The following is a 144,179-nucleotide window of genomic DNA, read 5'->3' as shown; positions in this document are numbered from 1 at the left end:
ATGGGATTCAGTAGGTCCTACTTTTTCATGCACTTCATGCCAGTTGGTATGCCTCAGATCTGTTGTGAATGGTTTGTCAACATCCACACCCATATTTCAGTCTGGATGATGAGATAGAAATATAGCAATCCTATACTGAATAATAAAGAGCTCTAAAAGGGCCTGCCTAAATTACAGTCCCTGTTGGGATTCATTCTTCCAGTTCTCACAGATATAACTCTGGTGTCTCGCTGCCTGCATCCAGTGATCAGAGATATTATTCTGGTCCTGGTCCTGGTCTGAGCATAAAATTCACATCACATAGGTGAACTTCCAGCTGGCTGTCCGAACTCTGTGCTAGGAAACAAAGTTAAAAGGTTGAAGGGCCGTAGAGACTGAGCAGTCTCCAATCAGTTTCTAAAGAGACAGCATATCCTGTCATAACAGCATTATGCCACAGGAAAGAACAGAATATCTATCTGAATAATGGTATTTTTTCATCAAATTTGTGCAAATGCAATGAAAAGTGCCACTTCTAGGAAAAAAAAATTATGTCTTAAACACCTGCACTTTTCACTCCACTTGTGGTCCAAAATTCTCAGCGTTGGCTTTGTAAAAAAAATCACTAAGTTTTCTCTCAGAAGTTTCAGATCTCAAAAGGCAATTTTCTCATTTTCCAGAATCATATATTTTGTCTACAAAGTGATAAGTGAATAAAAGCAATATGACAGAAGGTAGACATGCAAACAGGAAAATCACATTGGAAATTTTGCTACATTGTTGGTTGTTACATGCAGAATAAATATTTTGTATCACAACATTGGTGTGCTACAAGAATAAAAATTCTGAATTCATTGCACACAAATAGGAGACCGGGACCAATCTAATCTTCAAGTAATTGTGAATTCACATGTGAAAGAAGTTACTTGCCTTGAAGAAAGTGTACTTTTTCTGTTTGAATATGTCCCTTATGAAAAATGATAATTTCAGGTTGTTTTGCCCTACATTGATTCACCTAATGTTCTTCACATCCCTTGGTTGATTCAACTTCAGGTGAACTTTCACTTTTCCTCATTTCCTGCACACCTAGGCAGTGTCTTTGCTCCTCCAAGGTTTAGAGAAATGGTCTGGCCCTCCTTCTACCTCTTCTATGTTCCTTTATTATGTTTTTCAGCCAGGAGACTTCATCTACTACTTCTTCCTGTCTGTAGTAGACCCCACCATAACACTCATGTTGGTCGCCTACTCATAAGCAATCAGCTGGCTCATCATGCATCCCAGGGCAAAGTTCATCTTCAGTATGTAAACTGTCCAAGAAGACAGCAAAACCTTCAGAAGACTGGCTTTCTAAAACACAAGTCTCCACAACCCAGAAAAGAAGTATATGCTTCCTGTTGCACTGACACAGGAACATTGCAACTTCTACTGCAACATGGTCTAATATGGGCCAACATTTTACAGACTACGAGAGTGTAAAAAGTATGGTTTCCTAAGTAGACAGCATCAGTCCACAGCAACTTCTGAGATGCAAACACAGATTATTGAGCAAGACACTTTCTTTCACTGACATTTTGACTAAATTCTCCTCCAAGTTCCTAGATTTGCTTGAATCCAAACATGAAAGTAAAAGTTCTGAAGTGTTTTCATGGTTAGACATAGGAATGGGGAGTAACATCAGGATTTGGCCAATGCATTTCCTAAGTAAATCATATAGACCATATATATTACAGATCATATATATGCCTTTCAGGACTTCTTCTGAAAGATAGAGAGGATCAAAAGTCAAGCCTGTAGCTAGTATTTACTAGCTACACAGTATTTATGGAAAAGTTATGATGAGGATTAACAGTTACCCAAAACCTGAAGCTGAGGTTTTTTTTGGATAAGGATCTTACGCTGTGTAGTTTGACAGAGAGAGGCTGATTGCTATATTACAGTTAACTTCAGGGAGCATCCATTTAGACATTTGGACTGCAGAAGCAAATTGCTGCACTCTTTATTGCTAGATGTTCTAAATCCAAGTCCATACCTACAGTTTAAGACTTAGTTTTCATTTCTGTGGCCGTGAAAATACATAGTTAAATTTCTAAAAGGTTGCAGTGAACAAGCCCACACACAGTATTTCAGTGGTGAAGGTGGCTTATACCTGCCTGAAGATGACAAATAAAACTATTGCTAATCTCCCTGCTGAAAAAGGCAGCCAGCCAAAACACAAGGTTATTCCCAAAGGATTTATAGGCCAGTAAAAAAAAAAAAAAAAAATCCCCATTTGAGGCTTGCAATCCTTTTGACTGAGTAATAATAGAAGTATTATGTTTACCAATGCCCTTCCCATACAACTTCATGTTTTCACCTAACTCAGTTCAACAACAAAAGGGGAAAAAAAACACACCATCTTATTTGTTTCAGTCTTTAGGATCCAGGGAGCAAGGAAAATCTTCTCATCTCCCACTATCTTTTTCTTCTTTACATTTATTTTAAAAAGAGGTTGGCAGTGACCTCTGGAGACCATGCAGTCCAACCTCTCTGCCTAAAGAATGGTCTCCTAGAGCAGGTTCCTGTGGATGGTGTCCAGCTGGGTTTTGAACATCTGCAAGGACAGAGACTTTGCAGACTGTCCCAGCAGCATGTACCTGTGTTTGACCACCCTCACAGTAAAAAAGTTTTCCTTATGTTTGAATGGGATTTCTCAATTTCAGTTTGTGCCAATTCCCTCTTGTTCTTTCACTGGATTCCACTTAGCAGAGTCTGGGTCCATCCTATTTACTGTCATCGATCAGATATTTGAACACAGTGATAATAGCCCCTTGAGCTTTCTCTTCTGCCGTCTAAACAATCCCATGTCTCTCAGCTTCTACTTGCACATCTCTAATCCTTTAATCTTCTCATCTCAGTGATCCTTAGCAGGACTCACTGCAGCATGTCCATGCCCTTCTTGCCCTGCAGAGCACTGGCCTGGACAGAGCACTCCAGCTGTGGTCTCACCAGGGTTGAGTCAAGGAGGGGGAGAAGGATCACCTCCCTCAATCTGCTGTTGCTGCTGCCCCGTGGAGTCTGGGATGTTGCTGGCCACCCTTGCAAAAGGGTCTCTATTTAATAATTTTTGTTGTATCCCAGGTCCTGTTGGCAGCACTGCCATCCAGCCTGTCAGTCCCTGGCTGTCCAAGTGCAGGGGGGACCTGCCTGGCTCACAATGCAGACAAAAATTCCAAAAGTTTTCTCCCTCTGTCTGTCCAGGGCTTCACAAGTGTGCTCACATTGCCCTTTCTTATCACCACTGAGGCAGCCTGCTGTGGCTGATAGTTATTGGAAAGCCTAGCATAGAAACTACTTGTTTTTCTCAGGAGTCAGGCCCTGTCGTGACAGACCTCAGGGGCAGTTCCTGGGCACTGTCAGCCTGTTCTGCAGTGTTCGAACGTGCAGGGAACACTGCCACAGTCCTTTCACACAGCTCCACTCCGTTTAACAACCCCTAGGAAGCGTAAATCCCAGCTGAACACCGAGAGACTTAGGGATACCTTCCGTTCGATCTTCTTGGCTAGTTGATGGTATAGCCGAGGAGGGAGGGCACACGTTCAGCCATGCCCAATTGATGGTATAACCGGGGAGGGAGGGCACACGTTCAGCCATGCCCCACTGATGGTATAGCCGGGGAGGGAGGGCACACGTTCAGCCATGCCCCACTGATGGTATAACCGGGGAGGGAGGGCACACGTTCAGCCATGCCCCACTGATGGTATAGCCGGGGAGGGAGGGCACACGTTCAGCCATGCCCCCTCGCCCCCCGCAGCTGTTCACAGGCAGGGACACAGCGGGGTGGCGACGGGGCCCGCCCGGTGCCCCGAGCGCGGCGCTGGCCCGGGCCGGGAGCAGGGGCCCCACTGGCGCGGCCGCCGCCGCCTCCCCGCAGGGGGCGCCCGAGGGCCGCGGCTCGGCAAGGCCGGGGGGCTGAGGCGGTTCCGGGCCGCGGTTCCCGATCTCGCAAACAGGCCGTTTCCTGGCTGGTTTGGTTTCCGTAACGGGAGCGGTGTCACTGGGGAAAGGGGTTCCTGTGGCTGCGCTGAGCTGCGGTGACAGCCAGAGCGCCATTCTTTCCACAGAAAGCAGCGGCTGGCGCGCGGAGGCGGGCAGGGCAGCGAGACTTCTCGGTATCGGGACCTGCTGTTCCTTCCTAGGCGAGAGCAGCTGGAATCCCAGAAATGGCATTCCACCATTGCCAAACGATGCTGAGCAAATTGAAATGAGGCAGAGAGTTGCAGGAGTCAAGGGTTGTCTCCGGGACAAAACCCCGCACGAGTTTGTGCGTTTGGGCACACGGAGTTTCTGTGGTTTGGAGGCGCGGGGGTGGCTTTGGGGAAGCAGCTGGAGAGGGCATTCCACGTGAAACACGACCTCCAGGAGTGCCCTGGGTCGGGAAACTGCACTAATCATCATTTGCATAAGGGTGTGGGGTTTATTTAAATTCCTTGGTGTACAAGCAATAAGTGAATAACAATTTGGTGTTATTTGTACACGAGGTAACAAGCAGAAGGGTTGAGTGTCCCATTCCAGACCATAAACTAAGTCATGGGCAAAGCACAGGCCAGAATTCAGATTCTCTGAAGTCCAGCCCACCTTCCTGTCGACACCAAATGCTAATACCATATTTCTGCAGTGATTCACACCCTTCCATGTCATGCAGTTTGATGCTTCTCATTGTACAACTCCAGCACGCAGCTTTCATTTCATAGCAACTCTGACAAGCTATTAACCCTACCTTACATTGGCAGAAAGGAACCATTATTAGCTTGGGATATTAACTCTTATTTGCAATCCTAACAAATTTCCACAAGTAGAGGTAGTACCATGGTGTCACTAAAGCCAATTCCTGCCATTTCAGAGGGGGCAGGAATTCTCTTTCTGAAATGCTAAGAGCATTAAAGCAGTTAGTTCAGTACCACTGGGACTGGATCTTAGTGCAGGGATTAAAGCCTCTAAAGCCAGGGTTAAATTTAAACACAATGGTGAAAGAGATATGGTCTCTAAAAGAGTTGTTCTCCTTGCTATCTCTATACCCCTCTATCCATGAAACCCTAGTCCATCTCTAACCAAGCAGAAGACCTTTTTTTTTTTCTGAGTCAGTTTTCTGCCAAATAAGGAAGCTAAATCATCTCAGTCTGACAAGGGCAAATTGGGGCAACATAAAGAGGGAAATAAGGCAACTGTGATCAAGGGGAGACAAATGTAGGATGAAGGAACTCCCTCCTTTAGCTGTGATGACTGGTCCAAGCAACCTTAAGCCATCAACTTCACCAGTAGCTGAGCATTTTTGTCCTATACCTTCACACACATAAAGATCTTCTGCTTGCTAGAGCAGACACAATAAGCATTTATTTCATTAGGATCACATCTTGATTTTATTAAACATCCTTTATATTGCAGTTATAATTTCCATATTCCTGGCAGCATGGGCTTTGATGTGTAAATTCTTCAGACAGGTTCTTGGAATAAACAACACAGTTTTCTGAAGCCAAAAATAGCTTCAGAATAGTTCTTAGCAGAGCCTCAGAATACATGTGAGAGGCTGGGAGAAGTGTGGGAGGCAGCTCAGACTGGCCTCCAGTCAGGGATTCCCAAACCATATGTGGTGCACAAGACATTTCAAAATCTCCCCTGTGCAGGAAAGTGCAGAGAGAAACTGTCACCAAAATGCAAAAGAGGAACTCCCAATCTTACATCTGTCTAGGTTGGTTATGAAGTCTGCCAGGTAATTTCTAGTCACCATGTAAACTTAAAACTCTAAAAGAGAGTTCCACTATGACTAAAATTCCTGTGTGAGAACTAAGATTACCACAGTTTAAGTTAATTCCATGTTCCTGGGAACCCAGAAAAGATGTCCCATTCTGTTATCTGTCCCATTGGACAGATAACACAGCAATACTACAAAGCCTTTGCCATGGAAAAATTGCTGGTTAATAGCTCCTATGAAGGAGTGCATCTTTTGTCATTTACAGTGGAAAAAGTTAGGTTGGGAAGATGTTTCATGCATTGAATGTATCTTTTTGCTCTTCTCATTGCATTATTTTCTTCCAAACTCTTTGTCATATAAAATATTAATAATTTATAAAGTTACTTGCCTTCCATTCAGGTGTCATGGCACCTATCACAGCTACAGGTGAGGATGGCTTTCCTTATCCACTGGCAACTAGCTGAGAAAAAAGAATTTCAGGCAGTTCTCCAAGAAGATCTAGACCATCATTTTCAGCCATGACCTGAAAAACAAGCTTCAAGAGCACAAACGGACACAAGGCTATGTCTGTTGTGGTTGTCTGAGGTGAGCCACTATGTCCTGCTTCCACTCTCACAAGAGAAAAACTTGGATTTTTCCTGGCACTGGTATATTCTGGGGTAGTAGTTTGCCTCTGGGGATAGTTATGATGTTTCTCTCCCCCTGTGTTCCCTTTGTTTACACCCGTTTGTACAATACATTGCTTATGACTGAAGAAAAACCATTTCTTCAAAGCCTAGAGAGCTTGGTTTCATTTTCTCCATTTAAGTTAATATTCTCACAGTTCTGCACGGAGTGCAAAATAGTGTGTGCCTCTGCTTATTTATTAGGGACCCCAAAGCCCTAGCTTGGCCCAGTGACTGAATTGTGCCATTTTGCCAGTCAGTCCTTGGCAGAAAAGTTACCTAAGTGAAGATACCAGAGCTACCATCACCCTGGGCTGCAAGACAGCAATGTGATTGTGAGAGGAAAGCAGGTTTAGAAGTGAGAAGTCATTTTAGCTGTGAGTGTGTGGAACTGTGCAAGAGCTCTTGGCATATGCATGGCACACTCATACCTGGCCTTGCAGTCTCTTTACTGTGTATATGTGAGAGACAACAGTGTGAATATTTAACTACCTATACATGCCTATAATGACACATGGTGGACATGCATTCTGTGGGGGTTCATGCAGCACAATGGGGTCGCAAAGGACAGCCTGTGCATGTAACATAGCAGTTCCCTTGCTGAGGAAAACAAGGTAGCACAGTCTGAAAAACTCCAGCTACTGTAACAGAAGTTACCTTGAGAAAATCCCTCAGAAGGGAAGCCCTTTGAGGGATTTTCTGGTGTGGGCAATGGCAAACTCATAATATGCAGAAGTGAAGGAGAACAGTTAAGTACGGGAGTGCTTTGCCAACTGTTCAGTCCAGAGGCTTCTGTAAATTTATGTGTCATCAGAGATTTAGGTTTGCTGTTTCAAATATCTTTTTTTCACTTACACTGCTGAGACATCTCTGATGCTCTGTTTTGTTGCATATGAAAAAAAAGTATAAATAGCATAAAATCAACAGAAAGTGGACCATTAAAAATGCCAGAAATACTTTTAGATTCACAACTAAGTCTATCTTGACCATCTTATAAGAGCTTTTTGTGCAATCTACCATCATTTTGGAGAGCTCCTAAATGGCTGGAAATTAGCATTGAAGCTTGAAATACCCTCCACCTGCACTAGGGCCATAGCAATACCCACAAAGACAGCCAAAATATATAATCCAAAAGTCAAAGCATGGGATACATAATTTTTTGCCACTATACCTGTATGGGGATTTGTGAGCTCTGGGGAAAAACATAATTGAATTTTTTTAGGTTATCAAAGATTCTCCATTCACTTTCAACAAAGTGAATTTTTAAGAAATATCTTGTCCAAGTAGTCAGGATCTGCTATCATAGCATGATGAAATTTAGGAACAGGCTGCTTCAGTGCTTCTTACATCTCCAGACAGTAGTTGGAGGTGGAGAGTTGCAATATGTCACACACTGTTAGATAATGTCTTTCAGACATAAAAAGCTCTTCATAAAGATGGGTAGTTCTGCCTTTCAAGGTTTTACTGATGGCAATTAAGGTAGCAAAGATTAGTAGAGAAGGGATTTTCACTTATCATAGCAACCATCTAGCTTTAGGCTGAGGCGTGATGGGATGCTTTTCCACCCACCTCTGTTCTGTGACAACAGAATGGGGTACAGAAAGTTTGGGTTGGGTGGAGTCATGGGTTTACCCTCTGATTTTTGAAAGACCTGTAGCAGTCAGGAGCTGAGAGCAAGCTTACAGAAGTTCCTTCACTGTCCAGGAGATACCAGCAAGGCATGCTTAACTCTTCAGAAACAGAAACATTCACATTTCTTTTTGGTTAGTTCCGCAAACAAGTCAAACCTACATCAAGTACAAAGAAAATTCTTGTTCAGAATCTATGACCGTTCACTTGTGGTGTTTAAAGATGTGCCTTATTAAGTTTTTCACCAGACTGTTCTAATAAATGCAGCACAGAGTGATCTGATGCCAGATGTATGAATTCAAAAGCTCGATTACTCCCTGGCATTCAGAAAAGCTCTTACTTCTTTTCACTTCATTGTCATTGGCTGTCATTACTGACACTGATTATCCTGAGATATGCTACAGAGATCATGCTTTCTGGGCTGCTTCAGATTCCAGTGGTGGAGGAGTTTTGCAGAGAATCTCTTGGGCGATATGGGCAGTAAAATACCTGACAGAAATTTACTCAACTATGAAAAAACAGAAAATGCATGCCTCTGGGTCTTTTCTGTCTGGCTCTGAAGTTAATATTGGCAAAAGATTTCACTCCAAAAGGCCTGTTTCTACTCATTAAAATTACCTAGAATTAGATCATTAGCTCAATCTGTGTGGTTAAGTTACATTCAGAAACTGAAGCGTGTTCACTTTACAAACTGCCTGTTTCTTTCCAGTGACTCTAATAAGAGAGCAGACAACCAGCTCAGCAGTAGATGTCTACACCTGATCAGATGAAACCCATGATCAGCAAAATTGTTGCCCTAGTGACTAGATTAGAGGCTCTCAATCCCTACATTTTTCATTGTCAATACATGTTTTCTTTTGATCACTCTGCATAATCATACTACTTCATTATGCTGGGTATATGATGGGAAGTGAAGACCTGAAAATGAATCATTTAGGCTAACTTCAGTAAAACAAAGTGAATTTTTTTGATTGTGGTCTATGATAACATTTCATTTAGATTTTAAAAACATCAGGAACATCTGTTCTCTAGAGAACAACATGCTCACGTTTTTTCTTCATGTGTAATAAACCCAATGTTGAAACGTTGAAACTCTGCTTGGGATTGAAACTGGACTCTGTTTAACAGCACTAAAAACATACTGAATTCAGCCAATTAGGTCACCAAGTTACAAAAGGATATTACAATGAAGAAGAACCTACCATATTTTTAAACAGTTTTGTAGTGTTTTCCTTTCACATTTGCTACACAAACTATAATGCTGATTAAGATACATCTGTATCAGTAAGCTGGATGACTGGGGTGTGTTTTCTGATTGTGCAAATGAATGGGACAGCCTGGCTTGCTTAGAGCAGCACAGACAGATCTTTTCCACAGCATGATCTTCACCATGTCAGGTATTGCAACCACTCCCTGGCCTCATGTTATCCCTCAAGTCAGTCCTGGCCATCTTCTGAGGGAATGCCAGTTAAAAGGTCATGTGGCAAAACTGAGCCAGGTAAGCACCAAACAGCACAACTGATAAATGCTGCTTCTCAAGCCAATGCCTTGGCTCTGTTCAGCTTGTTTGCGGTTTGCTGTTAGTTTACTACTGCTCAGTAAAAGTCCCTAAGTAGCACAGAGTGGCCCGTGGCCACACCACTAAAGCTCCCTTCAGAGCAGATCTCCTCATGCCTCAGTGGTATCCTGGTGGTTTAAGATATTGTCAGTCTGTTGCTTTCAGTTCAAAGTGTTTAAAATAAGGTAAGAGGTGTTTTGCAGGGGGTTCTAACAGCCAGCGATGTAGGGTGTGTATTCCATGCCCAGGGATACACTGTAGTAAAAGTGGAGGGCGCTCTGTGAGTGGACTGCAAAAGATGCCGATATATTATGGAAGACTGTAGAGAAGAGAGACAAAGCCACGATAGTCCTGTACATATTACCTTTTAGAAAGAGTCTGGAGTGGACTGTCCCCAGAACTATACCTGGGCTTTGTCCTTTGTAAAGCAGATAGGAGAGAGACAAATCAGAGCCAGAGAGTGAAACTACAACTAAACTGACTGATCAAAGTCTCTCTCCTTTGCCCTTGCACATTTAGCAGCAATAGCATCTTCAGTTTGTAACAAAATGTTAAACAATGGACCAGTATTGGTTTTGGGAATTCTCTGTGGACTGGAGAACTGTAATCTAGTCAAACCATGCTTAGCTCATAGGTTTTCTGAAACCAAAACTTTCCAATGTCAGAATTGCACTTTTCATTTTTGGACAACTGTCCTTGAAGGGAATATACAAGTTCTGCACAAAGGATAGCATAAACCTTTGCTGATCCAATGCCTTTTTGTATATGGAGCATTTTTTTATATGGTTTGTGGCCAGGCTTTGAAACAACACTCTGTTGCCTGCTAACAGTCAAAGTGACACTATCATCTGTTTTGCGGAGATATGATTTTATTACAGTGGTGCCCACTGAAGAGACCCCTTTAATAAAAGACTCATAAATGTCTTTTTTCAAAAGGCCTTATCTGAACCATAAAATCTCTCTTCAGCCATGAGCTATAAAATAAGGCTGTGGCACTCAAGATGATTTTATATTTTGGCAGCAATGCAGACAGTGCTTTTAAATTTGAGCTAGTTTGCCCTGATTCAGTCTTTTTTTGGTAACTTAAGAGACGTCACCAAATGTAACAACGTTTTGTAGTGCTAGGTATTTTTAACAGATTTCATAAAAAAAAAAAAAAATTGCAGTTTTTATGCCTACAATTTTTATGGACCAATAAATCTAACAAGCACTGGGTTTCACAGCCAAATTTCAACTTTGTGCATGTTATTTTCATTGTCTTTTTAGAAACACTAATTACTATAACTAAGATTCTGTACAAAATCTTGCAATTACAGGTTTGTCATCTACTGGGAAACACCCTGAGAAATCACACGGTTTTGGGGGGTTTTTTTACACACTTTTATGTTTAAAGCTTAGCCTGACTGACTGGTGACTGCTTGCAAAGAACTATGGTTCAGAGCAATAGCAATAAACAAAGTAATACATGTGAAATCATTTCAGAACTGGGTGATAGCATCTTCAGTCAATTCAAGCCAACTGTATGCCCAGAAAGCCCGTTGTATGCTGGGCTGCATCAAAAGCAGTGTGGCCAGCAGGTCAAGGGAAGTGATTCTGTCCATCTACTCTGCTCTAGTGAGATCCCACCTGGAGTACTGCATCCAGATCTGGGATCTCCGGCACAGGAAGGATATCGACCTTTGGGAACAAGTCCAGAGGAGGGTCATCAAGATTATTAGAGGGATAGAGCACCTATCCTAGGAGGAAATGCTGGGAAAATTAGAATAGTTAAGCCTGGAAAAGAGAGTGACCTAACTGCAGCCTTCCAGTACCTGGAGGGGTCTACAAGAAAGATGGGGAGGGACTTTTTACAAGAACATACAGTGATAGGACAAGGGGGAATGGCTTCAAACTGAAGGAGAGTAGGTTCAGAATAGATATTAGGAAAGAATTCTGTACTGTGAGGGTGGTAAGGCTCTGGACCAGGTTGCCCAGAGAAGTTGTGGATACTCCATCCCTGGAACTGTTCAGGACCAGGCTGGATGTAGCTCTGAGCAACCTGATCTGGTGAAAGGTGTCCTTGCCCATGGCAGTGGGGTTGGAACTAGATAAGGTCCCTTCCAACCCAAGCCATTCTATGATCTTATGAAGAGTCCTTTTTTTCATGCACAGCGGGACCTAGCCTGGTTTCCTGGACTGGGAGGTGGTGGGGCAGGGCCTCTACCTGCCTGGGCAGACACAGGTAGATGTTCACATCCACCAACGCCTGTGTTTCCCCAGACTGCTTTGATACCAAACAGCTGCACATGCAGCCTACCTCCAAAATTCCCCGTGTACTAGTGTATCACCCAAAAAACCTATTAATCCTGGACCCTCCTATCACCAGCTCCACTCAGCACCACAGGCAGTGCCTCCCACCTGTTATCAGTCCTATGTATAGTCCTTCACTGCAAATCCCTTACCTGCTGACAGGTCCATGGTGCTTGTCTGCAAAGCATGTGATTGCCAACTACAGAGCCACAGGGCTGCAGAGCCATGAGCAGCTGTGCAGCAAGGCACAGCCAGGACAAGGCCAGGACACTCACTGGCTGTGTGTTGGCCACAGTCGCTACAGTCTGTAGGTTGAGGTCTCCTTTTCAGTTGGTGTGGTGAAGAGAGTGACCACCAGATCATCACCACTACTGAGAAGGAATTGCATCTAGGCATTTTTAAAAAGCTCGCAAGAAAGGAAAGCGACTGATTTGGATGTAGCTCTGCTGGCATGGGAACAACCATGAGCTGCAGAAAACCAAATATGAGAGGCATATGGCTAAAAACAAGTTGTAATATTTGTTCTTTATATTGTATAGGTGACAAGTATGCTGACAAATTACTTGTCTTCACTTCTCCCTCATCCCCATAATCTGCATTCAGGCAAACATAATAGTGATCCCACAAGACTGTGTGTCTGTAATTCAGTTTTATCATCCCTGAGTCCACATTAGAAAAAAAATGACAATTCTTTGGTCTTGCCAGATGGCAAAAATTAACCATCTTTCATAGAATCATAGATTCAAGATTGGAAAAAACCTGTAAGATCATCATGTCCAACTGTTAACCCAACATTGCCATGTTACCACTAAATCATGTCTGTGGAAGGAAAAGGAGTATAAGTAAACAAGGAAGTGGATATATTAGGCTCCTGAGAGAGAAGGAGGAATTTCTATAAATAACTGTGTCATGTTGTGAGAAGATGCCAGCTGCAGGAGGTTGCTCCTTACTGGAATTAGCTACAGAGAGAGAGAAACAGAGCGCACATATACAGTGTGCCAAAAAAATGAGCGGCTCCCTGAGGCTACCCCTTAAAAAAGCATTTGGACAGCTTCTGGTGTTGCCAGAAGGGAATGTTCCCAGGGTGACAGACAGGTCATACCCACACTCCAATTCCCAAGCCTGTCCCTGAACTATAATCCTGTGTGCTTCACTGGCACTTCTATTGATATTACAATACCATCACGTTGTATGTAGAATTTAAAGATCCTAATAACTTGTATGAATATGGCCTTATCCTCTACTTTTATTTCACAGTCCCCTGAGGACTTTTCACTGCCTATATCTGCACAGAAGTTGTAAAGTTTCTTCTGCTGCTGACTTGTGTTTGCTCCTGCTTGAAAAAGTAGCTCACAAGACACTTACTCCTTCCTATATAACACTGTATAACAAATTACATTGAGTCACAGTCGTTTATCAAAATCTTTTTGGTTTAAAGGACTCAACCAAAAAACTGACTAGAAAATACACCCCAAATGACTTTTTAGATAGGAAAAAGATCAATTTTCCCAATCTATAACAGATTTGAAATGTACGTTGTAATTGTGATCAACAGTATCGTGATTCAAAAGCTGGAAATAAATTACTGTCCTTTCCTGTTTAGCATAAATTTGTCACTGATATTTCAGGTAGATCTAATCAGAGTTGATTTAGTCATAGGTAATTGTTTTCCCAAAAAGTCATTACATGGTACATTAGCCAAGGAACAACATTTTAATGCCTACAACTGCATAATTAATTCAGCCTACATGTGAAAGCTGAGAAGTTCAGCCAGAAGAAGAGGTAGACATTTCTTATCACCTTTGATTTACTTACATTCCTGTGGCTTACTGCATATCAGCAATAAATTCCTGCTAAGTATTTCCATAATTCAGATCGCTGTGTCATCACCCAAAAACCTGGCAGGAGCTAGCCTGCAAAAGAGCAAATGTCTACAGCAAACGGAGCACATCCAGTCTGTGATTGATCACTCTTTCAACTTGCATACTTAATATGCCTCATTAAAAGTGAAAATGCTGGTTCATTCCCTCAACACAAAGTGGAGAAGACTGATAATAAACCACACAGCTTGGAGTATGTTCATCGTGAGTGTCCTCAGCTGCCCAGATCTCTGAGAGTCCCTGGAGTTCTGTGGAAAATGAAAGTATTACAATATCTTCTGACTGCTGCAGCTTAAGAGGAGGAATTCCATGTGTGATCCCCTGGCAAACTCCAAGTTTCTATTTCAGAATCCCACCAGTGTAAAATGCAAGTAGGTAGCCGTCAGCTGGACCACTGCAAAACCTTCCACCTACCTTCTGCAGAAAGCAGGGGTAGTTTCCAACAACAAAATATAGTCTAGATGATACTACACTTAAAGCCTCCTCCTCTCCTTACAGATGTCCCAAATATCCAGGGAGTTGGTGTACCATATCCTTGTTCTCCTCCAGAAGTTCCTTATCTTGCTCCCTTCATGAGATAGCATTAAGAAAAATAAAATCTGTAGAGGTCCTTAATGTTTGGCGGTTTGCCAGTGGCTAACTGCCTGAGAACATGATTGGTTATCGTGACAAAAAACAGTGACTTAGACCTTCCCAACTGACCTGTGTCCCCCACAAAAGCAGTGATTTTTGTCCTGTTCTACAACAAACCTCTTAAGATCATTCAAAGGAGCACAACCTGAGCAGTGCAGTCCCTCAGGGAACCCAGAAAGGGAGCCCAACCTGCAAAGGCCAGGGTTTGCTTGGCGTTATCTATGCAAATTCCAAGGGGTTTTCTCATCTGAAAGAACCCGGGCAAAGAAGAGGAAGTCACACTTCCTCGCAACCCACATGAAAAGATGATTGACAATAAAGGCATTTGCTGCATTGCAGTAGTTTCTCCCTTTGTCGCTCAGTGTTGCTCTGTAGTTCTGTCAGGGGTTCCCAGCACTGGCTGGCTTGGTCTTATCATGACAGCCTTACTGGAAACTGTTGTTCCTGTTGTTATTCTTTGCAGGATTCATCATTCATTATTATTGCAGCAGTTTTCAGAAGTGCTTCTCAAGTGGAAATTCCCAACTCTGAATTTAAGAAGATTATTTGTCTAGTTACCTTATGGGAAACTACGAACATGTTGTGCTTTTAGAATTATCTGGTTTACTTTACCTGAGTTACTTTCCTCTGAAAATGAAAAAAGGCTGTGTTGTAACTGGAAAGGATAACCAGTTTTATAATGGGTTGTATGCCAGATGATAGCCTTGGTTATTGATGTTTCTGCACCAAGGCTCAGCTCTCCAATATAAAATGCAGCTCTCAGAGCCAAGGAAGTAACCTAATTACCTGGGCACAGCAATCAGCTGTTCCCTGCAGTGGTACAGCCACCAGGGCACAGGCATTGATTCTACGAATTTTCCCTCTGTATTCTCGGGCGTAATTCTATTGCTCATATAACTTGCTTGAAGGAGCACCTGGAATTCACCCTAAAGCATCCTCTTGTGCAATCGGCTAAAGATAAAAATAAAATTCTGGAATGAGAATTTACATTGAAATAGTTTTCATTTATGGTGGTGCTTCAATTAAAAATCAGTACATGAATTCAGCCTGAAAACAACACAGTTTGAGGACTGGGACAATTTTCAGGGAGGTCTAGAAAAAAAAAATGAGGAAGGAGACAGTGAAAGAGATAAAAAAAGATGACTGATTTCAGCTTTTAGGTTCCTGCCTGATAGTGAAGCGATTCTGAAAGACAACTTTGAATAAATTAAAACTCACCTGAAAGACAAACACTGATACTATGCCCTTTTTCCTACACAATGACAGATTATGTCTTTCCACATAAACAGTTGGAGGACTGAAGTAAAAAGGATAACAAATTAGTAAAATAAAGGAGATAACTGATAAGAAGAAAATACCGAAACTAATTCTGAAGCCATTTTCTCAGCACTAGGAATATGTAGGGCAAAATAAACATTTTAATATCTCTGGTAAAATAAAGTGGGAAAGAGAGTGTGTCGTCACGATGCAATAGAGCTATATTATGGCTATGGTTTTTTTTTATTTTTTCTAAATGAAAATTAAAAGGAAAGAAGGGCTAGAAAAGATGTGGAGATGGAAGTCCATCTTTAGTCTGCATGACTGGTTTCAAGGATGCTATTAACAGACGGAGATAACTCTTTGTGCAATAGTGGGAGAAGTATTAATAAAAACTAATAAATAATAATTCTAATTAGGAGTCAGGAGTCACAATCAAGCAATTCCTTCTCCTTAGAAACTACCCCTTCTTATGTGCATGTGTGGTCCTCGAAGACTTGCCTCTGCAATTCGCATCTCAGTCATTACCTCATAAGAAGGGATAATTTGACAGCATATATATGCTTTGTATTTTCTTTCAAATGGGACCACATTAGTCATAGGTTGCACACTCCTCTTATGCACGTTCCTCTCTTTTATATTTCATTTTAACCTTCTTCTTTTGTTCCCCTTGCACTTAATTGGAATTGAGATTTTTATAGGAAAAAGAAAAAGCATTTGAAACTTGCATTCACTTCCCATTCCTGCCTTTGCAAAGTGGAAGGACCTTCTGCAAGGTCTGATGTTGTCACATTAGTAAACAAAGTTAGTCAGAAATTAGGAGTTAGAGATCTGTGAGGTAGAAATGGCAGTACTTTCTATTTTGATTGAGGTTACTCATTCATCTTGGAAGAATGTTTTAGGAGTTCTGGAGCTGAAACAGAAGCATCATGAAAAGGAATGCTGAGGGTAGATAGAGGTTGAGTAGGAAGTGAGTGTCTGAAGAGAGTTGAGAAACAAAAAGGATCTGAAAAAGTTACTTAGATACCTTGTCAGAAAAAAAAAAAAAAAAAAGGAACTGTGGATTTCAAACTTTGAAAAAACTTCTATGACCCTGTGCCCATTTTTACCTCTGAAAGCTATATGTGAAGTAACTCTAGGGAAATCAGAAGAACCGTATCTCTGGAAAGTGTCACCAAGCCCTGCAGCCATCATGACAAAGTCACCATTGGTTTTCATGAGGAAAATAATTCTCAGTAACAAATATCATGAAGCAACACAATATAATGGATTAATCTGTAATTGGCTTTCATTTGCTTTTATGAATCCGCATTTCTTTCCCTGTGAAGCAGCAGGGAAGTAACCCCCAGAGTAATCCCTTCACCTCAGGATGAACAGCTCTCCTCTGGAATGAGCAGCAGCCAAAAAAGCCTCACCTAAACCTGCTTCCTGTACCTCATCTGTTAACCAACATTGCATGTGTATGTGTTTACTTTATGAAATGTATGTTAGAACAGGAAGGTAGAGCATTTCATGTACCTATTATATATTTTTTTTACCAAATAAATGCTTTGGAGATGTTTTCCTGGCACACAGTTGGTTGTCTCAGTCTACAAGCTGGCCCAGACACCACGTTTTGAAGTCTCTTTTCAACACAGTCAGCCATAATGTTGCACTCCCCACCTGCCCCAGAGTCACTACCACCAAAGCTGCAATGCTGCCTTTGCAGGTGTCGTAGCACAACCATATGCTCCAGGGCCAGTTTTTGGGCTCTGACCGAAGAATCCCACCTCTTCCCATGAGTTACTGAGATTCCAGACAAAGGCAGCTCAGAGACACAGCAGTGTCGGAGTGTTGATCATCACAAGTTTGCATTAAATTTCAGTCTCACCAGTCCCCAGAGGGAGGACTTTGTTTTCCTCACTGTATCTCAACCTCCTGCTTTACATTTATTAGTGCACAGATGGATAGGAGTCCCTGTTCCCCCTCCTCTTTTCTCTCAGACCCAAAAGGTGATTTGTGCAATTTCCAAATTATGGATACTGGGCAATACAAAAAACCAGTATCAGAGCTCATACACACATGGCGTTAGCAGTCACCTGGCTTCACCTCCTACTACATAAGCTACCAGATAAAATAACTGCCAAACCATCATACTGTAGCCTTCAGTGTTCCAGTGCACCAAGAGAGGGAAGGCCTCCATTTCTTCTTCTCTTTGTCCTTCTTAAGAGAAAAGAGAAGAGAAGCTGAGTTGCTGCAGAGGAGTCCTTCTGAGCTTTGAAAAATGGTGTCCAGAAAGTTTTCCAAATGATCTGTCTTGAAAATCAATGAGATATATCAAGGATACCAAGGAATGAATAAACAAATTAATGGAAAAACAAACTAGCAGATAACTAAGTGTCCTGCCTATTGCATGGAGAATTTTGTGGTGCAGTTTCAGAGGAATCATGCAATTGTGGAAGTACATTTCAACACAGGTTGAAATTCCCTCATCAGACTCCCAGATTCTGCAAGACTTGATTCTAGGCACAACAGGTAGTCTATTATTTCCCTACCAGTCATTATGGCTTGAAAACTGTGTTCAGTTTTTTACAATTAATCAAATGAATGCTAAACCTACATAGATGTTAAGAAACTCTTCATAAAAATCACAGCTGAGAAGGTGAAGGAGAATGACTAATCCAAAGCAAACACTACTTTGCATAAATTAAGAAATAAATATAGGGAGACATATCATTCACCACAGAGCACTTCCCTTTGGAGAACTCCATGGCTAATTGCAAGTTAATGCAATGCCATTCCACAGGTTTCAGTTTTGGCTCCAACTCTGCTATTAACAATGTCTGAAGACAATGGTGTCTCAAGTGAGAAAAAAACTGAGTGTGAGATAGAAGGCATGGAAAAAGTATTTAACAATTAAAGAAGAAATATTGATGTAAATTTCTGCTGCTGTAGAGGGAGAACATACTGGTTTCTCAGCTGTTCAACATGCTCGTAAATTATCCATCTACTAATATGAAACCTACGTCAATGGACCTGAGGTATTCAAGCTGAATACGACAAATTACAAATGGATTTTGCAACCGTGAGCAGCTGATGGTAGAATGGTAGGTGATACTCAATGCTCATAAATAATGTGTGGGGGAAAAAAACATCCTAACTTCACAGCTAAGGAAAGCACCATTGACACCACCATCAGCATCACCGCTCCTACCATGAAGCTTAACTACATGCAGAGTGTACTGTCTCTCAGTACCTTGGCAGACTCCTGGAAAAAAAGGCTACCATAATTAGTAGGTTGCAAAACATTTTTAAAGCTACCAATCTTGCAGAAAAATATTATAGTCCATATATGATACAGACAGGTACAGCCTGCACTAGAGAGAAGTGATTTAGACTAGAGGATGAGGACTCTTTTCCCTTAAAACTGACTATGTAAAGACTGCATGGCTGCCACCATATATACACCAAGCCACTTACTGTACAAACAGCACAGTAAAGAGAGAACATCCTTTGTCTGGGTCTACCCTGCAGATTGGCATAGAGGCATATTAATATTCATGTAAGTGTTACCAAAAACTGTCTAATACAAAGGAAAGTGCCAACAGTTGTCTTTTTCTTTCTTCTGATTTTGCTTAGTTGAAGGCATATCAATGAAGCATCTGTCTCTTCTGTCCAGGCTACAAGAAGCAGGGTCTGCACAGAGCATTTTTTTGGTAATATAGTGCTAAAATTTTATTTAGCCATAACGATTAAGGTTTGAGATCTCAGATTTCTAACAGTTCCATGTTGTCAACAGTTCAGTGCTTAGTAGTACTGGTTAAAAACAGACGTGTAGTTGTCAGCAGTATTAGGTAAGGAAGAAAGAACATCACTATGCCACTATATAAATTCATGAATACTGCATACAGTTCAAGTGATTTCCATAGAAAGAAAGATTAAATAGACCTGAATTCCTCAAAATGACCTATAGATCAAGAGGAGATAATGTAGAAGTTGATAAAGCATAAGGAATGTGAGAAAATAACTACAGAGGAACTGTTCATTGTCCCTTTTGGCATAAGAGCCAGAGGACAGCTAGAGCTCACTGAATAGCATAGTGGCTGGTGACAGGTTTAAAGCAGAGACAGATACTTCACACTTCACTTGCTTAAACTGTGGAGTCCCTTGCCACAATGAATAGAAAATTTGAGAAGTTTACATGAGCTCAAAAAAATACTTAGGTAAATTTGTATAAGAAAAACCCTTCCAGAGATGCTAAACACACAAAAATAATTCATTCATCTGGTTCTTAAGAAATGCAGATGTACCTGTTGAAGATAGAGTACAAACTAGATGAAACTTTGATTTAACTCAGCAGAAACTCTGATATGTCCTTACACAAAGTAGAGAAGACTGTTGTGACTGGACAGAAATGTGAAAAAGGTAATGAATTGTTCAGAGAAGCTCTGCTCCTGGCTAACTCATCAAGACTGGTTTTTGAGTGCTCTGCAACAGGTAAGGACAAATGGGATTTACAGAGGGAAAGATTTAACTTTTCCTACCTGTCTGTTATTCCCTACATTTCCTAGACAGTACTTTTTGTTTCTTCCAGCTCCTCACTCCCAGTTTTCCCAGATGCCAACCCCCTGGGCTCCAACAAGCGGAGAGATAATGCAGTGTTGTATTGCTAAAGGGGAATGTGTACCTCTAGCTCCAGCCTCGCAATCCCCCCCAGGATGGATTTGATTTGGAAATGGCATAAAGGGAGGCAGCTTGTCTCATCATGTGATGCAACGTGGTTGAAGCAGAAGCATCTTTGTCACAGGACACAGTCCTGGCAACTGTGAAAATGTAGCTACCTCCACAAAATATAAGGACAGCATTCTGATCTGACTTGTATCAGTGGAGACATAAAGTTAAATCTTTATGGAAACAAGCAAGGATGACAGTAAAAGCAAGGATGCTTATAATGTCCTGACCCAGAGCCCATCAATATTTGCCTAATGAGGACTTTGATTTGTCATATATATGATTTGTACTCTCTGAACTAAACCTATAATTACCCACATTTCAAAAGCTGTTCCATATGCCTCGTAGTCTAAAAACTTGTTTTCCACTTACCTGGAAATGAATCACTGGACTTCACAGAAGAATTAAGAGCTTTTGTGCTTCTGGGAAATGAAACTCAGTATTGTGCACATATTGCCAAGCAAAAATAGCACAAAAGAAAAATGAAATCCATATTTGACTCAGATTTACTACTAATTACTACTGATGACTTACAGATCAGAAGCATACTTCCTCGGGAGGGACAAAGTCTGTTTTCTTCGTGACAATACTAAGTGGGCGGGCAGTGAATAATGTTGTTTCTGGCAGGCCAAGAGATTGTTGCTGTCAAACAGAGGTTCACAGGGCAGATGATATGCAAGAGAAAGTTCCTTGCAATGTTCATTCTTTGTCTCCATTTTTCTCACATTTCACACACATGAACAGCACACACCCTTCACAAAAATTCACAACTGTCAGATTAGACACGGGGAATTGTGGTTGTGAACTGCATTACAATGAACATTCTTTATATGACACTCCCACTTTGCTGGAGTTTTCTGTAAATTTAAAGGCAGTTTCTTTAGAGATCTTAAAATTTAGCTAAGAGCTGCTACCATGTATGCTGAGTTGTACAAAAATTGTCTGCAGGAAAGACTTGATACAGTGGTTCTTCATTTCTGTTAACTGGAATGAAAATATTGGAGTATTTTATGGAGAAAGAGAATGAAACCTTGTGAGAATCTAAACCAAATTATCTTGTAGTGTTTGAGCCTTATAAAATAGCAGAAATGTAGTTGGTGTTTTACATTCTTCAAACACAGTTACTACTTTGCTCCTGTATTCATGACAGAGAATTGCACAATTAGAAGCTGAGCTGTAAGATGACTTGTTGAGGACCTGACAAACTGTGAAATCCCACAGGTAAGAAGGCACACTGTAAAGGACTCCCTGTGATACAAGGAGTTTCTAGGTCAGTTTGCCTCCCACTTACATGACACTGTGCCCCCTGAAGAAGGGAACAAGATAGCATACAACAGGGATGAAGGTGAGAAACAACCACGTACGGAAAATGTATGTACTGGATACAGAGCAGTACATGTGTGGTTACTCTCCACTTGTGTTCCCATTTTACCTGGAGGTTCTGAGTGAGGAATGGCTCTGAGCCAGCAATGTGAATCACACCCAGGCTGGCTGATTTCACCTCCACCTTCCCTCACCTGCATCACGGTCTTTGACCATCCAGTCCATCTCCTCTGCCCCACCTCCATTCATCCCTGCCTCCACTTCTGCATGTCCATGTCATCCTTCACCCTGTGCGGGCTCCCTTCTGCGGGCTACAAATACGCTGTTTCCTCCTGAGTCCATCTCCCTAACTGCTCCCATAGATGACTCAAAACACATTGTCCCCATCTTTTATTTAATCATCCTATCTCTGGGCATTCTTTTACCTTTCTTCTTCCAGACATATCCCAAACAAACACTCTCATGCCAAACACAATCCCAGCTCCATAATGCATATCAGCAATGTAAGCAAAGCTTGAAAATCTCTGTGGTGTGTGGTCAGCCACTGAGCATGTACTAGAAGCTGTAAAATATATGAGAATAGTGGCCACTGGCTCAAAGTCAAGAGTTTTTTAATTCTATTGGCTACAATATGAAAAGGTGTAAATCCTTACAGCATTCACATGGAGACAGCAATGGGGAACATGATCCCATCCCAAGCTGATTTTGAAAATTGACCATTAGAAGTTATATAGGAATTTACACAGCTTTAAAAGAAGGTGGTTTAGATTTCATTTGTTAGAATGTAGTCAATGGCAGGAAATATAACTGACAAATTCCACCTGTTGAAAGAAGAAGACTAGAGAAATTATCATCTGCTTTTCAGTAGATAAGTTGTCCTGGTTTTATTGTATCAGCTATATATTAAGGAGTCATTTAGTCCTATATAATATGGAGAGTAGATTAGATCTGTCTGATGGTTCCTAAGAAATCATAATTTCTAAGGTAGTTGTGAATCCAATGCAGGAACTGACCCTTGCTCATTTATTTAAAGCTTTTCAAAAGTGGCACTTAGTGCTACATGAAAGGGCCTATTCCTGCAAAACATGAGCCAGTGATACTGACAGTAGCTTGGAGTGGTAGAAAACCAACAGAGGGATGGGAGTAATAGCTCCCACTCTTGCTACTGGACTTGTTCCAGTACTGCACTGAACACAGCAGCATTACATGTTTGCATTAAAGGTCTTTCTGGATGAGAGAGAGAAATTGTTTTCTTAATCCAAGAAAGATATTTCTGTGTACAATAAAAAATTTACAAGGGGAATTGAGATATAAAGTCACAATTTTTTGAGGCCGGCTGTTACAGGATATGAGCAAGGGGAATTTACTCATTGCAACTTTTCACAGTAAATTGCAGCAAGTATTTTTTTTCCCTTTGTTAAGCACAGGTATGTGGTCAAGTTGCAGCATCACAGGACAATTCAGTCTGTCTGCTAGCTAAGGAACTAACAAAAGCAGAACTGTTTCCACTCCCCTAGAGCTGGGCTGCTTCCCTTCTGCTGGCTTATATAGGCCTGACTTTGTAGTCCAGGAAGCAAAGTCAGCAGTAAACTAAACCTACAAAAGTAGTCATTGTTTCTCTTCCCATTTATTTCTTTGGAGTTGTTTATCAGAAGTCCAGAAAAGAGATGGGTCAGGAACACAGAACACTGGACTAGATCTGCTATGGCTGTTTTTACAGCTTGGTGAATACACAGTTACTCTAATGAGGGATGTGGGAATTCAAGCATGGCACTGTAACTTGCTATTAAGGAAATGTATCCACTACTGCAAATAAAGACATCTAAAATACTACAGCAACACCAGACTGGTTTTCCACACCAGACTCCATGAGGGCATGGCAAGAAAATAAGTCCCTAAGTAAGTGGAGTAAAACTACTTTAATTTATGTGTTAACTTTAAATGTTAGTTTCAGGTTTGTGCAATGCATTATGCATAGCTAAAAGTCTTTTAAAGAGATTACTACAAAGCATCTATCAGTGCTTTTGCTATACCTTAATGATATTTTGGTACATGCTAATATCTCTCAAGAACTGGGACATTGATGCTCTGTGATAATAGTAAGAATGTACATATGAAATGAAAAACAAATAACTACAGGTTGTCTCAAAATAGGGTGATTGAATTAGGTCCACAATAAGCAAGAAGGGAATTTCCTTCATCCAAAAATTGGAGGTTCTAGAGAATTAGTCAAATTTAGAGGCAACATATAGGGGATTTTTGCAACTGTTGTTACAACACGTTTACTTGTGCTTTGGTCAATATTGCAAAACAATTACATAGTTTGGGTGAGAAAAAGAAAACATTTCAGTGGTCAGCAGAGTGAAATTAACAGTTAGGAAAGGTTCTCATACCTTCTTCCTTCAGGATTGACCTACCAATGTTTAAAATGTCTTATGAAAAAAATATTAAAAAATACCTTTACTTTTGCAGCTGTAATATCACAAGGACAGTATTATCTATAACTTCTCTAGAAAATATAGTACCCAAGTGGAACTCCTTCTGAATATGTTGCATATTTGGGAGAGCAGGAGGAGCTGGTCTCAGGAATTCTGTAATTGGAAAAGACAGTGTTTGCCTGAAGTAGAGTATTAGAAAAGGACTCTTACAGATCTGCTTGAGAGTCAAACACAAAAGCTACTAGCAATTTTTCTCACCACACAAATGCAAACAAGCAGACCTGAGCCAAAGTATGGAAATACCATTATGGATTATTTACAAACGTTGCCATAAGCACGAATATTGTAATGGTAAGCATCTAGGTTAAAATCCCTTTAAAACAAGTATCCAAGCAGAATGAAATATGCCTGAAAACTACCTGTCTCTGCAGTGGCCACTGTGGGAGGCTAGACTAGTACCTTTGAACGAACACTTTACTTTCACATAGTTAATTTAAGTGACATGTCTGCTATGCCCACCATCCAAGCATTCCTGTAAAACAGCACCAAAATGATCAGGACTGTCAGTGTAGAGTCGTGATGGTCGATAAAGACACAGTCTAGTTGTGTGCAGAAAAGACGTCTCACTTTATTTTCTCATCTGCCTTTTTATATTCCTTGCTAGCAGCAAGCAGTAACCTTATTTTAAGTAAACAAACAACAGCATTTTCATTGGCTAGGATCTATTGGTGATGCATTTGGCAAAGCTCAAGGCCTTATTGGGGTTCTCACATCCTAGGCCTACCAACTTTACAGTCTGCATTTGTTTCTTCATTAGGGCTGCGTACTGACTTCCTTATCATCAGTGATACACTCGAAAGCTTGTCCAGTCAATATCTTCATCCTGGGAGCTAGTAGACCCACTATTAACCCCTTCACAGGACCACGCCTGGTCACATTCTCTTTGGTATTTCCATTGCTGCAGCTAGAGAAGATATACGGCAAGAGTTTCAGTGTCTGTGTAGCTGAAACAGGACTTTCTCATTGAAAGCACCCATCATATTACAGCTACTGTTACCTCATATGACCTTGTCATTGGAGGTAGTGTTTTGCCTTAGTCTTAGATACACCTATATCATTTTAATTCACTTTCAGTCTGAGGACATATTCAAAAAGTTGATCTTAAGACATTGCTGCAATAAAAATTCCACTGTACAAATCAACCTTTCTTGCAGAAAAGACTTTTCCATTGGAGGAAAGTGAAGAGAGCAATATTATTATGCTCTCTCAGCTGAATGGGCAAGTGTCTTGTTTCTGGCTGCAGTCTGGAAGGTATTAAATGAAAAGCAGGTGTCTGGATAGATCAGTACTTCAACTTCACAGCCAAAGAAAGTAACTAAGCCCTTCAGGAAAGCTGTCCTGCCACCTCTGCTGTATTGGGTCTGGCTGAGCTGGAGTTCATTTCCCCATAGCAGCCCTCACAGTGCTGTGCTCTGCACTGGCAGCTAGAAGGGTGTTGATAACACACCCATGTTTTGGCTACTGCTGAGCACAGCATCAGCACTGTAACATTCCTTTCTCACTCAAGGGCAAGATCCTGGGAGGGGACCCAAGTAGGCCAGCTGTCCCAAACTGACCAAAGGGATATTCCATGCCATATGATGTCAGCTCAGATATAAAAGCTAAGGCAAGGAGCAGGAAGGCAGGCATTCCTTGTCTCCAAGGGCTACCTGCTGAGGAACTATTACACGTACCAAAGCCCTGCTTCTTGGGAGCGGCCGACCATTGCTGCTGATGGGAAGTAGAAAATAAACCCTGCTATCTTCCGCTTCACTTTTGCTTTAAATAAACTGCCTTATCCCAACCCATAAAGTGTTTGTCCACGTTACTCTCTCCCCTGTCCAACTGGGAAGGGGAGTGATAGAGTGGCTGGGTAGACACCTGGCATCCAGCCAAGGTCAACCCACCACATCTGCTTATGGAGCTGTAGAACTGCTTGGAGTGAGAATATATCTAATAGATTTGCGGTTCAAACAATGAAGCTTTGATATGAAAGGAGCCAAGCAGAACTTGTTCTCTCCAAGGCACCTCAAAAAGTCTTGTGTTTCAACACAGTGGATATGTCTCTTATATTATACTCCTTGAAAGCACTCTTTGAATGTCTTGAAACAAAACAAAACACAATAAAACACATTCAGATGGAAAATATTTTTTATTGATCAACTTCTTTTTTCAGACCCTCACTCCCCACCCATATTCCTGATCTCACATCATCAATTCCACATGATTTCAGGATATGCTATTAATCATTTTTGTGTTGACTTTATTCCCTTGTTACACAACAGGAAGTAAGAATGTTTGACAGGACTATTCAGTGAAATAAAGGCCAAATGTTTGATAATCAGTGTTTAATATTATTCTGAACAATTTAATATAATTACTCATATAATGGGAGAAAAATATTCCAATTCTTTCCATTGGACTGTTTCCTTCTAGGTTGAATTTCCACAAGACAATTTTAAATAACTATCAAACCAAAGACATGTACCATATCAGACAAATACGAAGGTTGTCTCCAAGTCAAACACAAATACAAGCACAGAAAGCTTATATATATTTAAACAATATAATCTGTTGTGGTGAGTTCATCAAAGTGGCATCAGAAAACGAAGGAAATTACAAAGAAGAATAATGTAACTAAGCTGAGAAAACTTTCTCCATTCTTCATTTCTCAAAAATTTTTGCATATGGTTAAAAAATTAAGGTTACAAATAAGAAAATCTGGAATACTTGTTCTATAGGTACACAAAGTACTATGAAAGTACTCATTTATAGCATATTTTATATGAAATACTACTTTAGATGGGAAGTGTAAACTTGATTCTCAAAGCGATCTAAGACATTCTTTGTTTTGAAATACTGAGAAATAAGGAATCATAATCTAACTTCTTTTGGTCATCTTAAGATAGGCTCAACTTGTGAAATTCTTCACTCATGAGAATAATCTCACAGTAACTAGCAGAAACTGCTAATATGACAGATGACCAGTTAGATAAGATTTACAAGTTGCTCCAAAATACAACTTGATGTTAAGAAGATACTGATGACCTTGAAAACATTGTTAAATTCAAAGCAAGGACTGCACACTCTTCATCCTAGGGGAAAAACAGAAAAAGAAAGGAGATTGTTTGGGGAGCGGTTCTCAAAAGTGTGAAAAAGTTCACTGCATTCATATTTAGTTGGATTAAATAACAAATCTAATCATTTTTCTACAGCTTGTGGACTTGACTGTCACATTTCAAACAGTACTCAGATGAACAAATAAACAAAACCAAGCTACTTTATTCTTAATGGTATCTTCTGACAAGGGAATAGCCAAAGACTGGCTCAAAGCAAGGACAGTAGCCCCTTCTCAACCACACGATTTGCACAGATTTTGCAAGACTGCATCTTTTCCCCATCTTTGTACAAGGGTTTTTCAGAGCATCTCTACTCTCTCTGGATTTCAAGGTTGCTCCCACTCCTCTAGGTTGGCTCTGAAAGGGTATGCACGGACTGCATTAATTACTGATTTGTCTATAGCCTAGGATATGTGTTTTGCAAAGGGCTGTGGGAATGACAAGAGGCATTGGAACAGCTGAGCAGACATGTCTAATGAGTGAGAGCATGGAGGGAACTGATCTGCCTGAAAACATCAGTGAGAAAGCAGCGGACAGGTGCTAATAATGTTCTTGATATGCTCAGCAAATCTGAGCTTGTTCCAGAACTCTTGAAGGTCGTCTTGTTAGTTTACAAACTTCTCACTTCCACTGGTTATTTGTCTCCCTTTATCCTCTCTTTCACAGCAAGGCATCTACCTCTGATGCCAAACTACACTGCAATCGAGAGAGAGAAAGAGGAGAGAGTCACAGGAGCAAAGAATGTCTTCAGTGGGGACAAGGAAAATGAAGAGATAAGAACCTGATGTTCTTTCTAGCTAATACAAAGTTCACTCAGACATTGCTTCTGTTCCTATAGAGAGGCCAGTGATATTGTTTCAAGATTAACAACTCTATCAACTCAAACAGATGTTTTAAACTATAGATTGGATGGATACCTGTGTGTCATGGCATTTGCTGGATTTCCATCACCATAAGACTGATTGTGAAAACCTGAAGGAACAAGTTCAAATGTAGGTTGCCATTTTGTTTTCATTATGATTCACATATTTATTCTCACAGGAACTGATCTGGGTTATTGTTTCATTCAGAATAGATAAGGGTTGTGTTTTGGTTTTTTTTAATAGGTGAAATACTGTCTCAAAATGCTTAGCTCTATTAAACAGAGTCCAGAAAAGTGGTCAAAGGAAACATAACATTTAAAAAGGACACAAAGTTTTGTCTCTACATCATTATTAAATGCAAAACAAACAAAAAAACCTCATTATTTTCCCATTTTCATCCATCGTAGAGCAAATAAGAGTAAGCCATTCTAATCCTCAACGTACAGCTATGCATATATAAAAATGCAATCCATTGCAGAATAATGCATTCTACATGCCAGAAAGCTCTCCTTGAAGCTGAGAAGAGAGCACTCTTCACGATGGTTAGCTACACTGACCATTTTTTATAATAGATACTATTATCACTACAATCTTTGTTTTCAATAACAAAATACATTTTAATAACATCATGCCTCTTTTGGACACACTGACACTGCTTAGTATCTCTTACAGTAATACTTAGCAATGTACATTTCTATTTTACAGAGATGTATGCAGTAAATATTTTCAGTATTTCACTATGACATTATAAGATTATTTGTCATTGGCCTTGACATTTTGTATAACCCATATTATCACAGATTATGGACAGATCTTAATTTTAATATACTCTTCTCCCTCATGTGAATGGTTTTTCTTAACATTTTAGGTCCAAATGCAATAGCATCCCAGTGTAACATTTATCACCCTCAGTGATGTCTTTAAGAAAATTTCATCTCTTGGTTTTAACAGGCTAGTGCTTAAGAAATAACTTTACTACAGAAAGTAAGCATTTTAAGAATACAAAGGTCCTTTCTGGTAATGCTGTTACAGTTACATTAAAAATCTTACATCTGACAAGCAGATGATGACTTCTGATAAGTCTTTAAGAATGTAGTAATTACAGCAGTGAGACAGACTGACCTACTACAGTGACCCTACCTCTGACACTGACTTATACCATCTGCCTTAGAGGGAAGTTTTGGGAACCCTGGTCAGCTGGTAGAGATAGATTTATCCACTGACTAATGTGGACCACGTTCTCCCAAAGCCAAATTATGGTAGAATCCATGAACTATGAGGTTTATGTACAATAAACATAGTGATCACATATTACATTTCTGATATTCTTGGTAAGTGCACAGTTTCTTATATACTTTTTCTGAATCTCTGTTCATCAGGAAAAAAAACTTGTGATAAAAAGTTCAACACTTAAATCAAACACTGTGTCCAGAAAGTTTTTTAGTCAGTTTTCAGTATTCTGCTACTTTCATTTACTATGCAGACCGAGTCTCTCCTACTATAAGGTGTAGGGGAATTCCCAGACTGCCATCTCTGGAGCCTTTTTACATGTTTTTGTCATACTCTTTGCATTTGTTAAATGGAAAATATGAATAATGAAAATGAATTCAGACTACACGAACCACAACACTGATTATTTAATTGATTCACCTTGAGTAGGCTGGTTATGAGTTTTTCAGTGGAGAAGAATCTTGAACTAGCATTATACAAATGTTTACACAGGGAACTACAGTTAGACTACAAAGTTAAGCCTGCTGCTTTTTAGTATCAGGCTTCCAAATCTGAAACTGTAGTTAACTGATAACTGCTTTTAGACAACGGAGAAAATCTGTCATAGGAATTACTGTGTTTACAATGAACTAGGAAGGGAGGTTGGCTGTTTGTGTGGGTTTGGGGAGAGGTGTTTTTGGCAATGCTCAGACTGAGCCTTTTCTCTGCTTGACTCCTTTCAGACTTTTTAGTTCTAAACTAGTCAATCCACTCCTGCGCTCCTCACTGTGAACCCCACAGCCTTAGTTTGCTCTGAACTCACTAACTTCTACAATGCCTTACTTTCAGGGCTTGAAGATTTTGGAATATTCTGACTCCATAGGCGTATCTGAGTGTACCTCAAATCATAATAATATACTCAGGGTACTTCTGTGGGGAGGCGAGTGCTGCTGTCCCATTTACAGAGGTGGGGAACTCACAAGTAGGGCTGTGCTGCAATCACTGCAATGACAGCACTGTGTGCCTACTTGCCAAAGAGTGTTTTTAACCAGTTACCTCATGTACTGACAGCAAGGTAAATATAGGTGTGGCACGTAGAACTTGGCATAGGATGGAAAATTCTCCCAGGAAGCAGAGACAGTAACCAGCCACACAAGTTGCCCTTGCAGTAGCTAATTAAAGATACTTGAGGTGTATGAGTCCATTGTCTATAAAGCTGAGCATATCTAGCTCTCAGGCAGACATCTGCATTTAGTCAAGTGAATCCTACCTCAGTTTCCCAGTGAAAACACACTTCACTTGAGATGTTCTCTTCTACAGAATGCTTCTGTTCTACCTAATGCTTCTTATGTTATCATGCATACTTACCACAGTAGGTATCACAGATTTGCAGTGGCACTGAATAATCTACGTCTGTTCTCCAGCCCTTTTAAAAGAAAGAATTGAGGCTTATTCCCCTTCAGCAGAACTGTTACTAAGCACTTGTGCTGAAAAAATGAGATTGCTTTATTAGTTTACTCGAGTGACTGCATTTTTAATCTGGTTTTAAATAAACACGTAGGGATATTGCTGGTCTAGTGTATATTAAGTGAGTTGCAATCACTTTTACGTCTGTAAATGAAAGAACTAATCTTTTTCTTTTTTTTGAGGGGGGAGAACTGTATGCTGACAGATGTCTGATTTACAAAATAAATAATTTATGGAGGAAAATATCAGTCTTACTACCAAATTTGATTTCTCACTAGGGAAAGAAGAACAACATCTCTCTTTACTCAGAAGGCTCTTGCCAGTCTCACTTTCATCTTGCCTCTTTCTTCTTAGCAGCAGAAAGTGAAGCTGACAAGGGCCTCCCAGGGCAGCTGCTGGAGCCTCGCAGCTCCAGCTGTCAGTCTCTTTTCTCCTGGTGTCTGCTGAGAACCAGAACTCCAGAGAGGAATAAACCTATCAGCTTCATGCTCATCTTCTATTAATGTTGTCTGACTAAAGTTCAGCTATAGAAATAGTGTGCAAAATGTCAGAAATAATTTGCTCAACTCTGCTTTCAGGAGTGCTAATTCTAGCACACCGTGCACTTGCTGTGCTGTTTCCTATATGCCTCACCTTTTCTAGTTAATGTCAATTTTTGAAAAATTCATCTATGGTTTACTTGGATCTTTTGATAGCTCGGAATTTTTTATTACAAAGAAACATATAAAGAGAGAATTAGCAATATCCTGATTATATCCCTTTATCTGCCACTGACAAAGGAGCAAGATCATGGAGAGCAATTTCTCTGTTAATGTCATCTCAATGAGAGGTGGTGGCAGCACATCAAGCTATAAATAATGCTCTTTGCCAACTCCATTTGCACAGTAATCAGATTTGGCTGGAAGGAGAAAGCAGAGAGAGTACCTGCTGGTTTTCTTTTCTTTTTTAGATTTGTTTATTTGTTTATTTTGTACAGAGTACCTGGCAAAATCAAGACACTTACCTGAATACAAATTGTTGACCCATACATTTCCTGTGGCATAGTTATTGATACAGAATCTCCCTAATGAAGAAAAAAAGAAGTTGAAAAATACAATTTTCCATACCATGACAGCATATTGTGTCTCTCCAGCTATTTGCTTTGTTTGCCAATAATGCTACATGTTCTACCGTGACACAAAAATTAATGAAATGTTATTTATTTTCAGATATAGCCCCAGATCTCAGTGACCATAAGCAACTAGTGTAACTTTGCCAAGCACAGTGTGGGAGCACAGGGAGAAGGCTAATGTTCCTGCATTTCATGGAGCATCATAAGGTGGACACCCTCCCTGCCATGGCTGCTCATGCCATGTTCACTTCACACCATTTTCACTTCTTTTCTCTGGTGTACATGAGTTAAAGGAATGACCCTTTCTTTACAGTTCTTCTGTACTTCCCATCCCATTGTATGCAGAGAACAAGTTGAGCCTTAGGGTAAAAGTGTCCTAAATTAACTGGTCTGACACTTCATATTTGATTGATTATGGTTTGTCCTCAAAATAATGTTAGTTACTCCACCAATAGTTATGAATCCTACACTACTCTCTTCAGTGTGGCAAACTCCTAAAATAATTGGGGGGAAATTAGGTGAATATGTTCTTTTTTGAGCATGACTGAACAAGGATTACTAGATAGAGAATGAACATTGGTTTCTGGGAACACAGAGATAGGTCTTGATGAAAACTTTGTATATACTGCTCATGGTGTTGAGATAGGAATGGTATGCAATTTATGTGGGGTCCCTTTCTGTCACAGTAGCAGAGGACATAACAGCTTTGTACCAGAGGGAAAAAACCAGTATTTTTAAATCACAGAATCAAAGAATATGCTGAGCTGGAAGGGACATCAGTCCCCTTCATGAAACACAAAATTCAATACCTAACTGTGATTTATTGGTGCTCCACCATTACCCCCTCACTTAGCAATTCACATAGGAAAGTATAAACTCCACAGATTTAATGTGAAATAAGACAGTTGAAGGAAAGTGCTGCTATATGTTCCCTGAACATAGTGTTGACAACTCTTTTACTGTCCAGATCACCATCTCTACCAGTAATACATCATTCCCAAGATACCTTTTTCCATTAGGACAGACTTTTGATATCACCACTGATGCCCTCTCTGGCCTGTGTTGATTAGGATAGTTGATTTTTCCCAGGCCTTTCCCCATGATTATTCAGTTCTGGGATCTCCTAGAGGAGCAAGTTATCATCTTCCACTTTAGCATGTCCTAAGCTTGAACAGCAAAGCTGAGTTGGAAAACTCTGCTTTTAACAGCTGCTCTGTTACATTCAGGACTGGAGGTGCAATAAAGACCTAAACTGATTCATTAGAAAATAAATTCACCATTCAGTGTCCAACCCTTCGAGTCTAAGAAGTCTTTATTCACAGCTGCCTAGTTCTCAGCTAACCCCTGGTATGTGCACCCTGCTCACTAAAAGCATCAGAAGCACTTGGAAAAGGCACAGTTGCAGTGTGTCCCTGCATTTAGTGGCAAAGAAATACAGCTGGCAATGGAATACATCTTAAAGAGAGGACAGGTGTAGGAGCTATGGCATGCTTGTGTCTTCTAAAGCACATCCCCCTACAGTGAAGTGAAGTCAATGGGCACAGTGAGGAGGAACAATTGAAATCGCAACATCTGGATTTCTCAAATTTCTCAAAATCCATCATATAACATCTCATATACCTGATCTGGGGAGCAGACAGCAGGAGCACACATTTAGGGGTGGACATAAGACTGCTGAGGAGCTGGCTGCTGAACCAGCAGGATGTCTTTCAGCATGGTGGCCCTAGTAGCTACTAGGATCTATCCTGCTAATATTGTCCTATTTGAAAAATAATGCTATGGCCGCTCTTCTGCTCTTTGACCTCACTTTCCAGATGTGTCTCTCAGTAGATCACAGGTCAGGCCAACAAGGTAACTGGCAGGCAGGGTTGAAGGCCAAGGGCAAGCCACAGTGCTGCACTGAAAATGTGTGAGATATAGGTTTAGTTGCAAGAGAGGAATGAGGCTCTCATTTCATGACTGACTGCTGCCTGAATTAGAAATATCACCCTCGCATAATCTCTTCCCGCTCTGTCCCAGCTGTTGGAAGAACCAGTGTAGTCACACAGTCAGTTGGCTCAAAAAGATAATTTGGTTGAAAACTTAGCTTTTTTGTGTGTTGGGTTTGTTTTGGCAGCTGTGAGATTTGGAGTGGCTCAAGTACATCATAGATTGATGCCTCAAGTCTTACATTTCATGATGTGACATTTGCCAGGTCAGCTGTATCAGTGACCCATGCATGAAATACTAAACAGTAACATTTGCGATATGCAAAATACAAATACCACACTATAAAAATGACATTAAAAGAATATGAAGGTTCCACTTAATAGTCACATCCTTTGATGTGACTCATTTAACTCCGGGATCTTTATTTCTTGTTTCAATGTGAGATGAGAATTAGAACTACATGCTTCTAAAATGTTCCAGTAATTGTTCCAATATGTACGTGCATGGGTTTATTAATGCATTCAAGTTACAGAATGATAAATGGAATAACAAATGAATGCAGTTAGATATGTTCAGAAGTCTTACAATGTTTAAGAAATAATATATACAAACCACAGAGACTGAATGGTGCATCCCAAGAGATTCACATGAGGCCATCTGCGTCCTGTTACACACAAGCACTGAGAACTGTGCTTTGGTTTGGGATGTGAAGAAAACTTGTATTTGCTCTGCAACTGCAGCAGTTCTCATTTTCCAAGCTGATATTAGGAGAAAAGACTTGCTTTTAGATGTACAAGGGCCATATATTATATTATAAATTTTTATATCTATAATAAAAGCCTTTTGTATTAGTTAAGTGTTATCAAATGATATGCAGGTAATTATTTTGATTCCCACAAGTTACTTTTTATACTGATAAACACTTGATCTACTGGGCATACTTAGAAGTAGTAAGCTGTCAAATCTCTGACTTAATTTACAACTTACAGTGTTATGAACACATCTCAACAGAGAAGGCTCATATCTAGTGACTGCCACAATATAATATTATGTAATTTTTAAAATATATGTTTACCTGGAAATTCTCCATGAGCAAATGGACATTTAATCCAAGTTCCTTTTTTGGTTGTAAACTGAAATCAGAGAAATCTGTTATGAAAACCAAATTTTCCATTTCAATCTGTGGCAAAATATTCAACTAGTGATGATCAGGGCATTCCAGAACGTTGCAGAAGATTGATTCACAACTTTTCTGCCCTGTGATATCTTCTAACCCTTGACTTAAATTAGGTCCCCTAATTCTTCAGGTATTGATAGACAGAAACTTCTAGTTCCACCAACTTAAAAGTAATCTAAAAGAAAACAATAATGTGCCAGTATTACCCTTATGTGGCATTTTTTTCTCAACTAGAATAGTAAAAGATACTCCAGTAAATGTACTGATAATTTTGTGTTGATAATTTTATTTTCAAATATTTAATATGGAAAACTTAATACATTAATTTGAGTGCATTCTTCAGAATTTGCACTGACCAAGAACATTTTTTTCCTGCTTTTCTTAAGCAGAAAAAACAGAAGGCACAATCTGGCCTGTGTCCTGTCTATCCTTGCTACTGCACTTCCAAACAATCACCTTCTAATCTAATATTTCACATTTCCTTCATTCTTAGTTGCCATTCATGAGAGCTACAAAACAAAATATTGATCCTAAAGGACATCAACAGCTTTTTTTTTTTTTCAGAGCTGACAGAAAGAAGGCAGTTACTATATGTTTTACAAAGAAATCCCTTTACCTTCATGCAAAGTCTCGGATGAGTGTCCACACGAGAATATTTAACCTGCTTGAAGACAGAGCATTCTGCATTAGCTAGTTTCATTTGCTTCACAAAAGCAATTATTCAAAATTTTCATGGTTTGATTACTGCGAAAGGAACTGGTTTGTTTACTTTATAAACATCCCAGGAAATTAATCATACGAAATAGTTAGAAACAACCATTACTATGGATTACTGAATCATTTCCTTTTTATCTGTAACATGTACCATTTTTTACAGTCAGCCTGACCCATTAGAGCTCAATTAATTGATTCCATGGGGGCTCCTGTGCAAAATTCTTATTACACAGTCATTTTATTTCAGTCATTTGCCACTCATCAACAACTCAGCAGAACATTTAAACATACACCCAAAAATGTTCCACCATCAGTTCAGAAATCTTTCCATTTTCCATATCCCTATTCCAGAACAGTTAAATGAATTTAGACATCCACTTAAGCCATCCACAAAATGTTGTTTTCATGATTAACAACTCTTTACCCACCAAGGGCTTCACCATAAAAAGCCTTGTCTCATGTAAATAATTACTACATATATAAGTGATTCTCCTTAAATAAACACTGTTGCTTAAGTGACTGAGCACAACACACAGCATCATGGCCAAATGCTTCTTTCCTGTAACTTTTTTGAGAACATAATATATGTCCTGAGGTGCATCTACAACAGGGTCACAGAAGATACTTCTGTAGGAGTCCACTCAGACCTGGAGACAGCATAGTCATCCACAAAGGCCCACTCTCATTAGATAGAGGAGTGATGTAGCTTTGGGGCCTAAGTCAGTACATGTGCACAGTATTAGAGTGTGTGGCGTGTGTGGATTGACTGGGGGAGCTGGCCCTAGCTGAGGAATCTGCAACAGTCTCCAGGACACTACAGAGATTGTTTTCAGGGCTACAGTGCAATAAATGGACCAAATTCAATATCAAACTTTTTAGAATTAATTTAAAAAAAGAGGAATTCATTCTGTATGTGAATGTTGATGATCCTTTGGGTCCCTCACAACTCAGGATAATCTGCTATTCTATGATTAATGTTAATATTCATCCATTAAATGCAATGAGTAAATACAGAAAAATACTCATTCTCTGTAATAAACTAACCTTGGATTCTGATCTGGGTTACAGATATAACCATTAGCAGCCAAACCTCATTTTTTTTCTTTTTTTCTCTTTCTGTCCTGCAAGCAATGAGTTGTGCTTGCTGTCAGCAGATGACTAATCCCCCAGAGATCACTCAGATGTGTAAAATTCAATTAATTTGTTTTTCAAAGATCAAAGCTTTGTTGAAACTCATAAAATGGTGAATCTGAACAATCACTGAACACTCGGCCAGGAGTTCCTAATTAAAAAAGCATTCAAAAGTCTTGAGTCAGCCCCAGCCCCCTCCCCAGTTATGTCATCACAGTAATAATAATTCAAAAGTTTCAAAAATTAAGAACTTGTATTTGGTTTTATTTGCCTTTTCAGTTGTTACTTCAAGTTTACTGCCTTCTCTCCACAATCAGGAAAGCTTGAAAGCTACTTTTCAAGATGAAAGCCAGAATTCTAATGAACGCCATAAACCCAGTATTAAGCCATTCAAGACACATGCATTTGAAAACTCTTTTCTACTTGAGAGAAGAAGTCCTGGAAGAACTAAGGGACATAATATATCAGCACCCACAATTTCCAGACATTGGACCAGCTTTAGGAAGGCACTTAAAAGAGACCTTAGGTACAAAATAGTTGTGCCCTACCAAAGCACTGTTATGTGTCCAGAAAGATTTAAAAGAGATTTAGCTTCATCTAATTTACATTTTAGGTGTCTAAATATTAAATATTCAAATCTGGTCTAATCACAATAGACTTTGTGATAGTAGAAAGAAAGAGGTACCTTCAGAGAGAAATCTCTCCATCCTATTATGTCTATCTACAGATGAGAAGAGTTGTTCTCCCAATGTGTTTGTCTCCCTTAAACGGAATCTGACATGAATAGTGTAGACTTGAACACCTATCTTTTAGAGTGCAAAGTCAGTATAGATGAATTGTGTCTCTACAATAAATGAAAAGCAGATCCTATTTACCCCAAAGAATTTAGCAAACATTACTAGCTGCCCAGTCATCTCCACTTTTATTTCTTAATAGTGAGTCAGTGACTATTTTGAATAAATCATGTGATTAGCATACAAGAACAGACTGTGACTATGAATAAAGTATCAGAGAAGAAGAGAGGAATTTGCAACTGTTCTTACTCCAAAGTCTATCTCTTTACATTATACCTTTGGTGATGGCATTCAATCTCACAGTTTGAATTAGTCTGAATAGCTCTTACTTTCTCGGTAGAATTTTTGGAAGAGTTTTCTATATCTTCACAGTCGTGGTTCAACTTTGTGAATCTGCATAGGTTAACCATGACAAGCACAGGACAGGCTGGCTCCCAAGCTAGGGTTTGTGTCGATGGGTTATAAACAATATTATCCCATAGCATCTTTGTATCTGTGCACAAAGAGGGGAACGTTATTCAAGATATACAGACATGAATCAAAACTGTTTGTAAGTCTGGTACCTCTACCTGTGCTTTAAACCAAAAGGTTGGACTTAACACAGTAAAACACTTTCTCAGGTTATACTTTTTTTCTATTTATCTGGTAAAACTTTCACTTTCATACATATGTAATATGACTACTCCTTTTTCAGTTGTCATCTCAGACCAAATTCTGAGACTGCTGGAATATTTTGTGTGAATAATTTCCCATTAAGCATGGGAACTCCCTTATGCACTTAACAGTCTTTTTCACCTCCCTGTTCTATCCTTTAATTTAGGTGTCAGACAGTTTCTTCAAATGTCTCCTTGAAGCCTCTTCTCATATCAGCATTTCATAGCTGACCTCAGTGGCTTTTCTTTCTTCTAGCCAGTTTGTGAGTGACTTAAAAAATGTGGAAAATTACTAGAAAGTTACTTGGTGTTTACACTGGCATAAACTTGGTGAACTATTTGGTCTCAAAGTATGTTATTTAGTCCAACCACAGCAAAATAAACCGATATGATGATTTCCTTGAAGTTTTGCAATATATGATTTTCACTTTAGATTAATTTTAAATTGTGGTATACTACTGGAGCTGTTGAAAATTACTCCTATAAAGACTAATCACACAGTACTTGCCATTTGCAAAGGGGCAAAGTTGTATCCTCCTTGCATCTGGAATAGCCAGCCAACCCTACAATCCAAAAAGTGGCCATTAGTTAGAGATTCTCAGACACATTTTTAACATTTGAGGCAGAATGTGACAGAAAACCTTTCCACCAAAGACAAGGATGCTATGTTTGTTAGAAAGCTTTGGAAGTAGTTTCTTAAAGATATTTTGCACTAAATTTTTATGTTATTGTTCATCACTGAACTAAGGTGATCCCTTCTAACACTATATTCCTACTATTTCTGTGCCTATATTTAGCCCAGTTTCATTTAGAAAGTCTTCCAGTTTGATTTTCATTAAGTTTCTTTCAGTTTCATTACTTTCTAGGACTTTCAAAAGACATTCAATAATCACAATATTATATCTTCTGGCTTTTGTAATGATAAATCTGAGGAGTAACACTTAACCCAATCTGCAGGTATATGTTCATGGCTGCTACTATACCCTAATTATTTCGATTCATGTGCAAATGTTTCTGTTACTTACAGTTCCCATCTGTTTGCTCAGCAATCCTATTGTGGAATTCCCTGAATATACACTGAGAGGAATAATACCTTTCTAGTGACCTCATATCTTCATATCCCTAGTCTTGGAAGAGACTTTGTGGTTCAGCTCATATATTTAGGTATGTGATTTTAGGTCCCTACAATGTACATATCTGAGTGTGACTAAAGTTCACAAATTACTATTACAGTAAATATAAAAATCTAGCCAATGCAACCAGTGGAATCCACAGTGCAGTTCAGCACATCCCAAAAGAGCCATCTACATTTGGTCAGTTAAGCACCTGACTGCACTAACTAGATCTCCATTGACTTTAAGAATTTAGATACCTAATTTGAATGCTGATACCTGTCTTCAGACATCTACATTTAAATATCTTAATCCACAAATCCCAAAATTCACTGAGGAGCTAGGTTCACATAGTATCTTTCTATCTTATCAAGATCATTTTAAATTGGGTTGTTAATTTTATTCCTTTGTATATAGGATATTTGAAAATCTCACTTCTCAGGTTATCAGAAAATAATCTGTAACTGTTCTGAATATATTCACATAATGAAGTTTATCCCCCTTCATCGTTGGAGCAAGAATGGTTTTAGCTTAAAAATTCTTATTTTTCCTTGTAAGCAACATTTACTAGGCTAATGGAAACATGTTCTTTGAATCTCCTTTGTAAGACATTCTCTTCGGTCCCCAGCCATTCCAGATTTTTTATGTACATCTTCCATTTGAATTAATCTCTCTTGGATATGGATACAAGAATTGCTTACAGTATTTCAAAGAAGACCTTGCCCATGGTTTCCTGTTAGCTTGGAATAATCTAATTCACTAGACTTTTGTTCATGTTTACATCATGGGAGTATGTTAGTTTAATCATCCTATGATGAACTATTACACCCACATCTTTTTTCCTCCACTGTTATTTCTAAATGAGGACTCACATTTTACAGCTAGAATTCTTTTTATTAGAGCAGTGCATGAACTTGAACTTCATATTCGACACTTCATTGTCCTTTGGTTATGTCACATATGAAGATTCCACAATTACCCTGACCCTGTGGTCCATTTTGCCTACACCTCCAAAGTGTAATCTCATTACACGTTCCCACCCATTTGTGCCAATGTCATTGATTAAAATATTTATATTAGAATGGCTATAAGTTTGATCCTTAAATAATCTCCCTACCAGCACAGTCACATTCAAGAGGAGTTGTTGAGTTAGCCCTGCGGCCAAGTATTATCTGCCAAACTTATCTTGTTCTCGCTCTCAGCTTCGTCCGTTTCTCTTTTAGTTTCTTATGCAATACTATATCAAATGATATGCTGATATTCAGTCAGATTAAATTTTCTTTTTTTTCATTACTTATAAAAAATCAGTCAAAATAGTCTTACACAACACATTCCATAAATTAATGTAAATTGTATCCCATTCTTTTTCTGACCACCATTTTCATTAGCATTTCCTAAAAAATCACTTCTACATTTTCAAAATCATAAGCTGGAACAAGCCTCAGTCAAAAACTTGGGTTGAGAGACTTTTCCTCATTTCTTAGCACAAATCCCTGATAAAATTTCTTTAATCAGAAACGCAAGTATGTACTAAATTCCAGACTGTATTACCTCAATGCAAAGACACGGGAGTAGCTGAGAATATTTCAGAGAAACTGACTTAAAAGATTCCTTTCCTTTTATCTGAAATGAAAAAGACGGTCATAAATCCAGGACTGTAAATTTCGTTTAATAAATTTAAATGATATAGATGTAGAAGGCCATTTCCTATAAGTATGACCTTAATGAGCATTGCCACCTACAAGTCACCCTCCACCAGTTCAACAAACTGCTGAGAGCTTTAACTTACCACAGCAAATGCCCCTGCATCTTCACAGGTAAACCATTTGTGGCACAGGCGAACGTAATAATCTTGTTCTCGGGGAAAGTTGGATACATTCACTGTTATAAGTTTCCTTGCCCTGTCTACATTATAATCAAACTTTCCAGCTGAAAAATAAAATTCAGGCATGAAATTGTCACATCTGTTTCTTTATTAATTTATTGTTTCTATTTTTATTTATTTATTTATAAAAGGTACAAAATGTATTTCATAACCTCATGGAGATGAAATTCAACATCTATAAATTCTTACCTAGGATGTTTGAAATTATTATTTTTATATCCTGATACTCCTCAAGTTATTCTTATTTTATGAGATACAATAATTGTCCTTCAATATTACTTAGTTTTAAAATAGCACTTGCAATACTGACAGGCCAAGACACCTACGAATTTTACTTCAAATTTAATAATTGTAATCTTACAAATATATGATATATACACACTAATAGTACTATAAAAGCTGATTAACCAAAGATTGTAATTTCATTGCATGCAAAATATGTGCAACTGTGTTAGACAAATGCAGTATGTGGGGGGATATTTTTTTTTTATATTCAAGGGTATGCCAAAATCAGGATAGCAGTTTGGCAAATTAATTTCAATCTATTTATGAGATATTTCTATAGATAAAACATAAAACCAGTAATCCAAAGTACACAGAAAGGACACAAATCTATTTCCAAAAGTTTAAGTACTAAATAGGTTATAAATATCTTTATCTGCTACCTAGCATTTCCAAGTCAACACAGAGAAAATAATTTTCCAGGACATGACCTATCAACTACATGGTAATTAGAAGTAGTGATACTTGGAAATACATTTTTCGCCTGCTTATTCAAGTATGAAAAAATATCATGGCGTAGGTCATCAGAAATATCTCACAGCTCTAAGTTGTATAGAATCAGCTCACCCAAACAAGCTGGAATATATTTTCCCACATCACTGTTTCTGCAATCTGCAAAATAAAAGCCAGAATTTTATTGTGATGCTTAATTCATATAACTGTGTAAATAAACTCTCAAATTATCCAACAGCTTCTCATCAGGAAACTTATCTCTTATCCCCCTTTTTAAAGGCAGATTTACATCCGTTTCTAGATAAACAGCAAAAAAGAAAAGTACTCTTCCCACACACAAAGATTGTATCACAATATGCCTTAAGGAACTATCTCCCCAGTGTGGGGTTTCTACTGGAATGTTTAAGGCATCAGTCTAAGATATAACACTGCACCTCTTCACCTAGTACCTTACAACTGTGCATTTTTGTCATTCTGATTCCAAGCTTAGAAAGAAACACCTTATCTAGCTCCTAGGGAACTTACCAGAATTATAATCCAGGCAACACTTTCAGAACTAACATCTGATATTTGTATCTCCAAAACTTAACTCTATTTAAGAACACTAAATCAGTTTTTGTTGTGCTGCCTACTGTTTTCACCTCTCCTTGCATAACTCAGTATTAGAGCAGTCCTTTGCTCTCATTTCCCCACAAAATTCTTCTTCACAGAGAAATACTTCCTATTTTCATTTGTTGACTCACCATTGTAAAATGTCTTAAAACTGGGTTGTATAAAACTTTATTTTCCCTCCTCTATTCACAAAGTACATATATGCTTCAATAGTGAACCATGATTTATCAAGAAAATGAAAGGCTTTTCAAGCACAAAAAGGCTTTACTTCAATGAAAGTGTGAAACTGTATATAAGGGATGACATTTTACCAAGGGGCAAGGGCAAGAGTCCCCCCACATTGTGCTCTGGAGATGGGAAGGCAGGACAAACCCAGGCACTGGATCGAACAAGGGTTCTCATGTCATTTTTTGCACTTACCTCCACTGGCCACACTGTATCTTGGTTGGACCGCAGTGCTGAATATATTTTTGTATGCACACAGCATAATTTGTAAAAAATTTGTAGGCACTTTACCCCAAAAACATGGAAATTTGCTACCTTATCATTTCCAGTAATGTGTCAACAGGCAATAGAACAACAACTAGTTAATGAAAGTAAAAATCAATTTCTATAGGCTTTCCTATTAAGTTTTCCTTGTCTTCTGAAACCACCCATGTTCTAACCACGCAGAGAAGCAGAGGCTCCATCTTAGGATAGAGAGCACACAGGGCTGAACTCAAGGGCAGAGAAAGAGCGCGTGTCGATCACAAGGAGACCAGCTGAGACAAATGCATAGTTTTCCATATACTTTTAGATATAAACTCTGTGTTTCATAGCAAGTTGAGACCTTTCCTTGCACACAAAAAGAAATCACTGAAATGTAGACTAAGACTGGTCCTGGCACCTGGTTCTACCATCAGTTATGTCAGTGTATCCCAGAACTGTGGTTTGGAGTTGCTTTTGCCTTTGTGTTTTTTGGTTCATTTTGGTTTTTTCTTTGACAAGATGTTTCTTGAAAAACATCTGGTTTAAGATGTTTTCCTACCTTCAACATAGTATTCCTGACTCAGCTTGACTTCACAGTAATTTGGTACAGTTTTCATGGTCACATAGATGTGTTGTGCTACATTGACTTCAACACAATTGAATTGTACCTGTACCTGTTTAAAACATTTATAAAATCAAATTCATGCATGACTTCTAGATACATAAAAACCATTGGTTAACAAGAGTTAAGCAAGCAATATTCTTTGTTCAGATTATTCATATTTACAAGCAGCATTAAGCAGCCTCAGATATTGTAGCATTAAGAATGCAAAAGAAGCAGATACAGTTCAACAAAAGGATTTCAGAGTATCACCATTTCTAATCCAAGATGTTGCTATCTTCTTCACTTTTAGAAATCAAAATATCTACAAGATATCAAATCATACTAAAAGCATAGAAATACAGGTATTTAATGCTAACTGAACTTCAAAAGCAAAAAAACCTTTCATAGTACCAAAAGCCCCAGTCTGGGCATTTTACAAGCACAAACACTTGCAGAATGGAGAAAAAAATGTCTGTTTAAATATTTAATGACAACTGCAGCAAATTTATTCCATCCAATAACAGTTTGTAAGACAGAAAGTAATTTAAGAGACAAAAGTTGAGGTCCAGTTATAGCAGGTCATTCCCTCACTGACAGCAGTAACTATTAAATTCCATATAGATTTTCATGTTGGATATACTCTAAAATTAGGCTTTGCATAGCCAGGTTCCTTTGCCAAAAGGAAGAAGTACAAAAATGGTATGGAATTTAATTTATAGGATAAAAAAGGTCATTTTCTTTTGGAGTTTCATTTGACAATGCTGAAGTACACAATTCATTCCATTTTTCCACAAAGTCAATAAGAGAAGAAAATAAGAGAGATACAAAGTATACTTTTTTCCAAAGGCCTGTAAACATTTAAATTAAAAAAAAAAAAAAAAACCTTTAAAAAAAGTCATCTACCTTCTTTCCATTAAGCATCTTGCTTTTTTTCCTAGTGAATCTCACATTTGTGCACTGAGACTGTTGTGTGTCCAGTGAAAGAGAACATATTTCCAGCCCACGGATATTTTCTGAAATGAGTTAGCAACAGATTTCAAAAATATAATTTTAGCATCTCTAAGAAATACAAAAAACTAAATTAAAATATACCATATCATAAGCTTTCCTTTGAAGTGAAAGGCACATGTTTTTTATGTCTGTTAAAACAGGGACATTATAGATAACACACACATGAGGGTAGGAGCAATGATTTGACATTGGTTGCCTTAAATTAAAGCTTTAATTTAACGCAAATTTTAAAAATGAACCTATTAGCTCTGAGTGAAGCAACCAGGAAATATCTAAACAGTAACACAAGCATATGAATGGTAGGGTGTTAGTAAAAATAGACTATGCATAAAAGGTTTGTGTCCTTTCATTTTATTTTAGTGCAGAACTGTAACTTCAGATGTATAAACTGTTTCTCCGTCTGTTGGGGCAGTAACTCATGTCTGAGTTACCAAAGCAGACCAAATTAGTGTGCCTATGTGTGTGTATACATTCAGAGCAAGAAAGAAAAGGGCATCAGTATGCTTGGGGCACTGGTAGAAGACAAGTTATGTGTATTATATTGGAAGTTAAAATTCATTTGTCACAGCTCAATAGGAAAGCTGATTCCTACCATCCAGACTCAGAGTTCCTTTAATGTTTAAATAAAGAGAGCATGGGCTTCCTTGGACACATTTCATCACTGTTGATATCTTCATGCTTCTCAGTACCATAGAAGATAAAGATGCAGGAGCATCACGGCAGAAGCTGTTAAAAATGCCACCTGCAAATGCAAGCATAAGAACAGAGAAACCTCATTGCACACAGGATATCTGGGTGAGACAAAGAACCACAGATGGAGCTCCAGCTCTCCTGAAATCAGTAGGGGAGCCACCACCGATTTTGCAAAAGCCAGTACTTTACCTTAAAGACTTTCACATGACTAACTTAGCTAGTTGGCTTCACTAGCAATGCAGGGAGTTGGAAAGAACTGCAGTACAGATGAGGTTTGATAATAAATTTCTGGGCTTAGGGAAGTGTTAACCCACGAGAGACAGCAATCAGACTTCCAACGGTTAAGTTAAGCAGAACACACCTAGACTAATACTGTTTTTAAATAATCAGATCTGCTGGATCATGGCTAAACTAATAGTTTATTTAAACTTTTTTCAAAACCATTACCTGTATATTGCGAGCACTCTCACATATTTTAGGATTTAATTTTAGGAATTTCTGATGGTCCCAATTGCTGTTAAAATATCACTTTCACGCAAGAGGGCACCATTGCATTCCTAGTCATGGAAAAATCCCTCACACCTACAGGATTTCCTTCTGCTTTAGACCAGAACAACAAGAGCAGAATTAATATTATCCAGGACTTCTTCAAGGCACAGAACACAGTAATTAGTAGGCACAAAACATAGCTATGTCTCATCTTATTTCCCTATGGAAATTTAGTCATTCCAAAGCCTTAGAACATCAGTTTTCAGAGCCACCACCTTTTCTGTGTAAAAGAAAAAGGCCCCATCATTCTGCCATATTTCATCTCTTTCTACTTCTCTGGCTGCCCTGCATAGAAATCAGTTATTTATTTATGAATTTAGGTTGGTACAGTGAATTTAATCCTCAATGCCTTCCTTGGGTTTCTCTACTTCACTTCCATTATTTGTAGTCCCAAAAATTATGAGTTCTAGAAGCTATCCTAATAAATAGCCAAGGAATTAGGTTTTTTCCCTTGGCTTTGCGGTATGCAATGCAGCACACATCTTTTTAGCTGTAACTACATCACAGCAATTTTTTAAAATGTTTTTTAACCTTCTCACTTCAGTACATAGCATGAAATTTAAAAACCACCCAAGTAAAACAAAGCATTTTACTGCACATTCTTCTTCCCCTGGCGAGAGTCTAGAAGAAGAAAAAAATTGATTCATATTAATCATACTGCTTAACGTGCTCCTAGAAGGAGTTCAAACAGTATGACAAAGAGAAAAGTTTGAAACAGCAGTGCCACAATACTGTTCTTGCCATAAAATTCAGGATAACACTCTTAATGAAAATCATCAGGAGAGGGTACATCCTTCAATGTCTAACCAAGAACTGTAGTCAAGGGTGGATGCCCATTGACTCATAAGGAAGGCACATCCACAGTTCTCACAGAGGAAAGGTAGGATATGGAGGAGGAGGAGGGACAAAGCTTATCCTTACTTATCCCTCCAGCCCATTCAATGAAGAAAAGAGTGTCCAGTTACAGCTGAAGCCCATTGTCAAGGATCAGATACTGATACTGTAGGACATGAAGACAGATTGACATAATTGTGGCACCTTGGCTTGAATCTGTCAGGCCTTAAGTGCCCTCACACTTGGTATCAGGAGAAATAAGTCCTGCATGATACATATCAAAAGTCAGAAAAGACAAACATTTCATACCCGAATCTCCACTCCATTATCCTGGTTTTGTGACATTGAGCTTATTTTGGAGGGAAGAGGATATGCTGATATGAACCAAGTAGAAAAGAATGGGAAAACAAGGACACTTCACCTGGCCATAGGTTATTCAAAGAAATTATTCAAAGAAATATTGGCAACTGGAGAAGACAAGTTATGCAAACCAAAGAAAAAACACAGATCACTAAAAATATATGAATAAGGCTTTGAGAGCAGTGGACTACATTGACATTTGAAGAATTTATAAACATTTCCACAGAGTTAAGACAGCCCTAAGAAGAACAGTGCACAGCAGCCAGATGTGAATATTATATTCCATGTTCCAAGAATAGGTGGTGTAATAATCCTGAAGGTATCTCAGGATGGAAAGTTATTGTACAACACCCCATCAATCCACCCACAATTAATTGGGAGGTTATTATATTGCAGAACTACCTTATAACTGTTACTAATAATGGGATAGGTGAGGATTAGTTTTAGCTCTGTCTCTTTGCTCAAAAAGATATTTTCTTGACTGAATCATAAGACATGCAGTTGTAGATACCCAGTGGTATGCAGGAGCAACAGTCTCTGCTTAATTCCTTGGTTGTTGGTGTAAATTTCTTGATCCAGGCCTATAATCTTGCCCATTCCTATGTTTATGTAGAAATGATTTAAGGGAGAAGCATTGTACACGTGTGTGTGTACATATGTATATGTGTATATATATATGTATGTGTATATGTATATATATATATTTATATACAGTCAAAGCTGAGAGTTCTTTACAAAGTATTCTTTTTGGGTGCATTTGACCATATTATTTGACCCTATTATTTTTTGAGGAGACTGGCATAACTTAATTGAATTTGGTCCATAGTTATTACTGCCTGAGGCATGGTATCATCAGATGTCACAGGGTTGGTAATATCTCAGGAGAATTCCAAGTCAACCTAGGTGCATTACTGACATGGGATCATCACCCTTAGATGCACAAACACAGATTTAGGGTCTACTGTCCTTCTGTCAGCAGAGACACTATTCTCCTTGATCACAGTTTCTGTCTTCAAACTGAGAACAAATATGTAATACACTGAATGAAATGAAATTACGTTTCCACTTTCAATTTATTTCCCATTAATTTTATGATACATTTTGAGAATTGCAAAAAATTCTGCAAAACTCATTAATAATAATTAAAATGGATCATATCATGCACGAGGATATTAGCTTTGGATCAAAATAAATATGTGATATAAAGAAGACCTGACACAAAATTATTTTCATTGTATAAATCATCACAGCATGAGACTCATTTCTGACTAATTCTTCAGTAAACTCTTACTTTATCATCTTTTAATCCCCCCTTAAGATATTTTCTTCTGGAAAACATCCCATTTTCCTTTTTGCACAAGTAGCTTTATCTATACCCCAGAAGACATAAAGATACATCTTGCTACACAAACCATCTGCTGAGTAAATCTTGCCTAAATTTTGTGTTTATGAATGATAGCTGTAATTAGCCCTACATGAGAGAGGGATTGTTGCTTAATAAAAGGTTCCTTAATTATGAGCACACATAAGCCCAGGCATAAGGAAACCAAGGCTTATTATTCGTCATGTAGACACTTTCCTTGTATTTTTTGCCATCAGCTCAACCACAGGAGATTATTTTGTTTAATCTGATGATGCAGCAATCGACCCAGAACTGTCACGACAGCAAATCACACTTTATGTACAGCTGGATAATAGAAGCCAGAGCTGAGCAATGAATACGCAATAGAAATTATTAGATGGATAATTTGAAGCCTCAGGCAAGAAGATGAAATTGGAGAGCAGGTTAAAAAAAAAAAAAGGTAGAGAAAACCTATTAATAACAAGCCTGGGCCAACACCCAATGGAAAATCCTAACTGTTTTTTGGCTTATATGTGTTACAAGAATTGTAAGAATCTAAACTACTTATGATACTGACAATGCTAAATCTATGAGCATATCTAAAGCACACTAGAATTGCTTCACTGGCATATCATTCCATGACTATAAATTACAGTAGTATTTCAAAACTATTTGCATAGTATCTGCTGCATCTGTTCATTAGGATTATTCAACAAAATTCATAAACAAAGTAGATATGTTCCAAGATAACCACGTGGTGCACTTCAGTTAATAAATACCAAAATTTGCTACTTGAAAGTACTTACGGCTATTATGAAATTGATTAAATTTCGACTGACAGCCTCTCTTTCAAAATGGATTGCAATGCACAGTAAATTAAAAGAGTTTCACAGTTGGATGTTCAGAAAATATTTCAGACTTTCAAGGATACTGAATAACCTGCTGATATACTGTGCCAAATACATTCTCTAAAAATGTAAGGCCTTTTTAAAATTATTGATATTTTTATAGCAATGTCAGGATATACTACAGTGAATTTCAAATACTACAGTAGCTCTTACATACTACTAATAGTCTAGAAGATCATGAGGAAGAAGTCAGTCAAAGCTATGTTGCCAAATACTACTGGGCTGGCAGTTGCAAATTCTGGGAAATAAAGTCACCTTTTTGTTGCAGCTAAAAGAAATGACTACTGCAAAGGTCCTCTACTATACAGCTAAGGTCTTTCAAGGTAATTTTACCTTGAAAAACAAATAATAAAAAGAATTTATACTAAATAGAAAAGGAAGTAGGGAAAGGAGTATACACCCACTATTGCACAAGTGAATTAGCATTAAGACAAAAATTGTTTTTTCACCACCCCTGTAAGGCTGAGTCATCTAACATGTTACTTGTGTTAAAGATAACTGATAAGTCATTTTCAGGTAACACTGAAAAACCTATAACCAGCTGCATGCACATCATCTTGAAGGATAAGAATCTTTAGTTTACAAACCCTTCAGCGCCCAAAATCTATATCCAATTAAGAGAGAAACATCTCACTTATGCTTATTTGCTTCATCTGCATGCCCCTGCATTAGGGGTTGGACCAGATGACCTCCAGAGGTCCCTTCCAAACTCAACCAAACTGTGACTGTGACTTGAGCAATTCTCGCAGTCAACAGAGAGGGAAAATCCCACTCACCTCCCTCCCAGCACATAAATCACCTTGTCCTAAAAAGGGCAGAATGAATCATCACCTCATAGTACCTTTGAGTCTCCACTATCTAGATTGCATTTGTGGAATATCCAACACAGATTTTAACTCATAACCAACAGATTTACAGGTGTCCTTCCCTTTGAGACCAGGGTTGGAGAGTTTGATATCCTCAGACTGTACTGCTCAAGGACATTAAGGCATGCCTCAGCTAGCAGAGCAAGGCTCAACACCCCTGTTTCTTTTTCTGCCTTCCACGTAGTTTGTGTAACTGTAGCTCAGACGCCTAATCCTAACAAGATTCATTCACAATCCTTGAACCAGCCACGAAAGGTTCACTCTGCTCAGCAGTAGAAGCCTAAAGACTTTTTCAGGTGGAACTTTTAACTGCATCCCTTCCATATGCATGTTCTTCCTGTCCACCTCAACACAAGTCTCATAAATGCCATGTGTTCAGAATAAGGACTCGTGACAACTGACATTCAACTCATGCACCATGCCATAGCATCAGCATCTCACATGCCTGTGGCTCAGCATCACATCTTCTCCCTGTCTGTGCTCTCTGCCACATGGATTCGGGAAAGGCACTGTGGAGACAGGCAGTGCTCAGAGTTGTGCCTCCAGCTAGAACTGTCCTCTCATGGAGAACTATGACTGTCCTCTCAAGGAGGACTGCCTGCAAGGCAGCTGCCTCATACTTCCCTGCAAATGACTGTGTGCCCTGGAGAAGTGATTGCTGGAGGCTTCAGAGTTCAGGTAGTTCAAGACCCTGTATTATTATTGTAGGCAATAATAATAATAAGTAGAAGCAATAAAAACATGTAAAATTACTAAACTCTCAATGACCATTTGTGGTAAGGCAAATTATAAAACTAATCATTACTAATCTATTGTTTATCAAAACCTACCAATTTCCAATATTTTGTACTAGAAAACTGGTGGTAAATAGCCTGTCATGACAGTGATGTTATGTCACTACGATGGTGGATTTATTATCTTTAATAAATTATCTTAAAAAAAAATAATAAAAATGTGAATGACATATACTCACCAGAAGGTTTGCTTTTACAATGAATCCCCTGTAAACAGAAACAAAATATTGTAAAAGCTAGTAATAAAAATAAATATTGCTTAACCATTGCACACAAATAGAAACATATCTTAAACAGGTAATCATATTCATATTTCACAATAGAAATAATTTTCCAGGTTAAAAAACCGTTTTCAAATACAGTGAAAATGCATATCACTACTGCATATGGCAGCCTTATATGTATGGGGACAAAAGATCAGCATTATCCTCATTTTCATGTATTCCTACTGAGGTGTGTAATTGTTCTAACAAGTATAGCAGTTCCATCAAATACAGACAGCATTTTATCAGGTACTCTCATTCCCACCGACCAATAGCTTATGTATTGTTTCATTAAACTTCACAATGGATTGCTTCATACCAGAGCAAAGGAACTCAGCGATTTTTTAATGGAAGATATTTAGAAGATTATTGAATATTATATGATTTTTAGAAGATCTCACTAGAAAAAAATTATTATGGTAATTGCAAATGAAGTTTAGAAATAAGACTTGCCATTTTATTTCTGAAATCTGGCTCAGAAGCCTGAAAATAAAATTACTCAGGCACAGTACTTATCGTGTTCAAGTGGGAAAGTGTCTTTGTAAGAGGCAAAGTGAACCTGGCACTGAGATTTTAACAAGCTTCCAGCTATCTTTGGGACAGACTACATTCATTTTCCCAGTAAAATAAACATTTAACCACACAGTAAAATTCTGTACAAAAATAACAAATCTTATTTTGACTGCTATGCATGACATTCTAAAGAAAGGCTATTGCTTAGCCAGAAAATACTGTTTCCTGCTGTTCTGGCATTCAAGTTTCTGGCATAGCCCTTATACCAGTATTCTTTTGGATACAGAATATATGTTCCCATTTTCTTTTCTTTAAAAGCAGTGTCCTATTGACAGGGACACTTTCATCACACTCACAAAAGGAGCAGGCACCACCTTGTCTCCTCTGCTCTCAAACACAACAGCAGCTCTCAGTCCTTTTAAAGCATTTTAAGATCTTGTTGACTAGACAACAATCCGTAAGTTTTAGAGCCAGCAAAAGTCTTCTGGTGGACACTTTTAGAAGTTCTCAAATTGTATAGAAACACAGAGGCTGCAGCCTGGGTAAGCATTAGCACATCACAAAAATTACTATTGCTTTGTGTTCCATGAGGCTTTCATCCACAGGGAATTCTGTCCTCCTCAGAAACACAACTGTAGAGCAAAGCCTTATTACTGCTGCAGGTGAGAAATGGCAGCATGTTAGTTCCCCTGTGGAGCTGCCTAGGGTACCTGAGAAGTTTGTCTTCTGTCCTTCACCGCTGCTTTTAATTGGAGCTAGATAAGCTCCTTTTTAAAGGTGGCCTTTAGAAAACCAGTTCCAATAACCTGTATTAATTCACATTCCTCTGTCCTTTTGGCTCTTTTATTTTTTAATAATCACTTCTAGAGCTAAATTGTCATCTTTTACAATTGGCAGTTTGTCACTATGACTCACAAAAGTGCAAATGCATAAAAGGTGGTATTTTAAACCACATTTTATAATAAAACAGACATGGTCTCATACTTTCATAGACTGAAGATTATGAAAGTTACTTGTGACATTGTTAAAGATATTGCTTTGGCTGCTTCTACAGTATAATATATTGACACTCATAGAAGTAGGGTGTTGCAATAGGACAAGGGATAATGGTTTTAAAGTGAAAGAGTTTAAATTTAGATTGGACATAAGGAAGAAATATTTTACAATGAGGATGGCAGAACACTGGCACAGGCTGTCCAGAGGGGGGGCGGATGATCCATCCCTGGAAATATTCAAGATCAGGTTGGATACAGCTGTGAGTAACCTGATCTAGTTGAAGATGTCCCTGCTCTTTGCTAGGGGGCTTGATTACATGACCTTTAAAGGTCCCTTCCAACCCAAATAATTCTATGATTCTATAAAAGAATTTTAGAATTTTAGAACCAAACTTGTTCTAAAACTGGGACACTTCTATTTCAATGATTTTTAAATTTCCTCAAATCCCCCTGAAGAACTAATTTGTTATTTATTGATTGCTTCTGCCCACCATCCCACTCCTCCCACCACTGAAAAAAAGCTTCATTGGAAGTTTGCTGATTCTCCCTCTGCACATTCATCAATAGAAAGAAGACTATAGCTTTCTGAATTATTCAGTGCAACACTAAACCAATAGAAGAGGAACATGCCAGCTCATACAAAACTACTGTAATTTTAACTGTTGTTTTAAAATCATAATTTTGAATTATTTCTCATCAAATCTTGCTGAAGTATGCTGAAGAAAAATTTGAATTCAGTCTCTTCACTTGAGGCTTTCCGTGGCCCTAGGGAATGGAATAGACAAATACACGAAATGACTGCAAAAAATCAAGTGAGTGAGTTAGAGAGCTCACTTTCTTGGTGAGAAAACCTAACTGTTGGATCAACTAATTGCTCAGCCATTACTTACTGGAAGAAATTAATCCCTAATGAGGCTGTAATTTAGCAAATTACTTCCGTATTTTCAACTTCCCATTTGGCAGCCAGACTATTGAAAATATTTTGGTTAAGTGGCTTGACAGACTTTCCAAGTGACAATCAAAATTTCTAGAGCAACACCTTTAAAGTAACTTCTCTAACCATTCTAACAATTATAGGGCAAAAAAATCCATTAAAAAATTACAATATCATTGAAGTAAATAACAAAAATCTCACAAAACTCAGGAGAATTAGCCTTTTACTTAAATAAGGTCAGTGCTTTGGGGTCCCTGTTATGACACCTGAAAAACGGACATTGTATGTAAAACTTACAAACACGGGGGGGGGTGGGGAAGAGAACACCCACTTCTGTGGGGCTGTGGGATGATGCAGAAATCTTTTTATACCCTCTAGTTTATCCTAATTAATTACTGATTCTCAATGTTGCTCAAAGTAATCCTATCATCTGAGCTTTTGCATGTATTTTCTCATCTTTTTCACAGGAAAAAAAGAAACACGTGCTTCAGTGACTTTTATCCTGGTAGGTAGATATTTTGTCATTCTTGGGCACTTGTTTTTGTTCTGGGTGAGGAGTTGTTAGGAAGGTTTACATAAATAATCAAATATTTGCACAAACACTTGCCAGTTACAGCAACATTTGGTCACAGCTCAATTCCTTATTTTTTTAATAAATGTTTCTTTTTATTGTACAATACCAGGGGGGGTAGGGGTGGTATTTTCTTTTACAATCATTTTGCAAAATAGTCCAAAGAGACCATTTATGTGAAAGAAGAACTCAAATGAATTAGCCAAGTTCCTCTCCCACTTTCTATATCTTTTGTTTTCAGGAATTTTCAGTGATGAGTGCAATAGAAAAACATAACACACTAAAACCAGAATGGAAATTTTCTTCCCCTTTCACAAATCCCAAGGGCATCTTTTATGCAAAAATAAGATCCTGAACATGACAGTACACTTTACTCTTATACAGAGAGCATCTTTGATTCACATCTTCTTTGGCAAAGAGCCTAAGTAAAATATACTTACACAATGCACAAACAGTTAGGGATTTTCCTATTTCTCTAGGGTTTTCCCCATTTGTGGTATTACTCAACTGTAGCTAGAGGTTATCTGAACAGACACCACCAACGTGCAGTATTCTGAATAGAAGGTGTGGTGCCAATTTTTTAGCTAGCACAGCAACTTCTCCTCAATCTAAGACAATTGTAATATCCCATTGCCTAACAACTGTAGAGAAGAAAGTGAGATCAGCGGAGGAAGACTTGGATTAGGGGGCACAGAGAGTGTTTTCATGAATTAATATTACCAAGGAAATGGAAAAAGGTCAGATCTGCTTCCCATCTCCTCTCATATCTCCAGGCACTGAATCAAGTGCAGAATTGTGGAAATTCTTCCCTGGATGTTTGTCACGCAGGAAAGAATCTGAGAAAAACTTGTTTTCATAGTCTACCTGTTAGCTCTGTTGTACGGCAGCCCTTCCACAACTCTGTAAGGAAGAGTAATATGCCTGAAAATGACTTAAAATGTATTCTTTAATTGGGACTAGGTTGTCAGACACTTAACATTCATTCGTTAAGGTACCTACATTAAAGTCAGTGAATGTAGGTGAAGTTTTCTGCCCTTTTGAGAGATCCTCAGCGGCAAAGCTATTACCTACATTTCTACTTTAGGTTCAGCTGTCAGAGAGGACAGAGAGAAGGCAACATGACCATATTCTGATGTTTCCATCTATTCCAACAATTTCTTTTCTTTGACCACCATTAAAAGCAAGAATGTATGCATTCTTACAACACAGGAAAAGAGTGGTTTTGCAACAACTGATGCTCAAATTGTAGCCAAAAGGCTGATAAAGATGATTAATTTAATCATGTAATTTTCTGAATTTCAGTTGAGAGGATATGCTCAGCACAAATCCATCTTATTCTGCACACAAATAGGAAGGATGTCCCAGATCACTGAGTCTAGTCCCCGATAACCACAGATACTGTATCACCTAATCCCTTTCAAAAACTGGAGAAGTGTTATTCTAAAATCAGTCAGGCTTTCATATGCACTGCTCTGATAGCCAAGGCTATTCCAAAAGCCCTACTGTCTGCCAGCACCAAATCTTTTAATTTCTAACATGAACACAACAATGGTTATCTTGTATTGACTTCTGATCGTACTCATTATCTTTTCACTTAAATAGATGCTTTCCACCCTGGAATTTACTTTTCACTTATCTACAACCAGTAATAAACCTTTTCTCTGCCTTTTCTGAGACTGTAAAAGTCAAGCTCTTTTATTCTAATCAACCATGCTTTCCTTCTTACCATCACCCTTCTCAGCAGCTATTTCTACTTTAAAGTATCTGTCCAAATGGAGTGACCAGAACCACACACAGTTCTGAAGAGAAAAGGGTTTATTGGTGTTTCCTAAAGTCATAATAATCTTTGTCTCAGCTGGGAGCACCCCAAACATGCCATATCAGTACTTATCCTTCAACAGAGAGGGAGCTACTGTGTGTATAATCAATCAAGAGCAGCTTTCTTTTCCCAATTCAGTTCAGGGAGGGAAGGGCCTACAGAATCTGGGCCATTGGAGTCTTCAACGATTTCTCATGGCCTTTAGTGAAAAACCTGACAATGCCAATGTGATCTCAATCACCTCCATAAAGAAAAGGTCCTTGAGCAGTGGACAGCCACAATCAAAAGTTATATGGATCTACACCTTTTCAGAACTTTGGATGGAAACAGAGAGGATTCAGAGCTGTATCATAAGCTCCACAGACTATAAACGAATTCCTTTCACAGATACATTCAGCCCCATAAACTATATAGACAGAACTTCACAAAGGGAAACAAGTTTAGCTTTTTCCAGAGCTATTTTCATAGGGAAGGACTTAATGGCTTTGCACTTTACACATCATTGATGCTGGCGGGGATTGGAACTTTTTTCATTGTATTCTTAGAAAGCTCACAGCTGTATTTATCTCACCAAATGTAAGAAGAATTCTTGCAGTAAAAGAAAATTTTAGAATTTTCAGATTTCAGAAACAGAGTTCTTTACAGTAGAAGAAAGCACAGAGATTCCTGTCCCACTAAATTTTATGGTCAAGTATTTAGACATAAAAAAACATGTTACTGGGTGAAAAGAAAAACTGATAGATCTCCAGAACACATTTGGCAATTGAATAAAACTGTGGTTATATTTATCGAGAACCAGAGGAATTGCAATGATTAATACACATAATATAAAAATTTAGAACTGTTAAAAATTCATAGTACTGCTAATACAGTGCCCTCAAAAGACCTTTTCTCAAAAGAAGCATCTGTATTTGTTTTGACGTCATGTGTAACTACTCTCATTGCCAAGGTGAAACTATCTTACTAATGATACTTTTCTATTTTTGGCAAACCACAAGAGTTTTCTTCAACTTTTACTGGCAATGTGTGATCAGATGCATGTGAGCAGCATGCAGTGGGACTAGATAAGCAGTTATAGATGGAAACATTTGGACTGTTACCCATGCAGAAAGGAAATGGCACCTGAACTTATGGCAAAGAATTATTTTGAACTACTTTGAACTACTTTTTCTACAAAAGCACATGAATGTTGCTAGATTTTTTTACAGATTGATAAAAGGAAAACATCATGCCTACACATTATCCAGCTCTGTGTGTTCCAAGCTGAACAAAACCCATCCCATCACATTAGTACAGTGCTGAACCTGAGAGGATAATTACTAGTGAGAAGTGGGATATCAAGCTCAGGCTCAGTACAGTGCTAACGAGGTCACGCACTTTTTGGATGAGAGCTGGCTTGTGTCCAGCAGAGGAATGCAATATCTGTCTGTGTTCCAGTCAGTATGTATTTCCTCCTGCACTGTATTGCTGCAGAGGAATCCTGTTCCTGTATTTTAACTGCACTGTCCATTATGTTATCAGGACCACATGTGCCATATAACGTCTTCTGGCCATTACGGTGGCTGCATGGCTGGATCTCTTCTAAAGAGCAGTATTGGTTTGAAACTTTTCAACTGCAAAGAATATTCCCCCTTCCACTCTTTTTAAATTAATTTTATTTTAAAATAATGTTATACAAAAAGGACCTACATATAAACCACTTGATTTTAAATTTATTGGACCAAAGGGAGCTATGACAGTCTAAACTAAAAGCTGCCTGTTCTATTGTATGCTTCAGCTCCAGGACTAGAAGCAGAATTCGCTTGAAGCAACTGCATGCACTAACATCTTTCTTTTAGAAATAAAAAGAACCAAACAAAAAAAAACCCCAACCAAAATTTGTCAATCATTTTTAATGTCATGTTTCCTAAAATATTAATACAAGTTGTTAAAAAACATGGTAGCGTACAATAGACACAGTAAAATTAAAATGTACTTTAAATGCCATACCCTCAGCTGGTATAAATCAGCACCATTTCATACACAGAGTGTCAAAAACTTCAGATCACTCAGCTGCTTGAAAGGAGAACTAATCTGCCAAATCAGCACTTCTAGTCTAACAATGAGACATGGACACTCTGACACAGCATTAATTATTTCAATGACTGACTGGAGATCTCATACAGGGGATGACAAAATTGAATCAAAGAAATTTAGGGTGACAGGGGTCTCTGAAGGTAGCCAAGTCCAGCCTCCTGCTAGAATCAGTACTAACACCAACATTAGATCAAGTCAGCTATAATTTTGGCTGTTTCTTGAAAAACTGGAGGATGCAGATTCCACAAGTTCTCAAGACAACCATGAATATCCCATGCTTTGAAGTTAGGATGGAATGATGATCTTTATAGCACAGAAGAGGCCACAGGAAAAACTATCCCTCAACAACACTGACAGCACTGAGACTTGTAGTCTCAGAAGTGACTGGAATCAGTGGGCAGCAAGATTGCCACAGAAAAGAAAAAAAGAGGGGGCGGAAGGGCAAGAATTTAAGTGAAGATTATGAGAAGAGACCCTCCAGCACAGAACTGCTCCTTTGCTGCTGAAGGCAGTGGTTATTTCTTTTGGAGATGTATATTTTTATTTTGAAGATGTTTTTCTATTCCAGTTACTGTCTTCTCATATGACCTAACACTATTGCTCAGCAAAAAGAGGAAATACAATGCAGGCTTGGTTTTCCAGCTCTCTGGCATACACAGAAAAGTCCTCACTGTTTTGCTCTAGGCAAGTATTCTTTTTATAAATGTTTAGAGTCAGTCCCAGGAGCAGAACAGTGCTCAGCTTTACATGTGACATTTATAAATGAAAAATGCCCTGCTGCTCACATTCAGAAATTGTGGAAGACACTTTCCACTGATTTGAATGAACTTTTAATCAGATGCAAACGGGGATAAATTTTTTTGCCTATTGTAGTGGGTTGACCCTGGTGAGACACCAGGTGTCCACCAAAGCTCCTCTGTCACTGCCCTCCACAACTAGACAGGGGAGAGAAAATATAACAAAAGGCTCCTGGGTTGAGACAAGAAGAGATCACTCAGCAGTTACCATCATGGGCAAAACAGAGTCAGATTGGGGAAATTAATTTCATTTATTGCCAATTAAAATATAAGATAATGAAAAAATAGAAATCAAATCTTAAAACACCTTCCCCCTCCCCTCCTTTCTCCACGGGCCCAACTTCATTCCCAGTTTGTCTACCTACTTCCCCTCAGTAGTACAGGATAGCAAGGAATGGAGGCTGTGGTCAGTTCATCATACGTTGTCTCTTCTGCTCCTTCCTCCTCAGAGGGAGGACTCTTCATACTCTTCCTCCTTCCCCTGCTCCAGAATGGGGTCTCTCATACAGGAGACAAAACTCCATGAACTTCTCCAAGGTGAGTCCTCCCCACAGGCTGGAGTTTTTCCTTAACTGTTCCAGTGTGGGTCCCTTTTTTTTTAAGGGGGTGCAGTTTCTCAGGAACAAACTGCTCTAGTGTGGGTCCCCCAGAGGGTCACAAGTCCTGCCAGCAAACCTGCTCCAGCAGGGGCTCCTCTATCTATGAGTCCATGGGTCCTGCCAGGAGCCTGCTCCAGCACAAAATTCCCACAGGGTCCCAACTTCCTTCAGGAATCCACCTGCTTCATCAGGTGACAATAGAAATCTATTATTTCAGAGGCACTATTAATGATCCTTGTGGGCCCCTTCCAATTCAGTATATTCTGTGATCACTGATGGTCTTGACCTTGGCCAGTGGTGGGTCTGGCAGCTTCTCACAGAAGCTATCCCCCACTCCTGCTACCAAAACTTTGCAAACCCATCACACCTATACAAACTTCAGCTTTGCCATAAGAAAAGGGTCACATAATTTCCAAGTAAGGAAATTTCTCTGTGAGGATTTTGCATTTTTACTGGTAGTGAAATAAAGCCAAAGTTTGCAGCCATTTTCAAAATGATTAAGTCAGCCAAATCTAAAAAAGAACTTAGGTACCTGGAACATAATTTAACCAAACTGTGGTAATCTCAGCCGAGTATCACGATCTACAATATCCAACCAATTGCTACCCAACACTAGAGGCACCTAAGCTTATTAGATACCTCCCTTTCTGAACTCAAAGATCCCTGGATGCAAGTAGAACCAGAAACTGGAACTGTGGGAGAGTGGCTCTCAGCAGCTGTTCTACAGAGAGAACATCAGACTCTGGCTCATAACTCAGGTGCCTGGGCTCTAGAGAGTGGAGATCAGACTAACCCAGCGCTTAACTTTTTCCCTTGTCTTAACTTGAGGCAGCACCATGCTGAGCACGCAGGCTTCTCATACTGCCCTGACAAGTCGCTAATGTTTTCTCATGATCTCCACTGAATCTGTATTTAATAACCTGCAACCATAAGAATGAAGCAGCATCACAAAATGGGTGAGTGTTGCAGACACTATCCTGACATGCTGGGGGTGTAGGGATTTAAAAATAAACTTGCTAGGCCCAACTCTGCCATCATGGATCACAAACTCATACTAAAATTTAGAATACCATAGCACACTTGACAATAATTTCTCGTAACAGTTTCAAGACTTCGGAGACCACATGTTAGGGTTGACTCCCTTCAAAGCAGGAGCACGTCTCTGTTTTTTGTAGTTCCCATTAAAATTATGTTTTTCCCTCTTTTCCTTAAATAAACGAAAATTTCAATCTAAATAATCCTGGAACTACCCCTGATTATAGCTCTTCCTGCTGAGAAATATTTTTAAATATTGACTTTGGTTTTATTCTATCCTTAGCTTGTTATGTTGTTGTGTAGGGGTGTAAGGCCATACAAATGATCCTGCAGGACATGCCAGAAGCCATGAAAAGTGGTCTTAGATTGCAGTCCTGGGAGGCTACTGTATTCCTGCCTGGTGCCACAGTATCAGTTAAGGGTCTGCTTCCATTAAACACAATGCTAAAGATGCCTGACTGGCTCTAATAGCGTTTCTTGAGTTACAGAAATTTTCTAGCCACAGCAAATGAGGAAAATCTTAGTACATGAAGGTTTTTACAGCTATACTTAAATACATACTGCAGCTATTTGAAAATTTTTGAGAAAGAGGATTATTTCTTAACTATTCATACTTGCATTATTGTGTCTGAAAGTGTGAATCCTTCATCAGAAACCTTATACCAGAATCCCTGCATACATGCCTTTCCTCTCCTATCAAGAGCAACAAAAGCCAAAAACACCTTTCTCTGAAAGAACTAGCAGTGTGAATACATGAAAAACTAAAAAACACTCAAAATTTGCTGTGTAGAAAAGCCCTACAGAAAATATCTATAGTGTGTATTCTAGGTGAAACATTTTCAGTTTGAGATAATTGACAGAGAAGCTAGTTATGACTAAATTTGGAAATGTTAAGGAGAAATAAGTAATACAAAATATAAAACAAAAATTAATTACTTGAAAAGTCATTACATAATCTATTTCTCCAAATTTTACTTTTAATAGTAATTTTGTGGGGGAAAGGGGAACAAACTTTGTAATAATCATATAGTTTAGTTTTATGTAATGTATCTTCCTTGTACTGTAGTTGCTAAATTTAGCATAATCCTATTAAAGGAGGTGGAGGTCCAAGAGACAGGCTTCCAAAGAGGCAGGATCCTACCAACTTTACAACAGCACCATTGTTTCACCTGACCCTCCTGACCATGCTCTTGTCCCTAGAAGCAGCAGTAATTCGTGGGCACAGCCTCAGCTTAATAAACCCATCATTGTTCAGTAACTTCATTTTTGCTTCACACTATGTCTCATTTTTAATGATAGCACTTAGTCACTGAAAATCATCCATGCCACACATTTGCCTAAAAAGCATATGTGCTTTTTGACCTCTAAGTGGAAGAGAAAATAAGCTACAAAGGTAGACTGAATGGTAACACAGGTGTGACCATGCACTAAAGATTACTCTATTGTATCATACATATATAGAATATATTGAAAATGAGGGAGAAGAAAATCAAAAGAATGCATCCTACTGACCAAAACTAATCATGAAGCATCACAATATAATGAGAATTATAAAAAATAAATTAAAAAAACAGAAACTATGACAAACTATAACATAAAGATATCAAAATTTGAAAAGTAATGGAGAAAACTCATTGCAGTTACAGAAGGTTGAACAGCAGGTCAGAGAGATGAGGAAGTGGGGAAAAAGATTAAGGAAGTTTGCATATGTAGGGATGAAAGGGAAAAACAAAACTGGAGACAGTGAAAAATCTTAACTGCAACAAATTCTATTTCCTCAGATTCTTTTTCCAAGAAAAGACAATGAATGCACATCCAGTACTGTACAGTGTTGTTTATGTGATTCACACTCTCTGAAAATATGCAGACAAGTAGAGGCAATTTCCAGACAGTCAGTTTTCCAGAAATGATTGAAATTTACCACATTTATTCAAAGCAACTATGTTGAAACACTTCTTTGCAAGAGAAAGACCTACAGGTAAGTTGCAAAGTAAAACTAAAACTCTCTTCATTTTTGCATAGACACCTCCTGAATGAAATTGCATGTCCCATACAGTTTTCATGGCAAGTCCCATATTTTGCATGCTGCAAGGACAGGACACACTATGAGCAAAACAGGGCTTTAGCTCTGCTGACTATTCCAAAGCAATATGTGAAATATGATTTGAAAGACCATCTATAGATCCCACAAAAGAGAAAAGGATGAATGAATGAATGAGAGCAGAAGTATTTATCTTAGAAAAAACCTCAAGATGCCATCTACTCTACATTTCTGTCTTGGAAAGAATGACCTTTATCTGAGATGTATGTGAGCTATATTAGACATATCTGGGCTATATTTTCTTAGTGTGTGCAGAGATCTGTATAAGTTCCACAGGCAATTTATTCCAGTACTCAGCATCACTAGTTAGGGTGACTTTCCAGTTTACTCATGACCTCAGAAAATTCTGGCCCAGCAAATTCCTACGGTTGTGAATGCAGGGGTAGTGCTGGGATGTGTCTGTATCACATCTGACTATATGTGAATTTACTGGTTCTGAGATCATTCCTAACCAAGTAGTTTAGAGCTGGTCTGGAACTTCCCAGCAACACACTGCAGTTTTAGGCATATTTTCTCATTTGTTTTTTTAAGATGGTAAATAATGTTCTGATTTCCAAAAAATAGCCAATAAATGCTAACAAAATCAGAAGGAAAAAAATGGGAAAAAAAGAGTTTTAGAAGGAAATGTTTTTTTCTGACAGTGTGAAAAGTACTATGAAAAACATCTGTAAATGGGCAGGTATATGAAATGCTCTCATGGATTGTACTGCATCTCAGCAAATATTAGCAGAGAATATGTTTTATATTTTTATGCATTTCCTTCAGCCATCAGGTATATCAATGCAGACACAAAAAAAGTCTGTGTTGAATCATCTTTCTATGCTGGGACTTTGCACTCTATCTCTCTCATTCACTCTAAGACAGGTCTTTAGTCTCTTTAGACATTTTCCATGTCTAAAATTAGTTTTTCAATCAGATTTTAGAGAACAACTGAATTATGTCATCCAGATTATCATGCTCATTTTTTAGAGGCTTGAGATCACTTTTAAAATATGAATTGCTTAATAATGAAAAAAGAATACCAGTGTATGTCAGCTGACTTAGTGGCCTATCACTGGTTTTGCAGTGTGTAGTATTCAGCAAGAATGGACTAATCCATGGCATAAAGATCCAGTAAAGAAACACCACATATTTCAATTATAAATAGCATCAACAAGCAGTAGCTATATTAAGAATTTGCTGCCAATAACTTTTATAATTACAGGGAAATCCTAGATTCGGTTTAGGGTTTCCTTGTTTATCTACAGACTTTGGAAATATTGCTATGTACAGAGGCAGACAATACAAATACTATTTCCCAGTGTTCTGGGGAGTGTTTTTTAGATGTAGTGGTCTTGATCTTTACCAGCTGTTCAAATTTGGCATAAGCCTGTTTCTTTGTGTACAGCCTGCAAACAATGTGGATTGTAAAAGGAGCAGGGTACAAACCCAGTTTCAATTGCAGGCTGGGATTCCCCGATGCTTTTACAGGGAAACTTGGTTGATAACTGTGTTTGCTATTGGATGGGGCATGGAGACCATGCCCATATAATTTAACCTCTGAATACTAGAATATCACGTGATCTCTAAAGGCAAGTCATTAAAATATGGAAGGAGAAATAAATCATAACACATAATAAAAGCTTAGTTGTTCCTTTGCCATCACTCAACCCACAACTGTATATTTTCATACTGTTTAAATTTTCATATAATATTGGCATAAACATCCAATATTCTTTAGGTTTTTCCTTTCCCGCACTGAACAGATGTACAGTTTCTGGTACAGTAATGAAACCTGGATATTGCCTTATGAAAAGCAACACAAGGGTGTCTTGCTGAATACTTATGGTAAACTAAGAATGTTCATAAACTTGTAATAAGATCCAAAATCCAAACAGTTCATTGCAAAGGTTTTTCAAGTCATATACCTCAAAATAGTTCTCACTATTTCCCTCTTAAGGACAAGCAGTGCTTTACTCTGTTAAGGAGTACCCAAGGAGATCAAAACTCACTGCTTGTCCTAAACAATGATATCTTCAAGCAGATGATTGTACAGACAGCCAAATTCTTTCACGCCATCAGTTCCACTTCTCTGTACCAAGTACACAGTTATCAACCTCCACTAAGACTGAAAGTCATCTTCCCTATTATTTAATACTTCTTTTAAAAATTATCTTTCAGTTTACTCTATGCTTACAATTTCAGAATGCCAAGAGGAGCAGAATATCTCCATACTGACCCTTCGCGGAGATATCTGGAATTACACAAAATCCAAAGCTAGTAAAGAGATCGTGCGGTTCACACTCTACTTTCATGCACATACAGAAGTCATTAAATTTAATAGTGAGGTCAATTCATCCCACAAAATGAAAAACAGGTTTTATTTTTTCTCATGCTTAATTCATTTATTCACAGGAAAATCAGTGTTTCATATATTCCTGACATAATTAGCAATTTCTGAAACCTCCCATTCCTCCCTCCGCATCTTTTTGGCATCACTGCTGTTGTAAAAACCGACTGTGCAAAGTAATGAATATGAACAAAATAATTCTTTTCAAATACAAAATACAGATTTTAAAAGGTACTAAAAATAGCAGTTGGAAATAATGAAAGATGCATTTTCTTACACTCTTCCTCCATCATCTTTGCTGCTTTGGACACTTCATTCAGAATGACAGGAACATAAAGTGAATGTTCAGGACAGCTGAAGTATTTTCCATTTTTGCTTTCTTCCTTTTCCTACAATTATTTTGGCAGCACAAAACTACCTTATTAATTGATAGTGAATTGAAAAAAGTAAGAGATTACCTGAGAACATGAAAGTCCACATTCTTCAATCCTGGGAATAATGTGAGAATCAGCATTCCAAAATAGAATTATTAGAAGAATCTGAACATAAATACTGATCATCTTAAATTGAAACCTCAGAAGAAGCCTTCTACTCTGACAATTCTCCCTCTTGTGCCAAAACTTTAATATGAACTTTAGCCCCTCCCACAGCACCTCTGAGCTCCTCCCTCTAAAACTTTCCAAATACAGAAAATTGCTAGTTGTGGGAAATATAAACCATGTTCAACTAATTTCTTATGTTCTGTAGTGAAAATTAGGAAATGTGGACTTCTGACAATCACAGTAAAACCCTCTTCCTTCTGGATCACATCAGCATTAGATCAGTTTTAACCAATTTCCTTTCTGTAAATTCTATATTTTTCATTCTGTAAATGGGAACTTTGTTTCTAGAGTGATGTATCAGGCAAGTTCACTGGAATTCAAATGCATTCTTATGCCTACTTATTTTCCCGGTTTTCTAATGCATTGAATAAAAAGAAAAACAGCTTTGCCAAAGTGGGTGGTTTTGGAAGGCTGGTTTCTTCTTTATCCTCAGCAGGAAAAACAGATTCTTTTACCACAGAAATCTGTGCCTTGAACTTATTTCACTTATTACCTAATTATATCAATAGAGGCATCTTGTTCAAAAGCCAATCTTGAGCTTTTGGATTTTCAAGGGTCTCAAAAAGTATGCACGCTTTTACAAAGAAGCTCAACACCACCAGCTCTGAAAGCAATGTAGGAGTCACAACACCTCAACACCTGCTGTCATAACAAAATTCCCAAGAATGTCCCTCTGGTTGCTACAATTCACAGTCCCACTACAAGGAACAAGTATTCCAAAAACACACTCTCTGGTTCATACAGACTATGTTACACCCAAGGCGAATAGGGAGTTATTCCTCCATAGAGAGAGCTTGCCCACAGCTGAGAGATATCTCTCAGTAGGACAGTGCCAGAACCCAGCTAATCAGTGCTCTTGCAAAATCTTTTATATCCATTACAGTAGGGAACATACAATCAACACCATCTGCTAGGATCTGGCTTTACCAATACTTTTTTAAATAACACATAAAATACAATGTCTACTCTGTCAATGTATTACTATACTTGTATTTGAGATATTCATGTGAGTCCACTTTGTCAATTTTCCAATAAGGCTTTATTTTTTGAAGATAAGCAGTATCAATCACAGTACTGAACAAAATGCAATTTAACTATCTTGGTTAAAAAATAACAATTAAATGTTATCATCTTGTAGAAGCCTGGACAGCAAGAAGTTAATGCCTTGCTATGCCTCAAACATTGATGACCACTCAAGAAGGCAATTTCAAACAGGATGTGTCTGGAAAGTGGGGCCATGTGTAGGTAGGGTAGTACCTTCCTGGTGCCCACTTCCCTGTTCTGGTCGATGGTGACCACACAACGTAAAGGACAGCGCAAGCACAGAAGTGAGGTCAAGAAGTGGCTTGAACTGTTAACTGAGGCTCAGTCCAGTAGAGGGGGATCAAGACCACCAAAAGACCCTCAAAGCCTCCTGACCCATTACCAGAAAGGTCCAGAAAAACTTTGACCACATCTATGAATCTTGGGTGTTCTCTTCCATGTAGAAGTGGGACATGACACATCTACACACAAAAATACACCAAATGGAATATCTGCCCAGTCCACTCTCCTGTGACTAAAAGGATCAGTAAGAGATGCTTAGGAAAAATAAGTTAAATATCCTACTTCTCTGGATTATTTTAACCTATATGCTGCCAAGTTCCATTACCTGGACCTTATGGATTTACTGAACTGAATGGTACGTGCACATCACTTGTTTTAATACCTGTTTCTAGAACTTTCTAACATGAATTTTGGTTTTCAAAAACTTCTTGAGGCAATGAGTTATACTATGCTTATTTGTTTTGTTTTGATTTTAAAACTGCTTCCAAATAGTTCAGTCGGGTTCTTGCTTAAAAAAAAAATATGGAAAAACCATTGTCATCTCACCTTTGCCAAAATAGTCACAATTGTATTGTTTTCCAGCATACCTCTCCTCTTTTTCCTAAGATAAATAATACACCTCTTCATTTTTATTATACCCTTTTGTAAGATAGAGGTCCTGCACACAATATTCAGGAGTGAGCAGGTTAAGGATTCTCTAACAAATACGATTTTGTCTCTCCTTATCACATCATTTGCCGTAAGTCTACGGCAAGCAAGTAAGTTCAGCACACACCACAACTGGTAGCTTTGCAACTTCAATTTCAATTGCAGTTTATGGGAAACCCTGTAAGATACTGTTTGATTATAGTTTCATATATTAGTCTTATTCTTTTGGATTATGTGTTTTAAAATGAAAACAGACAATTCCTTCAACTCACCCTTCAGTATGTTTCCCTGTAATGAACTCCACTGCAAGCACACACTTCAGTTTTTACTGTGCTGTTGGATTCCTTGAGCAAAAGGTGTCCTTTCATATCTCCATTACTAGTCAGCTCCACAGACTTTTTGGAAGGCTTCCTTCTTGTCTTAGGTTAAAAATGGATGGTATTGACCTTTCTCAAAAATATTGTGTTGGGACCTGCAAAAAATGTTTTCTTACAGGTGCCATTTTGGGGGGTATTGTATATATGTATAGTTCTGAGTTTTCCCTACACTAAAGCAGCTCCTTGTACCTGGAAAGCTTCTACCCTCTCAATTGCTCCTTTTAATTTTGTTTTGGGGACTTATTCATTTTACATAGTTCCTTTCTTGCTTACATATTAGCACAGCACTTTTTTTTTTTGATGTTCAACTTGTGTCACTACTGAAGTGCAACTTTCTGAGCTGCTGCTTGGACCAGAAGTTCTATCTCTTCCTATGGGGTCTGTGATTACTTGCTCCAAGCAACAGTCATTTGCAGCATATACAAATTTAGTTTTTGCATCACCCTGAGGTAACACTCCTCCAGTTTCCACAAAAATGTCTGATGTCACTCACTTAGGAAATTTTATCTTCTTACTGTTTCTGGTATTTCTTAGCACTCATCAGTCACCTTTGAACAGAGTCATTGGGTAGCACTGCTCTAACAATATACTCCTCCTATGCAGGAACAGTGTTTCAGTCAGTGTTTCTGTGTGGACTGAAGGTGTCACTAAGTTCAGCAGGCAGCAACCTCATTGTTATTTACTTGACAGTAACCTCTTTTTAAAATCATGTCTAAACTTCTTTACTATTCCTATATAATTTGTATCCTGTAATTACCATGTACACTCATTGTTTTTATTACATCAGATTTTGGAATGCCAATTAGGCTAAGATCCTCACTAAAAGCTGGGCAGCATAACAGACCCATGCCAGGTTTCTTGAAAACTATCATTTATGGAAAAGCATCAGTGGAAAATTATGGAAATTTTGGAAAAGCATGGGATATTTATAGGGGCACTAACTCTTAGGCTTCCTGCTCAAATCAGACTCTAATTCTTGTTCATAATTCTTAAAAGTAATTTCTTGATAACAGGTTCTTTTATTCCTTGTTCCTCACTACACCTTACCTATATTTTAATCAACATTTGTCTTGTGTTTGATGTTTTTATTACTTCATCCCCTGAAGAACAGATGATAGCTTCTACCAACATTCCCTATATCTTCAGAAAAAAGACTCTTAAAGAAAACCTTAATAAGAAGGGCCTCCTTTTGCACTTAGGTAATAGACATTTTGTGCTCTAAAGCTTTATTAGAGCACTGATCAAGGACATGGAAAAGCCAGAATCTAAACATTTCACAGTGAAAGAAGGTTTGAGTCTAATTCTTGCACATTTCAGGATGGTAGTCTGGCTGCTCAGGTTCTTCTTAATAAAATGCAGAGGTAGGTTCTAGAGTACAGAGCAAAATCCAGCATTTTCCATTCTCCATTTTCCTTTGGATCAAGCTTGATCTCTCCAGCTGTCTTTGGAGCACAATAGCCACATCCACCCTACATTTTGCAACAGGATTCTGTGGTGTATCACTACATACTTTCAAGTCTCACCAACACAGGCACACATATCATGACAGCTGTCTTGAGATGAAGGGTCATGGCCAGCACAGTCCCACAGTTATTCTTTTAACTTCATGTGCAGTTGTATTGCCTGCACCAGACAAGAGACATCTTGCCTCAGGGCCACTCACATCAACCACAGGACAGCTGTTTATAGCTTAACAGCTTCCTGTCATGTCGGGCGTGTTCTGGAGTGGAGCTGTGGGGGGTGCCACTGTCATCACAACAAAATATTCACAATGATTCAGAACTACTTGAGAACTGTACTTTCCCAGGAGTGTGCCTACATCTCCTGTGCAGAGTGAGCCTGTACAGCAAGTACTCAGGGCAGGGCACCAGCAGGGCACCTAAGTCCCACAGAGCTGCAAGGCAGGTTGGTGAAACAGGAGCTACCCAGTGCTTCTGTATTCAACATGTTACTGATTCATTGTCCAAAGGCAATTGCTACTCATTTCATCTACGCGACCCTCACTCTCTTTCCCCAACCCATCCTTCTCCTTTCAAGAGTGACAAGTATTCAGTAATGATGGCAAATATCACAGTAGGTAACACCTTAGGAGCACTGCCTACAACCTGGGTACAACCCACAGATGTAAAGACTTTATTTTCCTAAGATTAGAATCATACAATCATAGAATGGTTTGGGCTGGACAGGAATTTTAAAGACCATTTAGTTCCAAATTAGGTTGCTAAAAGTCCTGGGTATTAATTTTTAAAAAAAGTATTTTAAAAATATTAAAGAATAATATTTTAGACCAGTATAAAATTGTTATTTAAATTATTAAAGAAAAAACTACAAACTTGAGTGTTCAAAAAAAAATCCTCTTAAAGCAAAAAAAGAGTAAAATACTCACAATAAAAATAAAGCATATTCATAATTTTCCTGCCTTTTTTTAGACAATCTATATACTTTTATGAACTTAAAGCTCAGAGAAACTGGAGTTATTAGCAAATGTGGGGGGTTTGCAATTAAAAATAAATCAATTATTAAATCTATTTACCTTAATTGTCTTTCTAAAGACCTTACTAAATTGTATTTGTCTGGTTTTGGGATAGAAAGTAGCTCTTGTGCATTTCTATGGTTTAGCCCTATAGAATAAAAAAGCAAAAGTGACAATTCAAGCAGCAATAAACAAAAGCAGTATTGAAACTTTTTCATTCATTTCTGTGCTAAAGACTACATCTATTTATTCGGTTTTACTACTTACATTACTACTGATGTACTGGAAGGCTTAGAGATCTGGAATTTTTCAGATTTGATAGAGAACATTTTTACCTGAGGTTGCTGACTATTGTTAGGTAGGGAAGAACATAAACCTTAAGATTATTTACTTTTAGAAGATTTTGCTTTGTTTATATTGTCAAATTCAGATGTTTTGTTATCATCATGTATTCCCACACCTATATAATAACATTAACAACATTAGAATACAAATAAAGCAACATTTCAAAAATACAATACAACATCCCAAGTTTACCCCAACGTTGCCATAAACTAACTTTTTTTCCTAATGCAGATGAAAATTAGATTGCCTAGAAATAGAAAAGCATTTAAAGGCAAGTTCTTCAGAACCAATTTCCCTAATATGAACTGCAATGCATATAATTTACCTTTTTTTTTAACCAGATCAAAGCTGAAAGTGCAACTAAGTACTCAAAATACTTTGTTCCTTTTATTTTAGAAATATAAAAACATTAATTTTATCTGACTTGGTTTTCTGTTATGGAGACAATACTTTTCAATCGTGGCTGCTTAAAGGAATAATGCTAATGAGAAAATTAGAATCCATCCTTACCTAGAAGTGTATTTGGGATTCATATCATCAAGAAGAGCACAGGCTGAAGTCTCTTGTCCTGCTGACTTGTTCTTAAGTGAGTGAAGATCTCACCTGCTAATAAGTCTTGGTGGCACAAAGATTGAAATACTAAACCCTCCTCAGTGCAAGCAAGCACAAGTGACAATAAACAGACTCAGTTGCCTCTGTGGAGAACAATCTTGTTTCCAGTTGTATGAAAAGCTCTCAATTTTCCACTTTAAATTAAAACCAACTCAGTCATGCTGCTAATTGAAAATGCATTACCGAAACCCTCTGGATTAACTACCATAAGGTCTACTTCATTCTCGTGATAATAACTCAATCTTTCTTTTGCTTTGGTTTCTTCAGCAGGCAGGGTATTCTCTCATACTCCATGACATGTCCATGAGTACAATTATAGTTTACCTTTAAAGTCCTAGTGCATCATTATTAGGACAGAATGGATTTCAGAAAGAAATAGATATTCTGTGATTAGATAATTGATCTATGGATCATATTATAAATAGAATAGATATCAAAGTATTGAGTCATGATAAACACAAAAAATGAAAGCTCACACACCCCAGAGATGCCACATAAGGGGACACCAATAGTTTCTAGAACAGAAAGAACTCCTTAACCATCTGGAAGATTTGAAATGAAAATTCCTTCTCAAAGTTGAGGTCATCAAAATTTCAGCTGAGGTCATCATGGTAGGATTTCAGATTTTACACTGTATTAACATCAGGACCACGAAGAAATAAAAATTAATCACGGAAAAAAGGAAGCTGCTTCTCACCAGGTTCTCCTTTCTAGGAAAAGTCTTTCCTTGAAAAGCATGGACCAGCAATCAGAGTGATATGAGGAGGTCTGGCAAGACAGGCAGAGTGGCAACTATCAGGAAAGTGATGCTATGTATCCCTCAAAGAGTGGGAAGTCTAGGATAGGATTTGAAAATGTTGTAAGCAGCAACAATGCTGGTTGAAGATAACAGTCTATCTGTTGCCCTGTGCTGATGCATCTCAACACTTCAGCTGAACTGAGGGTGTGAAGAAATGTCGTAAACTGAGTAAAAAAGCCAATGCAGTTTTAAAACTCCCCCAGAACAAAGAATTATTTTGCATGATTTGAGTGATTTGGAGTTTTTTTAGGCAGATGAGTTTGAACCATCACGAAGGTCCTGGTGGAAGTCAGTGTAATAGCAGACAGTATGGAATAGGTTGAATGCTATCTTTTTCCTTCCCATTTCAGTCTTGACTTCAGTGTTTATATAATGCAGGTAAAATCACTCTGATTTTATGTAACTTCTTATATAAGTCAGATGTTGGAAACAACACAAAATAAATACAAAAATGTCAAGATGAGTCATATTGAAATAAATGATACTCTTTCCATAAACTTCAATGGAAATGGGCAAATGAGCAGCAGAACATGATGAATAATTTAAACCAGAACTTCTAGCAAAGAGTACATATCCTCAGAACTGAGCCTGAGTGAGGCAAGGCCTCTGTCCAGAAAAACAAGCCCCAGAGTAGTTATTAATCCTGCTCAAATGGCAAGCCCAGGAACAAACAAGAACCTTTCATGATCCCTGCACTCTCAATAGGGTCCAGCAGGAAATACCACCTATACCCTATACCCTATACAGACAGGTAGGAAACACAGAGGCAGGAGGCACACCATCAGCATCTCCCCTCTGAGGGCACTTCTGGAAACAAGAAATGTTGGGGCAACCTCTAGCAACTCAGTCCCTGCAGAAGCACTTGGCTTCTTGTAGGTGCTGGAAAGCAGAGCTGGTAATATGGGAAGACATTTCCAAGCTCCTCCTGGATGTCCAAAGTCTGATGGCATAAAGCACAAAACCATGCAATACAAAACAGCAAATCACCCTGTTCAACAGAGTGCTTAAAATCCTTATTTTCCCTTTCCAGAACATGCAAGTGGTACAAATCCCTACAAACTCTGGATATCTGGATTTCGGCCCTCATGGTTCACAGTAAACAGCAAAGATATGGGCCTGTTTAAAACTAAACACTCTGCCCTTTGTTTGAGGAAATGGCCACTACCAAGCATCTATATAAAATGTTTTTTTTGGATTAGGAACAATTGCTGGGTTTGGTTGGGATAGACTTAATTACTTTCACAGCTGCTTGTATGAGGCTTTGGTTTGTATTTGTTCTGAATACAGTGTCGATAACAGGGGGATGTTTTTCTTATTGCTGAGCAGTGTTTACACAGAGTCAAGGCCTTTTCTCCTTCTCACCTCCCCAGCAAGGAGGTTGGAAGTGCACAAGTAGTTGGGATAGGACAGCCAGGACAGCTGACCCCAACTGACCAAAGAGATATTCCAGACCATATGGTGTCATGCTCAGTATATAAAGCTGAGGGGGAAGAAAAAGGAAGCAGAGCGGGGTAGAACATTTGGAGTGATGGTGTTTGTCTTCCCAAGTAACCACTACACATGAACGAAGCCCTGCTCTCCTGGGGATGGTTAAACGCCTGCCAATCCATGGAAAGTGATGAATGAATTACTTGTTTTGCTTTGCTTTACCTACTGAACTGTCTTTTTACTCTTTTGTTGTTGTTGTTGTTGTTTTTTACTCTTAACTGTTACTCTTCTGATTCTCTCCCCTACCCCATTGTGGAAAGTGAGTGAGCAGATGAGCAGATTTGTGGCACTTTGTCGCTGGCTTGGGTTAAACCACAACAGATTTTAAAAATTGAGCCAGGTAAGGGAAAAATCATTTAAAAAGAAAAATTAGTATAAGTTTTGTAATTTTTTTTCTCCAGAAACAGTTTATCTTTCTGGGACAGAAAAGAATAAAGAAGCTGTAATTTTTGAACAAATTAAAGAGAAAAGTTGAGTAGGAAATAAATGTTTTTAAAAAATACTCTGAGGAAAACACTCGGAAGTGTTATGTACAGGTATTTTATGCCTGCAGACCTCTCCTGTCTCGAAAAGGGAAGTAAAAAAAGCAGGTTTTGCTTTTATTGGATGGTTATAACTGGATATGAACAAAACACTGGTTAGGAAGTAATTGGCCCATGCGAACTGTTCACATGGGCATTTCTTTCTTCATTGCTTAAAGGTAACAAGTATGGTTTTCCTTCTGCATGAATCTCATTCATCATAGCCCATTCAGCTCTATCACTTTTACTTCACTCCTTGGCTCCTTTCCCTACAAATATAGGGGTAGACAAATTACTACTGAAAACAAAAACAAAATATATACCAATAGTCAACTGTGTGTTCTTGTTCCTGGCAAGATGCTGTAAGAAATTTGCCTGCAGTAGCAGAGAGGATCAAAATATGCTCTTAAAACTGCAGTTTCTCCCTTCACTTTCTTAGCTTTTCCTAGACAAATTGTTAGCTCAGGAAGGATTCATGCATATCGTGGTGCATCCCCCCTGCCCCCCACTAGGCCACACTATGATCACAGAAATGATTGATAGGCCTCAACTGTGACAACGCCTGGGCTGAGCTCCTCTGAGCTTATCAGAAACACTGTTTCCAGGACTTTAATGTTTTCAATGAGTTCCTTGCTTTTTTAACGAACATCCTTGGAAACTTCATTTTTTGCCTGAATAACAACCCAAGTGGAATAATATTTTTTGTTCGCACACTTTCAAAGTGTGAGAACGAGAAGTGTAGCCAAGATGAAAGGTTATTATGACTAAAGCCCAATCTCTTGAGACTTTATAAACAGCGGTTCAAGAGACTCGTTGAGCTCTCCTGGGGTGCAGCAGGCTGTGACCAGCAATCTCCCTCTGAGTTGAGACACCTCTCGGAGCTAGCAACTTTCACATTCGCTATTTCTTGAGGGATCACCAGCTGATGGATCCTGGGCTGACATCTCACTCTGTGAGACTCAATCCTTCGCCCATTGAGAAGAATGCAAAACATTCAAAGTGAGTATTTGATGGAACACAAGGGAAATTTTTCACAGGTACTGTCAGAGACTGAAACAGTTAATGATTTAAGCATTCCAGGATTGCCAGGGGACTTTTGCAGGCTGGGATTAGGCAGCTGGACCCACTCCCCCCCCTCCCCTGAACCCCGCCAGTGCTGCTGAAGGTGTCAAGTCCTGAAAAGGTGGGAAGAGCCGTGTTTGGGTGGGAAGAGCCGTGTTTGTCGGAGACTTTGGAGGTTCATGGCACGGCCTATCAAAGCCCATCCCCCTGCCAATCCTGAAAGGTGGGAAAAACCCTTTCACCATGCCCCTCACAGGAACTGCACATGCCCAGGAGACATTTGAGGCTCGTTGGCCCATGACACTATCCATGGATATAATAACTCATAACTTCTTTGAGTGTGGGGGCTTCCCTCCCCCACCCACAATGGACCAAGACCACCACTTCAACTAACAGATATGGAAGCTGCAACTACCAAGTTTCATCGCTGGACCCCGTGGTGATTTACATTTTTCCACTCTCATTTTTTCTTTCCCTTACTCTCCCTTACCCTTATCCTGTCTTTCCCTTTCTCTCTCTTATGCATTTTCCCTAAAGGTTATCTTTATACCATATTGCTAGAGATGATAGATATAGATGATAACACCCAAAATGGCAACATACCTGTTTACCTTTGAAACAAAACTGTTCTAAAATAAACCCTACATATATATCTTTTCAAACACTGATTACTCAGTGTCATTTCACTCTAATCCACCCCAAGGAATTTATTAATAAGAACCTGGGTTAATCGCCCCTTTCTGGGATGGGTCACAACAGGTGCATTGCACAGACTCTTTATGTCTGAGTGCATATGCTATATCAAATGGGCTAGGGATACTGCTTTCCTAAATTGTTAAGTAATTTAGATTTATAAGTAAGTTACTGTCATAGTACAGTAAATCACAAAAGAATCCTTGTTAAATTAAATGTAGTTAAGTTCTGTTGGAAATTCTAATAGTGTTTGAAATCTATGAAGTCATACACAAAGCTTAGCCAAAAGGAAAAAGCAATCTGTATAGGGGATAGTCCTTGTTTCAGGGCAGTTACATACTGTAAGTTTTAAAGATAGGAAAAATAAATAAATTAAAAGTAATATACCTAAAAATGCATTTTCATATGTGAAAAAAACTCTTTTAATATCAGTAGTATCTCCTATTATTTGGCTGATTGCTTCTCTGCTATTTTTTTGTTGTTGTGGCTGGTTGTTTTTGTGCTCCAGCACTCAGAAGAAGCCTTTTCCCCCTTTAACAGTCCAGAAATTGAAGCTTAATGGGAAAGAATATTCTGTTTTCACCTCTCCAATTAGAATGTCAATCCACATTCTCGAGTTTCCACATAATAAAGACTTTTATTTATATAAAAGCAATAAGATGCAGAACAACTTTATAACTCCTACAAAAGTGAAGTATAAGCAAAAACATCAATTATGACTTGTACTCATAACTTTACAAAAGCATTTATCAGTCACACTGACTGCATAACTGCAGTTATAACAATCTCTTGCAAATATAAGAAGCCTACTACATAACTGTAATATTTTACTTTGCCATCAGCATAAATCCATGTGACTCATCACCTTTTTCTACAGGTATCTTCTAAAGCAACATTAGACTACAGATACCAACAGAAAAGACAGATTTGTTAAAAATATTATCAACATATTTCAAAACTACTAGAAGACATATTATTTACTGTGTTATTCAATGGCTCTTGCTGCTGTAAGTATATTGCTATTTAAAAATTGAAAAGTTTTTAAACCTTAACAGTTGATTTACTGTATTGGATTGTGCTGTACTGGCTGCATTTGTAGAATCCAAACTACTGAGCCATCTGTACCACAACTGCTTTCCAGGCTTTATCCTTGTCAAAATCCTTTAATGTATTATTGGAAACCTAAAAGAAAACACATTTCAGACAAATGGAAACATGAAAAAATGCTTTGGTTAAAAACCTGGAGTTCAAGCAAATAAATATCTGAGAGAAGCTAGGAGAATGAAAATGTGAATAGTTACAGCCAGAGCTATTAAAATATTCTATACACTGTAAATTGTATGGTTTTGTATATAGTAAAGTTTACATTTAGGGTATAAAATATAATAGTGTAAACTGTATAGTACTTGAGACATTTGGGTCAAAAAAGCTTGGCCTAATTCCTATTTTAAACACATGACTTTGAATATTTTTTCAAGATTTTTGCTAATATGTGACTGAACCCTGAATCTCTAATCCCAAAGACAGAAGTAGCCCCCTGTGGTGCAAATGAAGCAAGATTTATCTACATATATGCAAGTAAACCAAGGTTTGCCTAAGAACACGAACTTTTGAGAAGCCAAAGGGACATAAAACTTCTCATGTAACATTACCCATGTGTTTAGATATAAAAGCTAAGCAAAAAGGCGTAGCTTTTGTGGAAAAACTGCTCCTTTTAGCATTTAACTCGCACCCAATTTCTGAGTGACTCACAAACTAGGAATAATTTTATACATAATGCCCAGAGGAGATCTGTTTAGCCATGACATGACTATGCTCTAAAATGTGACTTGAAGCAGTGGAAGTGCTGCTTTGCTTCATCTTTTATAGAGAATGAAACTTTCAGGACACAGATCCAGAAAAATAAGCAACCTACACCAAATGCCCTCAGCAGCTTGAGGGGACATAAATCCACAGCTTTCACTTTCCATTACCAACTGTACACCAACTTGACTGATTTCAGTCCCTGTTTCCAGTGCTTTCTATCCAGTGCTGTTTCAGTGAAGATGCTCTTCCTAGAGCAGGGACTGAATCCAGCACTCTCTTTCCACAACTAACCCATGCAGTAAGTGTGAGTTACTCTCTCAGAGTCTTTAAGGACACAGTGCTTGGCTCTGCACAGCTGAGGTGACGAAAGCCTAAGGGCTACAGTGTTGTGGTAGGAGATGAATGTAGTTAATGTACATAGGCTGAAGAAAGCTGGGATCTTCCAATCCCTGAAATAGGGTTCAAGTTCTGAATGATTATATGGAGACTGGTAACAGCACCACCACGCTCTAAAAAAACAATGTGCCAAATCTGTATCTGAAAGAATGGCTGGAACATGTGCATGCAGGCAAGAAATGGAGGGACACCTCAATTCTGATCTGTATCACCAGCTTTAGTAGTGTAGTTAAGACATGGAGACACCTGGAATTCCAGGCATGCTACTGGGCTCACTGCTTCACACTGTCCAGCACAGGTAGCCACTCACTCATCTTAACCATTGTTGTTCCTATGCTCCACATTCTTAACTTTCCTGTTCAAAGTTTAGGGAATTTAAGTGAACTAACTTGGCTTAGTAAAGTCACTGCCTTACAGAAGGTCTTGAAAAAGTACAACCACATCAAGTATTCTCATTCCATAGCCCATAACTTCTGCTTGCACTGGAAGAGTTAAATCTATTTCTTTCTTAACAGATGCCTCTCTCCCCATGAGAACAGTCATGCAAGGCCCATTATCTTTTCTGTGATTTCATTCTGACATATAAATAGTGATTATGTATCTGCATCCTGTGGAGCAGGACTAACATTTTATTTGAATACAATGATGGATCATGTCTGTAATTGTAATTGGGAGCCCACACTACAAATAAGAAAAAAAGGGAGATTTAACCTTACAACTGCTTTCCTGATAACAGGATTTGTCACAGATTGACAACTTGTCACAGTTACCATCTAACCAGTAAAATATTATCTCTTCATTACCAAATTCACAGTTTCACAGAGCAGCTTTTAACTGGGACCTGAATTAAGTACCACAAAACATTAGCAGAAAAAATCTTTTAAAATACATATTTTCAAATTTTATGAGTATAAATACATACCTCTGTTGTTCTGTATTCCTGCTTTTTAACCTGTGCTGCTGTCCATGACGAATCTTGTAGTTTCATTTTTGTCTTGTAATTTACACACTGTATTACAGTTCCAATAGTAAGGCATGCCTGAATTAGCAGCATCAACATCAGAAGCAACAGGAGTACATCATAAGATTGCTGAAAATAGACATATGTTGTTAACTACTTGAATAAAATATTTTATAATGTTTCCACCTCCATAACCTTTAAGATTCATACCTAGATTTTTAAACTCAAATTATAATTTAGCTTATTTCAGCATGAAATTTCAACTAAAATTTTATTGTCTAAGTTTGCTGAAAGTAGAAGAGATTGATAATTTTTAAGAAAATGTTAAGTTGCAAATGGTGTTTAGAAATAAAAGAGAACTTAGGAAACCATCCACTAAAACACAGCACCTCACTGGTGGTTCCAACCTAAGCAATGTCATAGCTATGTCTGGGCCTCAACCTGTGCCTTGCCAGCTCTGACCTTGCCCTGTTGACCTGAATTCCTAGATGACCTTGGATCTGCCTCACTACTGTGGACTTGTCTGGCAACCACTGAACCATCGGCTGAAACTGGTTACCATGGCTGGACAAGTCTTGCTTTCCTCTTTCTCTGGGTACTGTAGGACTGCACTCCTTGCCAATGACGTTACTGTCCTTTGTCACCTCTTGCTCCATTGTTCACCCTCCTGTGCAGAGCAGCCCACTCTTGTTGTATCCAGACACAACGCAGACTAAGAATGTAAGAAGTGCTCTGCAGGGTCACAACAACTGTCTAAATAGTGCAGTTGTCTGTCTCCAACATATGTGACAGGAAAAGCTACTTAGAGTAGGTAAGCTGTGGTCATTCCCTCAGGTCCAACAATACCATATACTCCTCCAGTATCAGAACAGGATCACGTACTCAAAAGCTGGCTTTCCAGTCCCTGAGTTATCAAATTAATAAATATTTCCAAGCTTTTCTTCTAAAAATACAAGACTACTTAATGACTAGTGGATACTAAGAGTAAAGACTTATTGACACTGGTCTAATGCCCATAAATGGTTCTTTGAACATCATCAGGGATCGCTAAACACTTTGCCAGTACAGTCCTAGAAAGCTCTTCAGGAATGCAAGGGAACACTTCATATTGAAATGCTTCGAATTTGTAAACTTTTTTCTTCTCTGTCCCAGTCCAAGCTTTGAATGAATCCAGATGTAAGCTTACAATCCCAACTGTTGGTAAACATCCTAAGAAACAGAAAAATGTATTCTTCAAGTAAACCTAGAATCTTTAATTTAAATACTACACATTTATAAAAACCTCGAGGAGTCCAGCATATTGCATACTATTTTTACTGTGTCTTTAAAAAAAACCCAGGATGTTATTCTAACCTATAATTCCAGGGTGCCAATAGATGTAACATACCTAAATTATATCATAAGTTAAATAAGAGTTTTTGAATAATTTCTATAACATACTATTCAATCTTTATAATGCAGTACCTTGACTTCATATATTCCCTAATTCATTCCTTGCTACAGTCTTGCTATTGCAACAAATACAGGTTAATTTTTCAATTGCATAAAAACACATACTTTAACAGCAGGTGGATAATTTTTAAAGATGTCAACAACTTGCATGATACTGAAGGATAAGTATGCAGAAGCAGTGAACAACAATGGAGATGTAACACTGCTAATGGCAATCAGGACCTCAACCTAAAAAATAAGATAATAAATGTTAAATTAGAATTAAAAACACTAGTTTGTGAGTTGCATCTCCTTGAAGTAAGCATAACAGAAGTGTGTAAAGGTGCATAAGATTACACATATGAGACAAATATTAAGAGCTATCCACATTTTGTGGAAATACAGAAGCAAGCTTTGAATACATTAAGTTTCTAGCCAAAACACTGTTGTTTTGTAACTCATTTTTCATTTAATACAGATGATGATGTTTTTGTTCTATTTAAAAAGTGCCTTTCACGTGCACATAAAGGAAGTAATACCAGTATTGGTAGGAAGAGAGCCAGTATAGAGGCATCATATATTCTTCAATTTATATGAAATAATGAGAATTAGCAGCAAATATTGCAGACTTACAACCTAAAAAAGACTTATGCAATTAAATTTGAGTGCCTTCAGGCAAATTTATTGCCATACAACAGCAGCCTAGTTTCATTCAAATATCAACCCTATAGGATTATATTCTAACTTCAGTTGTGGTCAGGCATCATTACTCACTTAAATATGTTTGCATGACTATTACTTAGAACATATGTTTTATGGAGCCTTAACTACACATTTGGGACATTCAAGGAATAAATTAACTCCACTGAATGTTCTTAGTCCTTGTTGCTAGTCATGAAGATGAGGAGTTTGTTTAAAATAAGTTCTAGGTCCAGTGCAGCCTGCACGCCTAATCTTCTTTCAGAACCCACAGTTCATAATGAAAGGAGAGGGAACAGAGAGAACCTCAGTTCAGGAGCCTGAAAGCACTTCTGGGCATATAATATGAGGCATGTCATTTTTCTATAGAAGGAAACAATGCAAAAAAAACCCTCAAACCACAAACTTTTGAATTCTTTTCTAGAATTAGTGGAATTAAGCCTCCAAAGGACCTACCAGAGTTCTTTTCAAGGATATCAGCTAACACTTGTGCTACATATTGCTCTCACATTTTGTAGAAGCAGTTAAAAACAAGTGAGCAAACTTGAGTAGTGCCCACTATCACAGGTAGGCTTTCTTAGCATTGTTTCACTCTAATGACAAAATCCAAGAATTTTACAAACTTACCAGACATTTACTTGGATATTCAGCAGCTACATGACTTGCAATAGCACTTGGAAAGCACTAAACAAAAAAGTGTAACAAAATAAGTATTTACCTACTTGAAAATTACAAAAATTGCAACTGAGTTACAGTAATTCCCACCAGTCACGTCTTTTTTTTTTGGGGGGGGGGGGAATTCTGAATGCTGAAAAGCTTGTTTATAATCTTTTTCCACTTCATGATGAGGGATTTTACAGATACATTAACCATATATAAACATAATGGTCATTGTCTTCTTTCTCAATCAGTTCATTCACGGCAAGCAGAGTGGCACAGCATCTTTTATGAATCCACTGCTCCTGGGTACAGGCTGCTATTAGTGATAAGCGTTACCAATCATAGACTCAGGCTTTCAAAACAGTTAAGACTGAAAAGTTAAACAGAATGTTCTAAGGATTCTACCAGGCTGAAACTAAACTGAACTTCTTATTTTGCAGCCTGAAATATTCTAAAACTTATGACTTTTTTGACAAAATACTTGATTTCTAATACCCTTGTTTTATTACACATTTCCATTTTACTTAATTGAGGATTGAAAATGCATCAGAACATTTTAATAGAATCAAAGTATTGCAAATCAAAATAGAACAAGAATATTGCATAAATATATCAAGTATGTTGAAGTGCTAATTCATTTGCTAAGCAGCAATTGTCAATTAGCATTAGAGCCAAATAAATATTCCAGTAGGGAGGGGGAAAATGAAAAAGAATTAAAGACATTGTTTTAAAACAGTATCTTCCATTTGCACTACTTACAGCAACTAAGATCCAAAAGAATGTTACTGAGAGATATGGACCTGAGACTAGAACATCCATATTCAAAGCAATTATTCCACCAAATACTGATGAAATTCCAATAATCACCTCAATTACCTAAAACAAAGAAGAGCACACAAACTATTAACAGTGTATTTGAATGCGAAATTTCCTATTCTCATATAGAAAGGAACTCATTGGAAAGAATAAAACGCATTTATGCTACTAGCTATGAAGAAAGTTGATGTTTTTGACATCTAAAATATGGCAAAAACTCTAGCTGGCTGAAGTGAAAACAAGATCAGCTTCATTATACATATTTATGCTTTCATTTATTAGCTTCACAGAACAACATTTCAGTTTACACTATTTATCCTAAAGCCATTAAGTTGTCTCCTTCCTATTATAAATGGCAGTTACTTACCTGCAATATTCTAAAAGGAAACACTTTAAGACATATCTTTCATTTCTGTCTTTGTTGTTTCAGTTCTTACCTACACTGATCTCTTCCTGACTTTAAAGAACCTTCGCACTTAGAAAGATGAAATAACAAAATGATTTAACGAAAGAAAGCAACACTTTTCTTACTGAGTATGACTTCAGAACTCGAGCAGGAAAGCTGATGTTGCTCAAAACAATGGCACTGTCATATGCAGTATTCTAGAGGGGAATAAAAAAAATCATGATCAAAAGTATACAAAGCAGTACATTTCTTTCTAATATCTTGTACAAACTGCTACAGATCCTAACGGTGGTATGCAACATCTGGTTGGTCCATAAAAGGTAACAGTGACACATCACGGTGTTTTCCAGTATCAGACCACATCAATTACATTAGAAACAAATTAAGTAGTCCCAGATTAGTCACCATTCAACAATGAAATATCATCATCTTGCCTCCCTTTTCCACCTTCAAAAACACATTTTCTTTCTGAGCCTTCAGATTTTACAAATGTGGATAACAGTAACCAAAGGAGGACAGGACACTACACAACCTTATCAATCAATATTTCCACTGGAATACAAAATGGCATAGCATGTTTGCTTGAGTATTACCTAAAAGAAGTACTATTGTAGAAAAATGAGGGCAGGATTTGGGAAAGCACTTGCGACTAAAGGCAATTTTATCTATAGCCCCAAATTCTGAAGCCAAGATTCATTGTCCAGATACCACTAAACTGGCATATGCCACAAATACTTTCTCCACATCAGGTTTCAAAATGGCATTGTTTGCATACGTACAAGTCACATACTCCAATGTTTCACATATCATTAAGTTTTATTTTACAAAACAGAAATAAAGCATTTGCCATGTCTGTTCATAAGATATTCAAAAAACCCTGTGTTGTATAATTTGCAACAGGGCATTTTGCAGAGGGCTCACTGCACTCCTAAAAGATAGAAGAGGCAATTACTGTTTAGTACGGTACTTTTATTTATTGTTCAAATCTAGTTTTAGCACGCAAAGTTATACACTGTAGTTGCCAGTAAATTAACAATGTATGTAATAGAGGAAAAACGGAATATTTTTTAACACACACACACACAGTCTTTAAGGGTACCTACTTTCTTTCTTGTACAACAGTCTTCAGTAGACCTAGCTGAAATGATCACAGTAGTTGCCATGAAGATTTCCAGCAGAATAAGTAGAATCAAGTTGAAATTTATCTGTCAGTAAAATCCCAGACATAAATGAGTTACATGTTCCATATTAAAAATAAGGAGGGGGCTGAGTCTAGCAGGATCCAGCAGGCTGTCTATTTTCTGTGATATCTAGACATATCTATTGATTAGATACTTTGCTAATCATTTTCTTGGCTCTTGTAAGAACAACATTTAGCTGCCTACATAATACACAGAATGCTTAACCTAAGAAAGAAACATTTACTTCATTTATGGAAATATTATGCCTGAATATTAACTGTCTTCCAGAAGAGCAGTTAATGACAAGATAATGATTGCTGGGTACTTCTGCATTTTGCAAGACCTTCCATTTGAAACCAGAACACTGCAGCAAATGATGGAATATTCTTAGGGGAAGAAGGGCCACGGGCTCCCAACCCCTATGTTGCAATCCCAAATCATGCAATACTATACTGGATTATGAACTAAAACACAGTTGAAAGAACTGGGCCAAGGATTCTAGTTCTGTGTCCTGCTTAGTGTTAGCAGAGCATTGACGGACACTCTTCATGGTTTCATAACTCTTGCAGGTCTAACAGACCACATTATTGTGCAAAAACATGGATGCTGCCATTGTTCATATTCAAGAGACAAATAAGTTAATGCAATACTTAACATTCATCTTCTGCTCCTTATTATTCTCATGAAAAGAGGTAGATACCTACTCTACATGGATTGAATAATTCCCTAGAGGCGTACAAGTTAGGCAGAGTGGATCTCCCTTTCCTGTGTTCAAAAGCATCGTATTTTTCCACTGACAGCCCAAGAAAACATTTGGTAGTTCAGTAAGGCCACTGGGGCAAAGTAGCAGAAATCTAGGGAGAACTGCCTCCATCCAGAACCTATGCAATTAAAGCAACCCATTGTTCAATGACTTAGAACAGAATTATATTGTTCCCTCATGCCAGACCTTCTTTGTAAATGATCAGATCTGTTTTTCTCTGACATGTATCTTGCAGCACATGTTTTTTGAAAAAGATAGTAAGTGGTAGATTTGAGAGGTTTCTTTGGGCACTGAAATTCACCCTTTCTCAGGAAATCTTAATTGGAACTATGTGCCTTGCTGTACACAACAGACTGTACAGTTGTACTAAAACCACAAACAGCAATAAATGCCATAGCAGTAAACTCCTAGAGAAAGTGCTACAATGAAGAATATAGGCACTATTTGGCACAAGAAGAGGTTTCAAATGTGTGGCCCTCAGAACAATTTAATCCCTACCATAAATTCCCACAATTTAGATGTGTTTTGACACAGTGCTGGTACTGATGCAATCTGGCAAGGTCACACATCACACTTGGCAGTGCAGTGACAAGTAGATATACAGGTTTGAGTCAGGAAGCACTGTGACTACATTGATGGACTATCGCACTTAGTCCTAAGTATAACAAGTAAATAACAGAAACTGAAAAAGTAACAGTAAATAAATTAGATTTTTATCTTTCTAGTATTTTTTTTGATACATGTCTAGAATATCAACTAGATTCTTCCACTCATAAAAGCAGTTCAATACCCCTAGACCAAGGTAAAAATATCTCATCCCCAATTTCAGTTTACTTAGTTTTCTTGCATCTATTTCATTAAAAGAAGTACAGCTAAAGCTACAAGTAAGTACCTTTTTATACCATCTATAACAATGGAGAGATTCAGTGTTAGATTTCTAAAATCTAAAGAAAATTCCCTCTATAATTACCACTGTCCATAAAATTTATCACCAGATGCAGAGAACCAAACTAACTGTGTCCTTAATCCTTTTCTGTGACTAAGGAATATGCAAGTGCAACCAAGTAGAAAGTACTACATTAGCACAACCTTAATGCAATTTGCTCTGAACCTGCACCAGGTATTAAAAACAGAACAGAGTGACAGCTTGGATCTTTTACACATCCCATCCTTCATGCTGATAGCAAACTAACTACAGAACTGCACCCTCCCAGAGTGGCGTCACAAAGTCACAGTCTAGGGCATGGCTTGTATCCTGCATTCCATTTATCTATCTAAAGTTATTTTGTGGAGATATATATCAACATGAGTAACATTAATGAGGAATTACCCAGGTCCTCTATAAAGGAGAGAGGGTGTTAAATGTGAATTGACTTAATTGGATAAACTTATCCTTTTTATGAGTCTTACTGCTTTTAAACTACTGGCAGCGATTCAAAGATCTGGTATTACTTTCTTGCACAGTTTCCCATGGGAAGGGAAAATACATATGATTATGAAAGAACAGTTAAAGAGATGGTATTCTACATCTTCTTTGTACCACACGGGTAACAGAAAACAGTTGGCAGGGAAATGCCAAACAGTGAGCCTGTTTCACTGAAAGAGTATCTTTCAAAGAGGAAAGCAAGTCAGCACCATGAATTACTCTTAAGATAGAAAAGTTTAAAAAAAGCTTTAGAGCCAGCTTTGCATACAGTTATTCTGACTTTCTTCAGTAATCTACAACATAGTATGGACAAGCAATAGGCAAGCAAAAAGAATTAAAATCATATAAACAAGGATGTCTTATGAATATTTTTGCAAGTAACTGACACTGGGCAAAGAGAAATGTAAAGTTTCTGCTAGATGATGTCTCCTCACAGATCAAGAAGAAACACTGGGATATTGACAACAAAGTAATTACATGTGATCTCTAGCCACCTCACACCCCCCCACCTTTTTCTTAACAAAGGAAAATATAGTACAATTAGTAATTGTTTTAGTAACTTACATTTATAGCTGATGGATTGAGGACAAGTTTGCATCCAAACCAAATTAAACACGTTGTTGTAACAGCAAATGTAGAGACAAACAGAATCTGAAAATTTGGTATCTGAAAAAAAGTTTCAGAATAGGTTTCTCTCTCATTTTAACCACAGGGGAGTTAATTGACAATAAAATCTCATACTTACCACATTAATTTTATTCCTTGCTATAGCAAAGCTCACAACTGCTGAAGGAATACACTGGGAAAATTAAAAGAGAAGACTAGTGGGATACTCTGTACAAAGAATATTATATATATTTCTATAGATTTATTTTATGTGTTTGAATTCATATTTCAGTAAACTTAGACAAATAGATCAGAAACTCTGAAGAAAACGTGTCACTCTTGTCTGAGCTCACTAATTACAATCAATGTCTGATGATTACAGGAGGTTTAAATATACCTTCCATATCTCTCAATTTTGACTAACTACTGAGCACAATATGATGAATAAAAGAAATAAAGAAAGTCTTTCTGGAGGCACTTCATGCCTTTGTTAGTTTAAATTAACTCTAGAAGGCCTGGGATCCTTGAGCAGGAAAAAAACCCCAGTGCTACTCCCAAACTGGGTCTGCACATTTTTAAACAGACATCATCATGGTTGAGTAAGCTATAATTTGCCCAGTCTCAACACAGTTCCGAAGAACTTTGTGAAAATCTTTAAGAATTGTGCCTGGAATCTCCACTGTGTTCAGTAGGAACTATGTTTTCATACTTGAGGGCAAAACTAAATGGAAAAATCATGCGTAAGTAAAAGTTTCACAAAGTAATTTCTCTATCCCTTAGCTGTTCCTCACCATAATAGATATGGTTACACAAATACATACTAAAATTATTAAAAATGTTTCCATGTCAAATAATGAATGTGTAAAAAATGCCACATTTTCAATTATCTTCCCACCACATCTGAACACTGAGGGCTTGACAATGGAACACTATAACGAGATTAATATTGACACGTAAAATTCTTCGAAGCACTTCTTTAATACCTAAATGACCTTTACTTAACAGAATTAAAACATCCTTTTTTGTCCTGGATACCCAAGAGTCTCTAGAACACTACAGGACTCTACTACTACTACTACTACTATTCAACATGGTTAAAAAAAATCTAGAGAGCGATTCAGCTTCATGCTAAACTAGACACTTTGTGGCCAGTCGGCTCTACAGCTCTCTAAGCTCTTCCAACTGCACTGACTCCATTATCTGCAGTAGGAGCTCTAACACCTTCCTGGGTGTACAGACACCCAAATGTACACACCTGCACCCACAGCAAGCCTTTCAAACCCAACATGATCTGCATCTACCAGTTCTTTGGAAATTTTCAATAAATACAAAACTCAAAGAGACAGGATTTGAGGCAGAAAAAGAGACTTCTCTGTAACTAACACTGTTGTTGCAGAGAATAACATCCTTGTCAGTATATTCACTTCAAAAACTGCTTCAGTGGTATTTTAACACCTGTAGTGGAAACCTAAGTGACAGCTCATTCACAGAGCAACTTTAGTCTGCTTCAGTACTTGGATACTATAGCAAAATAAAATGAAAAATTAATATTTTGAAATACAATCTGAAATACATTCTTATAGCATTTAGCCAGGAAATTCCCCAAATACATAGCAATGCAAATTTTCTTAAAATCAAGCACAGAAAAACTGTTCAACCAGAGTAATATTACATGCCAGTGGTGAGCTGATTAACAAAAAATGGTAGCAAAAACCAGTTGTCTTTATGACAACTGTTACTCTTTTAACCATGGGATGAAAATCCATTTAATGAACTGTTAAACAGAACCAAATCTTCCAAGAAGAAAGTTAGTAGTAAAAAAGGACAGACAAAATAAAAGACATAAACCCACAAACATTATATATTGAGTCTGCTGTCAAAGTCACAGCAAATAATTAAGAATGCTTACTGAACCTGCTGCACAACGTAAATAATCCATTTCAGACGGAAAAATATTTCCCAGATATAGTGAAAATCCAGAAGTAATAAGGAGGCAAGTCTGCAAAGCAACAAATAAGATAGGTTTATACGAATAAAACCTTTTAAAAAAGCAACTAGTCAGAAACCAGTAATCCCTTTCAAATTAAGCTACAGATAGACATTTAATAATGCAGGTTTTGAGTGAATAAATTTGAAGAAAAGCAACAAAACATGCTGAGTTCTGAAGATGTTTTCCTGATTACCAAGACCTAATACTGAACAATATAATCACGTTAGAATCAAGCATTTTGCCCTGACTTGGCAAATACCTCAAAAAACTACTCAAAAATTAATTGCACTGTTCAGTGGTAAAAATGTTTCAGAAACCTCAGATAAGTCTCTACTTTGCATTCTCTGCTTGACTCCACCAACATTCATTATGCATATGGGCAGCTGCGCAATTGCCAACTAGAACACAACAACAAAAATAGTATTAGGATACATTAATGAAGATTCTTCCACCTATATTCCTGCATCCCTCCAAACTCTCTTCCTCCTTTCATTCAGCAGCACACCCATAAATGTTCAACTCCTCCTGTTCCCTTGATAACTCTTCTTTTTATTTCATAACTATGACAGTTACACACATTGTAATAAATGATCAATGTCTCCCACTAACATTTTTTTTGTTTTCCTTGTCATTCCCCTGAGAATGCATTTCTTTGAAGGGGCAGAAGATAAGAGACAGAATGGCTCTTTTGTTTTATTTGGGCATTTTTTCATGGTAGAAAATTATTGCAGGATCTTTAAAAAGTCCTTGTTAAATAATGACAGAAAATAAGGAGAGCGTATGCATGTGTATAAACACACACACAGAATTCTGGCAGACAGGAAGGGCAATATTTATAAACCACAAGCTGAAATTGTGCTTGAAGCTCATCGAATTGTTCCTGCAGAAATCCAGCCCATACTGTCAGCTACTTTGATGTCACTCTACACTTTGCAACTGCTTCCTGAAGTAGACTGTCCTGTTCACTATGACTTATGTTGTTCAGTGTACAGACTTTCTTTTCTGGACACTGTCCCTCAGAAGAGTTGATAGAGATTAACCACTATAATACTTGGGAGAAAAATCTAATTGGAATTTATTGGATTAGTTATTAATAAAATTGCATTTTCATTTATCCATAAAATTCATTCTTCTTGATAACATGACTTCAGGAAATGATCATTAAATGTTAGCATCTCCAGTCATTTACAATAACTCAGTAAAAAAGAATAATCTAATTACAGACAGTTGTCCTTTTGGACAATTAAGTTTAAGAAAATGTCATGCAAAGAAAGCCAGTGCTTCTTTTGCTCTCTTTTCATATGACAGTACACTTGAAAGGAAATCCAAGCTTTACAGATTGGCAGAAAGGAAAAAAAGTTCAGCTGTTTCCACAAAAATAAGGCAGTACTTTTATTCACTGTGCAAAAACAAGCAATTACCATATTAACAGTGAGACACTTTTCACTCTTAATAAAAATTACGCTTCAAAACACACAAGCTGATCAAATCCTAATTGCTATAATGAAGTTTAATTAACTTGGCTCAGAACATGGAGAAGCATATGATGTACATGCAAGATGAGTGTCCTGTGATTCTAGCAGTGACACAAAAATTCAAATCACTGTGACATTCATGTAACAAACAAAGTATATACCTCACTACACAACTATTACACCAAATAATTACGTGGCTATTGAACCCTGAAACACGAATGTGGCAATTAAGTGCCACATATATTTTTAATGCCAAAATGCTATCATGAAGCCACAGTACATTTAATAGTTAAAAATATGTTAAAATGGTCAGAATACTTTATATCCTCTACCAAAAGGCACTGCTTATACATACACATGGGTCTATATTTACCACTACCTCACTTATTCTCTGCTTATGCTGTATGATTAATATTAAAGATAAAAATAAGCCTTCATATAGGATCCCTGACTAGTGAAAAAATATCCAAAGAATACCAGTAGTCAATGAATTACTACATTCCAAATTTGCTAAATATATTTTTTTCTTTACAAAAATCTACATTCAGTACTATCATTGATGAAATTCTGAGTCCCCAAATGATGTGAAACAGAAAGATAATGGGCTCTAAGACCTCAGTTACATTTTTAAATTTTCTGTCATTTAAAGTACTTACTCCCATCAGCAAAGAAAATATCCATGTTCTGTAACTAAAGCAAGGATGCAGCCTTTTGGACAGCTGAAGGTCACTGGATTTGATATCTGGTATATAATTTCCATTCTCTTGTTTTCCCCGCTCCAAAGTTGGCATCCTGTCATAGCTGAATTCTTCTCTGTAACCTTCTTCCCTGGTCATAACACTCCACAAAGGCAATTAAATAATAATCATGGAAATTATGAAGAAAGACAAAAAATATATACTTTAGTTCCTTCACATACTCAGATCAGTGCTCAACTAAGTTTTTGTCTATTAATGATAAAATAAAGAAAAGCAATATTTAGCTATTAGCTGTATTTACACTTCAAAATATGCAAGCTTTCTAACAACTTACTTGCATGCAATAAGTAAATTACATCCTGTAGCCAGAGTTCATAATAACACAGTATAAATAGCAATAAAATGAAAGTTTGTATACCTCAACAGACTTTTATTTCAAGATCTAAGAACCATTTTTAGAGATGTTTAGTTTGAGGCTACTTCTACAACCAAAGCTTTTTTTTTTTTTAACTCTGGGACAGAAAAGACAGTTAAAACTGTTTCAATATTAAGTTCCATTTGATTTTAACACCTTTTATCAGCTATCTAAAATGACAGACTTCCCTAAGAGTCTGATGAACACATATACTCACAATAACTCAGCTACAGCAAACTGTTTCTAATTTACCTAGTATCAATCATTTCTCTTGTTCACTCAGTCCTTTTTTGTTCACCTCACAGCTTGCCAATCTGTTCAAATACCTTGAGGAGTATATTATATTAGAATTAAGTTACTTCAGATTTTTCAACAGTTAAAAACCTTCATGCTTACCTTCCACTGAAAAGTTAACTGTCAGTTTAAAACAGCCTTGTGAACACAGCTGCCTGTACACTTTGTGATATTCTCACCGTTCAGTGAGTCATGCTGGCTTTGAAAAGTTCTCCCTTACACTTTGGCTTCCAACAACATCTATTCAGATATGGAACAAAAGCACAGCAAGAACTTCAGTTAAGCCAGGGAACAGGAAAATGCCTCCTGAATTTTAATTAACAGAACACACTAGAAAATGACTGTACTACATCTCATAGGGCTGCTTCCAAATCAGACCAACAAATTAAAAAAGTTTCAAGTGTCTTTTCTTATTTGAGTACTACCCCTTACTTAGTATCTTAAATAAAAGCTTCCTCACAGTTTACCAGTTTTAGCTATTATAATAGACAGTGATCACAATATCCAACAACTTAGTTCTTGTTTCAAAAGAGCGAAAGATACTTACAATGCAGTATTCAGAAAAAAACACAGATAAAAATTCAAGTATTGAAGTATCCCAACAAGATAGGAGGTTCGAAAGTTACAGGTTAGAAATCTATCAAGACTATTCTCTTCACTGTGTAACACTACTTCATCTTTTTCTATTAACCCTAGTCTTCTGGAGTGTTCAGATAAACTCTGCACACTTCAATCGTGCTGTCACTCGTACTTACAGAACACCCAGCTGACTAAACAACATATTTTAAATCTAGCAGGCAGCAGTGACATGCAATGGTCAGGGTACATTGGATCCAGTCCTCCTGCTTATTAGGCAATGAAAAGAAAAAAAAAAAAAGGAAAAAAGAGAACGTTTTTATCTTGAAGATGTTGGCACCTTGACAGCTACAGCAATGACAGGGTCTTTTGTCTAAACTTTAAACACTCTTGTAACCAAGACACAATTAAATCTTCAGTATTCTGAAGGGCATCACCTTTAAAGTATGCTAGAAAAACTTCTGAACAGTGCAACTTTTCAATTTGTACAGACTGTAGATTTTAATTTTCTCATAATGTCAGCCAATACTGAAAGAATTATTAAAACAACTGTAACATTCTAATGAACAGGGAAATTATTACACCATACACAGCAATAGACACAGCTGTAAACTCTGTTAGAAAAGGAGAAGGAAAAAAAGACTATGTAGTCAAGTAAAACTGTTCTTCAGTAACTAAGCCCTTCTGTTCCTCTGTTCATGGAGCAAATACTATGCAACTATTTCCATTTTCTGCAACTTTCCAAAGACTATAGTTTAATGGAAAATGGATAGTGCTTACCTGACAAGCTTTTTCAATGAATGCTAGGTACTGATGTATTCTAACACAAATTACCATAGATACAAAAGAGGATCATATTTTAACCCTTTTGACCAATTTAGGGAGAAGGTCTTTTTTTTTTTTTTTTTTTTTGCACAAAATTGGTGAGACATTCAGGTATTTACTTGATCTAATCTCTTTGAATAAAAAGAATTTATAAAGTCCTCCACCACTGAACAGAGCAGAGTTCAAACCCTAGAACATTTTGTTCACCATTCCAAGTGTTTCAGCCAGTATTGTATCTGAAAGTTCCCTCTCTCAAGTGTGGCACTATAGTATTTTCTCCAGTTATGGTGAAATTCTTCCTGCCCTCTTTCCTGTGCACTTCTCAGTATTTTCCATTTCCTTTTTGCACAGAGGTTCACCACACAACTACTGTATTCTCTGCACTTGGCCTCAGCATCAACAAAAAACACTTGAAGTTCACACTGCAGTTTCTATTCTAAATATTTTCAGGGGTCCTTATTTTAGGTTCCTTTTTTTTCATGTTCCTGATTCCATAAGAAGTCTCATTTTTGTATATACACAACCACAAGGCAAGATCTGGTACAAGAGCCCAAGTCACAACCCAAAACTTTATAATGCTAAATAAGGTACAAACATGCTGCACAAAGAGATTCCTCCTAATTCTAAAGAATGCATAGGAAACCTATACAAAGACTACAGGAAGTAGAACAATTCCAAGAGAACATGACAGGTTTCTGAAAAGGATTTACAAATTAAGGGGGTTCATTCTAAGTTAGGCCAAAAGATCTCAAAGCATGACAATCAAATCAAATCAAATTGTGAGCAGCTGTGAAGAACTACTTACTTCCATCACAGAAATTATCACTGAACAAATTCAGCTACCTGAAGCAGCTGTAGCAGATACTTGGTCATTTGCCATAGGCTGTGCACCGCAAGCATCCTCCACAGTAACCACAAAAGATAAAAAAGAGATTGACAACCATAAGTGAAGTGTCATAGTTCGACTTTTGCTATCAGTAGTTAACAAAAAAGCATTCTGTCCTGGGCCAGTTTCTCTAGCACTGAACCCAGGCTCACACTCATGTTCCCAAATCAAAATGCGACCAGCTCCTGAAGCTCAGGTAAAATTTATGTTTACTGTCCTGCCCAACTCTTCATTTTCTGATGAGTTATTATTGCACTACATTTCTATTCTTTCACACAATATTTAATTACACTATTTTAGCTCATTACCTGTATCCCTTGCTCAATATTTTCAGCTCTTTTAAAAGCAGCTCCTTAATGTATTTTGTTTCTCTGAAGCTGATTCTTCGGTCCTTGTTTCCTAGCTCATATCTTTGGGCATGTAGTGAACCAAGAGCAAAATGCAGGTCCAATAGCTGCAAGTGGATGTCTTGCTCCCCCAGTATACTATAAAATTCTTCAGATTTAGTCCTTCACGTGAATCATCACTTGAAGAGTTTGAACAGGTTTCATCAGCATACAAACTACTCATTGTATGCTGTTAAAATTCTTCTAGTTTTATGTATGTCATAAACACATCATGGTACAATTTTAAAGTACATCCAGACTGAAGACTGTTTTTTTCTGCCTAGTACATTCTGTTGCAATAAGATTACCAAGAAGCACAGCCTGGGAAGTCTGTTATATGTTACGGAATTTTCAGGCGAGAATTTTTGCATGTATAACTACTTCCCTTCTCCAAAAAAAAACTATTTCTTCATCTGTCACATTTTTGACAACTAACAGTACCCTGCCTGCACTCCACTGGAACCTTAGTGAAAGAAAAGAGTACCTAAAATTCTTTAAATCAATGTATCAAAAAGAGACTATCACTCTTTCAGCACTTCTCTAAAAACATCACTGACTACAGATATTCATACACATTTCTCCTCCCAGTAGCATCATCTCAGTTACTTCAGAGTGAGACACTGGAACCCGTGTGCAGTTACTGGCAATCAGAATTTATTCTCCTGTAGGAACTGTACAGAACTCTACAAAGTGTTAAACAATCTTTAATATATTCCCGGACCTTCTTTGCCTAAATAATCCTGAGCAAACCCTACAAATAGAAACAAAAAAGTTGCCAAAGACAGTTGCTGCTTTAGTGACAGAACTTAAATCACAGAATGCAATGAATCACTCTGGCCTTTCCACAACAGCCACCGTTTCCCATAAAAGTATACACTGCCTTGCTCAAGTTCCTGAAACCGCCTCCTCTAGCAGTCCTATGTGGCAGTTCCTATTGAAACTACTGGGATGCTGAGCTCGTCAACTCAAGAACTACGCTTTGTGAAACAGTATTTGTTAAAAAAGATATAAAGGGGACTTATACAAGATACCTGAAGTGTATTGTGTGAAGAGAACTGGTAAAAATATGAACTATGGAGATGGTAAGCAAGTCACTAAAATTTCATTTCCTCTAGCACCACAGCAGCTCCTACATTTATGATATTAGGACAAAAATACTTTTTTTTTCTGTCAGGCAAGTTTATCATGTTCTAGAGCTTACCCTATCATTTTGAAACTGGCTGCTCTTGAGATAATAGTGATCCAAAACATGCAATTTGCACACGCAAACTCTCGCACGCACTCCATTTCATCACACAGGATGGGCTCCATGCCTGGCTCATTCCCAGGGCCACACAAGCGCACAGAGAGCCCTCAGCCCAGCGGCTGCCCGTGGATTTTCCCTGGTCAGGGCATCTCACTTACTGAAACCGTGTCACAGCCTACGAGCACAATTTGCAACAGCACCACGAGCAAGCAATGGGCTGCACACACCACTTTGCTTTAGGCTTTTCTGTGGTAACCACGTGTGGCACCACTTTTAACATGCCCTCAGCCCTGCCAGCTGAAACCCTACACTCTCTACAACTACCTGAAAGGAGTTTGTAGCCAGGTGGGGGTTGGTCTCTTTTCCCAGGCAACTATCCGCAAGACAAGAGGGCATGGTCTTAAGTTGTGCCAGGGGAGGTTTAGGTTAGATATTAGAAAGAATTTCTTTACAGAGAGAGTGATCAGACATTGGAATGGGCTGCCCAGGGAAGTAGTGGATTCTCCGTCCCTGGAGGCTTTTAAGAAGAGACTGGATGTGGCACTTAGTGCCGTGGTCTGGTAACCACAGTGGTAGTGGATCAAGGGCTGGACTTGATGATCTCGAAGGTCCCTTCCAACGCAGCTGATTCTATGATTCTATGATGAAGACCCTCTCACCCTCCCTCCTGCCGACGGTGCCACCACTCGGTGATGACGAGGAAAAAGACACGATGACGGGGAAAAAGACACCGCCTGCCCTCCCAAGAGCTGCCCCTTCCCGGATCCAGCGGCACCGCCCCCTCGGAGCCGCGGGAACGGGCGTGCCCGAGGCGCGTGGGCGCTGCCACGTGACCGCGAGCGCGCAGCGCGATTGGCCGCGCCGGCGCGGGGCTCGAGGCGCGGCGCGGGCAGAGCTCGGTCGGCGGCGTCGCGAGCGAGCGTCGTCCGTGTGCTCCCGGAGGCGCTGCCGGAGGCTTTGTCTCCGCTCTGAGCCGCTCCGGGATGTTCTACCTCCTTTCTAAGGCGCTCTCTTACTTCTGGAGACGTGCAGGTGACGAGGATGAGAGATGGGCGACCTCAGGTAGGGGTCCCTGGGCCGGTTGTGGGTTCGTGGTGCAGCTTCACAGCCGTGGGGGCGCTGGTGGTCTCGTGCGTGGAGTTGAGTGCGAACCTGTTTCCTTAAGAAAGGAAATGAGAAGGTTGTAAGACAGTGTTTTGACTACAGAAATGTGGGAGTGTTCCCAGAAGTAGTTTGTCAGTGTTTCCTGTGTAGAACAGGTTACTGTGGCTGCTTAGAGTATGGAATGCGGTGTAGGAGGAGTGTTGTGGTGGATGCTTTGGGTTTTCCCTTGTGCTAGTGTCTTAATAAATAAAACTTCATTTTATGTGGGCTGTAGAATGGAGATGATGGTGTATTCTTTCATATTCCAAAATGGTAGACATTTCAAGTACTTTTAGTAGGATTGTTAAATGGAGCAAAAAGTACCTTTTCATATTTATGAATATTCAAAGCAAAAAAAGATTACTTTCCTGTTTTCTTGATTGTGAGTGTAGCTAATAAAGTGTTTAAAGCCTAAACTAGCTTACTTCAACTTTAAACCTGAAGTTGCAGTGCAATGCAGTTGATTGAATGTTTGTGTGATACGTAAGGAGATAGTACTTATAATCTAAAAAACTAGAAACTCCTATGGTTCTAGGAAAACAACAGCACATCTCAGTTCAGAAGTGTATTAACTATAATGTTTTTTAAAAAATGAAGAATTATTTTGTACAACTTGTTTACTCTTCCTGCTTTTTCAGTATAGAAATCTTAAACATGTTAGATTTGCCATACAAAACGTGCTGAGAACTTTCTTTTGCTATGGAAAATTCTGAAAATAGTTGATGCCCCAGAGCTTTTGGGAGTAGCTCTTTAGCTTTGGCTGGAGCTCTGGGGAAAAAAATGAGAGCTTGGCTTTTGGTAGAAGGGGCAGGCAACTCAAAATGACTGCAAGGGTACCATGAGGTTATTATGCTTGGAGAAAATTAAAAAGGCCAAAACCCAACTAAAAAGTTTCTGTAAACGTGATAGCAACAAAGGGAGAGCTAAAGAGAAGCCTTAGCTTAGAGGGAAACAGTGATAAAGGATGAGGAAAAGGCTGAGGTACTTAATACCTTCTTTGCCTCAGTCGGCTTTTTGATAGAAGGGATAGCACTTTTAGTAGCATTCATAACTTGTTGCATAGTTCTGTAAACACGTGATTTGGGCTTTTCCTCTTGATGCAGGTGATCAAGAATTGAAAACAGTACAAGGAGTAGTGACAAGACTTTGCCATGATTATGGGATGATAGATGACATGATAGTCTTCACAAAGGATGTTGTTACAAAAAATATGTTGCTGGCCATTGGACAAGAAGTTATTGCCACAGTGGAAGAGGATAAAACATCGGGTGGCCTGAAGGCTATCAGGGTAAGAGGTGAAGATAAATAGTAGTCTGTGTAAGTACCTTGAGGCTTTGTTTTGGAAGTTGCTATAGTTGTGGCCTCACAAATTCTGCAAAATAGGAGAAATTGCCAGCCCTTCACCCAGTGGGGATGAGTTCTTTTTCAGTTTTTTTTAATTATTATTTTATTCCCTCTCCTTTAAAATTATGTTTAATAATGATTCTCTGATTATAGGTGTAGATGTAGGGGATATGAAACTACTAATTGAGATAATTGCATCAGAATTTTTTAGTCATAGCTGCTCCAGATCTGTGCAAACTTTTCTGAGTTTCAGTTTTATGTTACTGTTGCATGAATGCCTAAGAACATAAAAGCAGGGGCTGCAAGTTTATTCTTTTTGCACAGAAGTAAGAACATAAATTTCCCTGTTGTAAAAATTGGCAAGTTTGTGTTACAGACAGTAATAAAAATGGAGATACCCATACTTTGCTTGCTTAACACTTCATTGTAAATCTATTTCAAGCTTGATTATACCTTGTCACAAATTTTGAAGGGAGTTTTTCTCAGCATATTTAGTGTTGAAACCAGTGCAGTTTCATTGATTAAATAAAACTGAAGAAGGACCGTTAGTGGGGAGAGAGTTTTATTGTGTGATCTAAAATGAAACACAGAAGGAAAGTAAAAGAGAAGTCTTGTTTCTAAAGTATTACTGGCTCCAGTGTTATCAAAAACCTAGTGTCTTGTAAGATAACCTGTCTCTTCTTATTTCCTTTTGTTTCTTCTTTTTAAATTGAAATTAATTTATTATATAAAAACTAAATATTGTTTGTCCAACAAGCAGTCTCAATGCTGTTTGATAAAATAGTACCCACGGAGTCAGACAATGGATTAGTTTAAATCTTATTTTTTCTTCCTTGTTTTCCTTCTGACTGGCAGCTTTCATCATGCTGTTGAAATATTGTTGTTGCTCCAAAATACATAAACCTGGCAGCTGAAAAACTACATAAGGATCTACAAAACAAGTGTAATGTTTTAGCAGTTGTGGGATGTTTTGCTGTGTGTTCTAGATAATGGCATTTTCAAAAGATCTTTTTTTCAAAAGTATAGTGATTTATCTTATTCCTGTTTGTGAGGCATAATCCTATGGGCATCTCAGACTGTTGGCAATGTAGTTTGTGTCTAGGTGAAAAGCTGAAAGCTGAGTTTATGCCAAAAGCTGACTGGACTCCATAGAAAGTCAAAGTCCAAGAACAGTCTTGATTCAATAGGCAAGAAGAAAAAACTCATTTCTTCAAAGTCTGTTCGAAGTATTTGAATAAAAACCTAAATTCATTCTATAGTTTTTGATGTCTTAAATTACTTCCCATGTAGTGGCACAAACTTGACTCACTCTGTTTGATAAGAAAAAACATTGTAGTGTTTTTGGGGGGCAGAGGCAAACAGCTAAGTCTCTTTTTTAAACTCCTCGTCGGAGGAGAAAATTTAGCTTCCTGACAAGTATAATCATTAAATACTGTACAAAATGATGCTTGAACACAAGTACTATCTCCTTCCAATTAACTCAGATATTCTTGGTGAATGTGAAGGTGTGTCTGTCAGACTGGAGCAAAACATAGATTTTTTTTAATTATTATTATATTTTTTACAGTGAGTTTTCATGTTATCAAAAGAAATATCAGGTAATGATAGTTCTTTAAATGCAATATCACTGTATTGACTAAACAGTAGCTAAATATATGTAGTCTAACTGTAGGGTTTGCAAACTCTGAAGTAGAGGTAGACATAGACTATTTATTACTATCTTAAATGGTAATATGCGTTATGTTCAACAAAACAAATCATATAAAAATTAGGATCATAGTCCAGTTCAGATTGGACCAGACTTCTGTAAATTTAGATTTGAGGTGGTGCTATAGAGAGTCTGTGAGAAGCAGCTCTAGGGGTTTTCCTATTCAAATTATTGAAGAACAACTGAGGGTCAGTCTGAAAAAGTGTTTATAAACACTATCTTAGAAACATATTTTTTGCTTTCTGAAACAGTGATTAGCTCTAGGTCTTCTTGTGTACAGTCACATTGCTGAGAGTGATTCTCTTGTTAATATGAAGAAAATTCTTAAGTAGACCTAAGGCAAGGGAAGCCTGAGAAAGATTTGAAAAATCAGCATGTAATTATAGTAGTTGTCAGCGTTGCAGCATACAGCAGATTTTTTAAAGAAGTTACTTACTGTTTACTACTCATTGGTTTTGTGTACAAAAAGTAACAGCTACAGTGACTAAATAGTTGTCTAATAAGAAGCTTTGCTACCATAAGGAATTGAAATTCTGATATTTATTGTAGGAATATATGTTTAACATGTAATTCTAAGTATGAGCTGTTTAAATGTTGGGGTTATTTTTGTGTTAATAGATAGACACCATCCAGGATACACAAGAAGACTTCAGTCCTACTTTTGATGCCTCTGAACTAAATAACAAAACATTAATTGGCAGTATTACCTCTCTCTCTAAGCATGGTGGCTATATTAATCAGAATACTTACTTTGCAATGGAAGACGTCTGGGAAGGTGTGTAGGGGCTTTTTTGTTTCCTCTTTCTTAATATTTTCATATGTACAATAGAAATATCTTCTGATAGACTTGCAGTTGAGATCCTGAGTAAGTTCTAATAGAGTGTGTGCAGTGAAACACCCATACATGGGTGAAGAAAACAGGTGTATTTTTCCACCAGCATCTCTTATGTAGTTTGGCATAACCTGTGGGGAGAGGGATTGCAAAGTGAAGTTTGGAATCAGTGGATCTGAATAATGCATTGTCCTGGATTTTACTTAACTTACACTAATTCTGTAGGAGAGTAATGTAAATTGATATATCAATAGTAATTAAATAGTATCAATAGTAATTAAACTTAAGAAATGTTCCATTTTATATAGATTTCAAACCCTGTGAAGGTGATTGGGTGCAAGCAAAGTATTTTATTAATTTGACAACATGGAAGAGTGAAGCAGTTGCTGTAAGGCCTTTGAGATATAAGCAAGTAAACAAGGTAAACATTCTGCACATTGTTTTTGGCAAGAGGAATCTTGTGTGAAGTGGGGTTTTGAAGTTGGTTTAAGTCAGGAATATTGGTAGATCTTCTGTTTTACATCTTTAATTAAAAGATAAAATGTATCAATTTATCCATTTGTAGGATTGTTTCTACAATATCAAGGCTTTTTGAGAAAGCATACACATTTTGGTTTGAACAGAAAGAGTAACTAACTTATTATCAATTGTTGATTTGAATGCTTTCTATTGGTTGTAATGAGGATGTGTGAACTTTGAAACTTTTTAAGAAGTCATGACTGTGGAATTAATTATGTTTAATTTTTCCAAGTGTTTTGGCTTAAAAACAACCATTGTCCCCTTTTTTAATGAAAGTATCTGTTCACTCTAGTAATGCATATATTAGGTTAATGGTTTATTTTCTTTGTCTTAGCTGTATATATTGAATATTTGCATGTCAAGCATAGAAAAATATTTCTTCTCTTGTACCTTCTAGTATTGAAGTATAAATTAGGTAAGTTGATCTGTCACAAGAGAGGTATTGTAATTAAGGCAAATGTACATATTGTAATATACACTTAAGTGGAACCTAATGTTTATCTGAAGTACTTGTTTTTCTTTACAGTTTTAAATCTAAAGACAAGCACAGGTTACAGATCTAGGCTTACCCCCAATGAATAACTGAAAGTTCAGAATGCACCTTTGTTAATGCTAGAAGGCCTGTTTCATGGGACAACAATACACAATGCTATTATGTCTGTCAGCTTAAGCAGATAATATCAAGTAAAACTGAATGCAAACTATTACAGGTTCGCATTTCCAGCATCTGTGGAAAAACTGGGACAGTAGATGAGAGTATATTTTTCACTTTGGATTCCTTGAGACTTCCTGATGGCTATTCACCTCGTAGGCATGATCTAGTGAATGCAATTGTGGTGGAAAGCAGTCAGTCGTGTTATATTTGGAGAGCTCTCTGCCTGGTGCCAGTCAGCGAGGATGGGTAATATTCATTGTTTTGTTCTCTTTATAACAATTAGAGATGTAGTGTAATTATGCAGCTTACATTTCATTTTATCTGTTAAGCAAGAAATACTGGGAATTCTTCCCTAGGTGTCTAGAAGGCATGATAGATCATTGGAAAAATCAGAGGGTGTTATTATTTGACCCTTGCTTTTTTTTTTTTTTTTGTTTCCTCCCCCTTTCCAGAAGGTGAGGACATCTGTACTTACTAGAGAAGCAAAACTAGTAGCAGCTAAGCTCAGGGATATTGCTTGGCAGGGTAGGAGTTTTGCATGGCTTTGTTAGAAAAATGCTCATGCTCTTACCTTGTTTCCTCTAATCTGTGCTCTTTTAGTGGGGACTTGACTGTTCAAAAACCATTCTCAGTAAGACTGATATAAAATGAATGTTTCTTTAATCCATTTTGCTTAAGTTATAGTGATTGCTGAGGTATCTGTCCTGAATGGAACAGTTAAATAATCTGAATAATAGAGATTCGTTGGACTTGCAAGTATCAAACTGAGAGGTTCTGCAGACACTTTAGATGACATATGTGATGTGAGGATCAGGAGAGATTGCAGAAGAGGTTGGAAAAAGTAGATGATGTTCAGGGAGAAGAAGTAAAACTTAGTGAAATAATCAACTTTACAGATGTAGAATGGCAGCTAGGAAGTAGCAGTTCTGCAGCAAAGATCTGGAGTTTGACCTGTGAATTTAAGTGTCTGTCCTGTGAAAAACATACCACCTAAATAAATAGGGCTATTACCTGTAAAATCTATCACTTACCATGCTAAGGCCTTGGTAGGATTACAGTCTGATTCTGCGGGCCAAAAGTAAATTGTCAACCAATTGCAAAGTCCAAAGGGGAGAGCAAAAGAACATTGTGATATCTTTCAAACACAGTCTTTGGGAGAACTTGCCTTTGGGACATCTCCAGGAAATAAAGCTAAGGGCAGTACACATCTTCAAGGAATCTACAAGGAATGAAATAAGATGTTTTCACTAAAGATAACAGATAAAATAGATTTAAATTGTACCTAGATGAAACTTGAAGTCTGGACATCATTTTGCAAAACAGTACAAATCGTTCACATATTTTTTCAGTTGGACCTGCTTTTAATGATGGATTTTATACAGAAAATTATTACTAAAGCCAGATTACAAAAGTAGACCTTAGGGTTGATTTCTCAGGCTTAGTGTACATCCTACCATATCAAAAAATTGAGGCAGCTTAAGCTGCAAGGGGAGACATCTAGTGGGCTTGGCTAGTAATTTGATGTAGCTAATGAAGAACAGCTGCATTCATTTTCTACTTCAGTATGTTAGATAACTCAGGAATACTTAGGGTGTGTAAATATTGGTGAGATTATTAAAATATTTCTGAGTTATTTCCATGCTGCTCCATCTAAATGAATAGTTTCTTAATTGCAACATAAAAGGAATTTTAAAAAATTGTTTCTACAGGTAGAAGGAGGTTAGAGCTGTGGTCAGTGTTTCAGACTGGAAAGAGCATGTGACTGGTTTCACAGATATTTTTTTTGGTAGTATGCGTGATTGGAGTTTTCAAGGGTGCTTTTTGGTTTTCATGTGTTTTTTAATTTCTTCAGGTTGCTGTTTTCAGCTTGGAGCAATAAGCAGAAGACACAAGTGCTTGGCTTAAAACACTTCCAGTCTAGTAATTTTATCACTTAAGCTCCAGTTCTACACATGACTCTTGCTAAGGAGCTGCTCTTTGTTGTGTCTTTTTTCAACTCGCAGGAAGATCCATAACAGCTTCAGTCACTGTTTGATTCAGCTCTTCAGCAAAGATTAGCTAACTTCTCAATCATTTCAGTCTTGTGTCCAAAGTTTTATGCTGGTTTACTGTGCTGCTGACAAAAGCTTGTTGCTGCTTAAATTAGGAAAGGTAATCCAATTGCCTTGGAAGTATCAGTGGCTGAGAAAAAATTAGCTCTCTCACCTTCTTCTTTCTAAATATTGTGACTATGCCTTTGTATAGTGCTTCTTAAACTTGTGCTGAATCAAAGATATTTATTGAGATATTTATTTTTACAGACAATCTCACTCTAGTGGAGGTAATACAGATGAGCCTTATGAAGACTTAATGAGAGAAAAAGGAGAGTTGAAAATATCAAGAATGACTGACTTTGGAACTCTGAAGCAGGGGGAATCTAAAAGGATTATCATTTGGATAGAGTAAGCCTTTCTTTTCGTTTGAAGATTTCTTTATTTCCATCTCTCCATAGTCTGTAAACCTGTCTTTCAGACAGAAGCCTCTTGTAGTGGAACCTTGTGATTTTTAATCTTCAAATAATCTCCAGATACTATGGAAATAAAGAGAATTTAACATTAAATTTAATATCTGTAGGGTAACCTTATTGCAGAGAGTGCATTAACTCTCCCCAGTCCTATATCTTTTTTCAATCCTAATCAGATCTTTCCTGGAATAAGGATTGAAATAAATGCTTTTACTTGTGTGTTCAATTTAAACTGCAGATACGCTGCCATCTTAAAAACCTTAGAACAAGAGGACTGTTACATACTCATGTGTTAAAAGCAGACCAGATTTTTTTTTCTAATTTTTTTTTAAACTTGGATGCCAAAGAACTATGTTGGTGTATCCTTGAGAGGTTTTTTGTTTTGGTAATTTTCTCTATTTTTTGTGTTAGTGTTTTTTTTCTTTCACATCTGGGCATAAAGTCTTAAATGAAGACACACCTGAATACTCATTATTTGTTGCCCTATATTCTTCCCTAAGAATTAGTTACCCACTGATGAATTTTAAGCTCCCATAGATTTTAATTATACACAGTATTTCTGTATGCTTCTTACGGTAGTTGATGTGACTTAGAAACATTAACATAAAGTAGAGGTTCTAGTCCTCATGAGTTAGAAGCAGCAGTGCACTTTCTTTCTGATAGCAGTTTTGAAATAATGGTAAACTAACCTGCAGGCGATTGTACTTGACTTCAGGTAGAACTAAGCTTCTCAAGAACATTCACTAAGCGTTTAATTATGTAGCTAATTACATAACTACTTCTAGGAATAAAGGGAGTGTACCACAGTCCTTGATCAGCTGCAGATTAGCTGGATGGGTGAAAGACAAGCAATTCAGGGTTCAGATTCCTCAAAAATGTGAGAACAGTCCAGAAGCATATCTGCCATCTTTTCCAATAAATCAAGAAGACCTCTCAAAAGATGGAGTTAATTCATTTAACAGCAGTGGAGAAACAACATGTCAGTCATCGAACAATACATCCATTATAAAGAATGGAGTCATTCCAGGTACAGTGAAGTGTTAACATTTGAATGCTGAGTGTTGGCTCCTCAGGAGACCTGTAGGTTTGTTTGAGAAGACTTGTGGTAACAAAATTTGTTATTTTATGTTTACTACAGAAGGAATGAATTTTCAAGATACAGATTTATCAAGGACTGAAGAAAACATTTCCTTGGTGAAAGATGAAAATCTACAAAATGGAGGAAGTGAGCAAAGAGAACATGTGGAGCAACAAACAAAGCATGACAAAATTACTGGAGAAATTGTAATACCACCAGGTGGAAAAACATTCATAGTGATCATATGCACAGCTGTGTAAGTATTTCTTTCCATTGTTTCTAACCAATACAATGGAAACAAGTCATGAAAAGAGACTTAATAGTTTCCTTATTCTGGGTGTTGTTCTCTTCTTGGTGTGTCGTGGTTTAACCCTAGCTGGCAACTCAGCCCCCACAGCTGCTCGCTCGCTCGCTCCTCCACAGCGGAATGGGGGAGACACTCGGAAGAGTAAAAGTGAGAAAACTCACGAGTTGAGATAAAGACACTTTAATAGGTAAAGCAAAAGCCACGCACACACAAGCAAAGTAAAACAAGAAATTCTTCGCTTCCCATGGGCGCACAGGTGCTTAGCCATCCCCAGGAAAGCAGGGCCACATCACCTGTAACAGTGACTTGGGAAGATGAATGCCATCACTCTGAACATCCCTCTTCTTCCTTCCTCCCCCAGCTTTATATACTGAGCATGATGCCATATAGTCTGGAATATCCTTTGGGTCAGTTGGGGTCTCAGCTGTCCTGGCTGTGGCCCTTCCCAATTTCTTGTTTATGTTCAGCCTCCTCATTGGTAGTACGAGAAGGGGAAAAGGCCTTGACTCTGTGTAAGCACTGCTCAGCTACAATGAAAGCATCTCTGTGTTATCAATACTGGTTTCAGCACAAAGCCAAACAGAACCCCATGCTAGCTACTATGAAGAAAAGTAACTCTACCCTGGTCAAATCCAGTACATGATATAGTGTAAAGTAAGCCATATTAGCAAGTTGTCTTATATTAGATTTTGAAAGTAGTTATCATTTTAATGCTCAATTCTGATTTTTATTGGAAGAAAATAGTAGTAGTTAATGAAGTAACATAGTGGGAGTAGATAATGTCTGTAAAATGACAGTGATGTGAACATAACAGATGGTTATATTATTTGCAGGAAATCCATTGCTCCACGATCACAAGAACTAATGCAGATTTCCTGGGAATTTTTGTGTTATGTCTGATACATTTCTTCAATCTCAGTATCATGTATTGCTACATGCCCGATCTCAAGCTTTCCTGTTCTGTGATGGGAAATTCAAGTTATGTATGCTGAAATAAGAATGAAACAGCTTTCTTCATTGAAGGTGTAATTCATAGAGGAAGTGGTTTGCAGATATTAAAAACCCTTGAAAAACAAAAAATACTATGCTGTACAAAATATTTAATTAATTTATTTCAAAGAGTGGCTTTGTGTGAGCTTTTTCAGAATTCAAGTAGGAACCTCATGCTGCAAAGCTTACATTTGTGTACTTTTCAGTTATTTCCAACCAAAGCTCTATAGGTGGTGTGTTCCACAGCCATTGAGTCTTAGGATGATAATTTAAAAGTTAGACAGGGGAAAACAAGGTCAAATGGTTTCATTCATCAAAATAATACTGCATTAATTTTCACACTGCTTCTCTTATCATTTTGAATAGTGAGGCAAGGGGTAGAAAATTTCTTAGGAGGATGTTTTAGCTGCAATTTGAAAGTTAAAGCTAAAGGCATGGCCTGCCTTTGTGGAGAAAAACATGTAGAAAGAATAATTTATATTTCACTGTAAATCTGTGAAGGCCACAAAGTCTTAGAATCTTCTAATACAGAATAATCCACACAAAACTCAATGGGAGGCTGCAGCACACAAAGGTAACAAGAGCTTGCTGGCCACTTAAGAGACCACAGAGACTGCACATTTAGACCATAAATCTGGACAGTTCGGAATCAGCACAGAGATCAGGCTATAGTTTTAACCTGAGCAGGTAGTTTCAGTTGGCAGAAGTACAAAAGGTGATACTCCTGCCAAAGAAAAAGCTGGAATCCTTCTGGGATGCATTTGTTTTGGGCACATGGTAACAGTGTTGGAGTACGTAGTTACTAGGAGAGAACTGGACTCTTAAGTAGCGCTTAAGTTTCTTAGCGACCAGTGTGAGGAAACTGTTCCCTCCTGTTTTTTTCCCTTCTGTCACTCCCCAAGGAACACTTACATATATAAAATATGTTTTTCAGAATTAAAGCATCCTTCCTACTTTATCCATTTCATGTGTTTACAGTTAGGGTTCAGTTCTGAGGCAAGCTGCAACAACACTGTTACTGCAGACATTAAAGGGGTTCCTCTGCTTCAGGTTCCTCTGATGGAACTGTTTAGTTCATCTTTTTCAGTATCAGTAATTCCAAGGTGTTCCTTGTTGACAGAAGTATTAATTCTGTACTCTACTATGCTGAATGAAGGGATTTTGCTCTTTACCCAAGTTTTGATGAAATTGTGGATTTGAGATTTTTGCTATTGTTTTGTTTCAGAGTTTTTTTAATTATTTATGATACCTAGATTGAACTCGGGGTGGGGAGTAACTGTGAAGAATTACCCTAAATTAACAGTTCTCTTATGTTACTGAAGTGAGAATCTACAGTTTTATTTTAAAAAATACTTATGGTTGGGGAAAATGAAGTGTGACCATGCTGGTTTTAAGAACATAACTTCTGTTCACTTGAAGGAATCATGGGCACAGTAAAGAGCTCCTGTTACTTGGCTTTTCTGATTTTACTGTTGGACGCTATATTGAAGCCACTGTAACAAATGAAGAAGAATTACTTATAGCACCTGTGGAACCATTTTCTCCAAGAAAGCCTAAAATTATTGCAGATTCTCAGCTAAGGAAGACAACAGTGACTGGCCCTAAAAACAGAAGGTACTGTGAATTAGAGCAAAAGTTAACACTTAGGTAATACTGCTCTGTTTGGTATTGCTATATCTGTTCTGTAATGCTAACAAAGAAAATGTGAAACTGGGAGAGTCTGTACATGTCTATATGTTTACTACATGTATGTGTGTGTTGTAAACAAGATGATTGCAGAGACTGCAGATAGAAGAGATTGTTTTAGTAAATTACTTCTTGATTTCATTGTAGATTTTTCAAACAGAATCTCTTTCTAATGTATAGTGTGGTAATAAATAAGATAAAACATGGCTCATAGTTATCTACAAGTAACAACAGTATTGTTAAGAAAAAAGATAGTAAATTGAAAATAGCTTTCTGGGATAATAAGCTTCTTAATTTTTTATACAACTTTGATGTCTATATCTGACTAATGTTTCCCATCTTTCATTCAGAGCTTTTCCTTTTGCAAATAAATTTACATGAAATTTGCTTAGTTATAAAAATATACCTAAACTGAAAAAGCAGAAACAGAATGTTTTCAAGTGATCTGTAACCAGAACACTTAGAATCACAGAATAGCTAGAGTTAGAAGGGACCCACAGGGAACATCAAAGTACAACTCTTGGCCCTGCACAGGACCACCCCAAGAATCTCACCTTGTGCCTGAGAGCATTGTCCAAACACTTTTTGAACTTTGGTTGTTGTCCAAACACTTGGCACTCTGGTGCCATTACGCCTTCCCTGGGAAACCTGTTCCAGTGCCCAACCACCCTCTGGGTGAAGGTCCTGTTCCTAATATCCAACCTCAGCCTCCCCTGACACAACTTCAGTCCGTTCCCTCAAGTCCTGTCACTGGTCACCACAGAGAAGAGATCAGTGCCTGCCTGTCGCCTTCCCCTCATGAGGAAGCTGTAGACAGCTATGAGATCTCCCCTCAGTCTCCTCCAGACCAAACAGACCAAGTGACCTGCAGCCACTCCTCGTACAGCTTCCCTCTCAGGGCCCTTCACCTCTATGCTCGACCCATGAGCCAGTTGCTCACCCACCACATGATGTGTTTATCCAGCTGTTGCTGGACATTTTGTCCAGAAGGATACTGAGAGACACTGTTGAAAGCTTTACTGAAATCCAAAAAGATTACATCAACTGGCTTCCCTTGATCACATAGGTAGGTTACCTTGTCATAAAAGGAAATTAAGTTGGTCAAGCAGGACTTTCTCCTCATGAGCCTGGGCAGGCTGTGACCATTGACTGTGTTGTCCTGCAGGTGTCCTGCAGAATAATAATCCTCATATCTTTATCAGACACTAACGCGAGACTGACAGGCCTGTAGTTTCTAGGGTCCTCCTTCTTGCCCCTCTTGAAAATCAGGACAACATTGGCCAACTTCCAGTCAACTGGATCTCTCCAGATTCCCAAGACCATTCAAAAATCATTGAGAATGGTCTTGCAATGATATCAGCCATCTCTGAGTACTCGTACAAATCTTGTCAGGCTCCACAGACTTACAGAGATCCATCTGCAGGAGCAAATTGTGCACAAGTTTGGGGTCAGCTGGAAGTTTATCTTTCTCACAGCCATGGTCCTCCAGCTCAGGGCACTGGCACCCCTTAGACCCTCATTGGTGTTGAAGACAGGCAAAGAAAGTGTTAAACACCTCTACCTTGTCTGTGTCTCTGTTTGTGAGGTGACCATCCTCATCCTGTAATGGGCCAATGTTGTTTCTGCACTGTCTTTTGCCATTGACATATTTTGAAAAACTTCTTTTGTCTCCCACAGTACTGGAACAGCTTCAACTCCAACTGAGCTTTGACCACATGATTTTTCTCCCTACAGTGCCAAGCAGCATCTCTGTAGAGGATTGTTTATCTGTCTTCCCAATACGGCAAACTTCTCAATTGTCTCTTTGAAGGAGTCATTGGGTCTGTCCTCTGTGTGCATGCGTTTTGGGTTTATAGTCTTGGTGATGTGGCATGTTAATTAGCTGTCTTTCACATATATAATTTGAGAAAGCTAAGTGGTATGTCATACATTTTTGTTTTAGAAATAACAGAAGGTGGTGTTCAAACTTTCTCCCACATTATACCATACCGGATGAATTAAGAAGATGTGTGGAGCAGAAGTTAGACATACTGACCTTTCAGCCCCTCCTAGCAGAGGTATGCAAGTGTAGATTTATATAAGAAAATACTTCTTATGTAAGTGTTTCTGTTGAAACTTGCCTTAACTTAGCAAAAATGTGTCAGTGTAACTGATGATGACCTAACACAGTTGCCAAGTAGACTTAGACTTCATGGGTTTCAGTATGTTACAGAATACAAGCTTACAAGAGCACAAAAGCCTAGATGTGAAAAACTGAGAAGGGAGCAGAAATATACTGGGGGGGGGATATTGCAGAAGCTGAACAAAGATCCTCTATATTCTTACTTTTTAAACATCATTGGAAAGGGTTTTTTGAGGTCTGAGAACAGTTGTTTCATAGAAAATGAAAGCAAAATCTCTTAAATTATTGCAATATCAGAATTCTTTCTGGCTGTTAAAAATTGTTTTCCTAAGCATCCTCAGATTTAATTCACTATTGACTTGTTCCAACTCTTCCTACAAAGTATAGTAATTTTAGAATACATACAAAATACCCCAACCCCCCCCCCCCCCCCCACCAAAGTCTTAACAAGAGCAGTGATTCTTTCTCCAAAACTTTGCCCTGATGTCTTGTAGAACATTGCTGTAAGTCACTTTTTCTTTGGTACATTTTTAAGTACTTACAAACTGGGGCTGGTACCATTTCTAAAAATGTAAAAGCTATGTCGTCTGCTGTCTAAACAGGAGCATAGAAATCAGTTTGTAGACTGCCCCTGAATTCAGATGTTGGAACTACCACTGTAGTAAGGAGAGACTTGGTTAACTCTTCAACTGACTGGCTATTGTATCTGAGGTCTAAGGACTATACTGATTTTGTTTGACTACTGGGGGTGTTTAAGTATGTTAATATATCCCAAATCTTCATTCACGAAGCCCAGCCATGATGATATCCATCTGTTGTATGGATACATGTATGTAGATGTCTTAATTGGCAACCCAGTTGCTGTGCAGTCCGTTTCAAAAGCTGTTTTGTATAATGTTAGTAATTGTGGGTTCCCTGTCTTGTTGTACAACAATAATGTTTACTGTTTTGTTTTTCAGCGTCTTAATCTAGATAATTATAAAGCAAACTTCTCTACTCTTTTGTGGCTTGAAGAGATCCAAGCAGAAATGGATTTAAAATGTTTCAGCATGAGTGGGATTACTTTGAAAAGGAATGGGAACTTTTTAGTGCTGGAAGTACCAGGATTAGAAGAGGGCAGACCTCGCCTGGTTCCAGGTAGAAATTAATGTGAAGTAAAGCCAAATGGCACATTGATCCATATTTTCACTACAACTTCAGTCTGTTGCTTATTCATTTGTTTAAAGAAGTCTTTCACATATTTGAACACAAAGTTATTAATTTAGGCTACTAGACGGGGGAACTGCTGTATTAGTGACTCAATCTTGCAATGGCTGCTGTCTGAAGCAGCATTGCATGTGTCTGTTCTTACACTTGTTCCAATAGGATTTTTCATGTGCAAAAATTAGTGAGGCTTTCAGCAAAAATAAACTGTGCAATGTAGTAATAGCTTAAAAGATAGTAGGTATAGCAAAAGCTGTGAAAGTAGTTAAAATTAAATTCAGAATTTCAAATGAAGATTTGTTTTCAGGAGATGTTGTCTGATGTCATCAATACTAGTTGCCTTTTAAAGTGTAGTATACAACTGCATATAGCATTTAGGAACAGGTAGTCACAGATACAGGAACTTTGCTGAAGTTAACCTCCTGCAAATTCCTAGTTTAAACATGCAAAAGAGAAAGAAATTATATGCTGCAGCAGAAGTTATACTATTCCTTGTAACAGTATGTTGCCTTTTAACTTTGTTTACAATTAGGTGATAAGGTGATACTGAAAAGTCAGGTCTACTCGGAGCATATAATAGAGTACATTGCCTTTATTACTGAGGTAAGCAAAGTGTATCTCCTCTTGAAAATACAGCGGTCCACAAGTTTCAAAAGGGAAGCTTGCAATTCATGGAGTTACAGACCAGTTTAACCTTTCTTGGTAAACTAGGTTTGTTTTATCTACATTCTGAGTGGTAATTTTGTATTTTTATTGTATTTTTGAAGGCTTTGGCTTCCCTATTCTTTTGAGATTATAATGCTTACCTGCTATAAAAGCACTTGTAACATAATCTAGATATGCAATATGTTGATAGCACATAAATCTAGATGTTCTTTTAGAGGTGATGGGGGGGTTCCATGCTTTCAGAGATACTTCTTTCTGTTTAAAGTACTGAATCTTCATCAATGTCTTGACTTTTTTTTTTTCTCTTTGTAACAGATATGTCATGAAGATGTTACTCTTAAAGTTAATGCAGACTTCGAACAAGCTTACAACTTGGAACCCATGGATGTGGAATTTGTTCAATGCAGGTGTTTTTATAAGTTTCAAAAAAGCTGCATTTAATGATTCCTCTAGTAAAGTGACTTTTAAAGTATACATGACTGTCAGCTGTTTGTTTTTGTAGATGCAGATAGGAGAAGGACATAAGATCTTGCCAGTTCTTTCACTTCTTTCCCTTAATACACCTTTGCCACCATATTCATGTTAAAAGACCACAACTGTACAAGTGTACAAAGAATTCTTCTCTTAATCCTCTCTAAATTGTCACACCAATGCCAGAAAGTGAAATGAGAGGGAATGAGGTGGGGTGTTTTGGGGTATTTTTCTTAGGTTTTTTCTATTTTTAAGAAAAAACTATACCACTGTTTTTACAAGACTATGCAAAAAAAAAAAAAAGCTGATGTTAACCACCCATCCTTTTATACTTTTGTTTTATTCATGGAATATTGTTAACTGTTTGGAGTTACATAATCTTCTCTGTAAATTTAGCTTTGAAGAGAAGTTCCTTGAAAGACTAAGCATTGAACACTAGGCCGCCTTTGTATCACTGAAGAGCTAGAGAATGTGTGTATCAATACTATTCATAGCAAAGCTGTTGACATTTCTGCAGCGTATTTCTCAATAGATGCTTTTTTTTAAAAAAAAAAGTAGTTTTATATAAAACTCTTATTTTTATATACACTGGTGCATAGTAAAAAGTACCAGATACCTAGTAGATGTGTGCTGTTATAGTGTGGAAATGTAAGATTTTACTGTAATCTACAAATCTGTGTTCTGGTAACAGGATTCCTAGCAGGCGATGCCAGTTGGCAATTCAGCAAGCTTCCTACCTGGGTGAAAAAGGTACACTTTGGTTGACTTAAACTGTCTAGAGAAGTTTCTTTGTGGGGGGTCTTGTGTTTTATATTTCTTTCACATCAGAGCATACTGAGAAGAATGCATTGTAACTTCTTCTTAGAGGAGTTATCCACGTGTTTGTTGGGGGCTTTTTATGCTTTTATTTTGGTTTTGTTTTGAAAATCAAAAAGCAACTTTCTGAATCTATAGAACGTTTCATCACAATGTTGGCCATGACAGGGAGGAGGACTGGAAGCAAACTTTTGTGAACTGTTTGAGCCAGTAAGAACTGTAGAAATTATACTGCTTTAGTAATAGCAAAGGAAATGGCCATGTTTTTTGTTACCTCAGAATTTGTTGAAAAGTGCTGATTTCTTGTTGTATGGTTGAGTTGAACGATCCGTATGAACTTTACGCAGGTCTTTACCATATTCATTCTGATAAACCAATTTTAGCAGCTCAGAGTAAGCTGATATATCAGCAGTAATGTTAATTAGAGAAACATGAAAAGTGTTTGTGTGACTTCCAAATTTCTCTACTTTCTCTTTCTCTGCTAAATTTGAAGTGTTATTTCCGGAAAGGCTTGTCTTGCAATCACCACAAGCTATCAAGACACAGAATTCTACTGAGTATTGTGGTGTTGGTGATGGCCTTAAACAATCTTCACAGCAGGAAAGTAAGGTATCTATTCTTTAAATATTCCTTAAAATTATAATCTTCATTCAGATTGGTAACAGATACCTACTGTGCAGCTATTGTTAGAAAGGAATTGCATAATGGAATATCAAAGAATCAAAGTTGTAATCTGCTGCATTCTGATGACAGAAGTTTTGTTTGCTGCCTGGGGATGGAGAATTTTATGGTAGTTGATACTGTTAAGCACTTCCATCTCAAATGGAAAGTGCTTATAAAAAAAGTGTGTGATTTTAATGGGAATTATGAGATTTACCTTAAATTAGTTTTCATAGCTACTGTTGAGTAGATGCTTAAGTTCTGTTACTGCAGCAGGAAATAATTTTGTGATAGAAGGTAATCATCCTGTTCTGAGTAGATTCACCCAGGCTTAACTGCCACTTAGATTTCTACATTTTCTTAATATAATTTTTCTTAGAAAGGACTTCAGGAGGCTGCTTGGTCCTCTTCCTGTTTGAAGCACGACTGTCACTACCATTAAATCAAGTCAGGAGGAGTAGGCACAATTCTTTATTTTTGTCTAGAGTTTCCACAGCATCTGCATAACATGTGCTTCACCAGCTTTACACTCATTTTTCCCTAATTCCAAGTATGAATCTTCCACCTGCAATTTGTTGATGTGGTCCCTTGTTATATCATTTGTGACTACAAAGAAGAGTTTGTCTCTCAGTTTTTGTAACTCTGATATAAACCATCATAGGCTGTTAGAATGCCTCTGCATCTTCTCATGCCCAAACTAAAAATCCAAGCTCACAGCCTCTCCACTTCAGAACATTATAATGGCTCATATACAGTTCTAGCATCCAGATATGCTCCAGCTGAGCATCAAGCTATTGATTAATACTCTTTAAGCCCAGTAGTTCAGTCAGTTTTTCAACTCATCCTGTCTGTCTGTTGATCCAGCTAGTATGTCTTCAGGCTACAAATAAGAGTGATGTGGTAAGGAAACCATTTCAAAAGCCTTGCTGAGGTGAACAAATATTACAATGACTGCTTTTCTGTTGTCCATGTAATAGTCTTTACACATAATAGTCTTTTCATCAGAGGAAAATTAGGTTGGTCATGAAAGATCTGCCCTGTGGTTTAGCCATGTTGTCTGTTCCTGGTCACCTGTTTTTTCCAATTATATGAAGCCTGTGGAATCCAGAAGGGTGTTCTCTCAGGGACTGGAGTGAGGCTGGTGAGCTATAGTTCCCCAGGTCTTCCTTGTCCAGAGCAGTATTGACTCTTTCCTGCTATCAGAAACATTCCCTGGCTTGTCCTGATTATTTTTTGTTATGGGTGATAGGCAGCAGTGTCCAATCATATGAGTGTGGTGGATCACATCTACCTTCTCCAGTGTCTCTTAAGCAGATTGTAGCTCCCCTTCTGTTACCTGTCCCTTTCTTTTACTTACTGTTACTTTGCACAGAAGTCTGGAGGTGTGCATATGAGACAGAAAGTACATTGAGTTCTTTCAGATGTCATCCATCAGTGAGTTGTCTATTCCTGTCCAACTGTGAGCCTTCATGATCGTTGAACTGTCTTTCTTCTACCACATTTGCTAAATCCCTTCTTACTATGCTTTTTTTCTCTTAACTTGATCTCGTTGACATTCTGATTTTGTCCAACTCTCCAAGCAACATTTTTATATTTTTCCTGTCATTGTTTCTGCTTGTAATATGCTTTTTATAAGTTCATCAAGAAGTTCCAGGATTAGCTAAGCAGGCCTTTGACTGAAATTCCCAATGATCTTGTGCAACAGGATGGTTTGTTTACAATCTCTCAATAAGCATCTTTAAGCTCTCGTGGACACCTTTTTCCCCACGTAGTAGCTTCCCAGAGGATTTTGCTTGGTGAGTTCTTACAGAAATCGAGGTTTGTTCTAGAAGAGCCAGAGTTCTGACTACTGATTTACCTTCTTAGCCTTACTCCAACCTTGCAAATCTCTGCAGTAAAATCTGGTATATGGATATATGGTCTTTCCTGTGTATGAGGAGCAAGTCTAATAGAGTGTTATTTCTGATCAATATGTTAGCCATTTACATTAACATGTTGTCACCAACTAGTCTAGGAATTCTGGATGTTTTCTAAGTGAATTGCATCAGGTGTGTGATTGAAATCTCCAGGAAGCTTCACCATCTGTAATCAGGACACTGATGCCAGTTGTTTGTCAGAAATCTCCTCCATGTTCTCTTTCTTCTGGAGAGGATTTGTTACAGACCACTAGACAATATTGCTGCTAGTCCATCTCTCTGTGGTAACAACTCAGACAAATCTCTGGTTTTGCAATTAGTAATATGTAGTCAAGGAGCTCCTCACACAGACCTAGAGCTGTGCTGCTGCTCTCAGTTATTTTTCTGCAAGAAGCAGTTATTGTCTGCTTCTACTGGGACCTTTCTGTTTGACTAGAAGGATGGTGGAGAATATCACCTGGACCACTCATGCTTTTACTCCAGACCTAAATGATCCTCCCCTTGCTCTAAAGTGTCACTAGTACCTGCAAGGTACTAGCAGCAAAGGCAGTAGTCAGAAGGACTAAAAATGAGCCTTGTAGTCTTTCCATGACATCATGGCTCTGTAGAAGCAACAAAGATCTCTGTCCTGTACAAGGAGTAATCAACCCTTAATATTCATCACTTCACTGAATTGGAATCAGTATTATTAAGATGACTGAGGTATCTTGTCCAGAACTTTACCAGTACCACATCCCCTACAAGCAGTTTTCTTCCATGCTACAATCTGAAAGGACATATGTCCGCTAAGGAAGAAGCATGTGTCCATGTATCTGGCTTAGTGGTATGGAATGTGAATGCTTTTGTGGAAGGAAACAAGTTATTCAGCCATGGCTTCAAAATCTGAGCTGCAAATTATTTGCGAAATAAATATTTAATGTTAACAGAAGCAAAACTATTAGAAATATTAAATTTAATGTGGGAATTCCTAGCACCTTCTGCTACTCATATCTTTCTGTTTTCACAGTAGATACTCTATTTAATGGGATAATGGTATTCGATGGGTAAAAAAATTAAAACTTAACTTCAAAAGTTTTAGTGAAGATAGTTACCTGTCTTCTTAAGGTTGTAGATGCATTTATATTCACTTGCTGTTTTCAGGTCAAAAAAAAGAAGAACAAACAGGCAAAAGGCATGGCATCAAGAGAGGTGAATGTACAGGATATGATGAGAGTAACTCTGCCAACAAGCCAACTTGGTATACTTTCTGTACTTGAATATAAAGTATTATAGTTCAGGATTGCAATTACTTCAGTAAGCCGGGGCTGAGTAAGATGCCTTTAAGATGTCTTTGTGCTCTGTCTTTTAAAGACAAATTCTAGAACTGCTAGCAGGAAGTTTCTGTGGAGGCTTTATGTGCATTACTTCAACATCTCTAGTTCACAGAATCCTAGAATGGTCTGGGTTGGAAGAAACCTTAAAGATCATCTAGTTCCAACCCCTGTGCTGTGGGCAGGGACACCTTCCAGTAGACAAGGTTGCTCAGAGCTCTATCCAGCCTTGCCTTGAATGTTTCTAGGGAGGAGGCAGCAAACATCTGGTGATATATTTTTAGATAATTATCATTTTACAGTAGTTTACTCAAAAATATTTGGTCATATTCAGAGTTTGCAATTTGTTACTGGAATGCTGTCTCTCATCCTTGGAAGAGCTTCTTTGCCAAAGATGCTCAGACTTCTTCAGGTAGCTGAGTTCATTGGTACACTTTTTTGGAAAGTGTGACTTTAAATATCAGTGTACTTGAATGCTGAAAAGGGTGATTGTGTCATTTCGTATCAGTAGGATGCCTAAAGAACTACTGATTAGATTACCTAGAATGCACTTCTGTCCAAGGGTTAATAAGATTCTGCTGTGGAAAGCTAAAGCTAGACTAATTCAGACAGGATTAAGAAAAAAATTCCAATAGTTGTAATTTACTAGTGATCGGTTTTGCTTTTCTAGGACCAAAAAGTGATCTTGATGCTCAAATTACTTTCAATAATTTGAAGTAGTTTTTATAGATTGTTGGGTTACATAATCACAATCCTTTTCTGGCCTTCAGTAAAGATCCAGTACACTTTGGAAATATTAATGGCTTATTTTCTACATTATATTCTATGAAAACTGAATTTTTGAGAAATTCATTAGTTGTTACCACGAAAGGAAAATAAAAGTTTTCATAAGCATATTGTGGATTGGAATTGCTTTAATCTACATATGTTACAAATATTTATGTAAAGTTCTAATATATGTGTGTCTTGATTATAGTTGGTGAAACTGTGGCACTTAAAGAGAGAACTGATGAATTTTTCAATCCGATGCTGAACGTGCAACAGAAACTGGCAGTGAAAAGGATACTGAGTGGTGAATGTCGCCCAACACCTTATATTCTCTTTGGACCACCAGGAACTGGAAAAACAGTAACAGTAATTGAAGCTATTTTACAGGTAATGGTGAATGACAAATCAGTCATCTCTAATCTTTTCAGTATACTTGCAGTATTTCTGTAACTATCATGATATTTTTTTTCCCAAGGTGTTTTCAAAATACTCTATTTAAGATCATTTTCTGTAGCTCTGTGAAAGAGGAAAACCCATCTTCACATGCATTTGACAGAGCTGAGAATGGCTTATTTTCAAGTCTTCTTGTCTTTGTCTTTATAGCTTCAGTGAACAGTATCTAACTTGTGATTCCAGTAGTGCATAATGTATTCATGAAGCACAGATATACATTAATATGATAACCATGAATTAATTCTGCTATGGGTACACTCAGTTTGAGAGTACTTAGTCTTGACTGTCAACACGAGTGTTACTGAACTGCATAAGAATCAATGAGTATAACGGGTGTGCAAAACTCTTCTGGATTTTCTATTCAGTGAAATAAAATGGGAATGTTTGAGCTTTTGCTACTTCTCTAAATAACCTTTTTAAATATTGCTTTTTTTTAACATAGATCCATTATACTCTACCAGATAGTCGGGTTTTGGTGTGTGCACCATCAAATGCTGCAACAGATCTGATTTGCTTGCGGCTGCATCAAAGCAGTCTCTTAAAACCGGGAGCTATGGTCCGAGTTAATGCTGCCTTCAGGTCAGCAGAGGTAAATATTATAGATACCAGCCAGTTAATATTTCCATTTTAATATTTTTATCTTAAAATACCAATTTGGTATTGTAACTTCAGTCGCTGTTAGGCTGCTTAGGCTTGCTTAGGATCCAAAGCATTGCATTACTTTAGCTTTTCCAGAAAATTAACTGGAAAATGTTGATCATAATCCTTAGTTTGATTGTATGAGCATAGAATCTTAACATCTTTTTTGCAGTGCTTAACTCTACAAGCAGCAAATAGTATTGTTGGGGATTTTTCATTTGATTTAATTTTTTAATTGTTTTATCAGTCTGAGTTAAGACTACTTGCACAGAAAATAAACAAGTAGGATTGTCATCTTTATGCAGGACACACACATTGTGGGTTCATTACATATGCATATATATTTATATGTATATATGTGTGTAGGTATGTATGGATATATACACACATATAAATATATATGTGTATATATACGTGTGTGTGTGTATACATATAGATATGTAACATGTATATGTTACATATACATGAAACACTTAAATGTTCCATTTTGTTCCTTACAATAAAGCACAGATGTCTCGCATATGTACTACTTTGTTTAGGTAAATTTATTAATTCATTTTGGTATATGAATGGGTCTAAATCTGTGTGTTTTGCTCAGCTACTAAAATAGTTTTCAGAGAGCTTTTCTGGCATTTTGTTTTACAAAATACCTTTTTGTTTCTGCAGCAAATTGATGACATGGTGAAACCTTACTGCAAAGATGGTGATGATATTCAGAAAGCATTGTGGTCCAGGATAGTAATTACAACATGCAGCAGTGCAGGATTGTTTTATCAAACAGATACACGGTAGAGTACTATAGATAGGAATATCACTGAGATAGCTGGATGATACAAGCCCCAGAGCTTTTAGAGACTCTATACTATAACTTAGGCTGTTTTAGTACAGTTCATGGCATGTGTCTCTACTGTAAAATAGAGCAAAACACTTGGTTTTAGTAATGTTCTAGCAGAAAGTTCTCCATAATAAATTTAAGAATTATCTTGATTAATGCTTAAAATTTTTGACACAGTAACTTCTCCTCTGCCACCAGTGGAAATTATATGGCTGTTGACAATCACTTTGGCTCAAAATGATTGTCACACCAAAAATTATATTGTGTTTGTGACAAAGTCACCTTTACTAATTGTAAACAAGTACCATGTCAAGTGCTGTTAACCAAAGATTTCTCTGATTTTGATTTTATCTTTGTAAAAGGACACTCTGAAGCTTTACTATCTTGAGCTGTTTGGTAGAAACAAAGCTTGGGGGTTGTATTTGCTACACCACAGTGCATTGTTCTAATTCAATAGCTGAAGGAAATTGAAAATAAGGCAAGCTTTTCTAAGTATCTTAATCTTGGTATAAACAACACTTTAATTAAGATAACTGGTGGTCGTGTATATCAAAGTGTTTAAGTAAAGTCAAAAATTAAAAATTAAAGTTACACTGTTGTTTTTTCTATATTTCCTATTAAAAATATCCATCTTTGCTCTGTGTGTGTGGAGTTACCTGGCACACTTGACAAGGATGTTCACAGAACTGCTGAGGTCAACCACAGGGTGGCAGAATGAACTAATCTGAAAACAGCCCTATTTCAGGTTAATGTTATTTAATTATAGGCTTGGACACTTCACACATGTGATTCTGGATGAAGCAGGGCAAGCAAGTGAACCAGAGAGCCTGATTCCTATTGGATTGATTTCAGAAGCTCATGGACAGGTAGTTCTCTTAACATCATTTACTGAAAGGAAAAAAGCTGGTTTATTGTTTTAATTTTTGTGAATGGTGTAGAATTCAAGCAGCCATTTTCTGGTAATGAGTATGAAATTCTGAATATTTTTAATAGATCTTACTCATGCACCATATCAATTCCCAACACTTAAACAAGTTGTTTTACATCTAAAACAAGTCTGTGTAGGACTGGATCAGTGTGTGGAAGATGTCAAAATAAAAATGTGCATTCTTAGTTTAAAACAACAACATACTGCTCTCCTGGGGCTAACCCTTCTTTGCAAACAGATGTTTGAAGGAAAGCAGAATACTTGATATGAGTTGATCTCTGAATTCTGAAATGAGTATGTCATTAAAAAAGGTAGTTTTAATAACCACTGTTTTAATGTAAAATGGATTTTTTTAATTGCATATACAGATAGTTCTTGTTGGAGATCCAAAACAGTTAGGGCCGGTAATAAAATCTACACTTGCACTGACTTTTGGATTAAGTGTGTCCTTGCTGGAAAGACTGACATCAAGAGAGCTATATCTGAGAGATGAGGATGCTTTTGGTGCCTGTGGAGCATATAATCCTTTATTGGTGAGTTAAACTTTCCATTAACATTTTTCAAAAAAAGGAGAAATTCTGGTTCCTGCTGTTTCCTTACCACTATTTTGCTCCCTGATGCTTAGTGATAAGTCTAGCTTGAGCATTAGTTCTTATAAAAGCTTGATTATTTTGCATATATACTATGAATAGTAAGGATGCTGAGCCCTCCAGTATGTTAAAACCTTTGTTTGAAGGGGTCCTCTGTTCTTAAGCAGAATAAGTCAAAGAGGGTGCACAAAGCACAATTGTAAATAATAGCTTAAAATTTCTTTTCATCTTCACTGACCACATTTACTATAACTTCATAACTTAATTCTCCACAGATGAACAAGTACAACTTCTGTTTTTAACATAAAAAGACAAACAGAGTCTCCTGTTTAAGGATTAATTTTGTAAATGTCATGTTTCAGGAAGGGAAAAAGAGAAACTGTTCTGGTTTCTTTATCATCTCTGTAGGATAGCTTCCCTAAACTCTTGTATGGTGAAGTACCTGAAGTCTATGTTAAGTGGCAGAGGTAGCGTAGTATATAAACAAGCACAGATGTTCCAGCTGCTTTAAATTACTTCTGAATCTGAAAAATAGGGCTAAAGTCAAACTTCCTAAGATGCCTTCCTATTCTTATGGTAGCATACTTTGAAGAATTAAACTGAGAGCAAAAGAATGACTAGGTGACCATGTAAGTAGAGAAGGGAGGAAACTTGATGGCAGACTTAAGAGAGAAAGTGGGAGTGTATGGCCCTAGGCTTTAGGTTAGGTCAACCTACTGAAAAACCTGTCATGCTTCCTCCTAAAATCTGTTACAGCAAAATTTTGTTGTGTTCCTTATACAGTGCTTAAGGAAAATTGGCATAGTGAGAGAGAAGGAAGTGTGAGGGCTTTAAGGATACGTTTGGACTGGAATATCCTATGTTATCCTTTTTACGGGACATATTTTTTTCAAGCTGGTTATTACTGTCTAAAATGCTTCCTTAAGACTATTCTTTCATTTAAAGACAATTACATTTCAGTGTCTTAAGGCCAGCTTCTGTCAGCTGTTCTTATGCTCCCTTTTTGCCTGTCAAGACTTCCTCACAATAACTGGTTACACCCATGGAAACTCCATGAAAATAATCAAACTCTTAAAAAAAGATAATATGCCTATAGATCAAATGTTTTTAAAAAACAAAGAATGACTAATCCATCTGTCATGTACATTCAATTCCTTTTGTTTCTCCTTTGGAGAGGAAAGAGATGGTCCTTCAGAAAACTGCTTTGATCTAGTTTTTAGATCAACCTGCAGTTTTTGCCTTGAGTACAGTTTTTTGGCTGCTTTAGAAATGCTAAATGCTAGAAGATGGTAAGGTAGTATCTGCTTGGGAGCTGTGTTCTGAGAAGTCTGATGAATTACCTGTTTCAGTTTTGGATTTTGGGGTTTGACTTTGCAGATCACAAAACTCACGAAGAACTACAGGTCACATTCTGCATTGCTTGCCTTGCCATCTAAATTGTTTTATCATAAGGAGCTAGAAGTTTGTGCAGACACTTCAGTAGTAACTTCTTTGTTGAATTGGGGTAAATTGCCCAGGAAGGGATTTCCATTAATTTTTCATGGAATAAAGGTATGTAAAATGTTCATATAGTGAACTATATAGGCCTGATAGCAGTTTGCTGATGTTGTGGAAGAGTTTTCTTTAGAATGAATTCTAGAAAGAATATGAAAAAAATAATAAACTGCCCTTTGTAAGTAATGTGACTTCCCGAGCATCTGGTTTTAGAAACAACTACTGAAGTCAAATATTTGCTAAGAACTTGAGCAACTGCCTGTTGAGGTGTATTCTGGGAGGCATTTTGATACAAGTTCTAATTCATAGCAGATGACCAAGATGGAGTTACTGTCAGCTGCCTTCAGCTTCTTCTAAAACTAAAGGATTATTAAGGCTTAAGTGAGCAGGGGAAAAAAATACTACCTTGGAAAAAAAGTTTTTCCTTAGTCTTCTAAGAAGTTAGTAAAAAGTAGCAATATCCCCTGCTTGGAGAGGCTTGGTTTTGAACTCTTCTACCTTGCACAAAAGCAAGATACCAATTTGGTAACACGTGTTATTCTTTAGTTGAGATTTAACTCCTTTGTTGCACACTTAAAGTACTATTGTCCTATCAATTCTCTTCATATACATATAAAAAATATTATAAAACATTAGGTGATACTTGTTCGTTGGAAAGGGTGTATGGAGAGGAAGAGAAATTATATATAACATTCCATCACTCTTTTTTGCATTCGGGATGTATAAGAATAATGTATTAATAAATACATAGTCATTTCTGCACCTGATCCCCATCATCTCATTTCCTTTCCCCTGATATAGGGCACTGAAACTCGTGAAGGTCACAGTCCTTCATGGTTTAATCCAGCTGAAGCAGTTCAAGTGATGCAGTACTGTTGCCACCTTGCTAAAAATGAAAACGCTGCAGTGTCAGTGACAGATATTGGAGTAATTACACCATATCGTAAACAGGTATAATGTTTAACAGGTCTAATATCTTAAGAGCTTCAAAGTTGCTGTATTTCATCTTGTGGTTTTATATTGTGGCTGTTGTTGTTAAAGCAGGGAGGCATATCTTAAAATTTCACTGTAGTGTGTCATGTTACACATTGTATTATCAATCATTAATGATGCTGCCATTGAAATATAGAGCTAGAGAAAACAATAATGTCATTCTACTGTTTTTTTAGCTTTAAAAATCAGGAAATTATTAAGGAGACAGATTTGGAGACAGAAGCAAATTTTTCAGTTGTTAGAAGTAAAGAGGGCAAGTCAAGAATTTAGTATCCAATAGCCGGAACAGCAGTCTAGTTCTGTCGCTCTCTGTACTGAGGACCAGAACAAAAGGGAAATGTAGTTAAGTAGGTGGCATGTCACCTTGTTATGACTTAGAGACTAGAGAAATTGTGACTTCTTAGCTGACTTGTAGTCAGACTTGAAGTTTGAGCTGCTATTTAAACCTCTAGATAATGCTGAACATCAAATGCTATGCTTTATTTTTAAAAGTATTTATATTCAAGTGTGTTAAATATGTGATGTTTACTTTCATTTTAGAAATAAAATTAATACCCTTTCAGTTCCAGAGGAGGTCCTGGAGAGTGCACATTGTTCTTCTTGGTGTTCACATCTCAGTGTTTATAACTTTGTACGCGTGACTTGGGAGAAACACTGTGAGGTGTGAGGAAAAGACCAAGCCCTCGTGAAGAAATCTCACTTGCAAATTAAAACTCTGCTTGTACTGATCCATCTGGTCAGGTGTCTTCACCTGCCCATGTTTACAGTTACTACTTGTTTTTTATATATTTATATGTAGTATTGAAGTGACCGAACCTCTTACACTCTTTAAATGATGATTTCACATGGTTTAATGTGACTGTGCCTTTCATCTGCCTGTGATGCAAGGCATGTGATAGTAATGTCTGCTTCAAGAAAGTCACTTTGTATTGTGGGAACGCTGATTAGAAAGTAGTCTTTGACTCTAATTCTCATCTTAGCCAGGCATGATACCTTCTTAAATTTATTGGAGCACTTCAGGTATAATCTCCAAACAGCTTTTAGCAGATGGCGGTTTAGTGATCCCACGTGTGCGAGGATCCCAGTGCATGAGGCTCTTTCTCTTTTGGGAGGGTACTTAAGATCATGTCTCACCTCTGTCTTTCACTCTGTATGATGCACCTGGCAAGCAAAGGTAGAATCTCTGTACGGTCTTCTTGAGGGGCTGGAAGAAGCTGCTTGCCCTACCACATCTGTGGTAGGCATGGTTTTGGATACGATGCACATTGGAAGAAGAGGGTTTATGGAGCTAAATTATCCTTGTCTTGAAAATCTGGATTATTAGAAATCTCTTGCTTTCTGTTTAAATTATGGTAGGAAGTACTTTATCTTCTATGTTGTGTAATAAGTGTGATATTTCTGAGGAAAAATTACTATTTTAAAATCTTAGTAGTGGATGGTGGCTAAGCTTGCTCTAGGCATTACTTTTGACATTGCCATGTTAAAACTCATACTTGTATATGTGGTGTGGTTTTGGTTTTAAAGTAATCCACTCTCAAATGTAAAACTAAATTCCTTCAAACGTTTTTTTTTTATTTTATGGTAGGTCGAAAAAATTAAATTTCTTCTGAGAAGTATTGATTTGGCAGACATTAAAGTTGGCACAGTAGAAGAGTTTCAAGGGCAGGAGTATACAGTTATCATCTTATCAACAGTACGTATATTTATTGTGGTGTTTTTATATGTGTCTAATTCTCTATGTTTCCTTTTAGATATAGGCCTTTAAAAAAATTACAAGCTGTATTTTTATCAGTCTGTCACAGTGTTTGAAGGTAGATCTTATTTTTAGATGCATGCATGTAGAGTTATTCTTCTCTTTAAAATCTGGATTATTAAAAATCTGTTGCTTTCTGTTTAAATTATGGTACTGAGTACTGACCTTTGTGGTTTGGGGGAAGACTCTGTGGGATTTTCTCGCTTTTTTTTTCCTGAGGGCAGTGGTACAATGCTTATTTTCTGTCTTTGTTCCACCTCATACCATAGCTTTTCAGTCCAGCATTGTATTCTGTTAAAGTAGTTCTGGGTATGTACTATGCTACTATTTAGAAGAACTCATTATTTAGGTGATGAAAATTTTCATTTTTCAAAGATAGGTTCAAATATAGACAAAATAGAGCTGAAAAACAGCTGAGCAATAGTTACAGCACACTGGTTGCTTTGGCTGTTTTTTCTAAGTCAAAGCACACTGATGAGACTGCTTAAGAAGGCTTCCAGAAAAGACACACTGTGAATTGTCATTCAACTGAGTGGATCATTGCAGTCAGGAAATATTGTTACACTATGGCTAGGTAAGTTGTGTTCTTGTTATTCTGTTTCTAAAATCATCCTTAATTTATTTCAGGTGCGATCTCAGGAAGACTTAATTGATGATGAAAAATACTGTTTGGGCTTTCTCTGTAACCCAAAGAGATTTAATGTAGCAATTACTAGAGCAAAAGCTTTGCTGATTGTCGTGGGAAATCCTCATGTTCTTGTGAAAGTAAGTTTTGGGTTTATATCTTTGAATTGCATGTGTTATTTGCCACAGTAATTGAATGGTTCTGTGTGTTAATCTGATCTAAGGGAGCACTGGAATATGTTAAGAGTTTGTACTTTGTCCTCAGTCTGCATTTTGGAAGGTATGAACACTGTGGGTTCCTGTAAGTATAGACAGTTCAGGCACCTACACAGTAGATTTCCAAGCACAAAGGAAATGGTACTCTGTGCATAGAGGCTCATAGTCCTTTTCATCTCTAGAAGAGGTCAGAGCCTCAAGGCTCAAGTGAGCCTCAAGTGAAGTTACTTCACTTTTTAAATGGAGAGAGGCAGAAGGGATTGTTCCCAATTAATGCAACAGCTGCCAGGAAGGTGGTTTCCTTTTGAAGGTATGCATGGTCCTTTCATGGGAATAAGCTGAGCTTTTCTTAATATCTGATGTTATGTCTGACTTTACAAATAAGAAGGAAAGCAATATTCTACAAATGGCCTGAATAGAAAGTTTAGTCCTCTACACCTACATGTAACATATGTAAATTAGAGCAGCTATAGGTGTCTTCCTCCCATGTTACACCATGTTTGCACCATTTGTAGAGTTCTGTTTCTTGAAGAGGTCATGTTAAATCTCTTGCATTCATGTGCCATGTTAATTTGTTTGAAAATTCATTTCACAGAGCAGCATGACTGCAATTATATATTAATGTTCTCTTGTAGGATCCCTGTTTTTGTGCACTGTTAGAATATAGTTTAATGAATAGAGTTTATGTAGGTTGTGACCTGCCCTCCGAGCTGGAATGCCTGCAGAAGTAAGTTCTGGTCTTCACTTTACCCTTGCTAGATATGGATCAGATTACAGTACTTTTTAAAGCCAATGTCATTGGAAAGATTGATCAATGCAACAACATGTGATATCATAGTGTGATTGGATTTTGCATTCCTAAGTAAACATTGTGTAAATATAATGACATGTAATGTAACCATATTTTCTGCGACCTCATAAGAAGAATCGGAGCATTAATTATTAAATCATAGCTGCTGTTGACTTTGGTGTCTTCTGTATCCCCAAATGATGATGACATATTTGATGACCATGAAGGGGGGGTATGGACAGGGAAACTGTTTAAGGTGATTTCACTGTAATTAAAAAAAAATTGCTTGAAATTTGATTTAAATGTCCCTTATAACATGTAATACAATGTTAAATGAGTATTATGTACTAGATGATACTACTTTTTTTTTTAATCAAAACTGTTGTTTATGGAAAGGTAAACAAGATTTTTATCTTACCCCCCTTAATTGACAGGTGTGACTAGTTTTTCAGTGTTCAAGGTGCATTCAGTCCTCATCTGATTTGAAACTAAGAATACTTAACAGAAATTTCGCCCAGAGCAAATGAAGCATTTTTTGTCCTCAGGGAGAGGCACATGGTCTGAAATGGATGAAAGTTTCTGCAAACAAGATTTTCATTTTCTTAAGAAGTGAAAAAGTTGAAATTAATAGTATAAAACAGTAGTGGCAACTTACTTGCTTTTCTGTTTAAAATGTACATGACCGGGCCTCTGCAAAGAAGAGTATGCCTGAATCTATAACTGTATGCCTGAATCCTCCAGGTTTCAGAAGAAAAATATTGAAGAACTCTTACATAAGCTTTTCCTTATTCTATAATTGTTTCAGCTTCTCAGTTTTCTCTGACTTGTGTAGTGCCACCCAAAACTGGGCTGTCCCAAGGACATATATGTGTCGTGTCATTGTCATGGGAGTGTTACAGTAATATTTCTACAATGTGAACTGGAATGATACATTAACATCCCACAACTGATGTCAAGTACCTTAAGCCAAGCATGCTTAAAAACTCCAAGTTTTTAAGGCCTTTGTTTAGTTTCCACTGCAGTCCAGCCATCTGCTGTGGTGTATGTCAGAACAATACCTTAAGTGGTGGGTTAAAATAAAAGAAAAAAAAAAGAGAAAAATAGAAAATGTGTTTTCCTTTCTATAAATACATTGTGGAATAAAGTACCTTGTTTTATTTTGGCAAAATTAAATAACTGATGGTTTAGCAGTATTTCTGCTCTTGGCTTCATTTTGCACTGTGCTTTCCCAATAAACAGCATTTTTCTCTATTCCTTGTCCTCTCCTTGGTGATTAAGTCCTGCCACACAGCACTTTAGGAACAGCTGGACAACTAGACACTTTTTATAAGCTCTCTGCACGACAACATGGCTTTCTGTAACAGGCAGAAGCCTTTTAGATAGGACTGTAGGCTACAGAGATACAAATGGACATTGTATCGGTGGGGCAAGAAAGGAAATTCAGAATATGCAGACAACTGCACCCAGTATTTACTGTCTTCTGCAGCCTTGATTTGACAGTATTATGGAAGTTTAATAGATCCTTTCCTTTAAATAAAATAGCTTCAAGGTGTCAAGTATTGTGCTGCACATTTTGGAGCTCAGAATAATGAGTATTCTAAATCTTAATAATAAACAGACTCTTTTTAAAAGCAAAATTGGTTTTTTGCAACTACCAAAAGAGAACATTCTTTCACAGATTCTGAAACAATTCATTTGTCTTAGTTTTATTAGACTTGTTACAACGTAGGTCTTTTGATTGTTTAAATAATTGGCGCTTTTTTCCTAATAGTAATAATAAGGAAGATGTGCTAGGCTGTGAGGAAGGGTGTTCTTCCAGCATGTGGTGATGAGTTGTGATACATCCTTGGGGCCGCTTTATGATTTCAGGAATTCCTGCTAAGCCTTAGCCTTTGTGTAATGAGTTGACTGATGAAGTGTCCCTTGACCACACCAGGAACCCTTGCATGGCTAAGGTGAGGGTAGCACTGTCCATACCAGGAACTTCTGTTATCTGACCAAGGAGGGGAACAAGAGATAATCAGTCATCCCCTGAAAACCTTGGAACATTCTTTACCTGAATCAGAGCCTGAGTGAAACAGCACCATTGTTACTGGACTTTTGAAAAATTCCAGTAATTACTGTTTTGGATTATGGTCCAGATGGAAATTGACTGATGCCTAAAGCAAATTCTCTCCCAATGGGAGAGTCTCCCTTTACCTCTTGCCCCTTCAGTCTATCTGTGAATTGTTCTGGCTCAATTCTAACTTGATTTTCTTCTTGTATGTTACATCCATGTAGTAAATAATATAGTGAACCTTGCCCTTAACTTAAAGTCTCACTTTCACAAGTTTATATTAAACATACTTTTGCTAATACCTCTGACAGTGATTTTTTTAAGCAACCTAAACTACTCGTTTGGGACAAATTGATGTAGTTGGCAGGATCCTAAATCAGGATGTGTGAAAAGAGTGGGAGTGTAAAATAATCCTACTAAACTGTTTAAATTTCCCTACAGCTTTAAGTGTTGTTATGTCTCAGTATCTCTTTAAAGATATTTCAGTATCGGTCCCTTGAAAATTGCTTCACGAGAGCAAAAGGAAACACTTCCACTGCAGTGCCTCACAGAAGAACAGTAAGTGAGGAGGTGATGTGCTGTAGAAAGACAGAAGTCAGTCAAACTGCAGACCGTGGAATGAAGAACTGTATGTAAAAAAAGGAAGAAGTGCTATTGAAGTGCAAAATCTGAAAAAGCCTTGGAATTTGCCCAAAAGGCACAAATTAATAGTTCCAGTCTAAAACGAATAGTTCTTTTAAGGAATACTAATGTCAAGGAAGTAAAAATTAGGAGTCAGAAGAGATTATAGGTAATGAAATACAGTCAGCAATGGGAAAATGGGGAAACAATTGGGGGGGGATGTAAACAAACAAATAAACAAACAAAAGCCCCTTACCAGAGTTAGTTTCCTAATCTTTACTTGCTTCTCTGCAGTGCTCTTTGTATATGACTTCTCCTTTTACCTAACTGGAAGGTGCAACTTGTAGATTCCTCTCTTGTCATCTGGTGTGTACACAGCTGGTGATGTAAATGCCTGAGAGTTGCACTTTGTCTAGATTGTCTAGGCTACCTCTAGCTGAAAGAGAGAAATGGATCCTGAAGGTGGTTTACTTCATCCTAAAAATGTGTCTGCAATATATGAATGAATCCATGAAGGTGCCTGTCTTCCCCTGACTGGAGAAGGAGCCTGGAAACTTGAGACAGGCCAAGTTCTGGATAACCAAAGCCAGGTGTGGGGAAACCTGCCTTAGCTGCCTGCATTATCTTTTCCTAGAAGCACAGGTCTTACCTGTAAGTTAGTGAATAGCAGTGCAAGTAAGAGGGGATATGACAGTGTTTGGAAAAATTATAGAACTGGAATTTTTTTTTCTCTTGCAGAGGAAGTAAAGGTTACTGATGTAACAGTAGGACAAAATTCTTCAGTGATCACTAGCTACTGAAAAGCTGCATTAGTGGAAGAACAATTCTGAGTCAATGGCAGAACTCACTACATCTCAGTGTGAGGAATATTAACTTGAGACATTACCTGCAGTTGATATCAGACTAGTTTGAATAACAACAGTGATCACATGGAGAATAAAATAAGGCCTATGTAAGTACAGTCTTACTGTGTTTGTGAATAAATTTAAGTTCACAAAATTTACCAAATACCTTGGTTTACTGATAAATGGGGAGAGGTGTTCATTTTGACAGGAATCCTCAGATAACAACACCCACACTGCAAGTCCAAGAGACTTGCATGAATTATCCTAGATCACTTTAAAATTAATGAACAGTTAAAAGTGTTTGTAATGCAAAATAACATGGGAGTTCAGCAGCTCTTCAAATACATACCCATCCTAATGGGAAATAACATTCATATGTAGACAAGTCCTGGACAAAACTTGGGTGCTTTTGCTTTTGCTTTCGGTGCACTTCAATATGATAGAATTCAGTTACCATCTTCAAGGAAAATACTGCTGCTTTTGTTTTTACACTTTGGAGTGTGCACAGTACACAAGGTAGAAGTATGTCGATACTGTTGTTCATGGTTCACACATTGTAGTTTTCAGTTGAGAAAAAAGGTGTCTAAACAGTATCAAAATTAAAGGGAAGGTGAGCAATGGCAGAAGTTCTGGGTAGGAACGATAGCAAAGATGAATATTGGAGAAATATTTCCGTATGCACTCTTCTTAAGGAGAAGTAGCGGTGTTGGATCTGTATATGGATGCCTGAAGGTGCTGTTCTGGCTGGTGCTTGTTGTGCTTTTGTGGCTTCTCAGTTCTTTCATAAAACCATGCAGGTGATAATGCGGAGGTGAGGTCCATAAAACATACTCTGTGTGTCAGGTCTTAACATGCCTCGGCACATCTTTAGTGGCATACAGTAAAGTTGACATCCCAAAACCCACTTTGCTTCACTGAAAGCTGGGGTATTTAGCTACTTTTTTGTGAACAGAAAGATCTCCCTTTGTACTAATTAAGTACAAAGGCAAATTAAGTCTTTTAGTACAATGATGCTTAGCAGCAGTGTATGTTTTCATAAGAGATCCATGTATTCCTAATAATATGCGCATCCACATCCCTGGAAGTGTTCAAGGCCAGGCTGAATGGGGCTCTGAGCAACCTGGTGTAGTGGAAGGTGTCCCTGCCCATGGCAGGAAGGTTGGAACTAGATGATCCTTAAGGTCCCTTCCAGCCCAGGCCATTCAATGATTCTATGATTCTGTGTCTGAAAAGCCACAAGATGTGTCTCTGTATGAATACCAGGGAGATGTCCCAGTCAGTGACAACCGCGAAGGTGATGGTTATCACAGTACTTGAGTGTATTTAGAGGGCAGTCTTGCTACAGTAAGGGGCAAAGGGGATGCAGGATTGTCCCTCACAGTGAGACTTCTTAAGCAACCACATGTACCATGTTGACAATGAGATAAAGATGTGCTCCAAAGGAAAAATTCTAGTGCTGCAACTTTGTTATTTTGGTTGGTCCTTGTCAGCAGGGTGGTCCTGGGGCCAGGGAGGGTGGCAGGGCTGACCTGGCAGAGCAGCTCTGCCTGAGCGAGGTGCAGTCCCTGCTGCACTCATCTGTGTGCCTTCGGCACAGAGCGGGTGGCCAGACCATCAGGGCAGAGAGTGGAGCCACAACCCTGCAAATCCCCGGCAGCAGGAGGGTGGAGGGCAGAAGCCTGAAATTGTGCATATTGTCAGTTCTTGGCACTTTGCCGAAAATAGTTTTTGGGAAGTCAAGGGCCTTGTGATGGCTTCCATTCTGTTACTAACAGATGTGCCCTGGGGCAATGGAGAGGACACGGCAGTGAGGACAAAAGGGTAGTGAAGGTTCCCCTTTTGGCTTTCCTTGAATTAATGAGCAAACTGCACAGATGGGATAAGTGAGGCAGAAGAAGAAATCCAACATAAACATTCCATTTAGATTGCCTAAAATGAAGATATTCTTTGTGTGGAACAGGAAAGTGACCGAAAGACCTTTTCACCTCGTATCATTTCTGTTTTGGGGAGAGCTCTCTGAAGATTGTTCAGGTCTTGCTATAGAAAAAAACTGTGACAGTAATTATCAGCCATGTAACGCTCCAGATATGTATTTCTATCCTTGAAATAGCATGCTGGTTTTCATAGGCTCCTTACGTCTGCCACCAGCCCAGCAGCCTGTGCTAGAAGGGGCAGGTGCTGGGATGGGCAGAACCAGTCAAGTTCAGCTTGTGCTGTACTGTCATCATGCTGTCAGGTGATGCAATTCATTTCACCTGTCCAAATTTCCATAGTCTTGAGGCTGTGCTGGAGTTGCCTCATTTAAGACTTGACATTTATCAGATGTGGCAATTTTTAACTTCAGACCCAAGCAATTGCTAATAATAGGCTAGAAAATAGCTGCAGTTAACTGTCTCGGGCTGTTCATTAATTTTACTTAAGCCATCACCCATTTTAAAAACAGCTTGTTTGCCAGTCTTCAGTCAGATTTCTTCATCCAGTATAATGCTATCAGGCTTTTAATTTAAATGGTATAAATACGAGGTACCACTAACTAAGCAATAAGTCATCCCAGATATGTTCTGCCTTTGCACTGAAAATGGTAACAGTAATATTATCCCTTTTTACTTCATCATGTCCTGAAATTAAATCTTAAAAATTATGGTGTGCTATAAGCATGTGTGACCTGTATGGTAGTGCCCTGTACATGAACCCCATTTGTGTGTGGAGTCATTGCTACCATCACAGAAAAATCTAGCAAGAAAAAATTTAAAGAATAGAGTAGGGGTTTTTTTTAAAGTGACTCACAGCAGAAATACACATGGAAAGAAACAGGTTACCAAATAAAGCAGAATTAATTTTACTGAAATTAGTAATAGTAGAAATAAAAATAAATTCATTACAAGCAGATTAATGCCACTGTTTGTATATTGCTGTGTAATCTTTATCTAGATTAAACTGGAGATCTGCCTGGGATTGAAGTTAACAAGATTTAGTCTGGACTCAAAAGCCAATTTGTACTGTCCTGCTGTCTGCTTGTAGATACGTCCTGAAATAAGTTACCATTCTTTCCCCAGCATGAGAAATGTGAACAGTTCAACACAGCTTTCCCTTCTGTTTCTCATGTCATAGTGTTTGCATCACTCTGTGTACATCCAGTCAAGAGCAGAGTGCCACCTTTAGTCATAACATACTAGGGAAAGAGTAACACTTAAATAATGACAATCAGCCTTGTATCACCATACCTGAAGATATGGTAGTGAACAGGCTGGTGACAGTGGTTTGAACTGCATGTTAGTGTGGTGTCAAATATAAATATTCCTTTTATAAATGATGTTTCAGACAGTAAATTATTCAATGAACCAGGTGGAAATCAACTCTTAACTCACACCATAAGTAGATTTTTAAAAAACCTCTTGAATACAGTGAAGTGCCTTAAAAGTGCATTCTCTCTTTACTTCTGTTTGTCCCCAGGTGCTTCAAGCTCATCGTTATTCCCTGCAAAATGTAATTACGTTTGAGATCCAGGAGCAACTGCATTCCAAAAATGTCTATTTTAGTAATTTCTTGTGCTCTTACTGTAAAAGGAATTTGCCATTTATAGTTTTTTATACTGGGAGTTTTTGCACTGGACTTGGGGCTGGAAACCCATAGCAAGCCAGACCTTCAGTTCACAGGCCTCAGGTAGCAGGAATCTCTATTCAGACAAAATTCCAGATAAAATTTGTATCAGTAAGCCTTCTGCTGAATGATAAAACAACTCTTCAAGGGGTTATCTGGTGTAATCTGAAGATAGGGCCTAGATTCAAATAAGTAAATTCACTCTTCTGAGCAATGCCATTGAAATTCAGCCATTTTCCTAGACAGGGCTGGACAATCCATGCCCAAAGAGGAATGTAATTTAAACTTGTGAGTAACCTCTTGGACTTTACAGTTTTTGAAACTGTAGATATGTTTATTTTAAGAGTTTTAACTTTTTTTCCCCCATCTTCTTTCTGTGTAATAGGTAGGGATGTATGCAGAAAGTCTCACAAAGTGTGAGAAAGAGGTTAACCCAGTGCCCCAGGTGCCTAATGTAAATGTAGACAACTAGTGGTATGTTAAAAGTGTGAATAAATCCACAATTTCCATGCAGCCAGGCCTGTGGGGCTGTGGATTTACTTGCCTCATTTTAAAGACTGGGAACTGTAGAAATAGTTAAGAACATGAGGAATGAAATCATCCCAGTTTCCAGTTAAAGGTTATCCCAAACACTGGCTTCTAAAAAATATCTGTGTACTGTTTGCATCTGGAAAAAAGGTACAATTACAAATGCTCCTACTGAGCATTCTGATGCTTTAAAAAGCAACTGTTTTATGCAGTGCAGATACCAGTTCTGTATAAGGACATCCTCCACTCTTCACTGACTGCAAAGGAAAAAATCCCATTGAAAGCCCAGAAGGTAATAATTTTTTTTAAAAAAATGTTCAGGAAATGCATTGTCTCTGTGTCGGTGTGTATTTGCATGCACTGGGGCTGAAACCTTTAAATGATGACTTTCAGTCAGGTACACATTGAATCTCTCCCCTTTTACCAGGATATTACAGATTCAGTGTGAATTTTTGAGCAGCTGCTGCCTATTTTGTGGTAGATGTATGCAGTGTTGTAATCCATTAACACCTGAGCAGTTCCATTAGCACAGATAGAATGAGGCAGGTACCTCAACAATTATTCCACCTTGCCACATCACCTGCATCAGCAGCGCCTGGGGAGGCACACACCTCCCTCTCCATGGCAAAGTAAGGAATTACACCACGCCCTCTGCGGAGTCTCAAATCTGTTGTGTTTAAAGAAACCCCATTGCCTGATCCAATTCCCACTGCCAGCAGTTCCATGCCATGTATTTCATTTCATTTTGGTAGAGTTACTCCTGTTTTCCAAGGTTTACAAAGGCATCTTGCTGCTTTCTTAAGAAAATAGGGGTTTGCAGGTTTTATTAGGATAACTTTTAAAGATTGTGGCCACTTGATATTCCTTTAATATTTTTTTTCCAGTTTCATTTCTTCTACTAATCAAAAATGTGTATTTCTCTTACGTTCATATTAAAAAATACATTGTGATCTAATATGGCTTTAGGATCATTTAGCCCACAGACACTAAGCTGAGTGTCCAAGGGCATCATCAGATTTTCTGGAGATATTACCTGTCTTGCTTAACTTGACGGTTATTTTTTTTTACTTGACTTTCTCTTCTAATGTGAAAATTTCATTGTGTAGTAATTTAATGCTGCTCCAGCAGAAGCTTTATTTAATAAGGTATACCTATAACCTTTTTCAAATATCTGTGTTGTTGTTATTGTCATATGTCTAGCAGCTTGTGAATCAGCATGAAAGTTACTCATATGCTGTAGTTTTCTGTATCAAAAAGCTAAGATATACATATTTAATATCTTATTAAAAGTCTAGTACATAAAGTAATTATTTCGAGTGTTTATCAACCAAATCTGTCATTTTGTCCAAATATATTTAATACAGTTTGCTTCAAATGTGAATTTATGGGTTCCTAGTGTAACTCCTGCAGTTTTCTGGTTTCACAGCAAAATACATCAGTTACAAGAAGCTACAGAGACATTACAGCACAGAGAAGAGCTGGAAAGCTTTCGGTTCCTGCCAGCAGAAAATATCCTGTGATGTGACATTAGCAGGGTTAGGAAGAAGCCACATCCATTCTGTAGCCTTCATACTGCGACAGTGTCTGCCCTTACCTTATTGATTGGCATGGGTTATGATACTGTACACAGCATGATCTCTACAATTTCTCCTCAGGGCATACTACAAGGCCCATAATTCCCCATGATGTGACACTCACCCATTTTAGTTCTGGTAAAGTGGTGGGGGTTTTCCAGACTGAACAGAACTTCTTCAAGGTTCAAGCAGTTGTTTATATTCAAAATTATATAGATTACATTTTAATTAACTTCTTAATAAACTGTCTGCAGACTAGCTGGTTCCTTTAATTTGTGGGGGCTTTTCACATGACTAGTTATTTTTTAACAAGCTCTAGTAGATAATTATGGGATGTAAAGTATCTCCCCTTACTGCAGTGTATTAATTTGATCTTCCTGCTACTTCCCAAAGAAAATGCTAATTTACTGTAACTCCATTTTCTGCATCATGACTGACAGCTTTACCCTCCCCACCCACTGTCTTCTCTGTTTGGCTCTCAAGGTTTCATCTGGTCCAAGTTTATATAAGGAACTTTGCCTCTTGTCTTTGTCCCCACAAACAAAACAGGTTCAGTCAAGAACTTCAGCTTATAGCTTCAGGCATACTCTAGCAATAGGAGTTTGTGCCAAAATCAGTATTTTATAATATAAACTTGGCATGATGGGAAGTGATGCAACCACTGATATTCTCTATTCAAAGGTAAGTAGCTCAGTGCAGCCGAGATGATACTGGAGACCTCCACATTGCTGCACTAAGACTACAGCAATGTCCAGTGAGAGCTTGGCCAGATGAACCCACTTGTGCTAAGTCATGCAAAAATGCAGACCATTTGCAAGCACATGTGCAGTGGATTAGCCTTACTGATGAGAATATTTCCACTTTTTTAAGTGTGGCTGACTGTGAGAGACAATAAAATTAAGAAATTGCATCAGGGTTATTGAACCCTGGGAGACACAACCAGCAGCACATGCAGGTTTGCCAAAACTAAAAAAAACAGCACATGAATTAAAAAAGTTTTGCCCAAGGCTACATTCATAGGATTACAAGAAAAACCTGTTATGTTGATAGATGAGAATCCAGCTCTTCATTAGATATGCTGCGTGTAATCCTACCCTAATAGCTCTTTTGGAGGGAACATCACTTACAAAGGTCAATGTTTGTAGCCAGGAATGGAGGGACATGATTTGCAGCCACTATACAGCACTTAACCACAGTATCTCCCAAAGGCATATTTTCTTTCTGGGTTTGGGCATCTTTCCAGATGTAAGTCAGATATGAAATGCTACCTGTGTAACATAAAGCTATAAATAGGTTTAGTGTGGAAGAGACCTCTTGAGATCATCTAGTCTGTTCTCCCTGCTCTGAGCCTGTACAACAGGGTCAGGTTGCTCAGGGCCATGTACAGTTGGACTTTTCAATAGTTCTAAGGATCGGGAGTCCACAGCTTCTCTGGGCAACCCCTTCCAGTGTTTGACCACCATTATGGTAATTTCTTTTCTTACACCTAATTAGAATTTCTATTGTTCAAACTTGTGTCCTTGTCTTCTCAAAGGTGAAGAGAAAAATGTTTCTTCAATAGTCTTCTGAAATAAAAAATAAAGCCAAATAAAAAAGAATTAATTTTGTCTAAGATGTCTGAAGGAAGCAGAAATTCCTTGCAATATATCTGGGAGGATCTATTTGCAATTTTTTCCTTTACTGTAGGACTGATAATTACTAACTATCTCTGGAACAAGATAGAATTCATATTATTTCAAATCTTTATCAGCTTAGTTTGCCTCATGATAATTTTAGGCATCACATTTGCTTGCACACCATTTAAACATTAAGTCAATAGAGCTCCTCAAGAGGATGTAAATTACGGAAAGCATATGCATTATTCTGGTTTTGAACTGTAATTTTAGTTGCTTCCAGGGCACGAGAGGCTAGGACACTCAGATAGTCCTAAAATCTAGATAACACAGATGCTGACAGCAAAAATTATAGTCATACTCGATGACCTTGCATGGCATTGCTCAGTGCTCCAGATTCCTGGGGAACTAGTTCCTGTTCCTTCTCAGACCAGGCAGGTTCTTGCCTCTGTCCCATACCACAGACAAGCTAACAGCCCTTTGAAGAGCTGGGACAAGGCTATTGGGTGGACTAGAAGGAATTCACTGTTTGTCACTTACTTCTAAGCATTGGGCAGTTTGGTTGTAGCAATGGTTCAGACCCAGCTGCTGGACATAGAATCATAGAATCATTTAGATTGGAAAGGACCTATAAGATCATTGAGTCCAACCGTTGACCCAGCACTGCCAAGTCCACTACTAAACCATGTCCTTAAGTGCCACATCTTCAGGTCTTTTAAATACTTCGAGGGATGGTGATTGTAGGGATAGTTTGATTTTTGGGAAATGGGAAAGCTAGGAACTCAGTTTTCCCTAGGAAGGCTTTCTGCCTAAATGGTAACTCTTTCTCAAAGGCAGTTTCAGTGATTTCTCCCTGTCCCTTGCATAGCAAGAGAAGTTCTCAGCCTCTCTCTCTCTGATATGTGAGAAGAGAGAGATAGCCCTAACAGACATGTACAGAGGCCTTGAGGAGGTGGGAGGAGATACAGAGAGGATAAAGAGGCCTTGAGAGGGCAGGAACTTGCCTTTTTCCACTGGGGGCCAGGTGTGTGCAGCACCATTAAAAAGTGGTCCTTCCATCTGAAATAAACCTTTTTTTTTTTTTTTTTAATCCTTCAACTGCCTTGGCATTCTTGGGAAGAATATCTGCGTATGTTTTACCTTACAGTGACTCAACCACTTCCCTAAGCAGCCTGTTCCAGTGCTTGATAACTTCCCATGAAGAATTTTTTCCTAATATCCAGTCTAAACCTCTACTGGCACAACTTGAGGCCATTTCCTCTCATCCTGTCACTTGTTACATGGGAGAAGAAACCAACACCCACCTCACTACAACCTCCTTTCAGGCAATTGTAGAGAGTGATGAGGTCACCCCTGAGCCTCCTCTTCTCCAGGCTAAACAGTTCCCTCAGCTGCTCGTCATCAGGCTTGTGCTCCAAACCCGTCACCAGCTTTGTTGCCCTTCTCTGGACACGCTCCAGTACCTCAATGTCTTTCTTGTAGTGAGGGGCCCAAAACTGAACACAGCATTCAAGGTGCAACCTCACCAGTGCTGAGTACAGGGATCCTGAAGAAAAGAGCACTGGCCAGTGGGGCAAAGGGATCTGCAGCTGGTGTCACTGTGAGTTTGCAGGTGCAAACACTGCAATAGCAGGCAGTCTGCTAGCACACAGCAAACATCACTCCAGACATACTGGGCGGGGCAGGTCATGGGTGCAGTGTGCACGCAGAAGTTGGAAGAAGTCTCGCATGTGGCAGATTTCATGCACTTCTGTCAGGAACACAGCAGTCCTACCGCAGTGTGCAGCACAGGCGCTGCCTGCTGCTGCTGGTTCTGATGTGCAAAATCATGTTTCCACTGTACTACATAATACCTGTGGCACCAATATTGCCTATTGCTGTGAAGAACTGACTCTTTCTCAATATATTTGAATTCTATTTTTTTTGAGAAATGCTGCAAAACTTTTTCCTTTCTCAGCTCTTTACTTCAATCACTTCTAAATCTCTGAATTGAAACAAAGCCAAAATATTCTTGTATAAGCTGTAGTCATAGGGGAAAAGATGATTATGAATTCTTGAATGGTAAAAACATGATTTTCTATTTTAACTCTTTCTCTTTGTTGCTATGTTATTTTTTAAAATAGCTTTATTATAAACTTGGCAAAGCACTGGTTTTAATTGAGTTTATGTCTTGCTGTTTCAGAAATATGTATTTTGGCATCCATGAGAAAAAACTAATGCCAGAAAATCTCCATTTGTACATATGTGTTTGCAAACATTAGACAGCAAAAGCCACTGAAGATTGTATTCAGCTTCTGCATTACCTTTTCTGGGATATTTTCTACTAAAAATGAAGAAGGTCACAAGCTGGACACTAAGTCCTTCCAATATCCAGTTCAGTTCACTCTGGAACATCTCTTGAGGGTAGGCCAATGCCCAAATTCATATGCAGGCAGCATCTGCCAGAAGATGTGACAGACGCTGCCTGATCTCCACAATTCAATATACAAAAAATAATTGACCTTCCAAGGCAGGTAGATATTAGCAAGAATCCACACATCTGCAGATGTGGATGAGACAAGTAAACTCCCTCCACTCCACACATGCTGCCTTGTCTAACAGGCTCCAGTCCACAGTTGTCAATACTCATGCTATGCCTAACAGTCTTGTGGCAATTGGTAGGGCAAATCCACCCCCTCCATGGGAATGCAGAGCTGCTCCCAGGAGGACACTTCCTGTGGTGCATTGTGAGACTTGGATTTTTGTAGCAGGCTCAGGGGCAGAAGTTGTGTCAGTCTGCCAAGGCATATGGCTTTGCAGGGCCTGCACACTGGTTGTGTTTACTGGCAGCTGTGGTTTGGGACACTGGATCAGAGGGACAGTTCATCATTGTGGGAAGGCATTGAGTATGGAGACTGAACACAGAGCATATGATAAATCTGACAAACAAGGCAAATGCTGCATTCTCATCCATCAACACTTAAGGAACAGCAGAACAAGACACAGCATGGTAGGTGGGACAGTACTGCCTTGCTGACATGGGATGACCAGTAATGGCTCCACAATGTCTGGAGGATGGCATGCTGCAAGGGAGGTGCTCTAGCCTTTCGAGGCCATGGTGCATGACTGAAGAAGTTGTGACTGAAGCCACAAATGGGCTGTCAGCGATTTTCTTTGCAGATCAGTACATTTAGAAGATTCAGGGTGGGGTTGTCCTGTGCATGTGGAACACAAAAGCAAAATGGCACTGGCTTGAAATCACCTGGATGTCAAGACTGTACATACAGCCATGACTTGTTTTGGTTACAATCTGTAACTGCAAAACTAAAGGTAAATATTTTTTCGTGGAGCAGAGCCTACATGCTGATGGATCCCTTAACCAAACAATGTGCTCTCATAAGAACTATAGACTTAAGGCTAAAGCAGGCAATGGAAATTAGGGATGCCACATGTGCTCAAATTCATACCACATCTGACAATTCTAATGAGTAATTGCTCTCTGCAAATGCATGTGCTGTTTTGTGGATTGTGAACTGTTGTTAGACATGATATACTGATATCTTACAGATTTTAAAGTGCTTTTGCCTTTTGGGGCTTTTTATTTGAGCACTATAGGGATGAGGGTGCTGTTAATCTTTATGGAGTATTTTGTGCCTAATTAATTGTAAGGACCTAGGTAGCTGAGGGCTTTTCTTTACAGAATAAGATATCAATTAAAATGTAAATCTTTACAATTGCTGTCTTGGGGACATAGGGATCCCTATAATTGAACTGTGTAGATTACTCACTGTGTTCAAGTACATTAATAATAATATATAATATATATAATAATATATAATAATAATATATAATAATAATTGAAACAGCTGCTCCTTCTTAATTCCTTACAATTAAATGGACAGTACCAAGTGTTAAAAACAAATGATGACCTGTGTTCATTTTGTCACTGTACTCAAGAGGGTTAAAATAGTTGTGTAGTTAGAACAGGTGATTGATAAAAACAGTTAACAGTGCCTATCAAAAAGCCTGCAAACTGCATGAACAAAAACTGATGAAAAATGCAGGAGTTTCACAGACCTTCTTGTTCCTTTTCATTTCCTTTCCCTTTTGCATCTTTACTTGGACATGTGATGCAGGGCTGGCTACAGATTACCTGGATGAGAACTGTTTCCCCCCTTCATTTTCTTGAGCTGTCCCTGGAATTGCCTTTTTTCAGTAGCAAAAATGTAAGCATCTGTTAAGCATCTGCAGAGGAATGTTTGCAGTGAAAAACACATGAATCTCTCCAGAACAAGACAGAGACATCTGACCCCCACTGCAGGGAGAGGGGAGCTGTGTACCCATAAACTCCATACATGATCACAGATCAGTAAGAAAATGCTGGAAGCTGCTCAGGGTGGTTGTGAAAAGGTGTTGCTGCCCCTCACCTCACCTCGACTCTCCTTATTCCACAAACCTGTGTGAAGTTCTCTCTCTGTTCCTCCTGCACTGCTCTCCCTCCTGGCACACAGCCTCTCTCTTTTGCCTCTGCAGCAAAATATTTCACAGCTCTCTTCCTAAAGCCCCTCCAAGGTAGCAGCAGGATGCTCACCCTTCTGGCAGCACAGTTTATCTTGCAGATCTCAGAGTTCCCAAAGAACCCATCCAGCTAGAATTCCTTAACAAACATGCAAGAAAAGGAATCCCTCCAGTAATACTTCTGTACGACAAGATGTAGGCTTAAAACCTTCCTCTTAATACACCATTTATTTGAATGCTGAAGAAATAGCAAGACAACAATTTAGCGTAATGGAATGGTCTTAGTAACTGTAAAATTACAACACTAGTGTTTTTCTTTGTTTTTCATTGAAGAAAATTCTGACATCCTGTAGCAGAGGAGACAACATGGTATCCTAGAGGTTAGAGCACTTCCTTGTAAGTGAAAAATCTGAGCCCTCTTCAGCCTGAAGAAATTTGAATCTGTTGTTCTCAATAAAGTTCTCAATAAAGCATGAGGTGTTCTCCATCCACCCTGCTGCAGAGCCAGTGTGCAGCAGAGTGCAAAAAATGGGACTAGGGAGAGGGGACAAGATATAGGGGACATGTGTGTAGTATGGCAAGATGAGGATCCCCGGCACTTTATGAGTTCTGAAGAGTTTGGTTCCTTGCTCCAGATTATAGTTCTGTATTTTAGCTTGTGATGCTCAAACAAGCAGGACTAGCAGCAAATATCCCTTCACTTAGGGTTTAATAAGAAAAGAGCCATCACCATGTGCTCTGTACTTCCTTGTTCACTTGCATTACAGAGTTTACTTCAACTTTAAATGCTCCTTGCTACAATGAACTGGAATTATGACTACCTTCCATGTGATATTTAATACCCT

At 38.1% G+C, this 144,179-nt stretch overlaps 3 protein-coding genes and 1 long non-coding RNA gene across 12 annotated transcripts; 2 read left to right on the top strand and 2 right to left on the bottom strand.

The window, feature by feature from the left end:
* Positions 1–27,188: 27,188 nt before the first annotated feature.
* IL17REL (interleukin 17 receptor E like) lies at positions 27,189–71,690 on the bottom strand. 4 transcript variants are annotated; one of them, XM_027639892.1, is made up of 18 exons: positions 71,382–71,690; positions 70,587–70,674; positions 51,248–51,275; positions 45,315–45,464; positions 44,615–44,724; positions 43,667–43,781; positions 42,142–42,186; positions 41,197–41,336; positions 40,959–41,030; positions 38,804–38,858; positions 37,972–38,135; positions 35,620–35,667; positions 34,902–34,959; positions 34,439–34,584; positions 31,790–31,849; positions 30,688–30,745; positions 28,165–28,219; positions 27,189–27,223 (listed from the first exon to the last, which is right to left on the bottom strand). In XM_027639892.1, exons 4-18 carry the CDS (start codon positions 45,412–45,414, stop codon positions 27,196–27,198), a joined length of 1,254 nt encoding a protein of 417 aa, XP_027495693.1. In that variant the 5' UTR covers positions 45,415–45,464; positions 51,248–51,275; positions 70,587–70,674; positions 71,382–71,690; the 3' UTR covers positions 27,189–27,195. The 4 variants fall into 4 exon arrangements, with proteins under 4 accessions (XP_027495693.1, XP_027495695.1, XP_027495694.1 ...); XM_027639894.1 differs by having other exon boundaries at positions 35,620–35,664; XM_027639893.1 differs by lacking the exon at positions 71,382–71,690 and having other exon boundaries at positions 70,587–70,712.
* On the top strand, positions 52,433–58,901 carry LOC113945567. The gene is made up of 3 exons (XR_003527125.1): positions 52,433–52,506; positions 54,241–54,278; positions 58,808–58,901. It is a non-coding gene; the product is annotated as an uncharacterized LOC113945567 (long non-coding RNA).
* Positions 71,691–76,658: 4,968 nt separating the features above from the next.
* On the bottom strand, positions 76,659–92,793 carry MLC1 (megalencephalic leukoencephalopathy with subcortical cysts 1). Of its 2 annotated transcripts, XM_027639921.1 has the most exons (13): positions 92,761–92,793; positions 92,172–92,309; positions 91,319–91,502; positions 89,107–89,196; positions 87,337–87,390; positions 87,156–87,257; positions 84,325–84,426; positions 83,347–83,418; positions 82,759–82,875; positions 81,967–82,023; positions 80,767–80,889; positions 79,171–79,338; positions 76,659–77,228 (listed from the first exon to the last, which is right to left on the bottom strand). In XM_027639921.1, the coding sequence occupies exons 3-13, from the start codon at positions 91,496–91,498 to the stop codon at positions 77,154–77,156; spliced, it is 1,140 nt and encodes a 379-aa protein (XP_027495722.1). In that variant the 5' UTR covers positions 91,499–91,502; positions 92,172–92,309; positions 92,761–92,793; the 3' UTR covers positions 76,659–77,153. The 2 variants fall into 2 exon arrangements, with proteins under 2 accessions (XP_027495722.1, XP_027495723.1); XM_027639922.1 differs by lacking the exons at positions 87,337–87,390; positions 92,761–92,793 and having other exon boundaries at positions 87,156–87,242.
* Positions 92,794–96,868: 4,075 nt separating this feature from the next.
* MOV10L1 (Mov10 like RISC complex RNA helicase 1) lies at positions 96,869–137,185 on the top strand. Of its 5 annotated transcripts, none has more exons than XM_027639919.1 (27): positions 96,869–97,050; positions 98,235–98,419; positions 100,802–100,958; positions 101,324–101,436; positions 102,245–102,435; positions 104,490–104,630; positions 105,478–105,719; positions 105,831–106,026; positions 108,487–108,681; positions 110,696–110,810; positions 111,835–112,012; positions 112,611–112,681; positions 113,060–113,151; positions 113,907–113,965; positions 114,525–114,640; positions 117,748–117,844; positions 118,894–119,072; positions 119,581–119,727; positions 120,444–120,565; positions 121,379–121,478; positions 121,909–122,073; positions 123,508–123,681; positions 124,426–124,575; positions 126,203–126,310; positions 126,998–127,135; positions 127,846–127,937; positions 137,077–137,185. In XM_027639919.1, the coding sequence occupies exons 1-27, from the start codon at positions 96,972–96,974 to the stop codon at positions 137,168–137,170; spliced, it is 3,696 nt and encodes a 1,231-aa protein (XP_027495720.1). In that variant the 5' UTR covers positions 96,869–96,971; the 3' UTR covers positions 137,171–137,185. The 5 variants fall into 5 exon arrangements, with proteins under 5 accessions (XP_027495720.1, XP_027495716.1, XP_027495717.1 ...); XM_027639915.1 differs by lacking the exon at positions 137,077–137,185 and adding an exon at positions 128,435–129,256; XM_027639916.1 differs by lacking the exons at positions 96,869–97,050; positions 98,235–98,419; positions 101,324–101,436; positions 137,077–137,185 and adding an exon at positions 128,435–129,257 and having other exon boundaries at positions 100,807–100,958.
* Positions 137,186–144,179: the final 6,994 nt, after the last annotated feature.

Source organism: Corapipo altera, unplaced genomic scaffold (assembly GCF_003945725.1).
Source record: "Corapipo altera isolate COAL_440 unplaced genomic scaffold, ASM394572v1 1b, whole genome shotgun sequence".
Taxonomy (NCBI): domain Eukaryota; kingdom Metazoa; phylum Chordata; class Aves; order Passeriformes; family Pipridae; genus Corapipo; species Corapipo altera.
The sequence above is the reverse complement of the archived record's forward strand: the minus strand, read 5'-3'. Positions and strand labels throughout refer to the sequence as shown.

What these genes read in the sequence shown, in the direction of transcription:
- IL17REL (XM_027639891.1), bottom strand. Translation starts at nt 65,660, where the DNA reads ATGATCAGTATTTATGTTCAGATTCTTCTAATAATTCTATTTTGGAAT. An exon ending in AGATGCTTAATGGAAAGAAG is followed by an intron (nt 43,782 to 44,614) that starts GTAGATGACTTT and finishes TGTTTTAAACAG; the next exon opens with GTACAGGTACAATTCAATTG. An exon ending in GCAAATGCCATGACACACAG is followed by an intron (nt 27,224 to 28,164) that starts GTATCCATCCAA and finishes TTTTTCCCCTAG; the next exon opens with GATGAAGAGTGTGCAGTCCT.
- MLC1 (XM_027639921.1), bottom strand. Translation starts at nt 91,498, where the DNA reads ATGACCAGGGAAGAAGGTTACAGAGAAGAATTCAGCTATGACAGGATG. An exon ending in TCAATCCATCAGCTATAAAT is followed by an intron (nt 84,427 to 87,155) that starts GTAAGTTACTAA and finishes TTTTACTGACAG; the next exon opens with ATAAATTTCAACTTGATTCT. An exon ending in ACTGTTGTACAAGAAAGAAA is followed by an intron (nt 83,419 to 84,324) that starts GTAGGTACCCTT and finishes ATTCCCCTCTAG; the next exon opens with AATACTGCATATGACAGTGC.
- MOV10L1 (XM_027639919.1), top strand. Translation starts at nt 96,972, where the DNA reads ATGTTCTACCTCCTTTCTAAGGCGCTCTCTTACTTCTGGAGACGTGCA. An exon ending in AGGATTATCATTTGGATAGA is followed by an intron (nt 104,631 to 105,477) that starts GTAAGCCTTTCT and finishes AACTACTTCTAG; the next exon opens with GAATAAAGGGAGTGTACCAC. An exon ending in TAATTGAAGCTATTTTACAG is followed by an intron (nt 119,073 to 119,580) that starts GTAATGGTGAAT and finishes TTTTTAACATAG; the next exon opens with ATCCATTATACTCTACCAGA.